The sequence below is a fragment of the Echinococcus granulosus genome (genome assembly GCF_000524195.1).
Source record: "Echinococcus granulosus chromosome Unknown EG_S00001, whole genome shotgun sequence".
NCBI lineage: Eukaryota > Metazoa > Platyhelminthes > Cestoda > Cyclophyllidea > Taeniidae > Echinococcus > Echinococcus granulosus.
In genome coordinates, this window is record NW_020170381.1 from 552676 (window position 1) to 667656 (window position 114981).

General features: G+C 40.7%; 14 protein-coding genes across 14 annotated transcripts; 7 read left to right on the forward strand and 7 right to left on the reverse strand. All coding sequences in view use genetic code 11, as the record gives it.

Annotated features, from left to right (window-relative positions):
• Positions 1 to 368: 368 nt before the first annotated feature.
• EGR_00060 (Tripartite motif-containing protein) lies at positions 369 to 9512 on the forward strand (the record flags this gene model as incomplete). Its single annotated transcript, XM_024489309.1, has 5 exons — positions 369 to 417; positions 4660 to 4775; positions 4805 to 5740; positions 7347 to 7711; positions 9041 to 9512. 5 exons carry the CDS (start codon positions 369 to 371, stop codon positions 9510 to 9512), a joined length of 1938 nt encoding a protein of 645 aa, XP_024355987.1.
• A 1565-nt stretch (positions 9513 to 11077) lies between these two features.
• On the forward strand, positions 11078 to 12650 carry EGR_00061 (Mediator of RNA polymerase II transcription subunit; the record flags this gene model as incomplete). The annotated part of the gene is made up of 6 exons (XM_024489310.1): positions 11078 to 11111; positions 11196 to 11241; positions 11799 to 11824; positions 11859 to 12004; positions 12046 to 12288; positions 12369 to 12650. The coding sequence occupies 6 exons, from the start codon at positions 11078 to 11080 to the stop codon at positions 12648 to 12650; spliced, it is 777 nt and encodes a 258-aa protein (XP_024355988.1).
• A 1253-nt stretch (positions 12651 to 13903) lies between these two features.
• EGR_00062 (TBC1 domain-containing protein) lies at positions 13904 to 23964 on the forward strand (the record flags this gene model as incomplete). Its single annotated transcript, XM_024489311.1, has 10 exons — positions 13904 to 14183; positions 16343 to 16779; positions 18221 to 18374; positions 19264 to 19474; positions 20103 to 20447; positions 21246 to 21280; positions 21372 to 21499; positions 22369 to 22593; positions 22666 to 23016; positions 23653 to 23964. 10 exons carry the CDS (start codon positions 13904 to 13906, stop codon positions 23962 to 23964), a joined length of 2478 nt encoding a protein of 825 aa, XP_024355989.1.
• An 895-nt stretch (positions 23965 to 24859) lies between these two features.
• EGR_00063 (CCR4-NOT transcription complex subunit) lies at positions 24860 to 25534 on the reverse strand (the record flags this gene model as incomplete). The annotated part of the gene is made up of 1 exon (XM_024489312.1): positions 24860 to 25534. One exon carries the CDS (start codon positions 25532 to 25534, stop codon positions 24860 to 24862), a length of 675 nt encoding a protein of 224 aa, XP_024355990.1.
• A 4032-nt stretch (positions 25535 to 29566) lies between these two features.
• Positions 29567 to 34881, reverse strand: EGR_00064 (hypothetical protein; the record flags this gene model as incomplete). The annotated part of the gene is made up of 5 exons (XM_024489313.1): positions 29567 to 29618; positions 29684 to 29792; positions 30857 to 30968; positions 32002 to 32048; positions 34821 to 34881. The coding sequence occupies 5 exons, from the start codon at positions 34879 to 34881 to the stop codon at positions 29567 to 29569; spliced, it is 381 nt and encodes a 126-aa protein (XP_024355991.1).
• Positions 34882 to 38642: 3761 nt separating this feature from the next.
• EGR_00065 (hypothetical protein) lies at positions 38643 to 44546 on the reverse strand (the record flags this gene model as incomplete). Its single annotated transcript, XM_024489314.1, is given in 6 exon segments — positions 38643 to 38710; positions 39601 to 40115; positions 43257 to 43597; positions 43836 to 43962; positions 43982 to 44119; positions 44152 to 44546. The coding sequence occupies 6 exon segments, from the start codon at positions 44544 to 44546 to the stop codon at positions 38643 to 38645; spliced, it is 1584 nt and encodes a 527-aa protein (XP_024355992.1).
• Positions 44547 to 45449: 903 nt separating this feature from the next.
• Positions 45450 to 54801, forward strand: EGR_00066 (Ras-related protein O-RAL; the record flags this gene model as incomplete). Its single annotated transcript, XM_024489315.1, has 9 exons — positions 45450 to 45483; positions 45800 to 45870; positions 46249 to 46447; positions 46610 to 46721; positions 49320 to 49494; positions 50147 to 50259; positions 53681 to 53711; positions 54431 to 54578; positions 54782 to 54801. The coding sequence occupies 9 exons, from the start codon at positions 45450 to 45452 to the stop codon at positions 54799 to 54801; spliced, it is 903 nt and encodes a 300-aa protein (XP_024355993.1).
• A 1039-nt stretch (positions 54802 to 55840) lies between these two features.
• On the reverse strand, positions 55841 to 66685 carry EGR_00067 (Zinc finger protein 445; the record flags this gene model as incomplete). Its single annotated transcript, XM_024489316.1, has 3 exons — positions 55841 to 55917; positions 56799 to 56895; positions 64634 to 66685. 3 exons carry the CDS (start codon positions 66683 to 66685, stop codon positions 55841 to 55843), a joined length of 2226 nt encoding a protein of 741 aa, XP_024355994.1.
• Positions 66686 to 79130: 12445 nt separating this feature from the next.
• Positions 79131 to 82700, forward strand: EGR_00068 (Importin subunit beta-1; the record flags this gene model as incomplete). The annotated part of the gene is made up of 9 exons (XM_024489317.1): positions 79131 to 79182; positions 79220 to 79461; positions 79494 to 79771; positions 79804 to 80029; positions 80062 to 80740; positions 80776 to 81131; positions 81435 to 81926; positions 82094 to 82317; positions 82445 to 82700. 9 exons carry the CDS (start codon positions 79131 to 79133, stop codon positions 82698 to 82700), a joined length of 2805 nt encoding a protein of 934 aa, XP_024355995.1.
• Positions 82701 to 83366: 666 nt separating this feature from the next.
• On the reverse strand, positions 83367 to 88190 carry EGR_00069 (hypothetical protein; the record flags this gene model as incomplete). Its single annotated transcript, XM_024489318.1, has 7 exons — positions 83367 to 83486; positions 83635 to 83850; positions 84917 to 85217; positions 85487 to 85625; positions 86136 to 86355; positions 86659 to 86736; positions 88161 to 88190. The coding sequence occupies 7 exons, from the start codon at positions 88188 to 88190 to the stop codon at positions 83367 to 83369; spliced, it is 1104 nt and encodes a 367-aa protein (XP_024355996.1).
• Positions 88191 to 88637: 447 nt separating this feature from the next.
• On the forward strand, positions 88638 to 95842 carry EGR_00070 (ER degradation-enhancing alpha-mannosidase-like protein; the record flags this gene model as incomplete). Its single annotated transcript, XM_024489319.1, has 16 exons — positions 88638 to 88666; positions 88698 to 88743; positions 88774 to 88914; positions 88948 to 89060; positions 89135 to 89324; positions 90129 to 90318; positions 91139 to 91380; positions 91672 to 91935; positions 92596 to 92983; positions 93038 to 93162; positions 93475 to 93565; positions 93856 to 94256; positions 94545 to 94785; positions 95073 to 95116; positions 95184 to 95437; positions 95611 to 95842. The coding sequence occupies 16 exons, from the start codon at positions 88638 to 88640 to the stop codon at positions 95840 to 95842; spliced, it is 2991 nt and encodes a 996-aa protein (XP_024355997.1).
• A 311-nt stretch (positions 95843 to 96153) lies between these two features.
• EGR_00071 (Selenoprotein W) lies at positions 96154 to 97325 on the reverse strand (the record flags this gene model as incomplete). Its single annotated transcript, XM_024489320.1, has 5 exons — positions 96154 to 96240; positions 96271 to 96348; positions 96384 to 96437; positions 96533 to 96633; positions 97301 to 97325. The coding sequence occupies 5 exons, from the start codon at positions 97323 to 97325 to the stop codon at positions 96154 to 96156; spliced, it is 345 nt and encodes a 114-aa protein (XP_024355998.1).
• A 906-nt stretch (positions 97326 to 98231) lies between these two features.
• Positions 98232 to 98645, forward strand: EGR_00072 (Sjoegren syndrome nuclear autoantigen; the record flags this gene model as incomplete). Its single annotated transcript, XM_024489321.1, has 3 exons — positions 98232 to 98283; positions 98317 to 98516; positions 98553 to 98645. 3 exons carry the CDS (start codon positions 98232 to 98234, stop codon positions 98643 to 98645), a joined length of 345 nt encoding a protein of 114 aa, XP_024355999.1.
• An 8937-nt stretch (positions 98646 to 107582) lies between these two features.
• On the reverse strand, positions 107583 to 109165 carry EGR_00073 (hypothetical protein; the record flags this gene model as incomplete). The annotated part of the gene is made up of 2 exons (XM_024489322.1): positions 107583 to 108005; positions 109085 to 109165. 2 exons carry the CDS (start codon positions 109163 to 109165, stop codon positions 107583 to 107585), a joined length of 504 nt encoding a protein of 167 aa, XP_024356000.1.
• Between the last annotated feature and the right edge of the window lie 5816 nt (positions 109166 to 114981).

The following is a 114981-nucleotide window of genomic DNA, read 5'->3' on the forward strand; positions in this document are numbered from 1 at the left end:
AAGTGCCGACACAGCCAGGTGCCCAATCGATTCCTTTGCGCCTCGGGGCGCACCAACGCGGATGCGCACGGATCAGCGAGGCGGCCTGGCCAATGGTGGACGCGTGGCCACACTCGCTTCCCCTCCTGCAGGCGCCCGCTTACCAATGGCCGCCGTGACGACTAGGAGATCACGCCTTCACGCCTTTGAGGCTATTTCGGTTTGATCTGCTCCTCTCTGAAGGGCTTAAAATCGGCTACCTGCAGAGTCTACTCCCTCTACCCGTCCGCTCAGTGATGTCTCTAGTCTAGTTCTCCCCTTTGAGTATCTTTCTGGGCTAAAGGCAGACTTTCGCATAAACCACACTACTGGGGATATATTTTGGTGACATGCACAACGGTTCGCGCAGTAGCATTTTCAGTCGCTCCGATACTAGAGGTACGTACTTCCTACGATGCTCACGCTTTCCTATCGCATTAATAAGTGTTCAAAAATTGTGTTTCATGGAAATACAACTTGCTGTCACCAAGTAATTGTTGACAAATGCTAAGAAACGTGTTCGGTAAAAAAAAAAGGTAACTAACCACATTCGGCCGCATGATAAACAAGTATTTTATAAAAATTCTTTTGATCTAAAATTGAAGGCCTTTTTTCTCCTACTCAGTAGAATTCGTGCAATACTCTATCCCTAGCCGTATCCGACTACGATTCGTGCAGTACGTGGACCATTCCTTATAAAGCGGGAAGAAAACAATTTCTCCCTGAAAGTATATCATGCAGAGACGATGCGATTGCACAACTTCCAAAAACCGCGACTAAAGAGACGCCGAAAACTTTACCACTTTGATATCAAAATGGCTCGTGCGCATGAAGGTGCTTCAAAAATGCTAAACGGACTAGTAAAACTTAAAACTATGTTAGAATTGTTGGATACGGCAATTGACAAATGGGAAGTTCTAACACTCAATCAACTACCGCCTAACACAATTTCATTCGCCATTCACATTTACATTTTTCGGCTTCTGAGGAAGTGACTATTCCTTTTGGCTGTATTATGCAAATTAATATATTTGTCGAAAACTCATGTTAATGCTTCGACAATAGTTTTGCTATCTTGAAAGGCATACCTTATTTAATTATGAATTTAATAATCTTTTCTGAGTAAACACATTATTCCACGTTGACAAAGAGCTGGACTCCATAAAGCTTCAAGCGTCTGATATGCAATCTTATGATTTTAGCGAAGTTTTGATTCCTTTAAGCGGTTTCAGAATCTAGTGTGGATACTCACTAATCCATTTTTAAATTCCTTTATTATCTAACTTGGGTTCAAAAAAGGATGAAAACTGAGTATATGATGTCATTTTCTCGCAGTCAGAGGAAAGAATGTCCACGTTGTGATTCTACCTTAAGTCGTCTTTTTTTCAGTTGGATGAATTAAATATTGAAAATGACGCCTGTACACCTGCACTTCCCATCCGGTGTGCCGGTAAGGTGGGCCATGCGAAATGGTGCATGGAAGGTTGATCTCACCATCAACGAGTGAGAGCGATAAACCACTAACTTACGAAGCTGTTTTTTAGTAGGGCATTAATGCCTCCAACCTTTTGGATGTTTTTTTGGGAAGTGAGCAGTTGCTATCACCTTGATAAGGAAAAAAGAAACTCAAAACATATCAACTGAATTTAATTTCTGAAGGCGTGAAAATTTCCATTTAAAAAAAACACAAGGGAAGCTTATTATTCTTATGAGACTGGAAATTCAGAAAAAACAATATTTTTGAAAAAAAGATTTTACTTTTTAAAATGAACATTTTGGCTAATTAACACCATGTTCAGGTTGTTCAGATCTTAGTAATGATAGGCATTACAGAGGCTAGTATACAATTGGTTATTTCGTAACCGAACAAGAAATGCTTTAAATTAAAAGTTACAGCTACTTTCATGAAGTTTGCTTACTACACATATGGCAAAGCGCTTTTTTATTAAATAAAGCTTTAGCAAAAAAATCTTTTGAAAGTGGAAACAAAAGAGCAACCTTAACCACCATAGCTTGCAGTTTTAGAAGGAAGGGGAATTTTCGAGAAGCTATCACTTAACTTTATTTAATCCGCTGCAAATGCGACAACAGAAGAGTACTACAAATTAAAACACTAGAATCGAGCACATGTACTTCCCGTGGTGAGATTCGATTCATGCTGACCAAATGAACACGTTAAGGTTCTATTGCGACGACTGAGATTTGTGTAACCCTCAGCACAAGATTGTGTTGTATCCAGCACTTCGATTGGTAGGTGACTTCGTTGTTGGCATAACTAATATTAATGTTGTAAAGTTGAGTCGTATTCCTGACATAAACCAATTCATGCGCGGACGAAAGCGCTCCTGTGTCGTAAAAACTGCACACACTACTTCCTGACATTCCCAAGTCAGCATGTGCGGGTACGTTTTAGGTAAAATATGTTCCTTGTGATAAACATTTTGTTATTATGAAAAAAACAAATTAGTTAGATTTTTTTCAATACTTGTAGTGATAAAAGAACAATTTTGCGGCTTTTTTTAGCGAAACTGCAACATTATCCTTACTCGTGGATCTATCATAGCTACACGCGCCTCTCAATTGAGCGCTATGAGCAGATTCAATAATAGATAAGAAAAGGTATTTGTTTCTAGACGCCTCTAATGGTTTTAGAGTGCAAACGACGCTGCAGAATAAAAATAACTCGTCTTCCGGATTGGCTCATGTGTCAATAATTCATATGCATTAAAGGATTTCAAACATCGGTTACCATACAGACCATTTAACGTAGCCTAACTTTACGGCATTCAGGTTTGGCTGAATTTGACTACACTGATCAGATTCTTTCGGTTTTTATCAACTTTAGCATGGAAGCACATTCTATGCTTTTATTCCTCAAACTGGAGCTTGCCCTTTGCCAATTACGTACCCGATAAATTGGCGTTTTCGTGATAGACCAGAAATAATATTTTAGCAATCCCAGATCTCTTGCCACCTGTAAAGTCTTTACACATTTGCATTTGAGTCCATGAAGGACCCATCTAAAAAACGACCTTAAAATTGAAATAAGTATCACTTAGCTGAATAGGTATTTTAGTTCTTTTAAAGGACTTTATTCTGACCTAGGTCTATCAGTAGTATAATGTCACATTGAGTTGGACTTTATGCTGACATTTATTATCTAATCCTCAATTTTGTGTTTAGTTGAAGTCAAATTTTATGGGAAAAACCAGCATAATTAGAAAATTCACACCAAATTTTATTAGTGTCTTGGATTTTTGCAATTTTTTAATGTGCAAATAAGTGGGAAACATACAAGCTTCTCCATGGATTCCAGCACAATGTTACGTGATATCATTCTTAGCTTTATGTGGCCCAATGTTCAAACAGTTTATTATGGATCCTTTACTTCCTATGAGGCTAAGTTGTACTGCTGAACAGAAAGGTTTGATAAGCCTTATTATTTATGTGCTGTTCTCGGTTGATTTTTAATGAGTTATTTTGATTTGAAAATCAAAAGGTAAGATCCCATGCGTTACTTAGTTAGGTTAAACCCCAAAACACGTACGCTTGCGCCCCCAATAAAAGTCAGTGGAGTTCTTTAGATCAGCACATCCAATCATTGGCGAAAAATAAGATTCGGCTTCTAGCTCTTGCTGCTGACTTACAGCAGCAAACCCAAGGAACACTCATACTGAAGGTAGTGAAGCACAATGAATCAGGCGCTCAAATGTGGCGTTTCTGCATGGATTTGGACGCTCCTGAGCATTCAGTCAAACCAAACAGTGATTCGGTGATTATTTTGTTTTCTTTTTTTCACACCTCCTGCATACCATAAACTGCAAAAAGCACTCGTTTGAGTTCCGAAAAAGCCGACCCATAAACTTCTCTCAGATGGCTTGTAACCATAGGCATTAATAAAGTAAAAGAAACATCTAGTCTTCAGTTAAAATAGCCTAAGTCCTTCTCCGGGTGGCACTTCTCTAGTGTTTTATTGCATGGAAAAGCTCCAATAAATTTTGAAATCTTCTAGCCAAGTGTTTGCATAATAGGCCACAGTTGTTTTGGTTAAAAAAGTTTTGAAGGTTTGTACTAGGTACTAACCTAAGGACTTCAGTTTGAGGTTGATGGAAAACTGGAGGGCAATAAGTGCGAATATTAGACATTTGAATGACATAACCGAAGTTGTCTATTTGGTAGTTCGCATTCTCTAGCAAAGTTCGAAGTAGCTTGCAAAGAAACCTGTCCACGGAGGTCCCACACATTTGTAAATGTCAAACCTAATTCGTGCACCACACATCCAAGCAAGACTGAAAAGCCCGAAGGTGCCTAAAGCAAAAAGACTCTCAAAAATAAAATACAATGCATTTGTGGTTATGGTGCCGTGGGAATTTTATGTCTCAAAAGACAGGTTACTTCGTATTTTTCATGGAAAATTACTGTGTTGTTAGTAGTAATATCAGTGTTAATGGAACTTTAAATGGACAATGCTTTTACTTGGATTTGGTATCACTAAATGCAATTACGGTGTTATAAATGGTTGGAGAGAGCAAACCATAAAATTGTCTTGCATAAATGTGAATACTGATTAAAAGGCTATAATTAAATGCACACTGACAATTTTAAGTGCTTCCGAAGTAAAATAAATCGTGTTCTTATTAGCCTCAAAACAAGGTCATTCCGGTTCAGCCGCATCATCAGCTACGCATCCAGGCACAGAGCAAAAAAAAAAGACCATTCCGAAACCCCCAATATTACTACGCCGTTCCCCCTATTCGGTGCAATCTCTTTGGAAATCGCTCAACAGATCCACAATGAGTTCCTCATCTGCAAGATCTGCCTTGACGCCTTCGACAAGCCTAAATCATTGGCATGTCTACATACCTTTTGTCAGAAGTGCATAGAAAATCACATCTCTGCTGAGGTCACCTACAACAAGACAGCTGACTATCATCACTTTACCTGCCCGCTCTGCCGCAAACGTACCAGCCTCCCCATTGGCGGCGTTCGAAAACTGCCCGACAACTTTTTCGTCTCTGGCCTGGCGGATATGCTCTCCCGAACAAGACACTCCTCACGATTCACAGAGCTGGTTGGTGGCTCACGCCATGAGGATGAAGTGAGCGAGGAGGACTCTGTGTGTGGTCCCCTTGGAGGTCACCACCAGGGGAGAATAGGCCACGTCGAGATTTCCGGCTACGGAGAATGCGAAATCTGTGGTCAATTCGGCGACCGATTAGGTCGTGGGCGGTCCTCTACACCGTCGACCGGCAGAAACACTCTGGGTGTGGAGACGACAAATCAGCGGGCCAACTCAGCAGCCATATCGGCTGTCCCGAAGGCCACCTCGAAGTGTCTCGACTGCGGCAAGTTGCTCTGCGACCTATGTGTCAAAAGGCATAGGGAGATCAGGGTTACGAAGGACCATGCGATTTTCAGTCTGGCCACGGGGAGTGCAATCGCGTGCAAGGAGCACCCAGAGGAGCCGGTGCGCTTCTATTGCGAAGCCTGTTCCACATGCGTCTGTGTGCTCTGCACTTTCAACGATCACCGCGAACATGAGATGAAGAGCTTCGGAGAGGCCATCCAAAAATTGAGAGTAGAGTTACGCAGGAAGGTGAATGAGACCCAGGCCCTTATTCAGAAAACACGACAATGGTTAGCAGTCATTGATGACGCAGCTGAAATGGTTCACAAGGTTGAGCACGACGTTCGGGAATGTGCTGACAGGGCTATTGATGAAGTAAGTTATGAAAGATCATTGAAGTATTACTGAATTTGAATGGCTATGGCAAGTTGGAGAAGTTCCCTACTTAAGGTGAATGAAATGTGTCAATTATTGGAACTTGGACTTTGAATCAAACCACTTCATTTTAATTATTCGCATATTTTCATTAATGACCGAAAATTTAGGGGATTCTCGCAAATAATATTTAGTAAAAACAAGACCTAAGCTATAAGTGGTTGACGGTGCGATTGCGAAACCAAAGGAAGGCAGTCTTAATTAACTTTTATTAACCTAATTATAACTGGGGTTATGCCAATTTATAAATTGACCCTCTTTTGGCACGCACCTCAGAACCTAATCCGCCAAACGTAAGGTACCAGGGTAACACTTCCCAAATTAGTACATGAGCGTGACACAGTAATTTGACAACAAGAGGAAGAATGTAGAGGGAGTGGAATATGCTCCGGCATCAAATGTGTAGGTAGCGTTTATTCGGTAAGTCGGCTTTTTATCATGTTTCCTGAACCTGTCAACGAAAAAGCATACAGGATCCAACGTAGTACTTGAGAAAGTCATGCAAGACTACTGCATTAATAAAGTTTATTTCTATCATTATTGAAAACAACGTTGACCTTTTACTTGTCTCAAGCACCAGTCTTAAGGACAAATGGATTGTTGCTTGCAATAGCGATTTCTACCAGTAGTTTTTCAAAACTGAAAGTTCTACGTAAGTAATAAAGTGAATTTAGATTATTTGCAAAGAGGCTGCATTGGGAAAAGTGTGAGCCTATTTTCTGGCGCCTCCAAAATTCCAACAAATGTGGAATTTCGTGCATACTCACCAACATTGGCACAGATAAGTGTAATTACAAAACAAAGCCCATGAAACAGACTGCTTTGATCAATAGTTATTTTAATGATCCTAAAATAGGCATTAAACCACAAAGTTGGCTGTCAAACTCATGTTTTGAAACCTTTTTTAATTACTTTGTGGCCTCATCCACTTAAGTGCGGTACCGCATACGTTTTTCCGAAAGTCCGAGAACTCCAGAATTCACCATAAGCCTTTCTTCAAAATGACATTTTGATTCAGTGAAGAAAAACTCACTCAAACTGCACGTTGGTATTTGTTAAAAACGCTGATTTTCTTAGTCCTTAAGCATTTCATTGACATCAGGAAATCGTCTTCATTTGTTTGTAATTATAATTCAGCCTATTTTAAGTAAAAATAATTTTGCCCATTAATTTTAATCTAATTTTCCAGTCACTGCTGACTTACAGCCTAAAAATTCCATTTAACCTCTCAGGGTGTCAACTACTTCGATGATTTCCCGCATTGTGCTTTAACCTGTGAACGAACAATAGTCCCGTCCTCATGTGTGCATGCATCAGTCCTGATGTTTTGAAACAGAGGGGGGCTCAGAGCGTTTCATATAAAATGCCAAATGGGAAATTTTTATAAAATTATTTCCTAAAAATTTGCTGAAAAATTTTCCAAAACCCTACAGAGGGGGTACATAGGCCAATCTTAAAGTATTTGACAGAGGGATTAAATGAATTTCGATGAACACATTTAGATAATAGGATTTTTATAATGGTTCGTGTTTGTCGGCATGCCCAGATTCACCGTCAGGAGGACAAGTTGATAGAGCAATTGCACAGCCGAGTGGGCCGACCGACGATGCAGACAATAGAGCGGGCGCCGGAGTGGGAGTGTCAACTCTCGCGCCTTGAGTCCGTGCACGCTGAGGTAGTGGAGCTCTTGGAGGGTCAGGACCTCAACGTACTCCTTTACACCCGTGGTGACATCAAGGAGAAGCTGGGCAAGCTGATGCAGCTCGAGGTGGCCGGCGCCTTACCCTCTACCGCCTGCCCCAAAACCCTCTTCGCTCCTCAACCTCTTTGTCTCGGACACCTCATCTTTTCCGACGACCCCGTTCAAGGAAAGGGTAAACAATCCCTACCCATGTCGTCTCCTGATCTTGGGTAGGCAATGGATCACTTTAAGAGAATAAGTATGAAATGGCATGGTGATTTGGGGGAAAATTATTACTGTTGGTTGCTATTCAATAGAAATAGTTTGGTTTCTATAGAAAATGGTAATATCATCGGCAAAAATTAACCGAATTCGCCTCACCGTTTGATTATGTAAACTCAAACAATCTAGCTAATAAAGAACTATAGCACAGTGGCTTTGGCAAGACCTAGGTAGATGATCACAATGGTGACGACTGATCTATTCTTCTAATGTAGTGGCTTTTTGTAGATCATTGATTTATTTCAGAAAGCTTTCTATTAATATTGCAACAAGTTTTTATGGGTAAAAAAGCGCAATTTTAAACTCGATAATGATAATTCGATTCCATATTGTACAAAAAAGTTTCAGATGAATTTAAAATAAGCTTCGTCGTCTTCATCAGTGTAACTTCCGATTATCGCCGTTCAATTCCTCTATTTTATCATCACGCCTACTTATGCTTTCAAGATGGATTTAAAAATGTTGAAAGCACTTTGAAATGATTAAGCTATAGAAAATTTTCTTACTATCTTGACAAATTTGGCACGAAAACATGGCAAAAGGAAGAAATACTATGATTATGGCTAATTAAACGGCTATAACTCACTGTAAGCAATGACAAGCTATTTGATTATTGTTATCACATAGAAGCCCTTAAGTAAAATTTTAAAGAAAGTTGAGGTAAATTCTTAATTTTGATCACACAAACACGCCCCACACAGGTAGCAATAGTTAATATGGTGAAATTAAAATTTTTATTACAAACTACTAAATTGGAATCTTTGTTAATTTCTTCGAGTATGGTATCTACTCTATGTACTCAGCGGTTTTAAGGGGGGTTTTTAGATATGCCGTTCCGGTAATCAGAGAACCTAAGGATGCAAGCTCATTTCTTCGAGTCGAATAATTAGACCTGCTATTGAAAGTAAGAACATTGCATCATGCCGTTTTTATTATTTCTGACATAGGAGCAACTTATTTTCTGTTAGATGCGCGTTACCGCTAAGCAAACGCGGTGGGATTAACTAGCCTTGCAAAAGTTTTCTGCATGTTTCATAAAGAAGTTATTGATATTCCATTGCAAGATCTTGAATTTGTGTGACAGGGTGATGGATGTCAATTAGAATGAAATTAATTGATGCTAAGCCCGCTTGACGTGTTGGTATGCTGAAGACATGTAATCATCACCAAACAACACCTAGACACTGAATAAGCAGATGAATGTGGTTCACTCCATTAAAGTAGCATAATACTTTCGCCGCGCCCGACATAGCCAGTTAATCGTTTGACTGGTTAAGAAACGCCAGGATTTCAGCAACAACGCAGACAGATCAGCAAGTGCTGTCGTTAGATGAAGCACCACAACCGACGACGAAGGAAACAGCGAGTGAGGCAAATGTTACGTCAGCGATCAAGCAGGTACGCCACCGGGCCATAAACACAGAGGTGACTCCCCGCGTCGATCAAGAAACGAACACGCGTCCTCGTGGTGTAAACGTCTCCATCACATTCGGAGGCGACGAACAAGTGGACCTGGTAGACAGCTATCTCCTTGCCATCAAGGACATTGAGGAGTCGGGCCATGATGCCGCCTTTGCCGCAATGGACAATCTCACGAGGGCGCGGTTGCGTCGCAAGTTGAAGGAACGTTGGAACACAGTTGACAGCCCCGAAATCTCCGACACCAGCACCGTCAAAGCTGCCACGCCGACGGGCTCGGCAAAAACTTTTCATCGTCGTTTTAGTGATTATCGTAACCTCTGGCCTTAAGAGATCGAAAGTTAAAGAGTTCTGACCCCTATTTCTTATATTTCTTCACCAACCGCATCTAACCATTCACTTCACCTGCAATTAATTTTGACCTAAGATGCTACCCCCAACGTTTTTATGTACCCCAACAGAGACGCGCATGGCCTGTGCGACCATTGTAAACAGTCATGTGCTGTCAACTGAACTCTCTAGACCTTTTTTATTCGATGGCACGATATTGGAGCAATTTTTAGGTAGAGGGGGTGATTCATACTGTCAAATATAAGCATTATAGTGAAGGGGATTTATGAAGAAACCAGTAAGTAGCCCTAAACAAGTTGCATAGATAATTTACTCTTGGTAGGTTTAGAAAAACAGTTATGCAATTCAGAAGACAAACCAAAATATTTGCAAATTAATTCAATTAAATCCTGCCGAAAAAGCCCTATCAAAGTTTCTGCTGATACCGTGGCATCATTGAGTAAAGTTTAAACTAAAGAAAAAGACTTTTGCGACAAACTGGGACATACTTTGCTTAGCAAGCCTCATAGTACTTAACGTTATCAAACCATATTATAAATGTAGGGGGAATATGGAGTAAAACTGAGGTTGAATAAGGCATTTGATAGAGTACGATTTACAAAAAACTGAAGTTGAGTAGGATAAAAGGATAAAGGAAATGACAAATCTTATGTCTTAAAATAGGGTTGAATGGTCACTGAAAAATGAAATTAACTAATGTGTACTTTTGACAAGTTGTTACTCGGTTTTGATATTAATCAAGGAAAGTCTTATCATTATAATGCGCAACTTGATAACTTGCAACATAATATTCAAGTACTTAACAAGATGCTCATATTTGTTGTAGTTAACAATACTTCCTGGAAAGAAACTGGCCTTAAACCATCCAAAATTTGTAACTATAGGGCCATGAAGCAGAGTACCCAAGTATTCTATTCCAACATTTTAAGACAGCTAAAGTAGAAGAAGAAGAAGAAAAAGAAGAGGAAGAAGAAGAAGAAGAAAGAACTCATGTAAGCTTATTTGTAATACCCTGATTATTTGTTTAAGCCACTATTCTGGTTTCGCGGGGACTTAAGGCTGCGTCTTTCTGCTTCCTCTGAGAGACAAAGCTCCCAGGCCATGCTAATGGCCCTTCATCTTCTCTGTTCATCGACAATACATTCTTTGCTTTTACATTATGACTTCTTTCGAACTTCAAGGAAGACTTGCTGCTCTGCATGTGTATATTGCTTCGATCTGTCGGGGATTTAAGGACTTCTGGCTGTCTCTTTGAAGGAACTAAGCAGCGGAATCTAAGATGAGGAACAGAGGCAACTAATCAAGAGCTGATAGTTGAGCTGGTCCTGGCACAGAAGAGGTGATCTTAGTCGTGAACCCAGAATAGTGTGGGTTGTTACGAGACCATAAGAGCACAAATTACGTTCAAAAAATTAGCGATTAAGATATTAACAAATTGATTTGCTTGAGGCTATTAACTAAATGCTGCTTATAATGAGAGTATTATGCAAAACATTTCTTAAATCAAATGCGACCTTTTGACTAGTTAAAGCGCTCGTCTTGAAATGGTTGTCATTAAGCTTTTGCATCGTTGGCTCTGTAAGTTCTGCGTTCCGCCTAAGGTCGTTCTGTCAGCGTCTTGGTATGCTTTAAAGTTTACAATTATTTTTAGGCATGATGCAGTCTACTTGCTAACAACCGTATTTTTAGAAACCTGGAACCGACTTTGGTAGAAGAGTAACTTGTTTCGTTTTTGACGAATCTTTATGTTGCTTGACATCAATGGATTTTATCGCCCCTTTGAATTCATGACCGATTAGCTTGCTGTCAACCTAATTTTAGTACTGGTGATCGTGCAGTCCCGATTTTTCTTATCTCAAAAGCAAACATGCATGCATTACTTATTTTATTATGATGGCCTCCATTATTGTTGTAAAATGGCCTATAATCAGTTCCATTTTTTGCTTACATAGCACTTGCCAAACTGCATGCGTTTAGCTGGCATGCTTTGCACACTGCAAGATGAATCTGACCGTATTAAAACGAGCCGGACTTTGACCTGGTTTATTCATTGAAAAGTAGTGTTGACTTTCATAGTTTTTACTCAGAGATGTATGGATCAAGTTAGTTATTTTGTGCTTTTGTCTGCAAGCGCTGTTGTCAGCTCAGCAATCTCAAACTTTTGGTAATCTGTTTACTTTTTACTAAATGGTAGAAGACGTCGTTTAAAATTGCTCGCTCCTTTGTTTCTTGTATGTGTTATTGAACTTGCATATTCTTATACAGGTCCATAAAATGCCCGGGATCTCCGCGTAAGTCCTTTCGGTACCGCTTATGTGCACAGAGTCATTCGAATTCCAGCACAAGAGAAGAAGATTTTGGATGAGAAGATAGGCAAGATGGAACTCTTAGGAGCAATTGAGATGGGTAAGGTTAAGATGGAGAGCTCCGTCTACCGCTCGCTGAGTGATCAAGGTAAGGTTGAACAACGAGTAAGCCTTACCTCCTTTTAGTAAAGTATCGCTCTTTTCAGGTGTTTACAATGTCTGACTTTCCGGCCACTTGCTTTGTTGTTAACGACGCAGAGCCGGACAAGATGCTCACCTGCGATTTGGCATTTCGGGAGTTCCCAGGCCTTTTGAAGGGTGTTTATGAATACGAAAAGAAGCTTCAAGTCGACGGAAATGGCGTCAAATACCGTCTCGGCGATTTTTATATTAATTTCATGACTCTCTCCTTGGGTCAAAGTCCAACAATCAAAGGCCTCCTTCTTGAGGTAAGCAGTTATCTTGGGATGGTCTCCTGCTCTGAATTAGGGTTTTTTGGTTGCTTATTCCCTCCGCGTACCCTGATCAGCTCGCCTTCCAGCCCACCTGTCCCCCTTCGTTAAGCGGCGAGCTGCTGCGTGCCTTTGGTCGGCAGCACTTTCCGGAGCTCTTCACCGGCCAAGTGATGCCGGTCTTTACGGCCACCCTTAAAAAGGCCTTCGCGGATAACTCGTCGCAGGACGCGTTGCCCAAACCCTCCACGGAGAGGCTGCTCACCGGCGAGGCAATGGACTCTCTTTCGCGGGCCACTGCACGCGCCACCGTCGCTCAGTACATCGAACATCTCAGGGAACTTCGGTCCCACTCTTAACACTGGCCTTCTGCTTCCTGTGTAAAAATAGTGCATTATTTTTTTTTCCTATAAGATCATATGGATATTACTTTGTTGGTATTTTAATCATTAGTGTCGGTGATGTGACACATGAATTAGCAATCTCCCAACTCGTCAGTTCGAGGTAGCAAAAAATTCCTAGGCTTTGCAGAAGCTAGGCCAGGTAGCAGTAGTCTTGTGTGGGTATTATGCAGCGGTAGTAGCTTTTGTGACGTCACCTCAGCATAATGGATCTTGGCCCTCTGATGGCATGCGAGTGATACACAAATGGCTGCTTTTGGCAGGGGTAGGTTGGTGTCACGTGCGGTGTCGCACATCGGCTTTCTTAAAGCAAACAGTTGGTGGGGCGGGCGTGGAGTCACTTCAATCTCCAACGCTCATTTACTGGCAGAGAGAGAAAGAAATGGGGTGGTCTCGTGCTCCCACAGCGCCTCTACCACTCGGTATTGGCGCTTTCAACTCCTGGTTTAGCACACCGTGAAATTTGGGGGTATTGTCGATGATCGCGGCGAGTCGAAGCCCGTAGCCATCCAATGGAGGTAAAGTGGTGCTTGTTTAACAAGAGTGAAGAAATTTATCGATCGGAGACGGATACTCCTGATACAGTGAGACGGGTACCGCTTAGGCGCTTTAAGGCGTGAAGAATAGAGATAAGGGGTTTTCGCATTGTTGAAAGTGCCTTATTTGACAACATATTTAAGACATCGATTAATAAGTGCTTCTTAAGTTTCGAGAACTAGCTGGGATTCTGCTGGGATTACTCAAATCCAACACTATCTTATTGCAGAACCCTTGAATAGTGCTAGTCTTAATTAGATGTTTACAATAGCAATTAAAACTCAGTTTGTTTGCAATCACCTTTTGTGTGTGAATTGTTCCAGCTACACTAACTCAGGGAGGCAAACAAATTTTTGCAAGAGGATATTCGTGTCCACGATGCACTCAGAAGCAGTTTGGGGATGGTAAATATAACCTGAAGGAAAATCATACTGCTGCACCAAGAGCTAGCTGCTTAGACTCTATTCGTGCAGGTGATTGGGTAGCCAGCTTTGCCCAATCGTCGCACGCCCTTCTACCACATGCACCTTGGATTCGCTGCGCCAGTGGTCCGTTCTCTGCTCACACGGCGCGCGCATCCGCCATGGCGTGGGGAACTTCTGTGCACACGCCGGGCTCACGAGCCAGTGAGTTGAGCGAGCGGGCAAGCGAGCACGCGCCTTCACTCTTCTGCAATGTGCGAGGTAACGTGTGAAGAGGTCAGCTTTGGCACAAGCAACTCCTCAATGCTGCTGATGGATGAGGACAGTCAGTGGGTCGCGTGTGGGCAAAAGTTCAGTGAAATTAATCACTCCTCTCACTCCAAGGGTGAAAATGAGCATATGAGAAAGAATGACATTGAGTCTTTTAGCAATTTGCCGCTGGAATTATGTGATCCCATGAGGCGCAAAATTACATCTTTAAAACCCTCATTAACACCCGGAGCAGGAACACGGATTATGCGACGAAGGAAGAGTAAGTTGTGTCAGCATTCCGTAACTTCATTAGGCCTTTGAATTCCCCTCTTCGTGCGCATGAATGAGTGCCTTCTAATTCTTTTATTTTTTGGTTCTACAACTACACTGTCACTCTTATAAACAACATCTGAAGAGCAAACGCCTGCTATGCAAATCGCCGGTTGATCCACAAGGCTGCTTTTGAAGCATTACTGAAGTTTTGGAGTAAAATAGCCATTTGTAAGAAAAATTAAGGAAAAAGATAGAGGAATGCATGCGATTGCTGCTATAATCTTGGCATTTTTGACAAAAGTGGTTATTTCAGGCTTAGTCATTGTTTGGTTTATTGGAAAGTTTAAATGAAGTGCTTCGGGCTATCTTTGACTGGTTTCCAATTCAACCAATGAAATCTGACAGGGCGAACAGATAATGGTGACTAACCCACCAAAGTCCTTTGTAGCTACTCTTCTGCTCGCCCACAACTACAAGCTAGGCACAGCGTAGATAACTGCTTATGACTTGACTTAGTAAAAGAGGATTTCTTATGATATTTTTCCACTTTATGCCATTCTTATCCTGAGAGTTATGTACTACTTTGCTTGTGCTTTCAACTCAGAATGCGGGTAACCGAACTTTCATTAATAAAGCACATAACACCATTCCAAGTCAACAAAGCTCTTAACTGATGTCTTTTAATTACTCATTTTTAATGAGTTCCGTATCGGAAATTATCAGTTTAATCTCAACTGAGGAATAAGAGAAAATCTTATTGCTTAAATGTATCTCTGAACCAGCCTTGGGAAAACTTCGGGTTAAAGGATGACGCGTCGATGCAGGTGGAATTATTGCATGTGTGATTTTAAATAGTCCAATAAAAGAATCCGAGGTCATTTGTCCGTGACCGTCCAATCTTGGGGATGGCATGGCCACCGAGGAATGTTTTGGTGCACATTCTGCCATTTCGGATTAAGTATCCTTGAATATTGCAATATTATTCCACACTCATGTTCCCGTTCGGCAAATTTTCAAGTATTAGCACAAGCAGACTTGTTTAATGGAAGCGATCTGAGATAATATTTGCATGTTTGTCGAGCCTTATAGAGTTACCTATTCTCAAAGTACCTAATCCCATTATTCATTTACAGCAGATCCCGGTTAAGGTGTAACCAATCAACCAGAGGGTTGTAATTACATCGTCAGTGGTCTATTTTTGCTATTGGTGGTTTTTTAAAAGTGGTGTACAGATGCTCGCAGCATTTTTATAATGCGGAATTTTGAATAATGCAAACAATAAAATATCCTAAGATTTTCCATAAAAGCTTGTTTAACATGAAAAATAGATTGTAAAGGAAATCCCGGAAACCGGAAGTTGTACTCATAGGTTATCAAATAACCCTATTATTTTACTCTCTCGGTCAACAAGAGCATCAGAACAGAAGAACGTTACTCTAGGTGAATGTAATTATAATCTCAAGACATCCTTTATTTGCACTGCGTGGGTTCTCCAATCAGTTAATGAATGAAAATTGCATTCCGAAATTGGAATCGCTTGAGTTTTATTAAATTAGTTGTCGACCACCACGTATGTAATCCTTTTGGAGCCATGTTATATTAGTTAGAAAAGTTGCTTACAAAATTTCATAATCAAAAGGGAAAAAAATCAAAGAAAGTCCCTAGCTAACGATTTAAACTTAAGCACTTATTAGAAATAGCTGTCGCTTTGGTAAGTAGTCTAGAGCTGTCTGATAGGCATCTTTCCTTAAAAAAAAACTTGTAGAACGTCAAGGCGCGGAAGGCTGACAAATCACGTACCTTAGACGTTGAGCCGAAAGAGGGCTTCCGTAAGAACTTTTTATACGGCTTTTAGCATGCATTACACTAATACCGATTTATGTTAGTTAAATTATGTGACTAATTATGACCTTGTTAACAAAACCATTTTTAATCTAAAGCATTTGATGGAACTTAATATTGTTTTAGGGAATACAGACACCATAAAACACAAATGTCGAATTAGTTTATACCCTGATTTCCGACCAACTCATGTGCAAATTGCTGTACACTACTGACGACGTGTAAACGTAAATGCGGATGTCGTGCTATTTTGCATCAGAAGGCCGCTATCATGTGATATATGCATTACATTGCCTTCCTTATCCCTCCGACACCACTCAGCAGTGAGACAAGACTTCATGGAGGAGTCGATCTCGGAGACGGAGGAGGCGTTTCGCCAGTGGCGGGAGGCAATGCGAGCGATGGCGCGACTACCGGAGGGCATCCCCCAACAGTTTCGCCGGCGCATCTGGCTCCTCCTCGCTACCCACCAGCTCAATTCGCAGCATATCAACTGGCCTCGCCTTGCGCAGACCCTTTTCGCGCCTTGCAGCACCCACACCTCTGAGGTCGAGGAGCGCCTGGGACGACAAATTGAGAAGGACCTCCACCGTACCGGTTCTGGCGCTATCGTCACCACTGAGGCTAACCGTACCGCACTCAAACGCGTCCTTACCGCCTACACGCGCTGGAACCGGCGCGTCGGTTACTGCCAGGGCTTTAATATCCTCGCCTCTGTCATCCTCAACGTCATGGAACTTGACGAGGAGGCAGCTCTCAAGGTACCTTATGCTTCTAATTTATGTGTTTGCCACGATTGTTAATGTGGTCAAAATGTCAGAGATGGTACAACTTAGTGTTGCATTCGAGTTAATTTCTCCAGCTTGCTTTGCTTCCCTTAAAGCCGTTTTCTCTATTTCACTGAGATGGGCTTCTAACGCCTATCTTTGAGATGGGCTTTAATGCAGTTAAAGTGGAATGGCAATTCCTTTGTTGCATTATTTGATTTGGGGGGGGGGGGGGGGGATTACGACACAGGCAGGAATTTCTGCGACGTAGCACGAAGCCTCTGTTCGTTGTAAATTTCAAAATAAAACTTCGAAAATACCAAAAACTTTTCAAAATTCTCTTAGTTGAAATGCTGCATTTTATTGTAAGCGGATATTTGTGTTTCCTGGGATACGATTTGACTGCTCAGAATACATTTCCTTATGTCATCAACCGGGTAAGAAAGATGAGCGTGCTTTGCCAATTTCCGTGACCAGAAACGATGAAATTCCGGGTATTCATGTAGAGACTGGGAAAAAGAAAACTAACGAACAATCACAACGCCGTTGATGGGTGGAAACTCTGCAAGTTATCGCCTTTTAAATATGTCCGCTTTTTACGCTGTAGTTCCCCAGAAATGAAAAGTTTCGGCGAATCAACAAAAATCGAAAAGAACGGTTGGATTATCAGAACTGAATGGACTTTGACGGTTAATCCCCAAGTGCCGTCTTCTGTATTTCGAGAACCATTTGGTACCCGACTAAATTATTTTCTCCTGTGCGCTTTGACATTGCATCTCAAAACTAATTCACTAGAATCACGTTTACTTATTCTAACATGCTGGCATTTTAAATACGAATGTGCCTCTAAAAATTCTCTAAGAAGAGATTATTTTACCCAGATTTTACGCCATGTTAAGCACCCAGCTACTGGTTAAAATACCAAATAGTCATAATGCAAAGGTATAATTTATGGATATTTATAAACATGGCCCTGGTTTTTGGTGTCTATTTAATGGTTTGAAAAATCATAAACTCCTAAATCGTTTCAATCAGAAAAAACAAATGCTCCATACTAGTAACAGATAACTAAAGCGAGGCAGCTGAAATATCAGGTATCCTACCCACTGTACCCCAACGAGAACGAATATGGGTGTATTTTGATACTGAAAATGTATCAGTTAGTGCAAACACAAGTAGGATTGGTTTGGATCATTTCTTCTGACAGTTTCACAAAAATGATGCACAATGTCTTCGAAGTAACTCATAAAAATGCGACCTAACGTTGAAGAAGAAAACAGTGGCTTTGTGTGGATGATGGAAACTGAACACACTCCCTTTTACAAATCCTTTCTCTAAACACGATAGTTTCAAAGTTTGTAGCGACATGAGTAACAAGTGAGTTCGTACCGCCTGACGATGGAATTGATTCCTAAGGATGCGATTTTCTGATTAGGTCATGATATTCCTCATCGACTACGTTCTCCCTGAGTCCTACTTCGCGAGAAATCTCCAGGCCCTTTCCGTGGATGTTGCGGTTTTTGGGGACCTACTGGCACTTCGTCAGCCCATGTTGGCATCGCATCTGCAGAAATTGCAACGAGATGCTGGTATGTTTATTTAGTCTCCTCATGATTCTGTTACCATGATAATATGTTTCAAATGAACTGCGAAGAAATTTTCGAATGATTTTACTATTACTTACATGGTGAATGCGGAAACTCGCATAAAAGTATTACCGGATTGGAGTATTTTAGTGTTCACTCACATCAAATTATTTTTACCTTCGAGCTTTGTAAGGCAATTCATCTTAATGTTTTGATTGTCGCCATAATTGCGTCAAGCTGAAGTGTAAGTGATTACCCTCCAGTTCTCTAAATATGCTGTGAGATAGGGCTTTTGATCATCAGGAGGGAATCCATGGAATATTCGAAAGTGGTAATGTGCATGTTAGATGGTCGTGACCTTGTAAGAAGGTACAAACTCCCACAAGCTTATTTAGAAATAAATGCGCCTTAAAAAGAAGTGAACGCTTTAAAAAAATCAAACCTAAATATACATCATTTTGTAGAGGTGAAATTCCAATATGTTCAAAATTTTTTTTCACCTCCATTATTTGATTTCTTCATTGAAAAAACCTTGATCCTCTAATACTTAAATAGGTCGTTAAAATTGTCAAATCTATTATTCGATTTTCAGCAAATTGGTCCTGCATATCGTAAAGTTCTGATGGTTGAAATGTTCTTCACCACCACTTTGTTCCATGCTTACTTCCACATTAGGAAGCATCTCTTCTTTAGATGTAAGTGACTTTGAATGATGCCTCTTGTTTTTATCGGGCGAGGTGAAAGTGATTCACTGCGCCTTCCGCATTTAATGCTATCGGTCATGTGATTTCACGGATTTCTTGGCGCTGAGTTAAGTCGTTAGTGTACAACGAATGCATATTACATCCACAGTCACGTGACCCCGTTGTACACCACTGTGAACTATTTTTAGCGTTTGAAGCCCTTAATTTCACCTCCTCCGCCGCCACTCGACCGTCATTTGAACCGCCGTTGACGGACCTCTTCGCAATTCAATGGTTCGTAACCCTCTTCTCCACGTGCCTTCCGATGAACACAGTCCTGCGAATTTGGGACGCCATCCTGCTGGAGGGCTCCGAAGTAGGACTCAGAGCAGGACTTGTTGTCATGGAGATTCTCTCACAGTGAGTCCTCCCTCCAACAGTCGCTTTTTCTGCTTTAGATGTAGTTTCTCACCTCTTTTGATCTGTTTGTTTTTCTGTGAGAAAATGACATTTTTAGTAGTAAGATTATCCATTTGTGAAAAACATTTTAAATAATCCCAGTGCCTATCCAACAATAGTTTCTCATGCCTTTTTTGTCTGTGATTTAATGCGCAGTGCATTTTATTTTTTTAGTAGATTGATATTATTATAAAAGTTGGAGGACGTTTAAGTTATTTTCCCGTTTTAGCATAAGTTCATGGGGCTTTGTTTAGGGGGAGATGGTGAAGCTAATTATAGAATAACCCTTCCCTTTTTATTCTGGTCCCTAAGGTGCAATTTCGGATTTATGTAGTTACAAGTTAATACAGAAGATTAATCAATTGAAATGGAAACTGAGGCTAGGGGTTGAAGAAAATGTGAATCGGTAATCTAATCACTAGAAATACAATCTTGACCATTCTGCTATGAGGACTTTTTGAAGTACCCAATTCGAAATAACGAAGTATTTAGGTGATACAGCTGTTGGATGAAAAATTAGCCGTAGTCTTATCATCGGCTGCGCGTAATAATCATAACCTTCTAGGACTGGTACATGATTCCCATTTAGAGACTTGATGAAGTTGCCGTCGGCTGACAAGTTCTACTCTAGCATGGCCCAGTGGATGGAGGAGATCACTGAGGGTGCTGACCGGCCGGGCCTGAAGACGGTGGAGTTTATCTCTCTTATGTACAACATTGCACCATTGCCATGGCCTCGCCTTGGTGACTTGCGAAAGCGCTACGCCGCAGCTGCAGACGGTCGGAGAGAGGAGGTGCCGACCGTGCTCTATGGCGATGGCTATGACGAAGAGGCGAAGAAGACCAAGTCCAAGTGGTGGAACATCAATGTCAAGCAGGTCGTTGAAGAGTCTGCAAAGTCACCACCAAGAGCGAGTATCCAGCCCGCAGTAATGTGGGTCCCGCCTTTACCTTAACATCGTTGCTTCTTGTTCATTGTTTGAAAAGAATAATTGGAATATTGACAATTATAGTTCAAATTCAAAACCTTCTTTTTCTCAAACTAATGTTTTCAATAAAAATGTATTTAAGTCTGCTCCCAATTGCCAGGTGATTCCGTCGTTTAGTCGTGTGAGACTTGTTATTGGGTTAGTTCACACCACAAACGTGCCAATTAAAAAACAGGTTAGATGGGAAAAGGTGACTCTGACAGACTATGCTTTGCGGAAAATTTATTTGACTTGGCTAACGCAAATAGAGCACAAAATGTTTCACTTAAATGGCCCCTACTTATCAACACAGTCTTTTGTGAAATAACAAATAATTTGTCTGTGGAATCGAAGTGCCAAAAATAGGCAAGTAAGATACATGTCTGATTCCGTCGCACCGTCTAGTACTCCCTAAATCGATTATTGTGCTTATTCTTATTTAGCACTAGGTTGTTTATTTTTGAGTGTTTCCATTTGATCTGCCAAACAGTTTACCTTGTGTATGCAAACAGTGAAAAGCAATGTTTACTTTTAATTTTGCTGTTTCAAGGCGTTATATCCTAATCGGGCAGTGCTGGGTAGAGAAATGAGGTGATCACTTACCCTTTGAAAAACCGAAATTTTTTATCCTAGAACTACTCATCTCAAAGTCGTAAGATCAGCATTTTTTTCGGTTGATAGAACTGGACAAAATCAAATAAGGTAGTTTATGAGACTGCTACACTTATTTGACTTATTTCCATAACCGCTATTGCTGCTTATAGACATCAAGGCGATGAGGGAATGGGTACCAAGCCAGGTGAGTGCACGTGCCCGCCTGTCTGGATTCATGTGCGCCATGGTGTGCCAGGGCTGAGGTTGTTTACAGTCAGTCTATGGTGGCGTTTTAGGTACGGACTCCGCACTCCCACGCCAGCTACAAACATCGCCTTCAGCGTCGGAGCAGAACTTCAGCCCACTTCTAAGCGCAGATGAGTCCTTCACATTGGAAATGAGTGATGCAAACAGTGTTGACGAAGTGAGTCCTATACCATATCCCTCCAAAATGTGACTATTTAAAGTCCAAAAATATTTTAGCTGTGTAAGTTTCAATCCGCATTATGATTGTAAAAAGGCTAAATTTTTCATGCACAGAGTCTAACCACTGGTGCAAATCAGAAACGTTTCGCGCCGCATTAGTGTGAGTCGTTTCAAGTGTTAGTGTACTGCTAGTAGCCAATGTGGAACTGGAATTGAGGTGAAATAGGGTGAATTTGGCACAAGTTTGCTTGTGCGTGTGCGCGAGCCCCATTCGACGACGTCTCGCTCGTAGCGAGAGCAACAGTGCTCCTTGAGCATTGATTCTGGACCCTGATTTTTCACACATGCATACACACACCCTATCGTATGAGTTGTGCATAACTTCTCCGGGGTGCAGTGTCATGAAATGATAAATTTCCCGCATCATCTCTTACCCCACACTGTTACTATGTTGGCTCGGCAAGTGCACCTTTTACTCTCTCACTTTCTTTTATTCTCGTATAACACCTTCTTCTTTAATTTTTATAAGTGATTTTTAAAATGTCACCTTATTAGTACGAAATTTCACTTACAGTATGTGACAATTCATGTGGCAAATGGTGCCGAACTTGGCCACCTTGAGAGTCAAATTAGAAGTCACTATAGGCGTTGCTTGAACACTTTATTTCAGTATAATTAGTAGCCTAGTTGACTCATCGCCTAGTCTTCGCTTGTGCGTTTCTTTGAGACAAAGATTTTATCCGTATCAGTTGTCTTCCAGTACGACATTGCTGATGGAAGCTTTTCTAGTGTTTTTCATTTACCGATTTCATGAGTACTTTGGTAGTCGACAGACTGATTATCGAAGTGAATGACTTGGTAATTTAGATATTAATGGGTTCCGGGTCTATGAGGCACTTTCCTTTTTTCCTCTTTGACAAATTCCGACCGCAACGTCGCAATGAAACTAGAAAACTTCTCGTCATGTACGAAGACCAAAAAAGGCGAAGAGTGGAAGTGAACTATGACGCATACTTGCTTGGGGACGAAGCATTAATTACACAAATTATTGGCGATCCCACTCAGGTCGAGAATCAAAGTTATGCAGATTCGGTTAGTGCCAAATCTGTTCATTTCGAGGTGTTATGCCTTAGTACTACTGCGGTCGAACCCTTTCCTATGTAGCTGCAAGTCACCCACCTTCAGCTTCAACAGCAGCGGTTCGCATCCCCCCTGGCCATAAACAACCGACACTACACCCCTCATGATCCCATAGAGAGGACAGACTTGCTACAACGCACCTCCTTCCAATTTGATGACAGCTTCCTTCAGACCATCAACGAGTGGCAGCGGCGCAACGCAGCCGCTCTTGCTAGCGCGGGCTCTGAAGACAGTGACTCAGATATATCCGACACTCCCGATCTCCTCTCCCATTCGGTCTTCCCTTTCGAGGCCTCTCTGATTCCCAGACCGCAACGAACCCTCCTCTCCATCGTTGCACAAAGGAGGATAGCTGAGCTCGCCTCTCCCAACACCGTCAGTGAACTTCCTTACATTGATGCGCTCTCCTACTGCATGCCACCTTGATTCCGATCACCAATTACATCGAAACGCAATTGGAGATTGTAGGTCCAAGAAAACAGAAATCTAGATTCAACAGGAGACATAGGCAAAGAATTAGATGGCTGTGAATTTCTATTCATAATGGCACAATTAGCGGGGAGTCATTCACTTTGGTCCTCAGCCACTAAATCCGGATTCGACAAGATGTTAACAATAAATACTAATAGAAAGAAACTTCCTTTTAAAACCGATTCCTTTTATTATTTTTAAGTCTTTATTGAAACCTGTGTTTTTTAATTCCATGATACTTGACCCAGGTTTATGACTCTTCGACAAAAGGCCAGTTTATCTTTTTGAGGATTGAGGATATTTTTGGATGGTTGCAACGGCTTTGGAATAAAGTCGGTTTACACTACACCTTGCTTATATTAGAATAAACCACTAGTTAATAGTGAAAATTATTCTCTGCGCAAAATATCATAAAACTTAAAACCGAAAGATGAATTATTTTCATAATCTACTAGTCAAATGTTAATCTCTTAATCATTTTTTAGTCTTTCAAGATGCAGAGAGGTTTGTAGGTTGATTTCCTCAGTTCTATTTTTTTAGAATGAAATGAAATCCTCCACCCATTCACCTCCATTGTCGCTGAGTAGATCCTCGGTTTTGGCCAAAACCATAATACGTGATCGTACCAGACCGAAGGAGAGTTTCGCTGTGAGTCGTGGAGCCGTAAAGCCTGTGCAACAGAGCGGTGTCTTGCCAGCCTCGCGATCGCCCTCGTCGGTATCGATGCCGTCACACGAGGCGCGAGCATCGGCGCCGACGCAGACGGGAGAGTCACCCGCCCCACCGTGGGCCGCCGCGATGGCTGCCATCGCCGTCGTCCCACGCCCATTCGACAAACGCGACGCCATCTAATTACTTCCTGTACAAATCTCAGCTCGTCTCGTTTCGCACCCTTTCCATCTCGAGTACAACCTATGGCCGACTATAGCCTACTTACTTCCCTCTGCCATCCCTTCTCACTTTAAATGCAATGTGTGTGGATCCTAGCACGCTGGTGCTTCAGGGCTGCTGGAAGTTAGGGTTCTTGGGTTAACAACATCTTCAAATTTTGTGGATTTTGATACTAAACTTGGTAAGATTCCAATAGGAGCGATGTGTGTTTTACGATGCAATCATTAAAAAAACTCTCTGGAAAATTACTTAGAATCTCGTTGCACATTCTGCACATTTTTTCTTGAATTGGCTTCCATTTTGAAATTTCGCAGTCGTGATTTAACTTGCAGGCGAATGCGAGCATTAGAAGCGACTAATTTGCGCACGCGAAATAATTTAAACAAATGAATTGATCATTTGGGAATCATTTTGTGATTTAGAACATCATCGGACCTATCGTAAACAAATTATTGGACTGCCGTTTTCTCCACTGGTAATTTATCTCAAACGCATTCACATAGGTGGTCTTCTCTTCATTAAGTCTATGGTTAACGTGGTGAAGCATAAAGTCCGTCAAGATCAGGCTGCTCTGCTGATGGACTGGATTACAATAACTTAAACTACAAACAAATGATGAAAGTATTTCATTATTTTGAACGATTAAACCCGGTGTAAGCATGTCGGTTAGATTGCCCCCGACAGAGTTTTAATCTCAGCCCAGGAAGCATGTAAAAAGAAGTTCAAGGGAATTGGGATGATTTGTTGGAAATTTCTCGTGGATGCACTCTCACACACGTATACGCACCAACGCCGTCTCGCACCACAAAATTTGCGTTTGGTTTGCCTCTGCCTAGCCCTCTTGACTCCTTCTTTGTTATCTGATCCGTCTTAAGTAGAAGGCTGCAGTGATCTCGCTCATGTCGCGTTCCAGGTAGCTGAAGAGAAGTTCCACCTCGAACTGAATGGGGAGTTTGTCAGTGATGTTGTGCAGTTCCTTGGCCACCTCCAGAATCTCCCGCACCCACGGGTCTAGCTGTTGGAGGGAACCGCTGTGCTTGATGTTCTTTAGCAGCTCACAGATGAATGGAACTATATAATCTAGAGATTCGGGTCGGTTCTTGTAGGCCACGTAGATAAGCGACTTGAGGTCAACTCCAAGCTTTATGCCTTTGGCTAATGTAAGGCGGCCAAGAAAAGCCCCAAAATTCTTCAGTGATCTCCCCTTGTTCGGATTTAGTTGGCCGGGTCGCAGCAGAAAGTCGATCTCTCGTGTAAGCAAATCAAGAATAAGCGGACGGAAATTATTCTGACGGTTTGTTGCAAGCAAAACGAATTCGGTATACATATCGACCAGGTTCGACTCGGTTGCAACTCTGCTTATGATGAATTCAGCCAACCAGCGATTGAAGTGTAGAGGCAGTTGGGACATGAGTTCATGTGTTTGGTTTTTCAGATTGCGTTCAGTGAGATTGTTCAGAATAAAGCAAATTTTTTTCGATAGGCGCTCTGGCGGTTGTGGAATACTTCGGAAAGCCGCTCGGGAACTCATCATGTCCTCGCCTCACGATAGTAGTGTTTTTTTAACACGGCGGAACCGAGAGCACTCCGCTCCTGAAGACGACAAATTAAGCGCCCAACGAGAGATGTCTGTGACGATTTCGAACAAATCGATCGCATTGTTGGAGTGACGCAGAAAAAATCGATCCAATTAATTGATCTGATTAGTTCTTTACGCGCGCGTCTCTGAGCGCCACCTGTGCGCTAAGAAAATTCGGCCACCATTGAGCGCTCGTTGTTTGGCTGCACTGCTCACGACTCGACCCGCCAAACCACGCTCAGTGAACCATTGTTCCCCCGGACAATGGAACTGGCAACGGATAATCCCTTCCCTATTATAAGCGGTTAAGTCTTGCAGTGGAGTTGTCATATGTCGTTTAATTTTTAATCAGAAGTTTAAATTGACCGTGTAAACTCGGTGGAGAATTCCCTTCCTTTCCCAAATTCAAATAAACAAACAACCTTTCATGCAAATAGGAAAAGTGGTGTGTTTTAGGTTGCTTACCCATCTAACGGAAATAGGTTCTGCTCAAGATTCCATGAAAAAGTGCAATCTTTTGAAAGAAGCCAACTAGATTTACCACTTGAGATGCAGTTATAGCTGTCTCAAAACATCTCCTTTTTGCTAACTTTTAACTCATAATGGAGAGAAACAAATAAAAATGTAAAAACACTGCATTTGCTACAATCTGTCTGCAGCGCAATCGGCGATCCGTACACCTGTCGTGGAACCTGCGATAAAATAGTTACTAGTATCAAAAGAGTATGACAGATACGATTTATGCTAAAACTGGTTAGTTTGTTTGCACTATTTAAATGACTTTTAACCTAATCAGACTACTTAACTTATTGCGTAGTTTTAAGCTGGGTGAGATGGTGAATTATGGACGAAATTGAAATATACGCTAGAGTTATATGGATCTATACTCTCATCAAAATAATTTGATAATTCCATGTTGACTAGCTTTCAGCAATACGGGCTTTGAAGAAGCCCTGAAACATGGCTCTCTGTGATTATGGTGCATCAAAATCCAAGAAATTGAAAATTGTACTAATATAAGCCACTGCCGATTTTCGACGCCAATGAATAAAATGTACGCCAGCGATTTTCTAAGATCTTTTTCAACTATACCGTACCTTTCGAGTTGTCACATTAAATTAATTAAGACGGATACCACTCTAGGGGTTTTTGCAGCACTTTTAAACTGGATAGGCGAGGGTTGTGTTTAAATCTATATGTTATTATACAGATGGGATTAGGGTAGCTAAGGTAATCATCTGCAGCCCACTTTATGGAAAAGAGTACCAACGACCATTGAGCTAAAAAAAGAAATTGTAAAGTGAAACCCAAATCTTTATTCCTGTACATCATGGTGAATTTAATTGTGCATAAATGCATTTAAAAATTTTCCCGGTGGACCCAAATCGGTAAATGTAGCAGCATCACTGGAAGCCTATTTCATTAATAAAGTTCCAAAAGAAGTTTGAACTTTCAGAATGGCCGAATGAATGAAGAGGAAGAAGTGAAATAAGATCATAATGTGTAACCATATCAGAGTCTGCACTCTTGACACATATCTACGCAAGATTTTTTCACTGCACAAAAATCCTTCTATTACTGGGATAAGGACCCATCACGTACTTTAAGAACAGGAATCCTTTGTACAAACAACAAATCGTTTGGTAAATGCGCTTACTCGCGGAACCATTAATTGTTCAGCTGAGCAACTCCACCTTTTGTGCTAACCCTCCCCTCCTAATGACCACATTTCTGCCTTCCCCCTAGAGGTATTATCTGCCTCAGACAGTTCATTTGAGAGCTGCATTGTGATCTTGGCTTAAGTCATTTACTATTCGTAAAGTAATTAACTTAGTCTTGTTTATTTTAACGATTTCAATGAACTTCCTTCACATCGGAAGTCACCTAAGCACCGTGCTTGGAGCACTGCAAAGTAAATCCTGGAACCGGAGTGTGGGTGATCTAGGGCACTACACAGATTGAATTTCGGGTATAATTGCTGTTATCCAATAGCTGGTAGTCTATACAATTTAACACTGATAACTTTTATGGATGAAAAATGAATATGAAAACGCATCGTTGGCAATGACCATCCAAAAATGATTCAACAGGTCCACCTTGCTTTGGAGACTGCAGATTATTCCCATGTGCCAGTTTCCATAGTAGAACCCAAATAACTAGTATCTGTAATTAAATCAGACCCGAGAAGTAAGCGCGAACTAAGCATTCACAAAAGTATGAATATGTGCGCAAGAATCAGACCAAGAAAAAGTAATTCGTTTACATCTGGACCTGAAAATACTTAATAGAAGCAGTCACAATTATGAAAAATTTTTACTACTTCTTTTGGACTGCAGAACTGTGGCGCAAGTCACTTTTATTTTTAGTTCATTAAAGAAGTCACGGATTTTAATAGAAAAATAATGAGAAAACACCATGTGCAATATCAACTGACTTTGACCAAATTCATAGGTTATGTTGGAACCATAATTATACAAATGTTATTTCACAATAAATAAACAACTGTGTAAATAGGCAGTGGCCATTTCTCATAGAGTTGGTTAACTAGTTAGCAACTTTAAACTTTTTGTCGATATTATGCTTAGGTTTAATCAAATATGGTAGAAAACGAATTAAAACAAATTTCACTGGGGAAAATTACACTTATAACCAATTGATTACATGCGTAATCTATTCATCTTGTGATCATTATACAAAAACCCCATACTTGACGAATCCAGCTTTTCATTTATGCGTTGTCGCATATTGTCATACTAAATTTTTCAGATTTATCATAGGTTCAAAGATGCCAAAATCATGCATATCAATCAATGGCTCGTTTAAACAAGTTTTTTTTGTGTACCTTCATCATCAATCGATCACCTGTTGAAAAAATAAAACGCGGAATCGAATGCAGAGTTCAAAAGTAAAAGTGCGTAAATGCTTAGATTTGGTTGCGGTGGCCTGTGTGCATCTCAACGGAATCTAGGTGGTACCTGTTTATTTGGGAATATAAAACAGCCGTAAGCATTATGATAATTAGGCTGTATTTGTAATTACATTACGAGTTAACGCGCCACCCAAATCTGTTCCAGAAAACTTCAGCTGCGATTTTGTCAGGGGTGAGGTAAAGTGGTTTGAGCCCAAATATGACAAGACCCGAAAATTATTAAATCTTTTGGTCTAATATATCATTTCCCGAATAATTAGTTGATGGAAAAGTAAGAGTATGAGCTCTCTCAAATTCAAAAGGTGTCTTTTTTTTGAAAAAAGTCAAGCAACTGATCGGCAAAATTAATAAAGGGTTGGCTCACGTAAAGTAATTTATTAAATCTATTCCATTAGTCTAACTATAAATATAGGGTGAACCATCCTCTCTCTTGTGTAATACACCTCTTCCTCCAACTGCGATTAATACGAAGAACTGCGACTCATTGCTCGCCTAATTCAATCTACCTTAACCCTATTAGTACACGTATCGGGAAGAATGATCCCCCAGTAGAACCGGAATAGCAGTCGTTTCAGAACTCGTATTGAGAATTATTACCGGTGAGCCTCAAGAATATACCAATGCGCATTCTGCCTACCATCATGAGGTAGGGCTAATTGCAAAACATGACAGTATTTTGCATGCCAAAGATGTAACAACATAGCACTTTTTTGAGCTAATTGTATAAAATCTGGCGCTAGGTAGCGAATTAGCCACCAGATTTAGTTTGCGATTTTTTTAATGCATCTGTAGTGTCGACTTGAAGCAGTTTAATGCTTTAACAATTTATTTGGGGTAGAATATAGGCTTACTTACAAATATAATAGTTGCAAAATAAAGGGATGTAAATAAAATCAGAAATTTTTTTTAACGACTTCAATCCTGATTTTCCTATCATTTTCTCTAGCTCCACAGCAACTGTTATTGTTGTGAGAGCCAGAATTCGTTGCTTGGGTAAATATATGGCATACATTACCCCAGGGGTAAATGAAATGTGTATCTTTAAATTGGTAATTTTAATCAAATAATAATTTATAAGTTAAAGGGCATGCAAATTGTTGAAGTAAACTGTTGACAGCTTACAAAATATTGAGCTTCATTTGATAAAATCCCTTTATTTTATGACTCCTCACCCATATGCGCAATAATTTGGTATATAACTTAGTTGAATAAGACAGAGAGAGAATGCAACATGCAGAAAATACAATGAGAAGATGGGTATTTGTGAAGTATCTGAGGTTTCTGTGTGTAAGAAGACAAAATTAAGGGAAAGGAAGGAACTGAGTATCAAAGGATTGGGGTGTTTGAAACCCCTCTCAGTTAGATAACTTGTGTGGGTCGGAGGAGAGGAAAGAAAACAAATGCAATAAATAAGTTAGAAGGGACCAGAAAGGAGGGAGGTGACATGCAGAAGGTCAGAGTTCCAGTAATTTTGGGGAACACTCTCCATGACAGCGAAAGCAAGCACAGGCCTCTCTCTGGATGTACCTATACAGATTCACACACTACCTCAGCAGACTAGATGGTGGCGAACGCGAAATTGTCGCGACTTTTCAAAACTGGAGGTGAAGCGAGGTTGTGTTCGTGTGTGTATGCGTGTTAGATGTATTAACGTTCCTTGATAACATGCAACTCCGAAAGCCATATTAGTAGGGTCATTAGCACGTCACGAAAAGCAATGAGGTGGTTGTCCTTTTACGAAACGGAGATTTGTGCTTGGCGGCTACTGGTGGGAATAAAAGTGGTTTTTGCTTTTACTACTGTTGTTGATTTGGGTACGTTTGAGTGACTCTGGAGGAGTTGACAATGCTGATTCGCTCCATCAGTGCCCCTGTCGGCGTTATCTGCAGACCCTTCCAGGGTGGGAGGAGGGGTGGGGAGCGAATTTATCCCTGCTGAGATCGTGCTAACTCGGCCATTCCGGACACTGGGCCCAAGTGGTGCGGGGGAATTCGATCAGGCACGCAGTAGTCCAGAGACTGACACCAGTCCTGCAACAGCACAAAAAAGGCATGATTAATCAGCCGGCGCGAGTCTCCTTGATAGGATTATTTATGCTTTTGCAAGTGAATTTCAACATGTAACCCGACAAATGTTACTTGAGAGTAATTTTTCTTATTGATGTTGCCGAATAGTAATATTAAAGCCAAATAAATGATATTTGGACTGTAACTAAATGTATAATTAGTGTTCCAGAAAACACAACAAATTCATAAAACCAAAATTTAAAAACCTTTTTATTGATGCTTTCACATCATAGCTTCATGCAGAAGTCAGTAATTGGAAAATTCAAACTGAAATCGAACCATAAAAAAGCAGATCTTCGTTAAGTCGACTCAAACTTCTAGGGCTGTGAGAGAATGCCTTAATAATATATTTATTGAAGTAGTGAATACAAGCAACTTTAAGCTCTTTTAACTACAAGGAAATCAAAACGTAACAGTTTATATTTGGGTGAAAATATGCATGTGTTTATATAGGCTATTCTGCTTGTTTTAGAAGCAAATGTTCATTTGCATAATTTGTTATAATCGTCAGCATATCCCCTGCTTACCGATATGAACTTAATGGGCATTTTAATAACTGGGTATGAATAGAGCAGCAGGTGGTTTGGGTCAAATGTGCCTCAACTGAAGTAGTATTTCTCTTCAATGTCAGAGGACTTCACTTAGGAGCAAACTAATATTTAAGCCTTCCACGAAAACATATTGTCTTCTGTTCATGATTGGAAAAACAGAAGGATGAAAGAAGAGTCTGAAGATATTTGGGCAAAGAACTCATAAATGCGCGAAGAAAGTGCGGAATCAGTGGGAGAAATCTAAGTGGCAGTGATGCGTGTGGTGGCGACATATCGTCTCCTCCTCCTTTGACTCTATCATGGGCTGCCTTGTGTGAAAAACAGTTGCTGCCTTCTGTCCAAAATCAGCCTACCCACCAACGCACTCCGCGCACAGCACTTGAGGGAAGAAGCAAATCTGGTGCCTGACCTTGGGACGCCCAATCAGTGGGCGTGCGCGTGTTCCAAATTAAGACGTAGAAGTCGTGCGTCCAGATCGATGGGCGTAAACAAATGCACACAAGGACGGGCGAACAAATTGCAGCACTGCCGACACTGCCTCCATTGCGTATGCGCCGCGACCCTTGTTGGCCAGTCAAATCATCTATGGGGGCTGGGGGGGACTACAGCTCCACTCTTCCGTCACACGGTAGGAGCATGTCCTCATGACCACAAGGTGAAACGGTTAGGTTGCTTTGGGAGCATTTTGGAGTGTTTAGAGTCCTTGTGTTTTGCACGAATTATCACCCATTCGTAAATCAAGACGTTTCAATCAGCCAAGAAACTTTTATTACGAGTAAAACAAAAGGACTCAGGTTGTGCTTCGAATTATCGACAAATTCTCTGGGTAAAACTTAAAATGATTCAAAAACGATTGAGGTTTCAGAAACATACCGCGGAGTACGAAAGGAAATCAGGCCCCATTTCACAATTGTCCATGCCTAAAACAATAATTTAAACAATGAAGTAAGGTATACGATTTGTGATTAACACTCTCGATCTAAATGTATGCGACCTATTCATGCCACCACACCGTATTTAATCATCAACAGCAAAAAAACAGTTGTCTATAGACGTTTTATGACACCATGCAAAGCCCAACCAAGCTACTCACATTTACCGCACAATAAGAAATTACACAAAAACGCCAACCGCAGACATTACAGGGCTGTATGTAAACTGTTTTGGCCAACTTATCCACCACATTACATATCTCTCAAAAATGTAGAGTCTGTATCAAATTGGATTAGCAGTACGTAGCACTGAAACACTTTCTTGAGGCCAAATTCAGTTGCAGCGCTAACAAAGTTAATTGTTAGGATGACCTTGCAATACTAGGATGGCGCTGTGCTTATTTATAATCCGAGTGTCGTTTAGCGCGGCACCACAAGTGTTGTCGCTGTCCTCCCAAACCTTATAAATCGTCTTTTATGGGGGTCATCCAGTGGGCGATTGCACCCCTAGCCTGTTAGTGCCGTGCCAACCAAGCACATCACCCATCATGGGCGAATCGACCAATTCCAAACAGACGAACTTAGACGATGGAAATGCCCCTTTTGATGCTGCATATGTAAACTACAATAGCATTTTTTGTTAAAGATTTGGGAGTCATTTCAATGATTACACCCAGATGTCCCAACAAACATCCATTTTAACGCCGAAAATGGTAAAATATCCAATTCCCATGCAACTAATAAGACGTTTTAATTTTTAATGGAAAAACATGCAGCACAAAGGTGTAGGATCAAAAATTTTTGCTGCTCTTAGTGTTGAGAATATCTTTGCAGCACTTCAAGATGGCATCAGTAGCATTAGTGGAAACAAAGTAGTAAGCAAAATAAAGCAGATGCCCCTACACTCTAAAACGGCATGCTTTACATTCTACTTCATCTATTTGTTCCTAAAGAAATGAACACATTTTAATGAACCTCCGATTTTCAGATGAATTTATCCGGAGGCCTGTGTCGGACCACCTTCGGAGCTAAGCATGTCTAAGAACTTTTCAAGAATTTGAGTCGCCAAACAAAGCTTAGAATTGAGCATTGGAGACGTATCTCCTCTAACACCCTGTTATTCCCATGTCATCACTTCAGTTTCCTGTTTACATGTGCAAGCTCAGTTGATACAGTTCTATAAGTGTGTTGCTCTTAATATGGAAAAGTTTAATTAAGCAAGAACCGATGTTAAGGTTGAGCTCTTTATATCGTCACGCTTCAAGAAACGCAACTATTGTGTGTGATCCGCTTGGGGGACCCAAGCGCTGTTTCAATTGACCAAAAATGACAGATATGAAATTGGGATTCCATAAAAAATACTGACCTGAAACCATATTGATGTGTAGTCCTTTTTAAATTCATCACGATAGGTTGCAGGGGTAGAATGTTGCTAATAAGTGTCGAATCTAGCAACCACAGTCATTCGAATGCACTTTTTATCAATGAACCATCTCAAATTTTGTGCCAAGGGTCTGTAAAACCTCTTAGAAATATTAGTGATTTTACCATAAGTGATGGGATAATCTTAAGATGATTAGTTCGAATCGGCTGTTCTGAGCTGGGGAATGATAAGGGCGATATCTGCGCCCATTTGAACCATGTAACTAAATTAAGCTATTTTGAGGGAGCTAATAATGCTGCACTTGCATACTGCTGCTGAGATGCTGATCGCAAATATTGACCCCTCTCTTTGCCTTCTTCCCGCCTACTCACTTATGCTTTCCTTTTCTTCCTCTCCACTTCTGCCCTTCTTTTAGCTTGCCTCCCTCTCCTCTTGACTATGAAAGTGTGGTATCTTTGGTCGAGCTTCATGCGTGCGCAGGGAAAGGGAACAGGAAGGTGCAGGAAAGGCGAACGCCTGGGTGCACGTGAAGGCACATACGCGCATGCAAGCGACCGTTCTGCGGAATCGCCGCATCAAACGATGGGAAACCACCCCACCGGAAGGCGTTTCAAACACTGGCGTGCCAAGTTGTGCACAAGCTTATCCCTTATGATTGATGTTAATTAATTTTTAAATTCACTAAAGGATTGCATTAGTCAATTTGAGTTTGATAGTTTTGGCGAAGAATAAGCATTTCGCATTTGGATGGCTACCGCGTATGTTCGCTTTCGATCGGAAATTGAACAGGTGATTACTATGAATTTAGATGGAGTCATTTTATATAAAATTCCAAAATGCCAGTTTCGTCATCTCTGTAGTTTTTTTACACTTTACCACCCATTGATGGTGTAGATTTATGCCTACAATTTGCGTTACTAACTATTTACGTCCAGATTTTAATAGGGTTTGTGCTGTGGTAAAACTGACCATAGCCCGGGTGCTAAGAAACCGTCTTGATTAGTGAAAAATGTAGTTAACAGTGACTTCTGTGTCCCTTCCATCGTGAAATGAAAATGACGTATTCGTGAAGAAATTCGCGTAGAATATGAATACGGCATGTGGAATAAATGCACACAATTGCACTTAGTAGTATTAATGGTTAGAAGTGAGGGCGAGCCAAATATTCCTTAAGGAGTACTGAAGAATCCACTTTTGAGACATCTTTCATCAAGATATTTCATTACTTTGTCTCACTTCAGTACAACAGGGTCAAAAGCAAACTTTCAAATCCACGTGGGTAATATCAAAACACTCCTTTAAAAGTGTCAAAAGCTTGCGCTACAGTATTTTTGCACATTTACGTCATGTCGACTTGAAACTTCCCATTGACATACCTGACATAAACTTTCCAATTGCAAAGTAAAGCAGATTCTTTTCGAAAATATTTTTAAACATATATCATCAGTCTATGACCAAAATAACCCATTTTTCTATTTAAATTTCCCATAATAAATTATTAAAACAGCTCAATGTGACATTTTTGAAATATTATTCGTGAACACATTTTTTAGTATAAACCCCACACACTCACAAATATGAATTATTTTGTGAGAAAACAAAGTGTTTACGAAAATGTATTTCAGAACGATCTTAATCAGCTTCTCTTGACTGGTTATGGATTAGCACAAGGCTAAAAAGGCTAAACCTTATGAAGGGCCTCGGGAGTCTGATGTTCTTCGAGTTGGTTGAGAGCTCTGTAGTCGATTGCGTTGGCTCCTTCATCTAATTTACTACTCACACACACACACACACACACACCCTAATTGGTATTGACTTGAGCCCCGACGCTAAACCCTGGCTTAGCAGCAGTCACCTCTACCACCTCAGCGATCCGAATTCGGCACATCTCATTCAAACAATAACGGTTTATTTACGATCAAATGCTCAACGACAATATTGAACCAATGTCTGCAGGTAATGCTTTATATATGCATTGGGATTATAACCCGTCCGGTCCCGCCACGTCGAAAATAATAACGATAAATAAAATTTAGGTAAGTGTTTCAGAAATAAACACCATTTAAAAATATTGCTCATGTGTGGGGAAGCATTTTCGCCGTAAGGAAAGGAAGCCGACATCATGCATAAAATCGAGGTCACCAGCCAACAAGAAATCAATAAATTGGAAACAGAATACACCTAGGAAGTTGAAATAGTACATTGCCGATTTCACCTCCAAGAGTCTGCAATTGTTCTCTTCGTTGATTACCCAAAAATGTTTGATTAGTGTTTCAGGTCACTAATATGAAGACCCAACCAATTAAGCGTGATTTGAATAAAAACTGTCTTGGCCCCGCTTACACATTAACACAAGTCTCATAACGTCTAGCGAATAAATAGCGTTCATTTTATACGATAAATCTAATAGAAAATTGAAATCACTTAAAATACTGCTGTACTTGAAATGTATCGGGTGTCAAACAGAATAATTGCTGCGTAAAGGGTTTTTCTCCCCATTCACAGGTTTATTTACATTCATCTAGACATAATTTCCATTAATTAGTCATTTGAAAACACCTATATTCCGTTCGTAAGTTGATTAGACTTTCCTGAGTATTTACTTTGATGTCGATGAATACTTAAGCTTCCAAGATGAACTTTATTTGAGTATCTTGATAAAAAGTAACCCAATTCCGACTTACTTCCTAAATTTGCGGTGGAAAATGGTTGTGTGAAACTCCTGAGATGTTAAAAAATAATTTCAAGAAGATAGTGAATAAATGAGTAAACAAAACCTTCTTACATTTGATTTTAAAAAAAATTCACAGACCAAAAATGCTTTGTATTTGTCCGCTACTAATACAATTCTGGCCGATATATTGTTTAGTAAAATAAGCTCTCGAAACACGTGTATTTTTCGGTATGTAAACAAGAGCAGTCAGTTCTCTAACGCATCGCAGCATTGGGTGTTTATTTGGTCATGCGTTGTCATCCCGAAAGCTGCTAGGTGTCCCTTTTGTTATATCTCAATGGCTTAGCTGCAAATCATACATAACATATCCTCGGAACATCAGGGTGAGTTCACTCTTCGGTAAAAACACCGGAATTGTGGTGTTTTGGAGCCCCTAAACATATGAATCATATGACCCTTATTGTTTTGCATGGGGCCACCCAATAGAGAGCCATCAAATGTATCCGGGTAAAGAACCCTTCGATTAACGAGAAGTTGGTTGTTTTTAATGAGGTGCTGTAGGTAAGGCAACAGCTGTTCCAACTTAGATACACGGATGTGCATGTGCACACGGTTGGACGCCGCATGGCGAACGAAAGGACGGGTGGACGAACAGCTTGACTAGTGGGACCCAGCGAGGGTTGCGTGAAGCACGTGAGGGAAGGCAGAATACCTACGGGAAGGCAACAACAACAACCACCACTCCTTTTGCTTCTCCTGTACTCCCCCACTCCCCCATTCCGCCTCCCTCCCCCACTCTCACTCGCCTGCACTCCACCCCACCCTGGCAAAGCCCTGCACAGCACGGTCCGTCATTTGCATCAATGGGGAAACTAAGTTAAATGTGTACACAGTCAGCAGCAGTCATGATCGGCAAGCTTGTACGAAGCGGCAACACCAACTGGTGTCGGAAATCACTTCACATACACATACATTCAAGCTTGTGGGTATATATACATACACTTCAGAAAATAGCACAACAGTTGTTCACACAAGATACTACCAAGTGTCTGTCTATTCCACCAATTCTCCCTTTTGGAGTACCCTTGTACCCTCTTGTTGCCTGTCTGTCCCGAGAAATGTGATGTAACATAATCAACAATCGCTGGTACGCTTATCTCTTCGCGTCACTTATGGATGTTTTCATGCGGCACCAAACTGGATCACAATGCAATTGTCCGATTTTGAGCCTATGGAGCGTACGCATAAAGAGGAAAAGCCAAAGTTGAGAACAATCATGTGTTTAGATTTAAATAACAGTTTCGATGCCCATAAATAATTTTGAGCCTTCTTGGAGTTTCTAAAAGCTAACCAAAAGGCGTAACGTATAAAGTCGATTTTCGCAATAAGGATCCAACGGTGTTTCCTTGATTTTAATTTTAATGTAGTATTATGTTGGGATTTAATTTTATTTATTCAGGGTGTACATGGCTTAAAAATTGTGTTGATCTGTTCAAGAAGATATAATGTCTGATTTAGAATTTTTTATCCAAACCGAATTACTACAATATGTTTGATAAATGATATTACGGCAGTGCTTTTTCGGTAATTTGTTTGTCCAACATTGGTAAGTGCTTTGTATCGGAGGCATGCAAGGGTCCTTCCAGAGGAAGCCTTGCAACAGTGCGTGCACTTGCCCCAAATTGGGGTAGAGAATAAAGGTGTAATTTAAAGTACACGCGACCAATGCAGCTGGATTGGGCTGGCCACAACGGGATGCAGAAACCTCTTTCCCATATGCAATTATAAGGCCCTGAGTTTACTGCCCCCTTTTCACGGGCAAACATCTTAATCGCCTTTATGAAGATAGCGTAAAGAAAAGTTACATTACAAACGGTTCACGAATAGTACTAGTCGATGCACACTCGAGGTGAGAGACGAGATTTAAATGTGACAACTTGCCTGCCACGCAAAACTTCAAAAGTGATGCTGCCTAAACTGTTATTGTTTGTGCTTTATTACAGGGAGAAATGGTTAATTGTGCAACACTATTATGAAGACGTAATATATATAGCAATGAATCAATGATCAATGAGCAATGAAGTTAAGATGGTCAAAAATGGACAAATTATCCTGTTTACAGAGAAATGACCAATGACAACACATACATTTTTTCAGACTCTGGAAAGGTAAAAAACAACCTTTGGATAAATTATCTCGAATTGAAACTGCTAAAAAGGAGTGTTTGAATGGCGATGTGGTGATTCGGAAAACGATATTTGAGTAAGTTACTGAAATGCATTTTATTGACTTAGAGCTGTGGCTCTTCTAGCACCAACCCTTGGCTCTTGCGTCTCTACGTTAAACAGCTTCAGGAACAGTGGTAACTACTTTTCAACTCTGATCAAAAAGTATCAATAGTATGATCGGTTATTTCATCAACCCAAATTCATCCACTTTTAGATGTAATTTTAAACATGCTGAACTGTTGGATACCACAAGTAAGTGATTTTTTCGCGTCAAATGGATGCTATGGGTTTTTTATCTACCCAGTGCTGTCCACTACGAATTTTCCCACTAGCCAAAATTCCGGCAAATAGTACGTTTTATGTCCTTCAGAAAAAACAAAACAACAATCACCTAAATCGACTAAACAAAGTGGATAGATCAACGGCAGAACTATCACTCACGCGAAATTTTTTTACGAATATGAAATTACGCAAAAATGGTAACAGATCGGAATCATTGTTCGCTTCATCTAATGATGATATGAACGTATTCCTGGTACATTAATCTGAATCCAACACTCAGCATGCCAGGAAATTCCGAACAAATCTTCGTAAGTTTAGATGTAGGGTCCGAGACTGGCAAGTTCTCCTTCACAAATGCCTTGTTGTGCAGATATAGAGGGATTAAAAGTGGGTAGTAAAAACCATTAGTAGGACCTTCTTGAAGAGTAAACTCACATTCTTCCTTGTTTTTAACTATCAAGCTGCATCATTCTGAAAATTAATTTCATGAACTACTATTGAATTGCTAAATCCAAATTAACGAAAGGTCATACGACTATGCATCAATCAGAGGTGTTAAAATATGGCTGAAAATGCCTGAGTTATTAGCGTTAATCTCAAATGAATTGGCCTTTTATTCTGTTCAAGAAAGTGGGGACTTATTCACCGTGGTACCGTGCTTCTACCTGCACCCCAATTACGTAAAGCGTCTTAAAGAAGTGCGGTGGCATTTTTGAAATTGCATTAAAATACGGTGCTCCATCACGGCATCGCAACAATGAGAACCTTCAAGTACTAGTTAAGCTTCACGTGAAATAACCCATAATACATTTCAGCATCTGTCACGCTTTACTCTGAGTGATTCTAAAGTTATTGTAAATGCCTACGTGAAAGTGAACTTGATGAATGATTCAAAGGACTGAAATTGTCTAATTAGGCAAGCGTCCAACCATGGATGTGTGCGTGTGCACGCAAAAGGGTAGGATGACTCACTAGAATCGAAGCAGGCCACCTTGGTGTGCTCGGGAGTCTGGTTGGCGCTGGGAATTGAGTGCCCGCCGGCCACGGAGGGCCCTACGCCGCTGTCCATACTGCTTTGGTGCGAGTGCTGCGCCGAGGAGATTTGCTGGGTGGCCACGGATCCGCTGACACCGTACTCACCGGTCGTGGGGGCGGTGCCGGGGGGTGGCATGGAGGACTGCGAGAGGAGGGGGAGGAGGGGTGTGGTGCAGAACATTTGCTGGAGGTGTGGAAGAGGCGTCTCACCAGTGCCGCGGCTCAGCGACAGCTCCTCCATGTCCTGAGCCAAGTGGCCCGAGGAAGTTGCAGGAAGTGGTTCACTCGAGGGAAACAATGTCGCCCCGTAACTAGGGTGGTGCAGCCTCGTGAGGGAGGAGCTCGGACCGAGAGCGTAGCCGCCCGACCCACCTCCGCCACCGCCGCCCATACAGGAGTCCGCGTTGCCTGACACACCACTCACTGTCATAGGGACTGGCTGACTTGATGATCTACAAAGCAAATGCCGAAAGTCTATCTGCACACAAATTGAACGCAACTTTGTTGTCATGAAATTTGTGATGCTGCGGGAAGATGGAGACGATTTGGTTAAACTATTAATGGCTTAAAATTTTTGTTCGGGCATAATTCAGCTCTGTTGATGATAAGCTATGCAGCCAATTTAGATGTTTTCAAAATCAAAACTTTAGTGACATGATCACTATTTTAAACAAGTGCAACATTGCGCTGTGCTTCAGGCCATCATGCCATGATCCCTATAATTGAGCTGTTGATGGCTCTGACAACACCATTCACGCTTCAAAAACTTAGCCCATAAACATTTGTCTACAAGGCTACGCATTGCCATTGAAGGGCGACGCAATAACGAGAATACCAGATCAAAGAAATGTAAAAAAAAAAAAAAAAAAAAAAAGACAAAAGAGCTATTTTCATGCATGGCTTGAGTGAAACTACCAATAACACCATTAACTATACGTCAATCAAGAAACAAATAGTCACAAAATACAAGACTAGTGAAAGAAATTGTTATTTTTAAGCAGTTTAAAAATTTCACCATCACCCCTTTTAGCATTATAGCGTTCCTATGCATACCCAAACCTCCCTTATTTAAAGTCAGACGCCAGTTTGTAAAACAGTGGCCAAAAAATGTCACATCTTGTGTTTCTTCAAAGAAAGTACTGTTTTTACCAGGAAAGACTGATGATCTGTAAGTGGACACACCACCCAAAGCACATTGGTTCGCTAAGGAGTTGCTATCGTCGAGTTGCATGCACGACAAATTCACATGAAAGTACAAATTGAGTCCCTCTACAATGTGTCCCTTATTACTCGAACATGATCAACAATTTTGGATATGCATAATCCAGAAAATCTCAAGAAAGTGGTGTACCTGTTATATCAAAACATTGAGGTGCACATTTGGCTAGACAAAGAAAGAGTGTTACTAAATTTGCCCTTAGATAAAGCCTACGCCTATTTTAGGACGGCATTTATCAAGAAATATTGGACAATTTGTCGATTATGGTCGTACTTTTTTTAGCTACAAACTTACAGTCGCAAAACTGTCGCACAATCCTCAATTCACTACGAAATTCAATAGTTTGTGGAAAAAACACTGTACTTAGGGCAGCTGAAATTGAACTGCGTTTGAATACTACGCATACTGAAGTGAATCAAAACCCATTTAATTTCGTTCGGGTAGCGCGATCAAATTTGTAAAGGTTTATTCAATTGAAATGATCTTCTAAACTAACCTCCACAAACGTCGCATAGTTATGCACTAAGCCGAGTGACATTTTGGGTACTTTTCCCACCAAACAAATTGTGTACTGAAAGCTATTCCTTTGGAAATTTGGCAGGGTACATTTACTTTTCACATAATATAAATGCTATTCATAGAACATGGGGTACATCTACAAATCCCTGTTTCTACTCACATCTTTTCTTTGGTTAAATGTCAGTCAAGGTAGAAAGTCACCAAAAAATTCTAGTTTATTCATTTTCCCAAATTCGTTTTCCGTCCTTAGCTTTGGTCTCATGCGCGATGGCGGAGCAATGCAGCATCGCATCCTTGAATGAGCTTAAGAAATTTACCGAAAATTCAAGTTAAAAAGTTACAAAGCAACTAACCTAGACGCTATAGTGACATCACAGGCCAGATGGATTTAGAATTTTGGGTAAACTTAGGGTTCGTATTCATTAAAAGAGTATGACAAAAAAAGATTACTTGTTTTGGTTTGTTCAGCTTGATCGATTGTGCAAAACTCATTAGCACTATGTACATATTTCACAATAATCTCCATCGTCGTACACAAATCTACGAGCATTTTTAGCATATCATGAAGTTTGCCTCAAATGATTCTTAATAGCGAGAATAGATTTTCAACAAAAAGCAATGCAAAAGAAGTTCTGTAAGTCACTATTTTGGTAATTTGGTAAATCAAATAAAACCTGTCAGACCTCCATGAATGAATGATTTGGAGAATAGAAGGCAAGAATATATCTATCGCCAAATTAAATTATGGAGCACGAGATGTAAAAGGGGTCAAGAACTTCGAGACTTTAGCTTCAAAGGCTTGCACTTTATTGATACAAGTGATCTGACTCGTCTCCAGTACCATTAATCAACGCGCTCATGCAATGCAAGATCTAGGAGGTCGATCTGGAGCCACCAACTCCACTTTCCATTTTTGTGCACAATACAAAAAGAGATCTCTCATTCAATGCTTAATGGCAACCTATACTCTTACATTCCACTGAATTTCATGTATAAAAATTGTGCACTCCATTTTGTGAATTTTAATAGCAAAACATTGATCTTTGAATAAATCAATATAAGTTTCCAAGTTTAGAGTTATCTGGACCAAACTTTGGAAGGATGTGAAGGGAGCTGGTGAGCAACTTGACAGTCAGTGGATATTCAAACATCAATTAAATCACTAACCTACTTTTTGTCCAGTTTACAATAAATTCAGTTTCCCTTGAGGGCTAAAAATAAGCTTCTAGAGCAACTTTGAATTTCAAATAACTCATTGATCCTATAATGGTCCCCATTTTGTTTGGATCCAAAACTTCTCGTTCTTAGTTTATTTTAAATAATCTTAAGTTCATGCTTTAAGAAAACCCTAAGATTACAAAGCTGAACCATACGATCTATGGGAATTTTTTGTCCAGTAAGAAATATGTTAGATTTCACTTGAACAAAACGCAGAACTATGACTTTCTACCATTATATATGGAAGAAATGAAACAAGTATCAAAGTATGAGATATGTGAAAAAACGAGGATATTTTAAAAATTACTTGAAGTGTGTCTTTAGCGAGGCCTTATATAGGTGGAAGCAAAAAGAATGGTAACTGCTCTTTCAAGAGCTATTTGAAAATAAATGTATTAGCTTGACTTTTACGTATTGTAAAGTCAAAACGCTTTTTTCGCACATTAATGCACCAAACTGATTTTTTCAAATCCATAGCAATTCAATAGTCATACTATTAGGACCTTCGTGAATTTATTTATCGGCATACTTGTGCCATTCCTGAATCAAATATTTTTATTGTTTGCTATTTAAAAATCGAAGTGAGTGTATGTGTAAAAGAGATGGGGGATGAAGGAAGAGACACGTAGAAGCTTACTTGGTATGCGCGATGTGCTGCTGTTGTTGCTGGTGCTGTTGTCGCGACGCCATCGGCTTAGAGCCCTGAGGGGGAAGGAGGTTCATGGGGAGGGCACGCGGCGTAGGCGCCACGTGTGTCATGGCGAAAGGTCCCGGATGCTGCATTCGCGGCACTGAGGCCGGTCTAACGCCTCCCCCTCCGGCACCTCCCGAGACCAACTGACCGGCTGCGTTGCCTGGAGAACCAGGCAACGTGGAGCAGCAACTAGTGGGCTCACCTCCTCCACCTACACCACTCATTCCCGCCGAGTCAATTGGAGATAGCACTGATATCGGAGAAGCTGGTAATTGCCGATGGCCCTTCCAATAAAAGTCAAAGTTTTTACTTGTCGTAACAGTATAAATGTCTTGTTTTCCGGATATAAACTTGCCAAAAGCATGGATATTTGATATCCATATCGATGCAAATTTGGCAAAAAAAGTAACGATAGATATACGCAATGCTTTGAAGTGTTTGGCTAATTTAGGGAATCTCTCACTCACGAATGACTTCTTAAAGTAGTGAAAAATCCTGTGTTTAGGATAAAACAATGCTCACCTCCAAGGAATGTGTCTTTAATTTCTGGCGTCTCGCATAGTTTACATGAATTTGATCTAATTCCTCTATCGTCATGCCCCATTTCTGTTCGTCCGGAGGGATCCGCGGGTCGAACCTTAACACTAGGCTAGGTAAATAAAATGTACCATGTGGTTTGTTTTGTTTCGTGGTTAAGAAAGTAAACTTGTTTATTTTCATTAATTGCCATTTGAAACTCTGGCGGTAGCTCACATATTGGTGATGTAAGGCTATCAGTCTGTCGCGCATCAGAGAAATGAAAGGAGCTGCAAAGATAAAATTTAAAAAAATCAAATACCCCCTGCTTGTGTGTTGTACAAATCCTGCGTTGCATAATACAGAACTTTCCTTTGGATTGCGGTCTAAGTTCTGAGTTGTATCTAAACTCTTTTGCCTGTTATGGTCTATGGGTTCGGAGAGATATGCAGCGTTAGTGCCAATACAAGAAGGCGAGGAATTTGACTTTCTGTGCGAAATACAAAATCCGTCTTGATTATTCTCCATTGAGGGATCAGAACACCTTGAATGCTCCTTCGTTGGTGGAATCCAAAATGATTTTGGAAAATTGCGCTCATCCATTGGCTTCGTAGCCTTACTCGAGTCTCGGTTAAATAATTCCTGAATTCCATCATGAGCGCATTCAAAAATCCGGACGCGAGGAGGGGGAACCCGGGATTCACTTTTTTCTTCCATTAAGACATATATTGCGAAAGCTCAAGACCGAAATGCACACAAGATATTTGTTCGTTGATGACCTTACAGCTAAGTAGATTCAAACAAACGTAAGTAATCAAAAAAATTGGAAAGTTAATTTCTTAAAATCGCATAGCTGCAATTAAATAATAAAATCAATAATTAAAGACGCTGTATGGTACGCAAAAGATTATAGGGATTAAGTAAGTCAAATACACACACCCATGAAGTATTTTCCAAATACTCGTTTTTTACAATCAGCAATGAAAATTGTCAAAACAAATTTTATTTGCTATGGTTTAGATAAGGTCTAGCCACACGTGTGAAGCTCATATTTTGCGTTTTTAAGGGATTGTGCAATTGCACAAATTATTACAGAAATGATAAGACAACTGTGAGACGAGGGTCGTAGGTCTTTTCTTCCCTGCTTTTTGTACTCTTAAAACAAATGAGTTAGTTTAGCTTTGACATATTAAAGGAAGTGAGTAGGGAAAACTAGTGTAGGGTTAAGTGGAGTGAGGATCCGCAAAGGCGTCGACTCTGTCACGAAAATTGATTTGTATCTATGCCTTTCCTCTAAAAGAAACATTAAAACAGTGTAAATATTGCGCAGCAGCCGAACAATTCGTTTCGGGCTGAAACATTAGGCGCTAAAATGAATAACTGTCACTAAAACCGCATGCTTCCGTGATTTTGGTTCTGATTCAATTGGTAGTAGTCTTTTATTTCGCCTGTAGCGTTCTGAGACTCCCTGAAGACGAAAGAAGATACAATACTCGGGCAGAATATATATTTAGCACGGAGAAGGTGTCTGGGCTATTGGCATGGCCCAAAAGGCCAGCCCACCCAGCGAGGTACAAGGGAGCTAATTCAAAGTACAAAAGTGGCGCCTCACCAGAACCGATGGATAAACCGCTATCGTATTACACACCTTTTGGTAGTTAATTAACAGAAACATTTTAAATTTTGTCCTTAATTCTGGATATCCTCTAACACATTTGCTTAATTGCAGATTATATAGTTAATGGAATCTTTGAAGTCTGTACAATTTTTGGCCGGGAACTTTATTTACTTTTCTGTATTAAATTAATAATCGTTTGATGTGGGATTGCGTTGTAAAATGTATTGGTATTTCTCTAAACTTAGAGCAATATTAGACAAATGTTATTTTTGACAATAAAACCATAATTATTTTTAGTATATTGTCACTGGATGTTGCCATTCGCATATTTTATTTTCTTGCTGATCTATAGCGCGTTTTCAAGTTGCACCAGTCTACTGGCCCACAGTCTCACCACTGCCGTTGCGCGACAAATTGATTGAGGTTTGTCGTTGACTGCCCCACGTCATTGTAATCTTGTGCAACTTTGTCGGAGTGCCCTTATTATTTGCGCAAAATTTTAGCGCACTTCTCTGGTTTAATTACTAGTTGTCCCGTTATTTCATTTCCTTCCTGAACACTTGAATGTACTCCCCAAACACCTTAGTCGCAGGAATCCTAGCTGGATTTTGTTAGTGCAGAAGAGCTATTCATGATGTAAAATTGTACACGTTATGCTAGATCATACGAATTATTCGCGATTCAATCACGTGCACCATGTCGAGTACCGTAATTTTGTTTTTTGCAATGTTATACATTTGTGTGCCTAGTGTTTACCCTTGCCCGCTCTTCGTTTTTATACATTGATTATCTTTTCCGTAGATGACTCAACAGCAACAACAGCAAAACTTTGTTAAATTGATTGTCGCTGGTGTTGGCGGTGTGGGCAAGAGTGCTCTCACGCTCTACTTCATGTACGATGAATTTGTCAAGGACTATGAACCCACACGGGCGGACTCCTACCGAAAGAAGATATCGTTCGGTAGTGAGGATGTTCAACTACATATTCTCGACACTGCCGGTAAATTGGTTGCATCTTAAATGCATTGCACTTTTCTTCCAAACTTGCTCCACATTACCTTTTTACGAGAGCTTACCGTTCATCGCATTTCGTCCCATTCAATATTATTGTAGCGAGGCAGATCTGATGCCAACAATCACATTGGTGTTGTTTCATTTGCAGGACAAGAAGACTATGCAGGCATTCGAGATACTTTCTATCGCAATAGTGAGGGATTTCTCCTCGTCTTCGATCTCACCGACAGACAGTCGTTCATTTCTTTGGGTGAATTTGTGTGAGTCTGTGTGAATATTTGCTTGGCTTTGTGTCTGATATGCAACTTGTTCACGAGCACTCATAACGCATACCTATGCATACAACCAACGTGTCAGTGCAGTGACTTAATTTTTTTGTATCTTGTGGAATCGTCGAGCAGTTTATTAGTGTGCGAAAGGCATGCGAATGCAACTGTTGTTGCACATTTACGCTGCCCTAATTGTGTTTTGTCCTTTTTCCACTGACTATTATGCTCGTCCACTTAAAATTTTCATGCCCATTCGCGGCATCTGTTATCAAATGACATAATCCATTATATCATCTCAAGCCGTCTGATACTACTTCTGCAATGAACGTCATTTGCCATTCGTGTTTTTCATTTCTGAGGTCAAATGGACATAGTTTTGAATCTGTAGAAAAACATTGTGATTTTTTCAATTTTTATTGGTGATTATTGAAAACCCTTCGGACTTCGTCGGCAACTGTGGGTCGTAGAGAAACCGTGAAGATTGTATTTAAAATAGCGTTAGTGGGGCTTCTGATGCGCTCAATGCAATTCTCATGATATCTTCAAATTTGAAGTTTCTCCCTAAACAATGGTACTTTTGATGATAAGAATACCATGGTCTCATAACCTGTATCGAGTATCACAAAGAGGTTTGATGTTTCATTTCATAAATACTAAAGATTTGAAGACTGCTGTTTCTTGTGTGTATCTTTACTAATATCTTGACTTTTTTGCCTCGTAAAATATTTGCCTCAAAAGATTCCTTGCTGCGTCTTGCTCACACAGCGTATTTAAGTGAGAGCCTTCGTGAGGCGTTGGAGGGGAACCGATTTGAACGGCTTTGGCGACGGTGGCAGAGGCAACGTGGACCACGTGAGCACTCGGGCGTGCGAAAGCAGATGTGGTGGTGCATGCATGTGTGGGCGGGCATGGCATGCGGTTGCTGTGCTCCGTCATTCAAGAGCATTGATCCATAGCTCATCAAATGGAATGTATAGCCTGTGCAACAAATTGTGTGGGAGCTCAAAAATCCGCTTCTATCACATGGCGCCTTCTCGTCTCTTTTATTTAATTTCTTCGTTTTTTCGGATCGAATCATGACCTTAGATTCTCATTTCAAAATCCGACACGTTTTCAGCAGCTTTTCTGTCGAGGGTGGCGTTAAATGGGGTTATTTTGCCAGAGGAAGTGGTTCATTGCTTTTAAATGTCACTGACATTCAAATGATTCCGCTTTAATTCGTTTCGATGAGATTGGAGTTAAACAGTGCAGTTATTTTGTTTTCCTAGCGATGCCACCAAGTGGACCAAGGATGTAGCGGTTTCATAGCCTATATTTTAGGGCATCATTGATTACATTCTAATTTCGGCTGTCTAGCAATTAATGAATTCGGTAACGGTAACTTCAGTGTGATAACTGTCGATGACAATGTTTTATATTCTCTCGAACGATCTAGTTATCCGTTTACTCCTCTCAGCTTACCCTGATTAAGGTTATAAGAGTTGCAAACAACTTACGCCATTGTCACCCTGGTTAGCTTAATGACGAGAAAACGTCGCAAATGCATTCTACTTTAACAATTTTATTTGTCAACGTTTTGCGTATTTTATCATTCCTTCCGTTTACACGTGAACTCAATTGATGACAATAATCCATTTGGTCGTATAAATTAGTAAATACACAATTTTTTTAAGTTTATTTGCATGGTAGGAGGTTAGCTGTGCATGCGTATGTGTGGAGAGGTATATGACGCCTGTTTACATCGGCTTAGCGTGAACTTTGAGACCGACTGAGTCGCCTCATGTTTATTCTGTTTCACACCATCAACGGCGCAACTGCATATAATCTGCGTGTGTGTTTGTGTGTACTACTTTCGTATGCGTTCGATATCAACATGCTTTGGGAGATACCATGCGCTCTTACGCTTTGCAGTAGGGTCGAATTCATCTCTGCCTGGCGCTTTGTCTCTTACCTCACACGCCCTGTCCCCGTCCACATTCATTAAAACAACAACAGCAACTCCCTTTCTAGCTCTATCAACTCCTACTCGGTTCATTTTTTTTATTTTTGGCAGGGCGTTGATCTGGAGAAATGAAGTTACGATCATACACGCATATGTGCTTCCAACTAACCTATTGTATGCTAATCTAGTTTCGAGTAGCAAATCGACGTGAAGAGTCATGTGGCATTGGCTAATCGGGAAATATACTTAATATTCGACATCCCCTTTCGTTAATGCGTAATTCCATGCTAAAGGCATTTGTGAGGCCATGATTTCACTTTAGTTCCTCAATTCCAATCCTCACTTTTGTTGTACAGGATGTTGAGCTGATGTCCCATTTCATCTCATCTTCCCTTCGATTCGATTTTTCATTGCTGAACTTTTTATCAGAAATTTTGAACGGTTCTGCTTTTTCCCTTTTTTACAAATGGGATTTGCTAATGTAATGTGGAAAGCCGAGTTCTTTCATTTATTCTCTCTTCGGAACTTGCGTATGGTATTAACCAAATGCCCCCGATATACTAGTAGTGTTAGGCAGTAGTTTATGGGGATATTTTTCCTCTAATGCCTCTTCACGTCCCTGAGATTCCAGAGGTCTTTTGGTTTAGGGATCAGATTTTGCGTGTGAAGCGTTCCGATAGGGTGCCAATGCTGATCTGCGGTAACAAGGTGGACCTGACAGAAAATCGGAGGGTATCGCAGGAAGAAGCGGAAGATTTCTGTCGCAAATGCCATGTCCCCTACCTCGAGACGTCCGCTAAGACCAATACAAATGTCGAAAAGGTACTACTGAACTGCAATAGTCTCTTTTCTCTAGTTTAAGTATGAACTCCCCTTGCACGTTCCGTTCTTTTTCCTTTTGCGGTGAAGATTGAAAGAATCTTTGGCAGCAAAACCATGTGATTATCGTACTATAGTTGTTCAAGAGCAATTGGAAGTACTTAGTACCCAACTCACCTTTGAAAGTGCGAAATGGGTTTGCGTGAAACTAAACTTGAATGCCGCTAGAAAATTTACGTTAATTTTCAGAATTTTATCTTTTTTTTAATTTGGTGCGTTTCAGATATCTTCATAATAGTGAGGTACATGCCTGCAAACTTCAGGCATTTGGAATTAATTTTCCCGAAGTATATGTGCTTATCATTCATTTTGACTTGAACATCATCTTTCACCAGTTTACTGTACAGTCCTCTTAGAGAAAGTGTATCATAATGAGCAGAATTTCTGCTCGGCACTGGTTTCTCATCTGAGCTAACTATCCACTTGACATCACAATGGCTTTTGTGGCAGCAGCAATGGTAGATTACGGATTAGTGCTAAACCAATCATCCATACCGTTTCGGATTTAGCGCGTGATATCACTGTATTTCGCCTTGAAAAATTCCTCATTTGGTCTTAGATTGTCAATGATTGTAATGTCTGGTATCGATTGTAGGCCTTCCTCACCCTCGCCCGAGAGGTTTACCAACTGAAAGTGGCTCAGAGACAGCAGCACCAGCCCGGACAGCCCGCCAAGCAAGGTCACAAAAAGAAGAGATGCAAGATTTTGTAAATTGTCACCTCAGCATTCCGAACTCCCTATTTCCCCAATTGCTTTTGCATCCCACTTCTTCCTCACTTTCTTTTTGCTTCATACCTTCCACTCTGCTTGCATCCCTCCCTTTCAGTTTTCCTTTCCTTCCTTGTGTTCCCTCTTCTACTCTGCCTTTAACTCATTGTGTCTGCTTGCCTTGTTGGGATATGGAACTTTCCTCTCTGGTCGCAACAGATTCCACTACTGTTGTTATTTCATTATTTGCGACTGATAGATAGTGTAAAATGACCCTTTGAGTTTCCCTTTTTCTTTCTGGGATTATTTCGAGGGCTCCGGGAGGGTAACTATTGGTATGCGTATGCAGATGCATTCATACCGCCTTGTCTTTTAAATGTTCTAGGTGCAAAGGATCGCAATTTACTTGGAAAAATTGCTCCTGCCAGATGCGGCATTAGGCTCGGTTAGAAGAATAAGTCTACGGTGTAGCAAAAGGCTCTGTCTTCGTGATGGCTCGTCCTTGCGTTCTATAAAAAATTCCCTGACTTGTTTTCTCGGTTTCTTGGCGTAGACACTGGTGAACATGGATAATCCTTTTGCTGCAGTGAATTGAGGTGTGAATGAATGCGGGACTCGTACCTCATAGCCAGTTGCAGCTTCGTCACCTTATCAAAAGCGCAATTGTTCTTTCCTGCTTTCAAACCGATAAAAAGCCAACTCTGTCTTGGTCTCTGTTGTTTGATGAGTGCGGACGGCGAACAGTCGTCGGTGCAGCCACAAGTAGACTGCTTTACATTTCTTGCGGATAACGTTCACAAGGCAAGATCACCGATGCTAAAAGAATTAGGAATGCTTTCCCCATAGAAACGCCCTTCTAATGCTTGCCGTTGGCATAGTGACCCATTCTACGCCTATTTTATCAAACCTGAGTAATGTTGGTCAACCAAACGCCTTCCTAGTAAGCCAAAATATTTTAAAAACATTTAACACTGTAAAAATTCGCTTACAAATATCAAAAAACCTTTATGCTTTCTAGATGCAGAATTATTTTATTGGGTAAGTTTATCAATACGCCTGTTTAAATGGATTTCGTTTGTCATGATATCAGGAATGTCTTTTCAACTTTTCATTACCTCCTCGATACGTTATTTTTTTATATTGAAGTTGCATGGCATTGCTAAACAAAAACCGACTCTCACGAACCTTTCCCAACAGTGTAAAAAAATGGAACAATCTTCGATCAACTGGTGTTGGAAAGACACGTGCAGGGGTCACTCGGTTCCATCTGATTGAAAGAGTTCATGCAAACGTTTTACAAGCTGGTATTCATAAATAGTGTGCACCTGGGTTGAGTTTTCGACTAGGCTTTTAAACAGCCCTGCAGTGTATTGCTCCATTCATCTTAATGGTAAAATTAGAAATAAGCGTGCTCGCTTTGCTGCTTGACCAAATTTTTAAAATTCTTCGAATTATTCTACCACAACTATTTTGGAATTGTAACAGTAGGAGATGTCGCCATCAAAAATTGCCTTTTCACCGCGAGGTTTTACAAGCATGGGTTTCAATTAACATGACTATCACCGTTTACTTAATATATCAGATTAGTAGGTCTCTTTTAGCTTACCTTCTTTGATTCTTGGAGAATATTTGAAGCAAATCAACGGTAGTCATAAAGCTTTTCCATCTCCAAAAAAACGCAATGTCTCAAGGGTGGGTGGGTGAGTCGCATGGAATGTGGTGCATGACGTGATGCAGCATTGTGCCACCGCTTATGCGCAATCGCATCTTTTTCTTTTTCAGACTCTGGAAAACCTTTACTGATTAACGGTGTTTGTTAACTCTATCTCATGGCCTTTCGCAGTGGTGGCCACGTCGCTACCCATATTCACTTTCATCGCCACCATTTCGTCATTTCTCTGGCTGTCCATTTCGGTGTCATAATGACAAAACTTGAGGCTGCACATTTCTACTAATACTAAGTCAGTAGGTCAGTTAATAGAAGCCCTTGCACTTATGGGACAGCTGGGAGTTGCGGGCGAAAAATTTAGCGTAATTTTTCCCTATGTCCACTCTTTCATGTACCACTAACTCCTCTTTTTGCTGATTAAATGGAGTCGTGAGAGCTAAAGAAAGTCATTTCATTCCTTTGATGACGCAAATTGAGAAGCAATCCGCACTTTGCCTTCAGACATGACCCATGCAAACCTCTGAATACTCCCACTTACTTAAAGACAAAGGTATCTCTTAGCTGTTTTGATCCTGACCATACTCACGCATATAAAAGCGAAATAGACTATAAATTAAACACCTTATACGATTCTGCAGACTATAACGCAGTATCACTATTTTATCCATCATTATAAATGTATAGAACTTGCAATGAGATTAAAAATTGACCAGAAATTTATTTATTGGCTGATTTATTATTAGTTTAGCTCCTTCTAGTAGTACAATCTAGCTTATCTTTCCAAGCAAAGACATTTCATTTGCATTCATAGATTTTTTCTAAACATATTTAATCTGAACAAGAATTTGGATTTACAGGAAGGGTTTTGATAGGAAGCGAAAAGTGCTGTTGACAAAACTACTACTAAGACTGTGATACGCATGCGATTGCCCCGGTCAGCGTGTAGTATTATCCAACTCGGCCATCTGCATTGTAAATTTACTCTATGCTCCAGCAAATTTGAAGTTTTTCATGGTCTGATGGATGTTCCAGTCTTGGTTATCTCTAATGCGGTTCTAAACCTATCTCAAAGATGTTGTTTACCTCCTTGCTCAAACAGTTCCTGGTCACAGATGCAGAATTCTTAAGCAATTTTTTAATTAAAGTGGTTTGAACATTCATACATACCTGCTTTCAAAAACAGCGATTATGCTGCGGTGATATATTTGAAATTATCACTTGTATCCTTACGGTGCAAATGCGACTGCAAAAAAAATGCGCATCTGACTGACAACAGTCCCTTTCCAAGTATTCAATTGATGTATTAAGAATAATAGATACAATATCTACATAAGTTTAGCAAAAGTCTTTATAAAACGTTGTTTCTGTAGAGTGCACTTATAGATCCGCCGAATCTGCTGAGTACTAAAAATATCGCGTTAAAACGGAGGCTGCATTTGTTTGCCTAGACACAATGTGAAATCCTTGTGTCAGGAGATCTGGTAGGGGATGACGGGAGTGTCTTTTTGCGACTGTTTGTGTGAGTTATCACTCTCAAAGATGCTTTATTTTGTTGTTTATTTCCTGGGAAAAAAACCGGTGGACAAAAGCTCATTTTAACGTCTTGCCTAGCTCAAAGCCACCCACTCCGAAATTGTGACTGATTAGAAGGGCTGATCGACGGTAGTTTTGCGTGTTTGCAACTCTTAGTAATTATGTGCGTAGAGGGACTGTGGTTAGACATTCATAAATCTGTCGTCTTTCATTTTCAGAAAAACAACAAGCAAAAGACGCTTTGTGCGCGTAAGTGGCGCTTCAATATAATTATTTCGCTTTTCTAGTCAAAGAGCAGTGGAGGTCGAGCGAGCGCGATTACAGGTCGGATGTGTAAAAAAGGAGAAGCGGCAGCGACTATTCCCGATTATTTTTCTTAATGGATAAGGACTTCGCTGTTGCACCAGATTACGTTTGATAGCAAGGCCCCGGACAGCACTCCTTTTAAATGGGTTTTGAATATTTTTATATTTAAATACTTTTATCAATGGTATTTTGAGCGATGGATTGCATATAATGTATTCATTTACGCAAAGGTTGCGAAATATCTGACAACTGGATCACCGCCGCTTTGATTGGATAATCAAATGAACTCCCATGATGCCGCTTTTCTGCTTACCATACCACTATTCAATTCACGGAAGTTATAAAAGCTGCAAATACTTATAAATGAGTACGAATGCTATTTGTTGTATCCAGTTTGCCTTGCAAAGGATATTTTTGTTGCCAACATTGCAATGTTATGTGCTGTTTTGCCACGCGAAGTCGGCTAAACCAGCTTAAATAAGCTGATAACGGTCTTTGTAATGCATTGAAGCAATAAAGAGGGGTCAATGAAACCTCTATGATAGTGCTTATTTTCCCAAGTTCTTGGCCACCTTTGTTGCAATTTATCTGTGTTGGCCACTCAAGTATACATCGTGTACACTTGAACTAAGCCCACATTTTAAATGTTCCAAAATGCACAGAACGTGTGGTGGGAAGCCTTGGTGCATCGGTGCGTTCAACTTTGCCTACCTCTCGTCTCATCCCTCCTTCCCTCGTCCACTACAGAAGATTCCGATTACGTTGTGGCTGTCTCAGTTGACATCTCAGCTAAGTTAACGATGAAAGTTCGTATGTCTACTGTGTCTACTCCACTAATTTTGCGAGCAAAACACCAGGTCTGTTTTATAAGCTTATGTTGTGTTACCCGAAGTTTTCCTAATTTTATCTTCCAAAAATGCTCATTTGATAATTTCAATCATTATGTAAATCTATTATCCGCTTGATGGCGTATTCTGGTATTTTCGCTATTTACTTTCCTTAACCTGTTCTAGGTCGACCAATCAACCGGTAAAGCCTTGGTCCCTTTGGATTAATTGTGTTTTGAATATATTTGAATTACTAATCATTTATGCCACCTTTTTTCCCAAATTGTAAACTACACTGTGCAAGCAATTTACTAGATGGTGCTCTCTTTAATGCACCACCAAGACGGCATTTTGTTATCCCTACTTCATGTAAGGAGATCCCATAAGAATTTCATTTTAAGGTAAGTGACCGCACAAAACATCCTATTTCGGCTCTGAAAGAACAGTCATCAGAGTTTTGTCTGAAAGCTTTTGTATACAGACAGACGTCTCTGCTTTTATTTGAGAAAATCTTGTCGGTAGCTTGGAAAAGATATCACTGTTTAGTGCTAGCTTGCTTGGCGTCGAAACAGGTAGCCCATAATTACCTTAGGTGTTATTAGTCTAAGGCCTCGGATGGTCGCCATGTTTTAACCTTAGTTGAAGAAGACTTTGATGATTTATATTTCACACTAGGTTAGTTTTAAGTTTGACGCATTAATTTTTGCCATCAATGCATCTTTCGCTGTCGAAGGTCATTAATGGTTGTTTACATTTCGTCGAAACCATCCCATATTTCGTTAAAGTGGGGAACTAACTTTCAGTGGGTATTTATTTGATCCCTATAAAATGGTTGCAATAGCTATAATCTAAAAAAAAAACATCTAAAGGGATACGTGAAAAAGGTGAATCACTTTAACTAGGGTGCACTGCACTGTTTCTGTGGGCCGTTAAATTGGCTACCTTTTAGGTTGTCTTGCTTCCCCTTGGTGCAATTCAACCGTCTTATGGGCACAGAGTCAAACCAGACGCCTCCCATGTTGAAGGAAGGGTGAAAGGGATAGAGGTAGTATTCAAATTACCGGTCAAGGGTCATTAGAATAGGGGAGGCATGGTTTCAACAGGTAGGGCTGCTTGTACTCCCCTGACCTGAAGGAGCCTGCTTTTTCCCAGGTCGTTAGTGGAGAGCATTTAATTACAAGACCCAGCAACAGTGCGAAATTCACACTACCACACACGCAAGCATATGCAGAGCTCCCATAACACTCAATCGAGGAGGGCGTAAATCACACATGGCGGCTGCAGTGGTAGAGGTGGTGGTGGTGGTGGTGGTGTAAAATTGCCTTAAAATGATTAGCGCGGGGGTGTGGTGGTCGCCCGGCCCCAAATGAGGACGTGAACCTTTTCATTGCATGGGCACACAACCGACGGACAGCGGTCTTCTATCATAATCATAAAATCGTCTATAGCAACCCACCGACTGACAAATAGGGAATGGCAACAACTGAGCCCTACCGGTACCCATCTACCTGTAAACGCATCACCTCCGTAATGTCATGTATAGGTACTGTGTGAAAGCACACCATCTATCCCGTTTCAAAATTTAAGTAAGTGTAACTACGTAGGAATTTATACAACTGGATAGTTACACTTTAATTTCCATATTTAAATTTACTGATCATTAATCCTCGAAATTTGCGAAAGGCCGCATATTTTTCACTAATAACATTAAATATACTTTGTAGTAATGGGCACTGTCGAGACATCCCCTCACACATTCCCTTTCTTAAGCACACTTTGGGGTTTCAAACATGTCAAGATGCACTAAAGCTATCTCCCTTATCAGAAACGATGATATGTATTTTTTTCATGACGGCATCTCTTAAACGAAATTATCTCTTTAAAGAACTTTTTTGATAAAATTCAGTAAATTTATTGACTCATGCCATTCATATTAAAAAAGACATCAAAGCATTTTATTTCTGCATATCTGATTTTCCACAGACGTACTTTTGTATGTGATTGTCAATTAAAACGCCATCGGAAACTCTTTTCAATGTGGGACCAAATGCTTCACGTAATAATTTTTGGGAAATCTAGTAAAATACAATGCTTCTCCTAGAGCCTCAACAAATTATTTTTGTCGATATAAAAGCAACCTCTTTTGCATCTCTAAATCTAGACTACTTCATGGAAAATCATTATTCAGAAGGCCCAGGCTTACTGTGCATTTTCAACTGAAGTTCGACCCGGTTGAGGGACTGACATGGGGGAACAATAAAACCGCCCAGGCCCATTAGATCACGAGCTCCGAAATCAGTCTGACGAGGTGACACGTGGTAGGGAAGGGGGAGAGTAGAGGAGAAGAGAGGCGAGGAAAGAGTGCAACTTTGGTGGTCTTCATTACGTACCGGTAGGACAGCGATGGTGATGGCGCAGGTCTTATCTACTCACCTGTTATGCGTATGCTTGATGGGATAATTATGCTACCCAATCTACTTCCCACCCCCCGTTTTTTTACAATAGACCACACGCACGCCATCTCTGCGAGCCCACATAGAAGATTTCCGACGGTCAGCAGTGTGTGTGTATATGCAGGTGGATAGAGCACTAGCTGGTTAATTCCCTCCAGATGTTTTCCAACATTATATTTTGTCTTTCCATTTCAAAGCCATTAGTACATTACACTTTGCTCCATTGCTACTGTAATCAGAAGGCATCCGAAATGCAAAGCGGGGTTTGAAGTCGTTCAATGGCAGCACACATCATCTAAGTTTGATCAACCATCCGTCTTTAGGAGTTACAGGGCATTACTGAAGTTGACGTTCAGACCACTTTATAGAAATTCGTGTCAATGAAGCATGGACATTAAAATGTGATGGCTTTTATTTCATACCTTAGAAGTGATTCGTGGTGGAAACTTAACTTTGCCTGAAGTAATGTCAACACTACAGACAGTAGTCTGGGGAGTAATTTGTACCGTAGCATCCTCTATCTATGTAGACTGAAATATACTGGAATGTGAACTTCGTTGAAATCCTGGTTAAATATTTCCAAAAGCAATCACGTAATATGATAGAGATAAAGGGCGTTTAATGGATCATTGTCAGAATTATTTTATCACAGTAGAGGCGACATTGAGATTTTAATCCGAATTAAGCTCGCAGAATTAAAATAACAAAGTGAGAAATAAAGGTACCGAATCCTCGCCATGCACTACACGCAGTGTATTTCGTTAGAATGTTACACAAGAAGTAACAAGCCGCATGATTTACGTATTGCATTTCGTACTTTTAGAATGGAATTATGGAAAAATTCACAAAATTTAAAAATTGTACGCGAACTTGCCAGGTAGACTAATATTTGGTTTTATTTCACCAAAATGCTATCTGACATTTATTTAGCCCACCCTTTCCAGCTTTAATGCAGTCATTTGAGGATTATTCTTAAATACAAACGCCCTTCCGCTGGGTGTAAGTGAATTATATAAGATCCCAGCAAAAAAGCTTTAGAATGTGACTATCAAGAGATGTTGGTCGTCTTTCATATCAGCAAAAAAGTGGATCGCAGTCACAGAAACAGAGATATGGAACTTCTGGAAAACATCAGACCATAGACCCCAGAGAAAGGTAATAGGCTTTTAGAAGCTGACACTTTCCTCTAGTGAGCAAAAGCGTGTCCTCTAATTTAGGGAGAACTGCAAATCTATGCATTCTCACACTTCATATCCTTCAAGCCAGCTCATCATTTGCAACTCACTTCCTTGTCAGTACACAGGGTGCCTGCAGCGAATGGTAAGCGTGAGGTAATTAAGTGATACACGCAAACGCCAAGACTCCCCATTCCTAGAGACGAGAGGAGAGGTGAAGGAGGCCATTCTTTAATTTATGTATTCGCGTGAGCCTTGCAGACAATTATTGCGCGCTCCGTAATTAACGCATTCACGTTGTGGTAATTCGTGCCCTCTCCCCGACCTGCCTTTCGCACGCCCCACCCACACCCCTTCTCCCCCTCAATGAGGCATTGTCAAAAGACACGCAGAATGCCTACAATGCTGTGAAGCTTTGATCGCTCCCCCTTCCCTCCCTGCCTTCCCTCTCCCTCCCGCTCAGGGAAAAGACAATATCCATCTCTCTCTCTCCCACTCTTGTTCACAATATCCGAAAAAGGGTGTACGCGTTTTGTGTGCGTGCAGGCGTGTGCGAGCGGCACGCATGCAGATTCTTCCAATTTAATAAATTAATTAATTTAATTGTATCTCCTCCAGCGAGCGTGACTGGGACGCATTTCAAAGTTGCGCTTGTCCAGGCGTATGAGGCAACGCAGGCGTGGAGATCGGGGGTGAGGCACAAGTGCACCGAATCGCATTCAGCTTACTTTGTACCAAATTGGGACGAACAACAGTATGCGTAAAATCCTCCTAATTTGACTGTCTTAGGTTATCCAAGTTTAAAAAAAGTGGCTAGAGTTGAATACATAGCGTCGAAAACTCCCAATCTGGTTTCAAGAAATTTAAGGTCATCATCGTTCTGTCTTGAAGCCTTGCAGTTGCTTAAAAAAGACCTGCTCCTGCGATTCGCTTACCAAATTTCAGTCTTGTTAAATTTAAATAGAACTGAACGATTTTCGGTTTTGGCTTATCACTGGTGTTGTGAGAACAGCAACTTTCTTCAAGTAGTGGATGCACACATCTCCGTGGATACTTGAAGCAATAATGGAATAAGGCAATTTTACAAGCTAAACTTTTTGAAAAAGAAGCAGATTAACACAACATTACTTGTCTTTCTTGGTTTTGAAGAATCATGAAATTGTATGCGACTAAAAATAGGTTAAAGTGTAATTCTACATAAATAGGCAAATTATGTAAAGCGAACAGACGTTGCGTGCTGCCAGTCATCCCGCATCAGTAGCACACCAACCGCAGTACGACTTCTTCATTACCAAATATGCACTATTTTGTCATCGTGACACTTCCATAGAATTGCTTTAAGCTTTCTTGAGCTCAAATTACGACTAAGATTAAACTGTTGTTCTAATAGCAGCTCCAACAAAATGATGGAATCAAACTGCACAATGCCAGAAATTTTGCTGTCTTTTCCGTTTACGGGATTACAGCATATTGTATGCGCACCTTCTCCAGTCTCTTTAATAATAATTGCTAATGAATCTTAACAGTAACTCTTCTTTAACACTGGCAATTTATGGTTGTATATCTACTAGTTAGACTAAAGGAGCAATTCATCGTCTTATTTTCGAAGGATGAGGATGCACATTTCGTCAGATTCTAGTCATACCGATCCTGCATTGAATTCCGACCAATTATTTTGCATTTAATGAAGTGCCACTTGTTTATTCGGTGAAAGTCCATTGAACTGATCGCCAGCGGTGATATCCAGCCGTCGACCCGGGAGTGAGAGGGGAGAGAAGTGGTGTGGGCTGGGGATTAAATCTGCAAAAATAACACCCTCACCACCAACTGTTTAATTATGAAGTGAAGCATGGGAGGAGGTGCCCTGTGAGACACCACTTTGGTAAATTAACTTCCTACAATATGTCCTGAGGTATAACCGCCTGGTGCACACGGACAGTTAGTTCTTGAAAATCTGATTAAGTCACAGTGTATCGAATAACGCTCCCCATTACGGACAGACAGAATGTCGGCCAATTTTGTGCAGCACGCACGGTCTTCCGAACCAAAGCTTAATGTAGTGTCTCTCAACATCGCCGAACATCTTGCTTTCTCCATTAGTTTAACACATTATTTTCTCGTTTCTATGTATCCCTATATCCATAGTTTGTCACAATAGTAGTGATATTATAAGCTCGGCAACAAGTTTAAAATGGTGGAAAAACTGTGAATTTTGCAAGTAATTTAATTAAAAATAATATCTTCCATAGTTTAGTCACTTACCAATTTTTTTTAGATCACATTAGGTGTTGAGAAGTATTAACCTTCACCAGCACACGCGATTGCTCTGACGAGAACCAATACAGAAAGATCCAACATTGTCTAGGCTGCTACTGATGTAAAATGATAGAAAGGGGACAAACGAGATGTGACATGATAAAATGTTTACTGGCGTATTTTCGCAAACGTGATCTTGGTCTTTTACTCTCTCGCTCTCGCTATGTTTCTGCAACAGTACAGTGTATCCATGGCGTCTGACGCCAGTCGAAGAGGTGGACTACTTTTAGGCGGCGCTAATGCGGCCGCGCTGGAGCACACACACGCCGGTCTGTTGAATGTTACACGCGCGCGGTCCCATTGCAGGTGCGCACTCGCTCGCACTCAGGCGCACACACACACACACGCATCCACGTGAATGATGAGACACGTCCGGGTAAACACGTTCAAAGAATATCGTCTTACACTCATGGAAAAGTAACAAGAGACTGGCTTCTATGTTTATTCTAAAGGGATGAGAAGACACCTCTTCGATGTTGCGAACTGTCATATCTAAGGTAGGAGAGGCGAGGAAGAGGGGAAAGGCGCAATAAGGGGACGACGATCTATGCCCAATTTTGTGGTTTTAACTATTCGTTCGAAATTGGTCTGTTGTTTGGCCCAAATAAGGAAAGTAGGAACCTTCATAATTCCTTTCAGCTTAACCTTGTTTTTTTCAAATCGAATAGTGTGGTGTGTGAATATTTGACATTACAGTAAAGCAATTCTTTATCATGATAATTACTCTATCATAAAAGAAGAACTGTTTCAAGATAAGGGGGAAATGATGACTTGGTCTAGTAATCAGTATTTACCCTTATCGAAATAAAACAGACGGCCATTTATGTTAGGTCGCAGTGAAGTCACCAAAAAGGTGCCAAGTTTGACAAGCCTTCCTGCAGACAGACTCATTGTAATAAATGTTCAACTATTTTCGGGGCCCCATTAAATACTTTGCTTAATTTCATTGTTCTTGAATCATTTTGCATTTCTTTGAACAAGATATACAATTTGAGGTTTTGTTTCTGTTATCCATGACTTTTGACCTTTTCAAAAACTGAAAGCTTAAACTGGTTAAGCAGTGCCAAATTTCAAGCACAAAAATGAGGAGCTGCTCAATGATCGTCTTTGCATAATTTTGCGATAATTTGTATGAAGAGTGAGCTATTTTTCTTTCTATTTCCAAAGAGTAGTTCCCAGTTTTAATCTAGGCAGTAAAGCTAAAATTCGATTTTATTTTACTGTCAAACTGAATGAATTGTTGTGTACTTCCCTTGATAAGCAGGCGTGGAAGCAGCTCGGGACTGAACCCAAAATTACAAGCACAGTGTTATTATTTTGTCAGAACTTGTAGAGCTGATTTTTGATTGCTTTCAATAAGCTCCAAATAACGCTTGCTAATTGAGAATTTTGTAACTAAGTAATTTTGCGCCGCTGAAAAGAAACGGTGCTATAGCTGAGCTCTACCCTAATATTCTAGGAGCATGGAAACATAGTAACTCGCATTTGGAATTGACGTATAAAGCGCTTACTACTATCGGGCAGAATGATTTGTAAGTCACAATGCAATGTAGGGTAGCCGAGTTTCGGAGTGCCATAGGGGTGGAAAACTCCAGACCCTCTGAGCATCTACGCTTTTTTATGATCTGAGCTGCTTGCAAAAATACGTTGTGGTTTCTCTTAGACTTGACTGTCCCTAATTCTCCCTTTGGATCTACCGGACCGATATCGGGATAACACGGGATGAGGGCTGTGCTGTTCTTCCCACATTTACCCAGTTTCCTATGCATCAACTTTGAGATTCAATCCTCACTAGTATGCCGTTACCAAAGAAGCATTTAACCCAAATGTTGTCCATTAATAAAAAAGTCTTCTGTCTGCTTTTCTCCTAGTTTTTTTTTTTAAAATAAAAAGTATTGGTGTGTCGATACGCAAGCATGCACAATGTTTTATACGCTCTGAAAATTTTCAGAAAGATAAAAGTGTATTTTGAACTCAACAGACTTATTTTCTAAATATTCCTATGTAATCAATCACACTTAGGTTTATTTCTTTGCTAATCCACGTGGAGTCTGTTAAGTTCGGTCGCTCAAATTATTTTAAATTTTATTGAAGTTGAAGCAGTTTTTACTTTTTTCAATCAAAAGTTTGTAAATGGTAGTCGGAAAGAGTTTGGTTAAAAACAATAATGCATTACCATCACTTTGACTTGACACTTTTATTATTGATTCGAAATGAATGTCTATGGAGAGTTCGTGTACTGGGCCGGATTATTATTTTGGGAGCAAGAGTACAAATGAAGTGAAGGCTATCTTTCGGGGGCCGTTGCGCTCGCGATTTGGCAGGGTAGTAGTGAAAAGAGGAGATAGGGGAAGGGGGAACTATACCTGTTTACAGTGAGGATACTTGGTGAATCTTGGCAGCAGCACGACGGTGAATGAGGCCTTCAGCCGCTTTAATTAAGGCTTTGGAGTTGAAACTCAGACGCCTGCAAAATCCGATGTGGAGTCCTTCATTGCATTTGGCAGTTGGGGTTCTTTAGAAACCTTCAAAGCAACATTCCTTTAATGTACTCTTTTCCGAATTTGGTTTATGTTTAACATGAGTAAAAGATAAATTTTCGTTTTATTTTATTGGCGTTTCGCGTGTCGCACTGAATTGGGCATCAGCAGAAGTAAGCTCACCCAAGTTCACAGTTGTGCACAACAGTCACCCAGGGTAAATTAAACGCAGAAACCACCTTTCTATTGCATTTGTGTGGTTACCCTTGGAACAAATATAATACACATTGGTGTACTTTGAACCTACAGTATGTCCAACATTTAGGTTTATGCGACGTTACATAACTTCATTGTTCGTTCACGATTTCCGACCCCCAGTAGTCTTTTACCCAGCATTACACTTAACCGCAATCTCTGCGTGGCGACGTGCACATCGTGCTTACAAGCTTGTGCCGGCATTTTGGCGCGGACCGAAGCACTTCTCGTGACTGCATCAGCTCCTAATTCAATCGGCATTTGTAAGACCAATCCAACGATGAGACCGTGCTCATCCTTGTTATTTTATCGAATGCAAGTATAGAGCTCAATTGTTATGCTCTTAGATGATTTGCTACAACTACATGGTTGGCAACAACCAAAAGTCTTGATAATTCGACAATCCTAGTGATCTGTTTTTCCTCTTATTTTTCATGGCAAGTGCACTGATCTGGGAAGTATTTATGGCTGTTTACAGGACAACCGAAAAATAATTAGAACTGTCTAGTTGTTACATGCTGAGTTGTATTTTGAAACATGGTTATTATCCATTAACCATGTCTGCACAATGTGTGGCCGACGTTTATTAACATGAGCCACTATCCAGGACGAGGTTTGAAGCATACGCGTTTTGACCTCAACTACTTAATTCTGCTCTTGTAGGTGTATAACACGACTATTTGTTGAACAACAGTGATACTTGCAACTAGGTTAAGACAAGTTAAGGCAAACTAACTTTACTTTTAATTTCTTTTTAGCTGCATTCTTCAATGGCCCTCAAGTGGAGCGGTGTAATCAAAGCATCTGTGAAACATTTCTCTTATGCCATACATTGAGGAATGAACGGATATTTTTTACTTTGGTGTGTAATCAGATCGGAGTCATTATAAATCAAAAAACTTGACTCATTATGACTTGCATCATCTTATTTTTGTGTTTTAAACTTGTTTTGGCAAAGAAAATGTGTACACAAAATGCCTTTTAGTGTAGATGGGTAATTTGTTAAGCCTAAGTAGATGAGAGTTATTTAATGCAAATTCGGTAAAACATCAGCCCTTGTATCTTAACTTTTCGAATTTATCGTATATCAAGAATACGAGGTTTTGACGCTAATAACTAAATGAAAGGTTTCAAAATTTTTCGACCAAATTTATCAAATTTATAATTGTCATGTATTTCTCCACGTCGCCTGCTCTTTAAGCTATTTTTGTGGTCAGTAAAAAACTTCTAGTAGAACTGTAAGTAATTAAAACTCGTTAGGGTTAATTCGGGTTACCTTTTGTCAAGTTTTAGTTTTGCATTAATAAGTTGTAGCTTTGACTAGTAAAAAGAGGGAATAAATCATTAACTAATACTTACATTGCTTCCTCCTGACTCCTGTTTGATACTCGCCTTCATTAAGTCCCTGTTTCCATCATATTCTGCATTGCCTTGTACCGTCAGAGTCTCTTTCTGATTTTCACGGAGCAGAAATTCTTGTTGCTGATGGACTGGCTTTACCTGCAGCTGACTGCTATGCTGCTGTCGTTCTAGTAGCTCCGCGGCGGACTGGATAAGCATGACGGCACACACACTATTTTCGTTTACATTCTCAGCATTCAATGGAGACGAGCAGAGTTCATCTTCCATGAAGTTGTCCTCGTCCTCTCGAGATACTGCGGGGCAGGATTTCTTGTGGTAGTAATAAGAGGCACCCCAACGGTATCGCTTTGCACAGCCTGGACACTGGTACTTTCCCTCGGTGCTGTGTTTGCCCTCCACATGCTGCTTAAGTGAAAGACGCGACGAAAACTCCTTGCCGCATTGATCGCACATATTGCATCCATTGTCTTGCGCTTCACTCTGGGGCGAATTTAGATTAAGAAACTGCTGGAAAAACTCCGGTTTACACTTTTCAAGCACAGAAATCATATTTGCTAGAAACATTGTTGAGTTAGCCTCTTCCACAGACGGTGGGGGAATGCTCAAAGCTCTCCCAAATAGCGAGCAAGCAGATATGTGGCTGAGGTAGGGCGAGAGACTCTCAAAGACTGTTCCGCACATGCAAGTCACGGAAGATGGCATCTCGCTCGAAGCAGCATTTTTGGCACAGACGTTGGAGGTCTGACTCTCTAGTGCGGAGTAAAACGGCGGTATTGGGGGTGGTGGTGGTAGAGGTAGCGGAGGCGGTCCAGGAAGTCGAAGAAGTTCAGGGTTTACACCTAAAGGTAAGGGAAAGGGCGGCAGGCGAAAAGAAGCCATATTCATAAGCTGATCTGCTTCCCTCCTCTCCCAAGATCTGGCGAAGGCCGGTGGAAGTGGTGGTGGTGGTGGTAGTAGAAGAGTAGAAGGAATCGATGGCCGGGGTTCCTGTGTTGAAGAGTTGAGGAGAAAGAGAGCTGGAACGGAGATTGGCGGTGGTGGCAGTGGTGCTGGAAACCGATAAGTGGGTGTTTGTTGAACACGCGGTCCATAACCACGAGTTTGGATGGGTTCATTGGCTCTTCCAATCGAGGAGTTACTTGCAGTGCCACTAACTGCAGCTGTGGAGGGTCTCTTCTTGCAGGTGCGTTGGTGATGATAGAAGACTGGGGGCCAGCGGTACTTTTTTGCGCAGTAGCGGCAGGTGTACTTTGGTGGATAGTGGATATGCATATGCTGATCAAGAAGGGCCTTCGATTTAAAGGACTTCACACAGTGGCAACACTTGAATGGTCGAGAAAGATCGGGCTGAGGTTGGGTGCTTATAAGCGGCGGTCTTGTTTGCTTAAGTTGCAATGGAATCTGCCTCTTTAAGACATTATTATCAAAATCTGCATTTTGTGGGTTTTTAGAGGTTATTGTTGGACAAAGAAGGTGATGACTCAAGAAAGCTGGAAGCCAACCGAATTCTACACCACAGAAACATGTGTAGTTCCCATAAACACCGTGAGCGGATTCAAAGTGACGTAGCAATTGCATGTGACTCACCGTGTTCACTTTGCATTCAGGACAAGTGAGCGTAGGATTTGTGGTGGTTAAACCCTCTGCTGTCGATTCAATACCACGGACGGTGAGGTCCAGAGCATCAGTTGTGAGTGGTGGTGCTGCTTTCACCAATTCTGTTTTATCCGGATTTTGGGATTGAAAACTCAAGTCGACTGCGTTTTCCGTTAAAAGCATTAATTCGGAACATGTCTGAGCGTGTAAGACGAACTCAGAGATGCTAACAAAGGATCGTTCACATCGACATTTTAGAGATTGGAACTCCTGAACACGAGGTGACTTTATTTGCCCTTTTGCAGGTGATGGACTTATGCAGGGTCGCTTAAGTTTATCATCCCCGCCTGGTTCCGAGCGAGAAGATACATACATCTCTGGCTCATCTTTTTCGATGGTATCATTGGTTACAAGCATTGTTTCACTTGTTGCTGTCGAGGTAAGTGAGAGCATGACACCGAACTTCAAAAGAATCAGTGGGGATGTGACTAGGTTAGACAAAGCTATATTTCCTCCCCTGTGTTTTGCATTAGCTCTATGCCTACGTGTGCACGCATCCACGCGCGTCTCTCACTTAAGGTGGCACGTGGTTGGTGGAATACTTACGCGTGTTTACCTCTTATTACGCATATGGCAGATAGCATGTAAACCTTGAGTGTTGATTGGATAAGCCTTTAATGGGGTTGGTGCTGATTGGAGACACCAACAGCCACGATTTTGCACGTACGCACCGAGACGCGCACTAATTCCTGTGGACGCTCATGCACGCGCATTTTCCATCGGCCAACGAATGCATTCTTTCCCACTTGCATTCTCTTCTTTTGGATTACAATTTTTTAGTAATTTAATGCGCAAATATTATTTGAGCAACTCACTATTCTCAAATGGTTTAGGTTTCGAGTTAGGCTTTCGCTTTACATGACTTATCATCAAGAGATGTTGCGATCCAAATAATCAAGTTTCTTTCCTCTTAGTGGATACGCTCAGTTCCTCTTGTTACAATTAATTAAAAGCAAAACGACTTTTTTAAAAATAACAAATATGTTTGTCTGGTATCCCGGTTGTTGTGTACTGATTCAACTGATCAAATGTTATACATATATTTCAATTACCCTTTCCGAAACCATCAGGAGTTTAGCGAATATCTTAGTGCTTCGTTATCCAATAACAAATATAAAACGTTCTTTGTCATAATAATTGCGTTTTTTAAAAGTCTGCAAAGTCGCACAACTTATGCGGTTGCTCAATGAGTTAGACCGATAGAACTGATCCATGGGAGACAATTCGCAATGTTCTTATTGTGTTCTGATAGTGCATATTATAGACCGCACCCAGAACTCTCCATGATAAGGGTAACAATTAACTCACATTCAATTAATTAGGGTTCTTCATCAAAACTTGCTTATGCTCATTCCTGCTAGGTATGTTTATTGTACATTAAGTCTAGCATCTAGGGGCCCTAATGAGTTATTAAACCCAAATTCACTTTCATAATAAATCGCTTACCTCAGTTACTACATCACTTTTAAGAATTTTTTACTAAAGCGCGCCTACTTGGCCTCGAATGTGACCCAAAAAGATCATTTGATTGATCTCGACACGAGTCCAGCCATTTTGCTACCCATTGTTCCACCAAAGTGATAGCGCCCGTCAAGTAGCGCATGCCGCATGCACCGTCTAGCGTGAACAGTCGATTGTAGAACCAAGGGCAAATTGCGGTACGGTGTGTATCCGAGTTGATGTAAAATATTCCTACCTTTGTATCGAAACATCAAACAGACATAGTTTCTGAGGTGTGGTGGTCTTTCATTCTATGGGTGGTCACTACACCAAGCCCACCATCATCTAGTGGGCGAGCAGGAATGGGGGAACGGTGAAGAAAGAGAGAGGGAGTGCACAACACATCACATCGTAAATCTGTGGTGTGTGATTGCATGAGTGTGTAACCACCTATGTGCGAGATTGCGGAGCATTGCATTATGTGGGCATCAAAATATGCACATTGAGTTTTAATTAGGACGAATGTGTGGGCTGTACCAGGTGTCGCAATTTAAATTTAAGTTTATATTAATTATAATGGTCACTAAGACTGTGTAACAGTTTGCTGTGTGCTGTTCATGTAACGAAGCTCAGCCCGAAGTATTTAGCCCAGACCACATTATCATTATCTCAACGTACACATGATACTTAATCCATCTGACCGTGTGTAAATTCCACACTCTGCCTTTACAAACACCAGGGCATAACAACTCTTGCTCTAAACATTCCTTGCAAATCCTGTAACTTTGCAAATGATGCCTTGTCTTATTCCTAAGAGAAAAAAAAATAGACATTTAGCCAAATCACTCATAGGTCTTACGTAAGTGGTTCTCAGATCACGTTACACATGAAACATTTATTTTTAGTGAAACTACTATGAAAATGAAACAATAAATTTTTTTTACCAGTTTATAGCCTGCAGCCAATGTGAAGGCATTGTAACTATCTCATTCGTCTGCCTTTTACCTCAGTGCATCAAAAGGTTGGAAGGCTCTTACGAATATTGGAGACCAAAATATCCGCTAAAAATCGGGTTCACCTGTTAATAATTGCAGTTTAAACACACTATTTAACCTCACATGACTTCCTTGATGTTTAGATAAGGCATCTGAATCTGTTCTGCTTGTCCTGATTAAGTGCGATTTTAGACGAGACGTGGGTGGAATGAAGCGCATGACATCTTGTTTGAGAGGTTGGGAGGCCCCCCGTCCGGTTAAGCAAATAGCGAAATTCAGCTCTCCTCTCCTGCCCTGCCCCACCAGCTTTCCTCACTCAACCCCCGAGGTGCCGACATACTGATCGGCCTTAGGTAATAGCGCACTACACCACTACGCTCACCCCAAGCCCCGGGGTCCACGTGGTCAAACTCAACGCTAAGCTGGGCCATGAGCCCACCTCATTGCGGTTAGTTCGAGCCATCTCTAAAACCTACTTGGGAAAACCCACCTCAAGCTGATGGTTCTTCTATACCTTCCAATTTTGGATGAGCAAATTTCGAGAAAAGTGTGACCTTCGTTAATAGAAAGTCGGACACTTTAAATAGGCGAACTTAGATTACAAAAAGTGATGTAAATGGCGATGAAATTTTGAGTCCAATTCAAAGAAAACTTATTTAAAAGTGGTCAGTTTACAAATTTCAAGGGGAGGCCCTGGTAGTCAATACTTCTACATTAGACATAAACTAAATTATTTATTTTGCGCAGGCAATGTACAACTACAGCCCAATTTAGTTTTGCTTATATATAAACTCTTTTAATCTTTTGATCTATTTACCTCTTTGTCAATCCACTAAAGTCACGTTACACGATGATCTATGCAATAGGTCGAAACTGTTACGTTTGAATAATGAGAGACCTCAATGCTGAGGTCATGACAACAATGTTAGAAATGAATAACCACTATATGGTAGGTTATCTTCATGTGAATAAATAATGAGCTCATGAATAGCCATTGAACATGGAAGATTGTTTTGACCCCATTTAAGATATTATCATCGAGCACAAAATGATCAGAAGAAGCCTTTACTTCGGCTGAAATTCTGAGATTGCTGAAAATAGACTCTTATTAAAAATACAAAAGTCGGATCTTTGTAAATTTTTTGACCTAAAATACCACTGTAGCTGCTCATCTGAGCTAATATGGCATTATGTTACCTCTTAATAGATCCGTCCCTAACACCGCACTCATTATTTTCGTAACTATGAGGACATCTAATGATTATTTAATTCATATTTTTCTTATAGCGCAACATTAATTTAAGAATTGCTTTCGATGAGGTATCCTTTGGCGCCGTTGCCGTTGCCCTTATAATTAATGCATAGTCGGCGTATTCCATACACTAATGCTTTTGATAGCAAATCAGCAGCCTGAATTTTCATCACAACAACTTGAATCGAATTGGGCTAACTGCTGAATTGTTCGGAAATTTATTCCAAACCATCAAAAACAAATTTTGCACCCACCGACATTTTGCTGGTGGTTACAAAGGCACACACACGAGGACTATGGATCTAAATAAGTCGTTGCGATATTCGTTTATCTCCCCACGCCAGTGCGGACCAATAATTTATCCTCAAGTCCCCTAATTGGGGGTGTTGTGACGTGTAGGGTGGGGGTGGAGGGACAGGGGTAGGGGAAGGGGGAGAGGTGAGGCTAAACACAGGTGCTCCAATTAGAAACCGCGATTATGATTCATGTACACCGCGCATATTCACGTACGGGCTCGAATGGGGTAGACTTGCCCGTTCATTTGAAAAGTTATTACGCAACGCTGGAACAGACTGCAATTACTGCCTGTAACGAATTTCATGGTTGTTATGACAAAGGACGAGAGAGAGGGTGAGAAAATCGCAGAAAGGAGCACATTCATACCCATCAAATTCATGAGCGTACTCAACTCTTACTCACAAAACTGTTAAAGAAGGAATATTGTCCCTACACAAATTAGTGGTCTTTCTTGAATTACTGCGGGACGATATCTGAAAATAGAAAGTCATTCAAAATAAAAAAAGATATGCTCTCAATTACTCAAGACCAAGTAATGCATGAAACTGCTGCAAGAGTTTTAAATTATAATCATGTTTCCAAATATCACTCTGCCTTAGTATTTTATCTGTCTACCTAGCCTCCCGATCGCTTGAAGCTTAAGTACTTTTAAAGTCCAGTGGCGGGTTACAGGTCGTCAAAGCAAATACTGAGATATTTTCGGTTCAACTTTCTGCGGGCTTATCCTGTCTTTGTACCCACCGTTTTATCAAATAAATTATCCTTTGATAATGGATAATGGAAAAATTCAAAACAAAGAAAACGAAATACATTTACAGTGCACTACCCACCACTTAGGGGGGGGGGTAACGAAATAATGAATTGACAAGGTTAATGATCCGTTTAAGTGCGAAAGTGGAAGTGTTGTGTGACAGGGATTTCCTACAGGTTGCTGACCGTAGGTTACTTTTCATATGTCTGCTATTTGTTGCCTTGGATTAATCTTCATGATTACTATATCCGTCTATTCATTTCCACGAAGTTTACGGAAAAAAAAACTGGAAAAATCTTTGCCAAAAGTTGTCCGAAACAAATTCTTCAATTTGTCTAATAAGCCTAGTTATTTACATCCCCACACATGATCCTTACGGACTTTTAAAGTAATTCAGATTTGATTGCACAAGAACAGTCACCGAACACGAGAGGGACAGTAGAATTCTTCTAGTCTCTTATCTCCCTTAATGCCTTTATGCTTGGGTGATTCCATAATTAGATTCAATTTATTACGGATCCATTTGAATGAAGTTAGTTAAGCCTACTCCAGAGCCTTCTCATCCAAGTATTTACGCCTCATTGACTTTTGAATGCCGCTAGCAATATTTTTCATTCAGTAAATAATAGCAGTGAGTGCTGGACCAACATTTTAGGTTACGAACCCCAGGCCTTTGAACCGGTCTTTTAGGTGACAAGTTAACTTTCGGTCAAGACAAACTGAAGAATCTAACCGTGAGCAAAACATGTTTAATGTTGGCAAAAATGTACTGTAAACAAAAAACATGATCATGCCCTGCTTAGCTTTTAGTTGCTAAATGTTTGGATTCGATATGGGCTGTTAAAGACCAAAAACAAAAGTGGCGAAGGTAGCCAAATACAAGTGAAAGCTTTTAAGTAATTCCATACCACTGGTTCTCTTTTACCATGTGCTAGTTATCCACGTTATTGTAGATGATTTCCATTTCACCGGCCTGAATAATCGATAGTTCGTCCCCACGAAGAGTGTTCATCGCGACGGACACGGGGAAATTACAAATCTTACAGCACATTTTCACACAAACGCACACACAAAAATGCATGCGCATTAGGATCCGGCGCCACGATTAACACGCACGTCGCCACCGCATCTCCGTCGTATCGGTAGCAAAAGGCCTGAACGTGTGCGCGTGTGTGCGCGCATTCCTGAATGAGCAGATGCCATGAGCGTTTCGTCTTACGAAGAAAAAAAACATAATCACATGTTCAAACTCTGAAAATGCAATTGATATACAAAGATTTAAGGACCTGATTAGCTGTTCTAGGGCTCATGCTGAGCCCAAACACAGTGCAATTGCTGGTAGATAATTTGAAATTTACAGCTAAAATTAGAACCATAAGTTCTGCGTATTCTATTTTGAAATTATTTACAGCGAGCGCTTTTAAGTAATGGTCTTTTAATATGGACCAGAATTTTCCTTTTTTTACTAATTAATTACTCAAATTTGTACTTTTGAGGCTGCATGAAGCTACGCGGTTACTGGATCAGAGTTAGATAGCCGCTACGCCAAGGAGCAAATGTGGCTCTCATCGCAACGCAGAGCAGTGCCTGATGTCAGTTAGTTAATGCTCGTTAAAGTATCTGCCATTCAAGCGTTAAAAATGCCTGGACAAGCTGGGCTTAATTATTAACTAAATTGCTCAGTACCGCAACTTACATAATACTATACATGTGAACTTCCGGGTCATTAATACGCGATTTGACAAAAACAATACAAAAAAGATGCTTCTAAAAATGCTTTTGTTTCTATGAATTTGGATTTACAAATGCAAATAGTAAGAATATTCTTGTCTGTGAACTCCCAAAATACCATTATTGTATTATTTGAAAAGGTCATCTGATAAGAAATCAGCAAGCAGTCAAGCTAACATTGAGACCATTTTGAAGTTATTATTTTTAGGATTAGGACTGGAAGCGCTGCGTATCCGATTACTTAGGTGCCACATTCAAGTCGGTTACACCGGATTCGGGAAATGAAATGCTTCGCACACTGGTACTTCGACTTGCATTAGGCGGCACACATTATGCACCTCATTTGGCAACACTCGCTCGAAATTGTGAACGAAGCAGGCTGTCATCCCGTGTCACTACTCCTCCGGACTGCAAATAGAACATGGCACGTTACTTAGGTGGTTAAGTAGTAGCAAATCATATCAAAAATATCGGTACTTGCTGCTGACAATAACCATCTTTACGGTGTGGCCCTGATGCCCAAATGCCTTCCTAACGGCACCGATGGCACCGGGGATAATGATTCGTTTGAAAATCCTTCCTGACTATGATTTTGAAAAAGTACATACTAGCAGTATACAAACCAGACACGGGGGCCAGAAGGATCAAAGGAGAGCCAACGAGTTGGTACGCTGAAGGATTTTTCTTCTCTCTCTTCAGGCTTTGCGTGAGTCGTGAATTGGGACAACCTGGGACTACGGCAGCATGAATCACGAAATCGGCAGGAGTTACGTAATTCACCGCTTCCTTTTTACTCGAATTTCTTCAATGCGGCCGTGTCTTGGCAAGGATGACGTTCATAAAGGAGATAAACGACCCCCCAAACCTCTTGAAACCTTACGAATCTTTGGTCGCTTCCGTGATTATTGTAATATACTGATTAGAATTTTGGCGACTCAAACAGTTCTCCTTTTAAAGCTTTCCATTAATGGAACACCACAATAAAGATGTTTATAGTTCATAAATTTATTCATAATTGGTGGATCTGCCAATATAAAACGAGTTTGGGTATCAACAACTATGAAATTACAGATAGCAGGTATGAAATTAAAATTATTTATTTTTGACGAAATCTTGACTAGGTTTTAGTCGACGAGACATGAATAATCTTCGCTGATTTTCATCCAAGACCAAAGTAATGTGGTGCTCTAGAAGTTCTTTATTTTGACTGAGGCAGCTTTGGTGAGGAAGATTGCTGGGTGGTCGTGTTATGTGATTGGATGAACACGTCTGCAGTGGAAGGAGAGGGGACTGCCATTTATTTAGTTTCCACCATCTACCGCCTCTTCTGCTGCATGTAATCAATTCAACTGTCCGCCTGCAGGGCCAGCAAGATATGGGCTCCTCACGCGTGAGTAACTACGGCAACCACCTGGAGCAGTTTGTATTCTTCTCTGGTGTCCCCCTCCCCTGCATCACCATCACCGTCATCAGTGTCATCATCTTAGTAAATTGTCCTTCTGCGAGGGTAGGCCGGGAGGGCCCAGCCCGCCGGTGTGTGCGCGTGTAAGATGAAACTGGACAGCAGTCTTCTTTCAAGGCCATCCGTAGAGGCGCCGGCTGGAAGTATGAGAACGTGTGAGCCAGCAAGTAGAAAATCTGCATCTAGTGTGTTCATCAAAGTTGAACTCCTTATCGCATGTTTGACAAATAAAATACGACGCTTTTTCTCGACCAAGGAACAATATACATTTCGACTTAGCCTATGATAACAACCTTTACCATGACTACCAGATTCATAGGCAAAAATGCTCTAAGTCATTTGTTCTGTACTACTTATGTGTGCCTTTAGCAAGTCCTGCCTCGGATCCTGGCTTTTCACAAGATGTTGCACACGCTAAATTGAAAGTGCGAGTTGGAATTTGCACTTCTCGAAAGTGCAAAAACTCTTAAACTCTCTATTATATTTGAATAAAGTGTGATCATCAGTGCTTATTACCTGATGCCTTTCTAGGATGTGTGAATAAAAATACCGAAAATGTTAAATTGATAGAGAAAAAAGCAAATTCTTCTGACTTTGCTTGATTAACAAAGTGTTCCTGTTAATCTAAAGGTTGGAACTGCCGACTTCATATTTTTCTCATCCACCTACCTATAGCGATTATGTTGAATGCCTTTAAATGGCCTGTTACGGCAGCTCGCGAGTGCCTTTGATCTTCCTCCATTCAACGGAACGCCTGCGTGTGCGCATGTGCCGCAGGAGGGGTTAAGGAAGAAAACCGAAACCCGCTCTTTTTGTTTTTACAGGCAGTTTATGGACCTCCTTTCGAAGACACGTAACGGTTATTGCGAAATTGTATTTTTGACAGAGCGAAGTTTTGTTCCAAGTATTGTAACGAATCCTTTTTAAATTACTCCGAACCCAGTGAATGCTGAATCTGAAACGATATTAATGTACTGTTTTAAGTTTGTTTACTGGTTTAATAATCCATATTACTCACATTATACTGCAAGATTTAACTGGATTCTTAGAATACAAGACTTGAATGACACTGTTTCACTAGCTTTAGAGAAGAAGTGGATAATATGCATTACAACGTAAAAATAATCAAATGTGGTTAGTGTTCCCTTAGGTGACTTTAAAACCAGACGGCAACTTTAATACACCAGGGGGCCGTTAAGAAAATGGACAGAGAAATTGAAATATTAATGGCGCATTAATTGGAATCCTGATGAACTTTTTCACGAGTTGCAAAGCCATATAATACCAAACAAAATGAGATGTATGCATTTCGAATCTTCAAAGAAGAGGTAACAGTAAAACATACAATCTAATGCTTTGATGGTCATCTGAAGTGCCTTTCATTAAGTCATCAGCATATGGAAAACGAGTATTCCTTTGTTTCATTAACTAAATCCGAGGCTTTGCGGCCATGGCCTAAAATCAGCAGCAGCGATGCACTCAATCATGTGCATGGCGTGATTGTCTCTCCTCTGCATTTGCAGCCATTTCATCCATGTGATACCATCACATCATTACCCACTGCCGCTCTTGGATACCTGCTTATTTAGCAATGGCATATCTCCTGGTCGGAAATTGTTCACGACTTTCAATGCTATGCTCCATTAATCCTCTTGGCAGGATGGAAGCATTGACTTGATTCCGTAGGATAATTAAGATGAAAGTGATGTAGTGCATGTGTGATGCCACCTGAGGCGTATTTTAACTTCATAACCGTATTTTTAGATATGATGCGACGCCTATCAAACAAAAAGAGTAAGGACTCTGATCTTTCCCCCATGGAAAAGAAATTATTTGATTTTGTATGTTATTTTAGCAGTAAGCTAATCAATCACGGAATTTGGAATTTTACCGCTTCCGAAACTACGGACTGCGTGGTGCAACGTTCTGCTGCGCATAGTGAAACTGTATTTACATCACTTTGGCTTTTGATCCAATTAACACAAGTTTTTACTTTCACAAATTTAGTTTTCTTTAGAGTTTAAAATGCACCAATAAGGCTAGCCTTTGCCTAGATGCGAAAAGATCCGGACTTAATGAAATCTCGGAAATCCGTGTATTGAGTACTTCACTGAAAAACCTTGAGCTTCCAGGGAGTGTAGTAACAGGGAAGAGTTAAAAAGAGGCATCTGGTACGGAGGGATGCATGCATTTGGTGTCTATTGAAAATCAACTGGTGTCCTAGTGTTAATTGGCATGCATAATAGTCTCAACCCCCGTTCATGCCTACATCCAAGCAGGCGCATACAATGTATCCACCTCTCCCACAAATGAGACCACAAAAGGCTTGCAACAAGTTCAAAAGAGTGCACTAAAATAAGCCCCTAAAGCGAAGCCATATGCTGAGCAGGTGTACAACGATCATTCACCCTCAGTTAGGCCGAAAACCCCAATTTTATCGTAAGCCTGGATTGGCTTTAGATCAGATAATCCGTAGGGCCAATACACCATTTGAAGGCTTTCACCGATTACACAGAGCAATTAGTTCTGTAAGCTTCATTCATTATTCAAGTTTTACTTAAGCCGAGAATGTATTTGCGAAAGAATGAAGACATTAACCAGTACTTTAGAAATACTTATTTTCTCAAAAATCGCTACATGACTGGAACGGACTCTTTTCGTCCTTCATTCAATAAACATTGTTTTACCGTTTGGACCTTTAAATACGGGAAACTAAACGTTTGCTTCATGTTCCGTTCCTTAATAAAAGGTGTCAGGGTCTAAGGTCTGATGCCAAAACATCCAAATAACACAGGAAAAAGTTATAATGTTGTGAAAACGTATCATTTCTTTCAGTCTTGAGCATGACAATACCTTCATCAGGTCGAGGGCACAATTTTTGCTGCCAAGTGAAAAAGATTCTAGACGCGAGGGACGGGTTGAGGGTTATGCCGGTGAGCGGATAATTGGATGTCTGATCGTCACAAATGGCCACTCTAGACTTGAAGCCGTCAAAGTAACCAAAAATCATCATTTGACTATGTTTAATCGGTAACCAGCTTACTTTAACAAAACTTTTACCACACTAATTGTTTGCATAACTCTCGCTTTTGGTAGCGGGCCGCTTAGGGCCTCGGCTATTGTACCTCCGCGGGTAGCCTGGCCTTTGGGCCGTGCCGGTAGACCCAAATTCTTCTGCAGATCGACAATGCATACCCTACCCGAGTATTATGTCTTCTTTTATCCCCAGGGAGGTTTCAGGGAGCTACACTATGTCATGACACTGCCTATAAAATAGTGAATTAATGCAACTGAAACAACGTTACATCTAACAGAATCGAGTTTTTAAAGGTGATGCGCCCGTCACAGACAGTTCGGCAGTGACGCCGTGAAATTGAAATCTGATCATTGATCAAAGAATATATGCTCATGAATGAATTTCAGTAAAAGAGTAATTTGTTAGTCAAGCGCGCACTTCCCCATTAATTGAAATGCCACTAACACATCAAATACGAAAAGTCTTAGTTTCTTGATACCAAGTGCGCTTTAAAACTTTTCAGATTGGCAAGAAAGAATAAAGGGTGTCTGCACTTATTGTAAAAGGACACGCATTTCGAATACCCTACGTCCAATTATTTGATATTTGGGGATTATGATTTAAATAGATAAGGTTGATCTCCGATCACACCACTTAATGTATAGGCGTTTCAATTCTCATGGACACTTACAACAAAGTTATCTGCCAATGTCTTCGAACATCATCACGTGTTAAATCATGCTATGGTTGTGCAAAGCACAAACCTTACATTAAATATGGTAATAATAAACCTTTCTACAGAAATGATAGGGACAAACTTCCTGTTTTAAAAACGACTTCTTCAAACAAATATCCTAAATAAAGACAAATTAAGGTGGCAAGTAATATGTAATACTTACATTGTTTTGGTGTGCCTTTAGGAGAGAAGGGAAGGTTACAATTCGAATCTGGTGATAGAGTCGGCGTCTCCCAAGCCTGGGAGCGGTTGCGGTTCCTCCCTTCTCTAAACTTTGTGCTTGCTTTCTCGATCCACTTCCCTCTAATAAATATGTCGAAATTAAACCAACCAGGTTGCTCTAAGAGCACTAGGAACAGGGAAGAGGAGACCTGCTAATCTCGCTTTACAAACAAATTCGTTGCAATGGATTATTTAGTTGTAGACTCGATTTCCATTGATAAACCGGCAAGCCAGTGGATAATTTAGTTATTTTTTGCGCCAAGTATTTTTAAATGACGATGCATTAACCAAATCGAAGTCGAGGATGATAAGTGAATTAGACTCAAAAAATGGGCCTAAATTAAACGCTTCAAATTGCTGTGAAAGATGGCATGCTCAGAAGGCTACTCAGTTCTAGAATACACTGATGTGCATTACAACCATTGCACTTAGAGATTGCAATGCTTTGACTAGTTGTTTGCCTCTTTAATTGGTCTCGTGGTCCGCTTCTGTAATTCTATTGGGCGGTTCGGTCCCCGGGCCATGCCAGTAGCTCCCAGCCATTCTTCACATCGATGGCGTTGTTTTCTAGCCTAGCATTGTGACTAATTTCGACCTTAGGAAAGACTCAAGGGGATTTGCAATAACAGTTTTTATGCATATTTTGTGGTAAATAGTAAATTTACTTCAAAAGGTTACCAGAAGATATGGAATACTAACGAAGGAAGTCCTCTCAAAATGCGGACATCCCACTAGAGTAATGGGAAAGCGGTAATCCCCTCTAAGATGGAAAAGTTGAAAAAACAGCTACAAATTTAGCACAGATAGTATAATATTATTACTAAAGCAATTTTTTGCCACATATTTTTGCTATTACTTGGAATTGTTTAAGACGATATCCAACGGCCGGCGGCGAAAGCAATTTTCGTACGCTGTGCTGTGGTGGTGGTTGGGGCGATGTCCGCTGTTGAAACCTTGTTAACGGTTCTTCAGAAAACAGGCTCCAATGGTAAATACGATTCTATAAATCAGTATTCCTTTCCTAGTAAACAATGAGTTGGTTGCTGCGCAGCAGTATCTAGAAGAGGCAGCAAAGGTTGATTTGCCGGGACTGTTAAAAAATTTAAGCGACATCCTTGCAAATGTACAGTGTGATCCGATTTCTCGAATGCAGGCTGGGTTGCAGCTGAAGAATGCAATTTACTCCAAGGACTTAACCGTCAGAATGTCGTATCATGATCGCTGGCTTCAGATGCCTGCGGATTACACAAACTATATTAAACAAAAGGTGTGTTTTTGTGTGGGTTTATTCGTTGTTAGTGCCTTGAAGCTCTTGGTACCGAGACAACTGCTCATAGCTCCGCTGCCCAGTGTGTGGCTCACATAGCTTGCGCTGAGTTCCCGGCCAACAGGTGGCCGGATTTAATGTCGAAGCTAGTCATGAATGTGACAAGTCCTAGTAGCACTGAAAGCATTAAGCATGCAACTCTTGAGGCTATCGGGTATCTTTGTCAGGACATTGAACCTGCTATACTATCCAATCAGTCAAGTGAGATATTGACTGCTATTATTTTCGGGATGAAAAAAGAAGAGCCAAGGTAGTACTCCTTGTTTATGTCATTTCCCATAGCGACAAAGTTAAACTGGCTGCAACAAATGCACTTCTCAACTCTCTCGAGTTCACCAAGCGCCATTTTGACGTCGAGCACGAGCGTAACTACATAATGCAGGTTGTTTGCGAATCCACTCAGTCTTCCGATCCATTGATTAGAGTGGCGGCCCTCCAGTGTCTTGTGAAAATAATGTCGCTTTATTACAGCTACATGGAAATGTACATGGGTCAGGCTCTGTTTGCGGTAAGGTATTCTTTTTTGATCGGATTTCCTAGATCACTTTGAATGCTATGAAATCCGAAGTTCCTGAAGTATCACTGCAGGGTATCGAGTTTTGGTCAACTGTCAGTGATGAAGAATTGGAGTTGGCCATTGAGGCATGTGAATGTGCTGAAAAAGGTCAACCCCCCTCTGTCTCGAGCAGGTATTATGCTAAGGGCGCTCTGCATTATATTGTTCCTATTCTGATGGAGATACTAGCCAAGCAAGATGAGGGCGATGACGACGATGAATGGAATCCCAGTAAAGCCGCTGGCGTTTGCATAATGCTGCTTGCTCAGGCTTGCGAGGATGCCATAGTAGAAATAGTGATACCTTTCGTCGAGCAACATATACAGGATGCCAACTGGAGGTTCCGAGATGCCGCGGTTATGAGCTTTGGGAGTATTTTGGAGGGTCCTAATCCAGAGGCACTTAAGCCACTTGTTGTGTCAGCGATGCCAGTCATTATAGATATGCTCGGGGATCAGTCCTCAGCTGTGCGAGACACTGCCGCTTGGACACTTGGTCGCGTGTGCGAAATTCTTCCAGAGGTCGCTCTCGCTGCGGAATACCTCAGCTCATTGATCAATGGGTTTCTTAATGGCCTGCGCTCAGAGCCCCGTGTCGCTGCCAACGTTTGTTGGGCATTTTCGAACCTTGCTGATAGCGCTTTTGATGCGGTATCTGCGGGCGGTAGGCATAATTGCTAATCACGTAACCCTATTTAGAACAGGGAGCATTAGAACCACCTACTTATGCTCTATCGCCTTACTTCAAGGTGATTATTGAAGGACTTCTGGCGGTCGCAGATCGTCCAGATGGAGCGCAGCACAATCTGAGGAATGCTGCTTATTCGGCTCTGATGTCGTTGATGAAATCAGCAGCGAAAGATTGCTATGAGGAAGTTAAGCGTGTTACAACTATTATTCTGGAACGGCTTAATTATGTGATGAGTCTGGAGAGTCAAGTGGTTTCGTCGCAAGACCGTGCACAATTCAATGATCTCCAATCCCTCTTATGCGCTACCCTACAGTCAGTTTTGGGAAAAATAAGTAAAGAAGATGCTCCTGCCTTAGCGCAACCAGTGAGTGTCGTTCGAGGTTAAATGACTCTCGTGTCACTTCAAGAAAACCTTTTTAGGAACGTATTTCCCCGACGTCTTAATCTTTTCCTACATTAAGAGCATATTGAATGAGTATCTTTGCTTAACTCAACATACTTTTAGCGATGCTATTTTTACGAATTTTCATTTGACACGATAAGCGCCGAATGGCTTAGTTAAAGTGCATTAAATGTCCGACCTGCTTGAATGGTTGCATATCTACTGCTTAGAATCGTGTACTTTGAATCTACTCAGGACACCTAACCGTGTTATCGTCCCATGTAGATCATGTCGGCCCTCATGGCGATGTTGGCGTCGACAACTAATGCCAAAGCTTCAGAGGGGGCTGGTGACCAGGCTAGTGAATTGAAAGTTGCCGTGGCGTCGACCTCTACCGGTGTTCAGGAAGACGCTCTACTCGCGCTGTCCGCACTTCTTGATGTTCTAGGAGAAGCCTTTCTTCCTTACTTGGAGTCAGTCATGCCCATTCTTCATCGCTGCCTCTACCTTTGTGTCGAGACTCAAGTGTGTATCAACGCGATTGGCCTCCTCTCCGACCTCTGTCGTGTATTGAACAAGCACATTACACCATACTGTGATATCATTGTGCAGATTCTTATGGAAGTGCTCCAGAACACTGAGGCGGATAAATCTATTCGACCTGCAATTCTTTCGGCCTTCGGCGACATCTCATTAGCACTTGGACCCGGTTTCGCAAAATATCTTCCAGTTGTAATGGAGACTCTGGAGCAGGCGACACGAGCAGAGGTCGATTTGGTAGGTGCTCGTGTCCATTCCTATCGTACTCACAGAAAGAAGTCAGTACGAGCTATTGCTGGTGCCTTAGTCTATTTCCCAAAGCATTTCTTCTAAGTTGTTACAGTTTGCTTTGTGTAGACTGCGATCACATTTCCCTTGCCCAAATCTCTTTGCGACACTTATAGACCGACCCAGATATGGTGGATTATCTGAATTCTTTATGGAGCAGTTGCCTCGAGGCCTACACAGGTATAATTCAAGGCATGAAGGAAAATGAGAACGGACAGCAAAGTCCTCAACTACAGTTTATTGCTGGTCACATCAACTTCATCATAACCTTCATTCAACATGTCGGGAATGAAACTGTCGCTACGGATGATATCATCTCTTCATCCTGTGGCCTTATTGGGTATGCCATTTAGCCACTTTAAGGTCTTAAATAATTATCTTTGTTAATTGATACATTCATTTATGTGCTAATGGAGCTATTGTTGGCTCTCCATTTTATTCAAAAGTATTTCCACGTCAAACTTTAGTGATATCGTGTCATCGTTCGGGGCGCAAATTTTGCCATTCATAGACGTCACACCTCTACAGAATGTACTGCAACAGGGACGTCGGTCGAAGAACAGCCATACGCGGACTATGGCCCACTGGGCAATCAAGGAGATCAAAAAGTCGCAAAGTGCTGCCAAGGCCGCCGGTATGGAGGCACAGCAATACTCCGATGCCGCTTCGGGCGCCTCAATGCTCACCACTGCTGGGGATTCCGTTGGTTCTATGAAGACTTAAGGTTGGTACTCACTTTTCGTGATACTAGCGCGATGTAAGCATTCGCATGCAATGACTGCAATCCCGAGTACAGCAGTGCTCGCTAGTTTTCGCCTTTTCTGATTTATAGGTAGTCGTCGCATCCTCTGCTCCATCCCTTAGACTCCTAAGTACCGGCCCTCCTCTTTGTGACCTTTTCTACGGCGATTTTCTGCATATTCTTAACCATCTCTAGCAATCCCTTCATCTTGTACAAACCTCTGTCATCTTCATCTGTTTCGTATTTTTGCTGAAGAACAGATGCCTATCCACTCTGCATTTCCAGTTTCTTCATCGCTTCTCCCCACAAGTCAGAGATCTATTCTTGCAAGCTCACTCCTCCAACCCTTATTATTGGTTCTGCCAACTTTTAATACTTCCTGGCTCGAACTGCGATGGGTTCCATCATTTTGGTAACAGGTGAGGTTTATGTGAAGGCTTCCTTTCTTCTTTATGTGAAAATTTACATTGGAAAGTAGTGAAGAATTTGGGGCGCTTGGTCACATCTCCGTGATGATGGTGACGGAATTGGCATCCCTACTAAGCGTCTGTGCAAGTTATCATTGGGTTAATTCGTCAATCTAAACAAGACATTAAAGCGAACTGGTTTGTTAGCAAAAGTATAAAGTTTAATAAGGACAGAATCACTTAGAAGAATGTCCGGTGCGACTTTAATTTCCTGATTTTTCTGCATAGCGCTTCCATGAAGTCGGAGGGCTGGAATGTTACGCTAATTACCATCCCTCGAGCCCCGATCAACAGGTCCGCCTACAAATGAGAAACACGTCTAAAAGTATACGCTGAAGTTCCACAGCTTGACCTTGACTTTCAAATTGAGATTTAAGAGATTGTGCTTGAATAAGTACGAAAATAAAGGCGGTGGAAGCTAAATGACCGGGAATGTGGCAGGAGGTACCTCGTGCTGTTTGAAGAAGGGATTGAGGGGCCTGTGGTTGATTTCTGTCGCCGTCCACGGTACGAAATTTACTGGAGCCGAGTTGGTCTGCTTTTGATCAAGAAACCGTAGGACTGACATGGGGAAGGGGACACTCGCGGACTTTTTGACAAAAGACGGGGCGAAGGGGAGCAGACCAGTGCATGCTAGGGGGCCCTCCGGGTCTATACTCTTCACCTATCAGCGTTTAATAGTATCACTGTAACTAAAATTTGAAATTCGTTTTAAACCTAAACAATGAGCTTTCATCCACCCAAGCGATGTGCGGAACGTTTTTGTCCAAGAGAAAACTAGTGTAGGTGAGGTTTTTTCGGTTATTTTTCCCCAATTGTTAGATAAACTCACTTAAAAATATACCGTATTTGTAGATCTTATTTTGCTATGACCTGATTCGGGACAAGAATTGAGATCATTAACAAGTGGAAGCAGCCGTGTAAAAGTAGTAAGTTTATCTGAATCGATGACATTTCCATGTCTAATATATGGTTCGAACGGAAATTCTTCCTAATTGACATGACAGTACCCAAAGACATCGACCGACAAAGATTTCCGTTTGCTTGGTAGTTGGAGAAATTTAGATGCCGCCAGTGCTGATCGTAAAGTTGGGCGATAAGAAATGTACTTTATGAGGCAGTAACAAACGTCAAAGGAACGCAGCTGAGGGATTGTACTTCCAAAATACTGTAACTATTTTGATAAATTTAGATCTGCTTTCCCATCAGGTAGTTCCAGAAATAGTGAGGATTTTCAGCTATATCATATAGGAATAACTTGATTACTGTAATCCCAAAATACCCATAGCTAAAAGCTCAAAAAAATTACTTTGACCTTGTAACCCTAGATGTGTTATGAAACATAACAGCATCTAACAGATTGTTCGTGCATCAACTCAGCCATCAACATTCGACGAAACGCGTGTAGCACGATAAATGAAGATTCCGAGTTTTAATGGCTGGCCTCGGAACGGAGGGCCCTCATCACATTCACGCACTTCCGCAGACCATTGGGAAGAGAATAATGGTAAACAAACGAGACGCGCAAATTTACCGCAAATACACAGTCTTACGCCAGTACCTGACCATTCGCATGCGTAATCAATCAAAAGCTTCTGCTATACCACTAAGACCAAGTGAACCACATTAATAAGCGACATGCTACCGTTCCAATGTTCACCTTACTTCTCACACATTAGGAACAAAACGGTTGATTGGAAAAATCTGATTTTCCAGTGCACGAAACTCACCTTGTTGGTACCACTATCGTCGAAGTTGATACCGATCTTTTGGTCTTGCATCTGTCTACACACGATCAGAGTCTTAGCGAGAGGCAGTCGCCTCAGACGTAGCCGACACTTCACCTCGGCTGGGTTCAGCGCTATGTCGGGCTTCCGCTGCCGCTCCTGTGCCACCCACCGTTTCGTGCCCTCAACAATCTTCTTGAATTGACGCTGGGTCTGCACCTTATGATCATTGACAGAGATCAGAAGATCTCCCATGTGGAAGAGGCTGGGCAAATCGGGCACTCGAGGGTTCCAACCACCAACCCTTAACATTACGCAGTCACAGTGCATTCAAATTCAAGGTTTTACGGTAATGACATCACCCAACTTTTATGGACTGAATCAAACATTGCTGAAAAAGAGCAGTTTATTTGTTAGCAGAATTACGAAAATAGTTGACAGTATGATATTTGTAAAAACCCCTATAAGGACTACTTTATTGGACAAACTGTAGAGCTAAACATCATCGGAAAACCTGATATACTACAAATTTGTAAAATCTTAATACTGTCCGAATTCACTGATAGTGCTTACCACAGATTATTTTCCAATTCGACTATCGCAACATTTTCGAGAAGATTAGACGCGGATACATAAATTTCAACTCCACCGGGATTGAGAATCTCCTTTTGTAAATTTAGACTATCCACGTAAAACGGGTCTACTTTTTTTTCTGCAATGGAACAAATGCACGTAATACGTCTCCTACGAAGGCGTAGAAAAGCTCCGATTTTAGACTGAGATGATCAAATACGCACACCTACCTTTAAGTCATTACATGATTTTTAGCACACCTTTTGAGCTTATTATGAGAAATTACTAACATCTTTATCATATATTAAGGTAAGAGGGCCCATCTTAAGTCCCAAAAATGCCTACTCAACGTCGTTTCTGTTTAAAACAGCAAACGAGCAAAAGGTAAGCGATGAAGAGCATGTTTTGACTTACAGGTATTATGGAAATATTATGAAATCGTTCTAAGTGCTGCCCAGGTATCAAGCAAAAACAAGAATAAATTAAAAAGCAACCCTAAGCACCGGAACTAAAAAGAGTTCAGCCCAATCAGTCATCAAGGGATGAAATAATAGATATTTCCTTGAAGGATACGTTAAACATAGTATGAGGAAGGATAGAAGTGGGCCTTCGCTGAATGAGAAACCAGCTAGAGCGATGGTAGAGTCACCTTGTAGATGAGAACTTGGAGACAAGCCTCTGGTTTCAATGGTGAGGGGTTCAGCGAAGGCGTTAAAAGGCGGTGGGTCGGGGTTGGGCGGAAGGCACACCAAGGCGGAGGCCGGCGGGGGCAAGTAATAGACGGAGGTGGCCTCGTCGTCAGATAATTGGGCCTCTGCTACTACCGCCACAGTCCGCTCGACCTCCCTGTTGGAAACGGCCTCACAATCCTGCAGCAGACGCATACATAGAGCGTACACCCAACAAATGTTTAGTTAATCAGTCAGAGAAACTGACTTTGTCTTTTCAAAAATCGACAAAAGATTGTAGAAAATGTGGGAGGAATCGACAAGCATTGGAATTAGTGACGTTTTTGTATCTTCTACTTTTAAACACGAAAAGAATAGCAAAGATTTTGCATATGTTAGGTTCTGTGGAAGGCCCTATATGGTTTTCAGCAATAAACTACAAATTAAAAGCAGATAATAGATACGAATACCGCTCTTAAAGACAATGAATTGGAGAAAACTCACATTACAATCCTCATCCGAGAAGGGCGCATAACTTTTCAAAACCCACGGTCGGTTAAATGGAGCTTTCCCAAGCATGACCTGGAGAAAACAGTGCTTAACTATAAACAAACTCAAACTTGTGTAGATTATAAGTAGATACTGTACTTTAAGAATAGGCTATTTAACCATTAGTTTAGCTTTAGGGCTAAAAAGCCTGGTAAGACCGCCCATTTCAAACTCGATTTCCGTATTTGAAGAAAAAAAATTGGGTTGATTACTCAAGTGTATGTTTAGAAAAGCTACGTAAAATTAGAAGATCATTATCAAGTGCAAAACAGGCATTCGTTGAGCATTTCCACGCACCTCACGGGTAATGTGGTCAAATATGAACTGCGCTTATAAAGTAATGAATGAAAGGCAAATACACTTTGAACCGAAGAATGAAGATGGTTAAGCAATGCATATTCCCCTATAATTCTGGTAAAAATATACCGATCACTTCAAATGCACAGTAAGGCAAATCCGACGGAGATAAAACCGATAATGCATGGCAAAGAACCGAAAAAAACCACGAAGTATAAAGTCCTGTTAAATTGAATGCAACCAAAACAATAAACCAGAAAAAGGCGTTAGTTAAGCTGTGTGATATTACCAATATTTAACGTCTCCCGACCGTAAATTGAAAAAGAACAAGTGGCAGAATACGTGTAAGTTTGTACAAAATGTTAAGCGAAACAAATGTCTACATCCCCTGAGGTATTGACTAAGCGGTCAGTAGTGAGGCAAAATGAGTCAACTATGTTTGCACAAAAAAGGACTAAAAATCATGTCACAGAGAAATATGCAAAACCCAAGCCATACGCACGTGCAAAGAGTCATCTCCCATATTAGGGTAGAGCCTGAGATTAATGCATAAGCAACATTTTGGAACGGAGCCTGACACACTGTGAACTTTTATTCCGACAAATCAGACAACCAGAATGTATGTGTAAGCACACCACGTCCTGGTTAGGCCCAAATATCGGTAGCATAGAATAATCAGCAGAACAGTCGCCAATCACACTTTAAATCACTTCCTTTAATTTGAATTACATTACATTAGTTGCACCAAACAAAGCGAAATCACAATTTCTAGTACAAAAACGCGCAACGACCGACGAAACCAACCCGGAGCGAGGCTAGAAGACCAACGGTAAGGGGAAAGACAGCGCACAAGTTCAAAGGGCTGATGGAACAGTTCAAACGACAATTAGCTATTTAATGTCGCTGCAATGATCTGCAAGGATAGCAGTTAATTTAATCCCAAATTATTTATCAAACGTCGTAAATCGCAAACCCAACATTTCGTGCAATCTAGTATTGCAACGTACGGCTAATTTAAAATCCTATTTTCCAAAAAGGAATTAGAGAGCGCAAGAATAGTTAATCTGAAGATTGAAACCCTTGTAGCCTACAGACTTGCAGTTTGTGCTCTGGGTGCCGTGTTATTGCAAAGCTTAATCGCGTATTGAACGCCAACGAACTTTATTTAGGCCACGCATTCCTCTATGCATTTTACAATCCAAAAACTAATTAAAATTTTCATGAAGGCAACCTAATGAGAGGCGGGTAGTTAGTCTTTAGTTCAGTCCTATTTAGATCTCAAAATTTTTTGCAATACCAGATCCCTGTTCAATATAAGCTATGTTAAGGTGCTTGTAAGACAACCAATAATAAACGCCATGTCTAGTATATTAGAAAAGCATAACAAAATTTCTGATTAAATAACAATATCTTTAAATAATGGCATCATAGTATTTGGTGCGAAGGTCATTCGCCACATTGTAGCACCTATCATTGTTTTAACACGTAAGTTTAAAGTTGCGTCGTTTGTCTCGTGTTTTTAGACCAATTACTTCACTGATAGCGTTTGGGTCATCGTGCTGATGGGTTCTTTAGCAACGTTAGTATGCTTCCTTTTGATCCCTACTTCTCTTGCATATTGCAAGGATATGTTACTTATGAGTAGTATTAGGCGTGAAGAATTGAAGTAAGCGAGTTAATGTCTCACTTTTCTCTAGGAATAAGTCGAAGGAAATGTTTTTTCATGCGTACAATAATTATATGGTATAAATAGGTTATCTTAGTTTTCCGTAGGATTTTGCTTATCCTGCTGATGAGTTGATGCCCCTATCTTGCAAAGGTCGATACCGTGATAGGGAGCTTTCTCGCGGGACAGTCGATGAAGCGCTTGGAAACTTTTCTCTTTCACTAATCGACAGTTTAGATACGCTATTCGTTGGTTTTTAGTTATTTACCTATGCTTTTTAGTTGCTTGGCGAATTTGATGAATTCGAACATGCTGTGCTTCGGGTAATTCACGACGTTTCCTTCGACCAGGACGTCGACGTATCTGTTTTTGAAACTAATATACGCGTTTTGGGGTTAGTGGCTGTGGCTGAATTGCAGCTTAGCTGTTGACACTCTGAATAATCCATGCAAATTTTATTATTTGCAGCGGTCTGCTCGGTGGTCACGTTTCGGTTCTGGCTTTGAAAGAGTATGACCCCAGCCGCATATCGTGGTACAGGGGACAGCTTTTGGACATGGCTGTTGATTTAGGAAGTCGTCTTCTACCCGCATTTAATACGTCCACAGGTTTACCTTTCCCACGCATAAATTTACGTACAGGTAAACCATCACCACTAGTAAGTTCTTTTGTGATGCCATTGTTCCCGGCCAGAGTAAAAACGATAAAATTAGGAAAGGTTTCCTTGTGGCCGATTTTTGGTTCTTCCTTCACGGAATGATCAGTATGCGCTTCAGTTGTCTTATTTTACTGTTTAGTTGTTTATAATGGATTGTGTGTTTTATGTAAAGCTCCATCTTCTTCTTTACCTTGCGCTTTGTGGCTAGATGTAAATTCATCATCATAAGGTCGTAGGCACCAGTCTCCTGTAACTGCCATTATTTTCATACTGTTTCCCCCAAATAATGGGGCTCTTTTCATACCTACAGTTACTGTTGGACCATCGTTCTTCAAAGTAAAACATGGGAATCAATGCCTTTGACGCCGCTTTATTGATCTTTTATGATAGAACCTGTATTTACGTGTCGAAAAATGCTGGAAACTATTGAAACCAACAAAGGCACACTTATATGGCTTTAAGTGTCGGCCTTGAGCCAAAAATCCAGTCAAACACCGACCGCATCGGTATTGATCACGCAGCAAAGTCCATTTTTCAGCTACCTTTTACTTCATTAATATATAGAATACTTCCTCCTTAACTCAGATATCACTCCAGCCAGTGAACGTTTTATTGTGAATGCAATCTGCTTTTGGAAAGTATCTCACGTGCTGGCCTTTCTACGCTCATATGTGTCACGTAGATTGAATATCAAATCACGGACAAAATTTTTCGTATTTTATGGGTGGCAAGTTGATTGTATTGTGCTTGATTGCGTAAAACCTGAAATGTTTCCAGATTCACTAATGTATGGTAATATTTTAGGTTCAAACCTGTACGGCCTGTGCAGGAACGCTTATTTTAGAATTCGCTGCTCTCAGTCGCTTTTCTGGCGATCCTGTTTACGAAATGATGGCTTCTAATGCGCTCTCTTATCTCTGGCAACAACGCAATCGCTACTCGGATCTTGTTGGAACTGAAATCAACGTCAACAGTGGGGAATGGATTCGTAGAGGTAGGCTCCAACAAAATACCCCAATTTCAGTTGAAGTTGCCTTTATTACCACTTACTTGCTATTTTACCTTATCTACTATAAACTCTCGCCGTCTACTTTTGTTATCCTTGCGGTGTTTCACATCCATTTTCAAGATTTTCCTCGCCTGTTGTCCGTTTGATTAATTCATTTCAGCATCACACTTTCTATCCTTTCCACACTGTCAAAGTTAAGCAGTGAAGACTATTGAAGCAATATTTCAAATTTCATGAAATCTTTGTCTTATCGCTCTTTTAACCTCTGGTAATTTTGAGGGGCCAGATGCATCATTCTGTGGCTTATTTTGTAGATAAATCTGCCGATTTTGTCCTACATTTGGTGCCTTCCATTTGGTCGAACAAGTCTTGCCTTTTTGAATGAATAAAATTTTGAGCCAATGCTATGGTCATAGAAATGAGCAAATTGATAAGTAGTTGCATTAAAGCCGGAATGCTATTGCGAAAATTCGCAAATGCTTAGTAAATGTTACTCATGAGCCTGTGTGTCCGCCACTTTGTGGTTTAATTATGGAACCACATTCTGTTAGGGAAGCATGGGCGAAAGATTAAATTGTCAGAGCACTAATTATTTCTATTGATGTTGCGGGGAATGGGCATCGCGAATGTTAAAGAGATCTTTGTACTAGACCCTAGCCCTTTGGCCTTTGCTGGTGATTACCGATTGTCGGTCTGAATTTTATACCTTGTGTTTTTGTTCAAGTCAATGACAAGGCGGTCTTAATGGCTCTGTCAACGAGTTGAACAAAGGGAGGTGTGTTAACACTTTATTGGTTGAATTTAGAGTCGGGCGTCGGTGCGGGCATCGATTCTTACTATGAGAGTCTGCTCAAGGCTTACGGTCTCCTCGGTGACCCCGTCTATCTTCACCGCTTCCAGACGCACTACTCCGCCATAGAGCGCTACATGGGTGGCCCAGGCACCAAGGCGTTCCCCTTCTCCTTTCTCAGTGTGTTCATGCACAAGCCTTCGGAGCGCTGCCGCTTCTATATGGACGCTCTTCAGGCATTCTGGCCCGGACTTCAGGTAGGCACTACAAGAACCGGTTCTAGTGTTCTAATATTCGTTCACTATTTTTCAAACTAATGTTGTAACTACTTGTACAAAGGTTATTTTTGAGGAGAAACTGTACTTGCATCTCCTTTATTTATGTCTCCTTTGATTGACTTGATGTCACTGTTAATTTATTAAGGTTGCGAAGGGTTTTCACTCATGAAATAAGTATATACTCATCTGTTTTTTTGCATATTCATGGAGTATCAAGAGGAAGCATTTTAATTTATCCATATAACTTGCTATTTCACTTCTTTTTCCAAGACAATCAACGGGGACGTGAGTGCGGCGGTTGCGCATCACGAGATGCTCTTCATGGTGCACAAGGAGCACGGTCTTCTGCCAGAGGCTTTCACCACAGACATGGACATTTACTGGCCCTATTACCTAATTCGGCCAGAACTTGTAGAGTCTACGTATCTCCTTTACAAGGGTACCAGCGACCCCTACTACTTATATGTGGGGGCCGAACTGTTGGAGAGCATTGAGCAACACTCCAGGGTGCCCTGTGGTTTCGCAGCTGTTGAGGTTAGCTCGACCGAAACGCTTTTGAAAGGCAATCCATGGTCTCTGGCCAAATATTGAAGAGAATCCACTTCAGTGGCCAGTGTTCCGATAGTTGTGGAAAATAAATCCATATTAGCTGGATGTAATTTCTAATGATATGATGTTTGATAGACAGCTCAAACGAAAATATGTTTCCCTTATTAGAACAGGAACAATAGACCTTATTTTAAAGGTTCAAATTTCGGCATTTCAGATATAAAGTCTTTCGTACCAATAAATTCCTCACAGGTTGTTTGTTATAATTTACTATGAATTGGTTTCCACTTTCCTCATAAAGGTGTTATCTTGTTGAATCACGTTTTGTCACTGCAAAATCACCTAGAAAAGTGGTAAAATCGATAACGATGTTAGTCTTTATAATTTGCGTACTTATAGTACGTGAATTTGTTGCTCCATATTTGCTCGTTTGTCTGAATTTGATAAACTAACCTCTGTTAAGTTCAAACAAATTCTAAGCCTTTTTTTCCGCCTGTTTTGGTCAGCCAAAGTGCTAGACACTGAAATTCATTTTTCGGTATTAGATGGTGTAGAAATTACTGAAACTGCCGTAAGTGTCTCTTAATTGACGATAGACTACCTGCGCCTTTTCCACCGTTATTGGGGGAATTTCGTAATTCTTAGGATATCCGAACAATGGAACATTCGGATAGGATGGACTCCTTTGTACTGGCGGAGACTTTCAAGTACTTTTATCTCCTGTTCTCGGAGCCCTCGGATTTGCCGATTGACTTGGAACAGTACGTGTTGACAACTGAGGCGCACGTTCTCCCCATCGGCCTACCGAAACAACATCCACCGGTGATCGCACATGCGCGGTTGGTGGAAGAGGCGGTGGTAGCGGTGCCGGGTGCCCTCGGCCGCGCCTGGGGCGGTACTTGCGCGGCACCTAGCAGTTCCAGCACCTTGCGGCGCCTATTATGCACTCGTCCGACCACGTGCCGTGTGGGCCCGTGGCATCAGCATTACCATCTCGAGACCATCCGACAGCCCCTGCGTTCCATGGCGAAAAGTTTGCGATCCAGACATCTGATCAGTGACCACGACTCTTCCTCCCTTCCCTTAGGCCTCGTCACTCCCACCTCCTTCAATGCTAATAACATCACCCACCTACAAATGCTGCGCCAAATGGGTATCATGGTGGTGGTAGGAAAAAATGGTGAAATTCAACTTAAACTCAATCGCAACCAGGTGTGCACCTACAACTTCTCTGATATAACATTTGCTCTCCACTTTGCTATGGAAAAGGGAACGATTGGACAGGCACGGGAAAAAAAATGCCTATGATTAGATTTAATCGAAGTTGAACTGTCGTGGGCTGTTTGTTGGCTAATACACAAATCAAATGCCTAGTGTTCCCTAAAAAAAACTGCATATTATGCTTCACAAAAGATATACCCTCGTCGATTTGATCTAAATGTCGAAGTACGATTCCTTTGTTCACATTTAATTGGCGTCGTAGGTTAATTTTCCCGAGCAGACGGTTCTGGTATTTACTTTTAGGCGGATTCTCCTCTTCTCGGTCTTTCTGGTGTGAAATTCATCGAGGAGGTCATTGACTTAAGTAATGCCAGATCACAAGGAAGATCTCTCGGTAACACTTCTATTCCAGCAGTTGTTTAATTTATTCAATCGTAATGCACTGTTTTGTTTATCATCTGAGATTATTAAAACCATTAGAAATGTTCCCGCAGAAGTGTAGGCGCTCCTTATTTTGTATAGCTTGCAGTAGCTTGCGTGTTCATGAATCCTGATACAGCGCGATACATATACCCCTTTTCCTTGTGGGAATTATGGCATTTCAATAATTTAGTGTTTAGTTACCGAATTCACTTTGCTAATGAGATAGAAGCTTAACCGTTCCTTGTTAAACGTTAACCAAAGGGGAGGTAGTCATATCACAAACAGTCGCCCTTATCCATCCACCACACTTCGGCCGAATACGTTTTGAGGCGGGTCCATCCATGTTCACCTTCTATCCGGGCGAGTCTCCAAATATCACCGATGCCACCGCCTCCCCCACCCTCATCACCCCAGACATCGATTGGCAGCCCGTCATAGGCCCCCTTGTTATCGCGGAACCTTTTGATGCCTGCACGCCAGTCTACTCGGATGGGCTTCTCCTAGCCAACGAGCAGCTCCACGCCGACTTCGTCGAGCCTTCATTTTACGAGGATTCTGAGTTCGAGGGCGCCAGCAAACCAAGGCGTCTGCTGAAGGACGCCATCGTGCTGGTCAAGCGTGGCGGTTGCATGTTTCTGGAGAAGGCAATCAATGTGAAACAGGTGGGACCTACCTGTTTTTGCTCGCAGCTCAATGACATCTACCGCCTTAACCACCTGAAGCATCCTATCTATCTAATTTGAGGATGGACTATGGATTAGTCTAGATAATTTTAACAGGGCGCTACCCTTTCATAGTATTTATGTTCTAGAGTTTTCCTATATGTGATTCTTCTCATCATAATACGTTTAGAATCGCTTAATTAAATCCTGTTTTTTTACGTTTCAGTCATCATTGTAAATACTGCTTGTTCATATGGCGAATTTTTTTGTTCTAAAATAATTACATAGATGGGTGCGCGCGGAGTGATTGTGGTGGACAGTACTCCGGGGACATCGTCCGCAAAGGATAAACTCTTTTACATGTCTGGCGACGCACCGGACGGCACCCCGCCGAGGGAACTAATGCAACTCCCCTTTGTTTTCGTCTTCCACGAAGAGGGTAGAGCCCTCGTCTCCGCTATGGGGCGTCGGTGGAAGCTGAAGCGGAAACCAGTCCTTGCGATGATAGCCAAAAAGAACGACATCCCAAGTGCGCACTCACATCAAACTACAGCCATTTTTGGTCCACTTTTGCTTTCATTTTGTTCGTAATTGGTATCGGTCGTTAGACCCGGGTTGCCGAGACTCTTAAGCATTAACGTTCCTCAAATGTCGTTAAAAGCATTTTCACCTAACCCCCTAGATTATATAGATGAATGCCGTTGAAATAAATGGCAAATCAGCGCGCCCTATCGCTAGACGCACCACAAAGTTCCAACCGATTTTTCTCATCTACCCTGATTCATTCACTATGCTTAGATGTCTGTTCCCTTACAGAAATTTTGTCCCAAAGCCTGCATTACTTGGACAGTATTTCTCAGGTTCGTTCTTCTATCCCCTAGTCTGTCATTCATTTGTTGAAATATCAGTCGTTGTTTATAATTACAGCCGAGAACGGATGGGCACGAGCAGTGTTTTGAACTCTCGGCTCATGTTGAAACGGTACAGTCCCTGTGCCCTCAGGAAGCAATTAGAGCAGACGAGACGCATCAGGAAGGCAAAGACGGGTGGAATATAACTCTAGGTCCGGTGGACGAAACGGAAACCTTCGTTTTATTGAACAAAACTTCTGGACACATCTCTCCCAGGAATCCAAGTGCATGGGCCGAACTCATAGATAAGAACTGGCCGACCGCAAACCAGTAAGCAGCATATTCCCGAACAGCTACCTAGGTTTGACATATCTCTTAAAGCAATTACTTTTGACTGTTCTAATGCGCCCCACAAGAGTTGCATTTTATAACCCGCAGTGACTTCCCAAGGCTTGCCAACCGATCAACAGAGGACAAGCCTTATGATATAATTATCTTTCCAGTGACGAGTACTGCAAAGATTTAATGCTTGCCGTCAGTGAGGCGGCCCTCTCCCAGATCACCGAGACTGAAGACCCGAGGGGACGAGCCTCCGTGACGAGGCTGAGTCGCCGTTGGTGCTATCGCGTTGGCAAGTGTCTCCGCGGCATTTCTACAACAAACGCTGTCATAGACGAGTGCCACCGACCGTATCTTCGGCTCAGGTTGACTCTCACACAGGCAAATTCTTGTTAGGGGAGAGGATTGTGAGTGGACTCATGCAGTTACAGCTACACCGTCTTTCAGCACACAGGGCCAGTTACTTCAATCGCTTGTGTGTATTTTATTAGAAATGCATCATGAGTAATACGACTTCTAAAGTAGAAATGATGGGAGGTGAAGCATACAAATGTGTAAAATAAACCGATGGTGCAAAGAACCAGTTCACTGTGGGTCCACCTCGTTAATGCATCGCAACATCGTCCATGGTATTTAGACGAGGTTGGTCATAAGTTAACGGACAGACTGCAGTGAAACTGGGACAAGAATGAGGCACTACTGGATTCTTAATGGGTGCGTAGCCTCATGGCCTTTTCGATTGCGTCGGTGATGGCGTCCAACTTTGTTTGACTATCGACAAATCCATCGCCGTTCTAAGAGTCAAATCACTACAAGTGTAGTACCTTCTTCGAGAACACTAGTCCAACGCCAGAAACTTCAACCTCAAACCAACCAGTCGAAGTGGGTGTGCCTTCACCAGTCTACAAAATAAGGCTTAGCAGATGCATCACAGTACCACTTCAACATTTGCACCGAAGCGACCTATTAAGGCATCTTTGAACCGGTTGAACTAAAGAGCATTGAGGGGAAGGTAATGGACTCACTCTCGGTTCGTAGCCTCAGGCACCACTATGGGAAATGATCGTTGAACAAAAAAAAACCTACCAATAAACGACATGAACCCTCACGACCATCAAGTCCGGAAGCTCGGTAGGGAGATTGGGAAACGGCGCCACAAACAAAGTCACTCAAACGAGTATATATCCCTAGTTATATGAATTACCACCATGCATATAACCTAAAGTGCACATTTAAAACCGAATTCCTGTCAAATTTCGACATAAATGATAAAAGTAGTGGTGCTTGTTGCTAACACAAAAGCAGTGAGAAAATAATCTCGCAATGAAATAAATTGTAATAAGTAGGACGAGGCTCGTAGGTCTCCTCTTCCCTGTTCTTCACACGCCTGTAACATTCATGTTGGTTTGATTTTAACATGTTTATCAGGGAAAGTTAGTAGGGAAAACTGGTACAGAGTTCAGGGGGTGTGGACATGTAACCGCTCTCCGGCTTGCAGGACGTCAGCCCTTCCCTCACGAGGTTCGGGATGCCAAGTTTGTGGCAACGGCAAGCGAAACCAGTGCAAAAGATCAATTGTGGATGATTACTACGTCCTTACGTGACAGAAGAAAAGCCTCGCCAGCAAACAGCTTATGACTGCAAGAAGAAGAACCCAAACGGACCCACTACTTTGGCAGCCACATTAATTCTATCTTCATAAAGGCAACAGCTATAGCTGTTTCCTTTTTATGGCAGTGCTACATACGTAAAAAGGTGGCGCCTCTTCGAAGCCTTTATTAATTGAACAAAACATGGCTAGACAAATGTTTGGACAATACTGAATTGCGAAGAAATTAGAAGGAAATAATAGACACGAGACATGACACCAGTAAACCATTTTAAAAGTCGTTTCTGGGTAAAAAATTCCTGTTTACCTTCAACAAGCTTTTGAAGGGTGTTGTGTGGTCATAGCTGTACGAAGTCAGTACATTCCTTAAATTCAACTTGGTTTGCATAAGTGAAAAATCTTGAATACAATCGAATTGAACAATTGTATGGTGACGTTAAGGAAATTTTCTTTCCATATGTGAGGAAATTCCATAAGACGCTACTGTTTCCGCTCCGACTAGGTCGTGTTTGTCCCCGCAAGAGGGCGACCAAGGAAAGGAGAGAGAGAAAGTGTATTTTAAACTAACATTTTGCTTAACAAAGCGATTGCGTGATTTTTGCATGCTCCTTGAGCCTCAAGAAGAATTGTGAGACCACAGGCTTCCCTCAGGGATAAAATCAGTCGTCCCTTAGATCCCCACTTTAATGACAAAGCTCTGATCCATTTCTTTTGTCTATTAAGATTTCTCAAAAGGCCTTAGGTACTGCGTATTTCTTTATGAATCATATTATTTAACATCAGACTCATATTTTAAGCTGTTAATGTAGTTATTAGGGCAAGTTGGTTGCATAGAATAAGCATACACTGCTTGTTAAATAAGGTTAGTAAATATGTACGTCGGTTTACAAAAGAGGTGAAAATGCAACGAATTTTCAGCTTATTTGTAGTGATGGAAAATAATTTCGCGCAACAGGTTTGCTGCTTCGCAAAATAGATATTAAAATATATTTATAATAAGTTTTGTCCGGTATATGGCAACAAAATCTTTTGCAGGGAACAAGCAAACTTTTAGGATCCCATACTTTTGTTTTCTTTACTCACGTTATGGTTACTCTATCATCGCGGTCAGGGCAGTCTTGTTGTTTCTGCAAATCGTTTGATTTGTAAGGTTCGAGTGTGGCACTTTCTGTAAAAATGTCTCAGCAAGGCGCTGCACTTCAAAACTACAATAATGAACTGGTTAAATGTGGGTTTTCCCTTTTTCTAGCATATTAATTAGGTTTTGAGGACCTTTGTAAACGAAGAGAAGACATTCAGAGGCAAATACACGTTGATGAAACAGAGAAAGCAAAATTACAAAGAGAATTGAACCAAATTACTGAAAAGCTTAATCGTGTAAATGACAGCTTGCAGAAAAAGCTAGTACTGCGCAACGAATTAGATCGAACCATTGCCGAATCTGAGGCCGCTTACATGAAGGTGTGCTTGATGTTTTTGCGTTCTTTACCATGTTAGATTCTCGAAAGCTCCCAAACATTACTTTGTGTTTTAAAAAAGGAGGGACAGGGAATAATGCAGAGAGCTGCTGCCAAGAATGTTCCCATATAAATACTCGCTTGACTCTGTGGACATAATTCTCTGCCCAATTGTACATATGTAATGTGCATGTATTTTGTGGTTTCTTCATTGAGGGATCCCACAGTCGAGCAATCTTAGCTTTGCTTTTTTCAGGCAGTTTTTTATGTACGTACTGTATTAATGTAAAGATCGGTGCAGGGTGACTTATGGGTTCTTGACTTTTCGCTTCATATATTTGCAGGACAAATATTTTTACTATTTCATGGTGCAAGGTCCCATTACCTATTCTCTCTATTTGTAAAAATACATTTGAACCATCAATTAGTGTTTTTGTTAAAGCAGGTAGACACAATTGGGAACTCTCATCGACAGTTAGTCGCGTGTTAAGCTCAAACTGTTATGCCTTTTGTCATTGTTGGCTTATCCGACTGTTTGAGAGATCGCATTGCGGTTGAATGCCTTGGAGTTGTAATTTAGCGATTTGCCTTGGTATCGGTCTGGTGTCATGCGCCGCCCGACTTAGTACATAGAACCAATAGAGCTAGGAAGAACTGCGATTGCATGTTGTTCGTTCAGTTCATATTCCTCGAAATCGTCCAGTTTGTAGCGTTTTGGGTGAAGTTCTAGTATAGCTGAAAGTCAGTCAGGCGGTACTAGTGCCTCTGGATAACTTCGACCATTCTCTTTTCATCCACTTCGCTTCAGCACATCGAACCGGGATTCAAAGCGGGTGTATAATTTCCTGTACCCAGGGAGTGTTTAAAGGTGGTTCATATGTATGCTTAGGTGGTGTGGCAAGTTCCCTAGTAAAAAGTGCGCTTGCACTTGTTCTGAGGTATTTGGTTAGTCCAATTTGAAGTTGTGTTCATCCGGTAGAATAAGAGCTTTGAGGTCATATGGATAAAATCAAGAGTGTCAGAAAGCTAAGGTCAACTTGCTTTCTTGGTTCACGTTGCTTGATGCGGCGTGACTTTCAACTTGACTAATAAATTTTTATACACTTGTACCTCGTGGCCTCAACACATTTTCACAGATGATATCGTCGGATGTAATCTGGGGACCTTAGGTAGGTTTTCGTACTATATTTTTTTGCTTGCAAGTCCTTATCATTGAGACCCTTTTCTGTTAAAAATTTATACTTCAGAGCAGGAATATTATTCTTCTATTCTGAAATGTGGTACTTCAATAGCCTTACTGTGGTTCTCGGGACAGATGGGTTGGTAGTGGGATGAACGTAATGTGAAACACGTCAAAGGCACTACTCATTTCTAAATACACTCCATTCTCTATAGGTGATGAACAGTTCGCACTGTGCATAGGTGTAAATAAAGTAGTATATTTGAACCTGGATGCATGACTGAAAATGTTAAGGTTTAAGCCTTGGCTTTATATTACTTCAACATCGTATTACGTAGCATTTATCTGAATTGCCATTACCATATAGCCCTCCATTGAAATGAACTTGATACGGACATCATACTCCGTCCACGAAATTGACATACTTGCCCATGTGCTATATTCGCATATCACCATGAGTACCTACTGAAATGTCCCCATTTCCTCTTAATAGGAATTGAAAGTTTTGGCCTAAATCCTCCTTCCAGTGGGTATGGATATAAGCAAATAGGTTGTAGTACAAGTTGTACAAAATCTAAGTGGGCAGCAGATTTGCTGTAATGCCCTAAGAAAGGTATGTGAAGTAGCGATACTATTAGCATTTAATTATTCGTGTCCTCAGTAACACATCCCTACATCCTTATATTGTTCATGCTGCCCGTCTATTTCCTTGGACTATGCCTTTAAAAGCCATCTGTCTGCTGAAATCACAAGGAGTAAAATCGGAAAAACGTCGCTTAAGCTATTTTTATTCGACCAAAGCAGCATGTGATTACAGTTTAATTTGTATCTCTTGTGTGAGCCAATTTCAGTTTCCGTAGGGCGACTGAATAGCGGTGGTGTGCCGATAAAATGGATGTGAAAGTCTAATGAACTTACGTTTTGAATGGTTGGGTCTCTGAGCCGAATATAAGGTCCAGAAGTGACATTTAGTTTCAGTTGGAATATAAGGCAATATGAACCTACTAAAAGTCTCCTAAAGAAGGTAGTGGTAATATGAGTACGATTAGGTTCTCCTCCTGCTATATTTTGTAAATTACTTCCATTTCTAACAAAAGTAAGTACAAACGTTTCCGCCTGAATCGAATCTCAAAAAGCATACTAAGTCTGCTGTTCTGTAACTTTACATTATTAAGCTCTAAATGGAATATCTACAAGCAGGTAAAAGTTAAATGATGCATCTTAAACAAAGTGCGCTATTTATGCAAGAAAAATTAGAGGGATCTTGTTTGCCCTTTTGTCAGTTTCCATGTAATCCAGTCATCGGGAGTGCGTGGGAAATGCGTGAACAATTCGAAGGAAGAGGAATTGCTCCCGCTTTCGTGACTTAAGGCATAAAATGATGACTTCAGCACGCGCATGTTTCTTTTAGAGTCCGCAATAAAATGAGGAGACAAACTCATGTTTATGTTAAGATGAACAAAGATAAAATGGCAGTTCTGATGCCATCGGGTGGCATAAAAGCGTCTGCTTTGAATGAAAACTGGAAACACCAACGCAAAAAGATAGTTTGAATTAGGGCTAATAAAGAGTTATTCCCTGTTCACGAAAAATGGTGTCACATTTATCCCCTGAGCCACTAAAGAAAACTAGTCTTAGAGACTATCTCAAGATGAAAATCACTTCTAACTTCTGTGACACCAACATCATGGATTGTGGCAGCATTTCACTTCCAATTACTGTTTCGAAATCACGGCAAAAAACTAGTTTGAATGGTCCAAAAATGCTAAATGTGCCTTTCTTTATCAATGCAAAATCCTTAGCTAATTTTAGAGTAATTTGACTTGTTAGCGGCTCAACTTGGAACGTTGCACTAAAAGTCTTCAGAGCCACTCTCTTCTGCATTGTTGTCAGCCCGAAGTGCACTTAGTAGTACACGTGGACGCATCTTTGGCCATTTATCCACGTGTATTTGACGTAAGAGTGGTTGTGAAACAAAAAATTGCGACAGCAGAGATACATAACAGCCCCTACGCCCGAATTTGAGTAATGCTAACAAAATCCACGCTTTTTCGAATAAGGCGCTTCCTAAGCACTAAATTGACTTTGGCAATTTGCTCGTGTCAATGTCCAAGGTACTAATGGTCACTGCTCCCCCACGCATTCAGCACAGTGGACGGTTTTCTTGATCTGGCTATCGCCTTGCAGCTGAGCCTCGCGTGGTCTGAGTCGCCACTTCCAGGTTGGCCATTCAACCCCAATAACAAGCGTTAGTCACTTTTGCAAACCTGGTAGCTAATTATGCCAATAATATTTTAGGTAGTTTCTACTTACTTCCCCTTTAAGTGCATGTAGCACATTATAGAATGAATGTTCAAATGTTTTCCGCTGATCGATTGTAAATGCCTCAGAATAAGGCTTCAAAAGACCAAAGTCGGGTAAACTATCTTCATTTTTTTTTTCTAATTACCCTACTGCGAATGACATCCCTACTTTCAGATAGATAAACAATCCACAGATCGCATCCAATTAACCGTCTGATAGCATTTTTCATTGTCACAAGATTTTAGGTTAAAGGGCCTTCCCCAAGCTTTGACATAGACTTAGGACAAAAAGTCATTCAAACAATTTTTAAAGAGCGTTGGTGGTTCGCGAGCATAGTGCTTTGAAAAGCCACAACGGACGCGAGAAGGAGGGAATATGGGAGGTCCTTCTCCATCAAAAGAAGCCGATATGCTCCGCTATGAATGGTGGTGCATTTTAGGAAGCTTTTCATGCTTCGTAAATTGCATTGCCTGGGAGCAAATTCTCTTTGAGTCGTTAGCACTGTGCTGTGCTGATTTCTCCAAAAGTGTAGGCACTGACCTAGTAAAAAGGGTGTTTGCATTTGCGCTGCTCTTTTAATGGTTTTCTTGAGAAGTGACTTGGCTTTTGGGAGGAAACACCCATCAGCGATGATCAGCAGGGGGGAGGGGCGGGAGACTAATTTCAACACTTTAGAGCTATTTCAAGCTTGTATTCGCACCTACTTTCCCCAAGTTTTATATGGAGTTCCCTATATTTAACGCACTGTTATGGAATATCCCAGGCATACGATAAGAATCTCATAAACCCCTCTCGTTGGGAAAAGTTGAAAATTGTTGTAACTATTAAATTACAAAAATTTTAGTTGTTAATTTGTACAGGATGTAACGATATTACTGAGAATCCATTGAGGTTTTTTAAATGCAGCCAAAAATGCACATGGAGTACACGCAACTGGGCTTTTATTTTTATGATAATATGATAAAATAGGCTGTCATTGAATTAAATTTCGGATGTCGCTGAATGCGCACGTCAAAATCCCATATCTTTGCGCCATGGATTTGACGAGGCTAATAAATCTTCGTTTGATGATAAACACTGCAAGCAGGGAAAGGCAGCGAGAATAGTTCATAGATGAACGAAAAGCTGACTTGAAGCAAAATTAAGGTTGTGCCATTATTATCAAAACATTTAAAGAAATTAACCGTATACATTTCCAGTCGGTACTGCGAATGAAGTCCTTTTAAACTAAAGAAGTGAGATTAAAATGAGTAATCTCTTATTTGCCTCACTCTAAAACCAACCAACTCACTATTCGACCCCGTGTGGCGGCCCTGAAGATGTGTTTGTGGCAATTTACAGCCTTTTTAAAATGTTTTTAATTTCCTGTGCCACCTATGCACGTGAATGATCAAGATACAAGGATCTGTAATGCAAGAAACTGAACTTGCCTGATCATTTGACATTACCCTTTTACCGATAGGCACCTCTTGTTTACGTTAAAATGAACCGTTTTCAGCAAACAAAGGGGATGTGCAAACTTTAAGAATTAAATGACTGAGAATGAAAACCATAAATCATTTTCAAATGAAAAAGATCAAAATCACAAGAACTTAAAGTTGTCGCAGAGCATTAAGTGCCTACTCTCTAGGAAAGAATATGTACAACGTGTCAGGTGTCTCAGTGATCAACTGTTAATATGTAACAACACAAATAAAGCAATTGATAGGAGTTGAATGGAATATCCGTTCGCCCCCATGGTGTAATTATTGTACGCATTTTGGCTGCACATTTCCCACACGCTGCAGTTCTGGATGGTTTGACGTACGGACACTGAGGCTCTGAGCTCCTTACGTGCCAAGCCTCTTTGCGGAATAGCATCTGGAATATTGGACACGAAAGCACCTATCAGTTCCAAAATCATCATTGATACCCAACCATTAAGCGCTAACTGCCCGACAATCTCCAGGAATTCTTTCAAAATAGAAGAAGTTGGACAACTGATGGCTTAATTCGAGTTTTTAAACTAGTCTCGATAGTTCCGGGTATAAACCAATGCGTAGAATAATCCAAAGCAGATGAGTATTAATTCAATAGTGCACAAATCTAGGCTAATTAATCATGGCTACCAGTTTAAGAGGAACCGATATTTCGGTTTTTATTGTTAGTTAGAGCGAAACCAAATCAGTCTCAATAGATTTCGGTAAAGTGTCAGGCAAGCAATGAGGTTTTATTAAAGTAAAATTGGAAAGTCCTATACAACAACTAAAATGCAAAAAATCCAGCATAACTTGTAATTAAATTCCACTATTTTAGGAAAGGATTTAAATAGTTGAATTCTATGTCGGTCTGCGACCTAAAGATGGTTTTAGCTGGGTTCACAAACCCCAAATATGTGGTGGAGTCAGTTCATTTGCCAGAAGGACCGCATGCGTGAACGTAATTAAAATCAAATTTATTAAGGAAAAAAATTGGGGAATTTAGTCACAAAAAATACGGACAGTTGCTTCTAGCTCGTGCGAATAGAGTTCCCAAGAAATGCATACCAATTTCACATTGTGACATGCCATAATAGGGGGATCAACGCTTGCAATGAATATTCCCCATTGTACGTGGTACTAGACTATAAACAATGCATGATTGAATAGAAGAGACTTACCATCTCTGGATCGAGCGATTTCGCCCTGTACGATGGTCAGCCTCATGTTTTCCTCCAAACAGATTTTTGGTTGAGCTGCAACAAGCAACGTTGACGTCTCAATTAGACGTCTTTTGAAATGTTCACCACTGATACTACGTATTCAGGCGCATTTATAATTTACCCTATCTAATGGTGATTGCAAAAGTGGTATTCCAAGTGATGTGGACTGTTCACTATAAAAATGGAATCAAACCTCATGAGGCCAAGTGAAACCGAAATCTTCTTATATGCATCATTGTTTTTTACAAATACATACAAGAAGACTGGATGATGGTACTCTTTTCTGCTTTTGCATGTTGTGTGCACCTATGATAACGTGCACTGATCCTTGTGAATAATTTATGGAGTCCCGTAATTATATACACCGCTTGCACGAAGTGACTTACTGAATACAACAATGACTCCCTGCAAGGTATGCTCCACTCCATGTGAGGAATAACTGGAATTACCTACTCCATTTATCAATAGAGTTGCTAACACCACTTGTATTGCGTTGATTTGAGTCCACTTCAGGATGAAACGGAAATGTCTAATTGCGCATTTTGATCATGGGATGAATAAACAGTCTTTGTCAATTGATGAATGGGTCTCTGATATAGTTACCTTTTAGGCACATAAAGGCAATCCACGTATTTTCCTCCCCTCTTCAAATCAGATATTCCCATCTCTTCTTAAAACCATCCCGATTCTGTGGCTCAAATTTAGGACTACCAAAAGTAAGGGTAATCATTAAGTTTTTTCAATTAGTTGGCATGTTTCTTTTTAGAAAATGACAATTACGAAATTAGAAGCATCAATGAAAGTTGTACACGCCTTGCCAATGCTAAAAGAAGTCCATCTCCTCTGAGGCGAGGCGCCGGGTCCAACATAAAATAAGGCGTTTTTGTCTTTGCAGTCCAAACATTCAAAACATGTGCTTGAATAATTTAGTCGCATCTGAGGGAGTATTAAGGTGAGAACACACCTAGACCTGGCACTTACAATCCTCTTCGTGAGTTGAGACGAGAAATAGTGAGGCATACTACACAACAGGGGTAGTGATTAAAATGGCAGCGAATCGTCTCACCAAGATGCGGTTTATTTGATGTTATAGTTTTTGATTTGATAGCATTCTAATGAATTTGTTAGGACTTCAGAACCCCGTTTTGTAATTTAGGGAGCAAGCTGTTATAGGTAATAAATATCGTAAAACTTTCCTCGGGAATCTGCATTGCAGTACACTTTTCCAATATCCGTACTTAATGTACCTCTTCGACGATGAAGTGATAAGATGGAGCTAAAAAAGGAACTTTATTGCAGTTATAAAACCATCCTAGTATGCTCGAATACTAGAAAATCAGCACATTATGGTCATGAACACCACGTAGCACTAATAAATCCTGCTCAAAAACAAAGAAATTCGATATTTACCAATCTACTAAAAACAAATACCAGGAGGACAGATAAACACTGTTGGAACTCCTTTGGATTTCTTCGTAACAAAGGATGGAGTATGTGATGCAGTAAAACAACAATGTTTTTTGGGGTTAGATCATCATTTATCCTCGATGTTTAATCTCGCGATCCTTGACCAGATCACCGAGTAAACCGATTTTTTAGTTGTTAACTACGAAAAAGGGCTCAACAACATTCCAAGAAGGCGATGTCTCAACCTACGTGTGGTGTTATTTAGACGATTTCATTCAAATCAGAACAAGGAATTGAAACACAACCTTTAAATTGCTTTTCGAATCATGTAACACAATACGCAGTTGTACTGGTTCGCAGGTGAAACGCATGCATTACTGTCCGAAAGAATTCCAGGTAATCATTTGCCGCTTTAAGTAAGAACAAGCATAAGGAAATTAATGATCTTTAGTTTTCGCTTAGGCTAGATAGGAAAAAAATAAAACATGATAAATTAAAGTTTTCACCCAAAATTCTGAAAACTTGAACAAAACTGATGTACGTTTGATGAAAGGACTCAATGACCCACTTGAAGGGTGTAATTCGCATTCTTTTCGAAGAAAAACCTGTAATCAATGTATCTGGAATGCTTGAATTGTACTTTGAAGCCGGTTTCGTTGATAAACAAAGTGCTCTGACAAAAAATCTTCCGATACAAAACTTTTAATCCCAATCGCAAGAAGTTGCTATAAGTGGAGTCGTATACTCTTCCAAAATTTTAGTTCATAACATTTAAGAGGTCTGAAGAATAATTTAATGTTTTAAAAATCGTCAACTGGTCATTGAAATTCGATTGCAAAAGGCAACCGTGTAATCGTTATGGCGATTTTCTTTTTGAAGAAAAAAAGGTTCCCACTTTCTGATTTATTACAGTCGTGTAACTAAATCACACGCTCAAAAAATAATTAGCCTTTTAAGTCATGCATTCCAAGTTATCTGCGAAATGCCAATACGCTTTTTTTAATTGAGACATGAAATTCTGCTCTTTAAACAACTTTACCTCCTGATTCGCTTACAGAAGCGGATAAATGGTAACTAAAGGTTTGGGTGGAAAATTCGGTACTCTAGTGAAATTTAAATAATTACATCCTGTATACGATTCACTTGCTCTTTATCCACCACTGCTTCAAGTGGGAAAACGGAAGCCCTATTTACACATTAACAAGTTTTGTTTGATGCCACTTTTCAAATTCCCATACCTGCCTCAATTTATGCCTACAAATTCGAATCGCATCCACTAAATATCATTATGGGGCATCTCGGGAGACTTGAAGTATCTTAATACAATGCTTTCCATTGGTGCTTTTCTGAGTTCATTTAAGCGTAAAGTAACTAAAAATAAGGAACTGAAGATGAACTTGCCAACAAATCTTTTAGTAGTCCGATTAGACAACTTATAAAGAGGTAATTGGTGAAAAGTGTGCATTGAAATATGCGGCTCATTTGAATGGCATAAGTACCTATAATGCCAGTTTTGCAGGTTCAACAGTCAGTGTGAATGAGTGCTTAGGCCAACCTGTGAAGTAAACGGGTCGATCTTTCTGGAAGCTTGGCGTTCCCGTTGACCAGGCAAACTCGTTTATCAGCAGGGTGAACGTCTCACCCTCCACTCGACCCGCCGATCGCTTGGCGGGGCCGCGGGGTTGTCGTGCCACTGATGGCAGCCGAGCGCGTCTGAAGGCCAGCGAGGTGGAAGCGGTGGCGGCAAAGGAGCGATTAGTGACTGGCATCTGTGGCAACCAAATATTCATCTCAGAAAGATTCACGCCCTTAGGCACCGCCGTATTGATAGGATCTCTGAATGAACACCGATAGAGAATGTTGACAGTATTTCCATTGTCAATTGGGTTTGAACAGTTGTCAAAGGCGTGTTTTTTGTAGGTCTACAAAAGCAGACTGGATTAATAAGTTAAAATTCATGCTTTTCTTCTTTGAAAACGAATAAAAAACCAAATATAATTTGATTTGCACTTATGATTTTGAAGAGTCTAGAGCCAAGACCGGTAGTCTGTGCCCATTTTTCGCTGTCAAGCGTCTATTTAAATTAACTCAAATTTATAATAAAAGCTAGCAGATGTTGCTTAATTTATGAGAGGCAAATGTTTCTGCGCTTTATAAGTAGTGAAAATTGCCTCTTTAAGTCGTTTTAATCCTAGTTGTAGGTTTAAAAAACTTTCCACTTCTATTGATTGCTCTATTGTTTTCATAAATTAAAATTGCCCCTTCTAGAGCTTTCTAACAGCCCCTAGTCGGACATTTAATGAAAAATCTTAAATTTTATTTTGCATGAAAACAATGACGTGTAAAACTAATCACCTGTAGCAATGCCAGCTAAGGAGGCGCTGCTCGCAGCACCTGTCATACAAATGTCTAATAGACCCTGCTCATTACATCAATCAAGATGTTTCCAACAGATCTTTGCATGATCCTTGTGAAGTGCTCGTGGTATCGCATTGGCGGTGGTGAGGACTTTATGCCGTATTTACCGGAGCGGGTCAAAGCTCAACTTGTCACCTTTTTCAGATTCCGTTAAAAGCCACTTGTTCTATCCATTTTAGCCGTTATTGTTAATGATACCATTTGCTTTCCAAAATCATATTTATAAAATGTTTATAAGCTAGAAATCCTAACATTGAGATACTCTGATTGCGTAACGCCAAACATTTGATTAGGATGTGTACTGCAATAAAATGGCAACAAATGGTACTAAGTCTTCACTAAACCGATACTGTTCTGGCGTTTAAAGAATTGTTTATTTCAATCAAGCCCACTTTTAAGTAGAACTCCTTCTTTGCACCTTGTGATTTCGTAAACAAAGTAGTTCTTGTGCGCCCATTAATCTGCGAGTGCCGATACCAGACAACTGTGGATTTGATGGCACCAATTTGCACAGTGATTGGCCACAGGATGAAAAAGTAGAAAAGTGAAAAATTTGTATGCCCGCACTCGAAAGCGCATCCACTCGTGAGGGGAAGGCGGCGGGTAGGGGCAGGGGCGAGGATAAGGAGGGACGCAAAGGGGGAATCGCAGTTTTGTTTAGCATGCTTGTCAAGTCACTCACCCAGAGAATGAAATATTCGTCCTTGGGACAGACAAAAATTACCCTATCCCGCTGTTCCACATGAAGTACTGCTGCAGGTTTCACTCTAAAACTGAAAACCGGAAGTGTTGACGGCAACTCCCACCAAATTGATTAGCATTTAACACTGACCAGTCCAGACCGAAACATACAATCCTACCCGTTTGCACGAATCCGGAAAAAGATGTTTTGTTGAAAATATATCACCAACAATGTAAATTGAATAGTTCATGAAGTAGCATTACTAATTTCAAATAAAATAGGCTATTGAATTTTCCGACATCATTTTTTTTTATTTTCATCATTCGCATAATTTAAAAGTACTTCGTATGCTTATACTTGGTTTATTTTGGCCAGCATAGAAGTTGAATTAAGTGAAACCTTTCTTTAATAATTTCGTTGAAGAGTATGCACGTGTAAGCAACACGATTATGACCATGAACGATGCAAAGCGGTTGGCATAAGTGTAAAATTTCCCTTTCTCAACTACTATTTGATTCCACGCTCCCCTCAGACATAGGGGTAAACGATGATGCAGTAATAACAATGGGCTTGAGAGTCTTAAAGTTCCCCTCATATCTTGGGGGCAAGCATATGCAGGTGGCTCCCAATGCAAAAGTGTGATTCGAATTGACATATTTACCGGTAGTCATTCATTTCACTGTGCGAATTGTCATCTTCGTTTAAAGCTATTATACGTACTTTTGAGTCCTTTGTAGACAGCTGGTAATAATACGCATCATTGTTAGGAAATACGTGGTTTCTTAGACACGTCCAAAGCAACACCCACATGGGTTATTTAGCAACGCTGTTCAGTAAGATAATATTCACTTACACCGGGATTTTAATGAAAGAGCCAAATGCGTGGTCTAGAATAGGTAAATGCAGTCCATGGTAAATGACCAAATTTGACGTTTCATTGACATTCCACATGAGCACAAGCAGAAGGTGAACATGAAGTTTAACCACGAGGAAGTGGATCACATCTGATCAGCTTCTGAATTTCAAAATTAAAAATTTAAAACCTTTAATATCAAATTCCAGATGTTTCCATTAAACTCATGCAGTATGAAAACCGATAGTAAGCTATCGGGGCTTAACTATGGGTGAATGGAAGGACGGTACTTAGACGATGGACGTTGCACGTGGCCTTTTGCTGAGCAAACTTTTTCATTTGAATGGACAGGTTCTACGCACTGCTTGTGCCCACAAACTCAATTTATACGCGGTATGCAGACGTGTTACTAAGTAGGCAGTTGTCCAACGCAGCGTAAGAAATGTAGAACCGGATTGTTAAATTATCCCGATGCTCACAACGCCTGAGCTGAATGTGAATGTGAAAGTTAGCTTTAGTACTAACTGACTTCAACCCCTTCTACTTAGTAAGCACATGGAGCGGAGGTTTTTACTAACTTATTCTTCTCGTTTTTTGAGCGAGTGGACAAACTCGGGTAATTAACTTACCATATTTACAGAAAAACGATAGATTATCATGTGGCATGTGAATTAATTGCAAAAACTGCCTCCACTTTTGCCCTAACTTCCTAATAAAGGACCTCATGCAATTGCTTTGTTTCAGTACCTCAATTCATGTGTGTATATGGCATCAAGTGTTTCGATTTATACAAAACGGTGCTTCTCTAACAAAAACTAGTTTTGAATTTTGTTGCAAAATTCATCAAAATTGGCGACGTCAAAATTATTCAAGTAAATGCTCTTCAAGTATGATGTGAGTGCTTTTTCAAGGATGTATTTAAACGCCAGTTGCACACAGGAGCTACAAAGCGACTCTGTAAGGCAATCATGTGCATGTCTTGATGTCGTCTTTTAGGTATTGGCTGCAACCATTCGTGAATTCTTAATTCTGAAATCTGAGATAATACAAATCTGACATGCTGTTACATGTACTGCTGACGGGGTTTCAGATCAGCTGCACGAAATCCCAACATCTCTGACCAATTCTCATGCAACTAGCAGGACTGGCAGCCCCAGTGTTCATGACGGGGAAATCAAAATTAGATTCGGCCACTGTTGTGGCAATGCTGAAGAGGGAGTGGATGTTAGTGAAGTATCAGAAGACGTAGTTTTATGTGCTAAAATGATCTGATCTTACTTGCGAAACTTGTAGACTAAAACTAGTTTTAAAATGATATTTAGGTTGAAAAGGAAATGGGAATTCCTACTTATCTTAATGAACAGACATTTATACATATGTATACATGCAGCACTTTAGTATAATAAACAGCAGCACTTTCCCTCAAAATATCAAATTACGATCAATGGGGTTATATTTTTCCCAATATTGTTAGTGATGGGCTATTTGAAGAAGGAGCCGCCACGTTAACTCTGCTATGTTCTGTACTAGTATTACTGATTCCTTACAAAATATGTTTTACAAAAAGATTTAATAGAAGATCCTCTTTAGATTGTTTTCGTGAGCTCCTTTTCCCACTTTCGTCACTCACAACTTTTTACCTTTGGCTTGAATTCACGATTCTGCGACAACTTTGTAACTGGTGCTTTGATAAGCATAAAATCTGGTGAAAGTATACGCTTTAAAAAATTTACAATTTTAGTCGACCAAAATATACCGTTATTGTAACCATGATTTACGTATACTTATGATAGCTGGAAATGGTTTCTCCTGTTCTCCTTGGGTTATTCCTAACTTTTACAGATTTTAAAATTAACTATTAATTCGACCTGTTATAGTTTTTTTAATGAGCTCAAAGTGCTTTGAATGGAAGTATGAATTTTAAACCCACCGCCGATATGATTTTAAATGGGCCTGATGAAATATACTACAGTGGTACTACTGCATTATCTGCCAGATTCGAGCGAAGTACGCATTTCATGAGATTTACAAGTGTAGTTAATGGCGAATTGCATCAGATGCAAATATTGTTCAAACTGGAATATTTAAGAATTCTCATTTTTATATTTTCGCTTGCTGTTTCATCTTCCACCTGCAAAACATTTCATCTGAAAATGATAATGATATCTCGCACAATTATACATGGATTTTCATCAGCTCCCCTACGAAATTATGAAAAGCAGAGTGGGATGTGCCTTAAGATAGGCACCGAAAGCGCTAGGGAAGTTAATTTTAGGGTATTTAATAGATATAAAGCATTACGATAGCATTAAGATTCTATGGAGCAGTGAAGACTTACATTATATTAAGTGGACTCCAATAGATCAGGTGTGTTTTGGCATTTGTACAGAAATTAGTACATAGGATAATTATAATGCCGGAAATGATGATTGAATAGGTTGTGAGTTTTGACGTAGTCATTTGGGCCACTTGTGCTTGTATCATCACTCTGATGATAGCTGATATGAAGGAAGCTTGATTTTGGTATATATTGAACAGATATTTTCTGTCAGAGACGACCATCTCATGAGGCCAAATCACCCAATCGGATCACGCTTAAGTCAGGTCAGCATGCTATTGGCCAAGTCCTGCACACCCGTCTGCCAGGGGATGCTGTTATTTGCAACTGAAATCACAAAGCCCTTTCACACTTTGCTTTCAGCTCTTCACGCAGTCCGTCGTCGTAGTGTGTACAACTGCGTACATTTTGGTTGTCTGAATCCACTTTTAATTAATTTCTCCTTCTTTGCGAACAATCGGATCGTTCACGGCATTGCCCATTAAAATGTTTTGCTATTGATATGGATCTCTTGACAAGGTGCAGATAAAATAAGCATATGAGAATTTGTGCCATTTTTTAAGCCTGATATTCCTTATATTTTAATTGTTAATAAAGCAGCAAATACATTTTCATTGCTTGCAACTGTGGCCTGAGCTTCTAGTAAATTCGCAGGAGAAGAATTGTGCCGATGACGACAGACATTTGACAAAATAAGCGTTTCTTAGTTGCAAAACACCACATTATTGTGTATTTGTAATAAATTAAGAGTGCAATCTTTGTGTACAAGTCATTGAATGGCTTCATCTATGCATTTTATGTACTTCAAGTTTAGTGGCAAGTGCATGTACAGTCTTCATGCGCCGATTGATGACTTACCTCGTGCAGGGATGAAGCGTACTGGCTCATTGTGTTGTTTGCAGCCCAATGAGCAGAACATTAGAACACACAACACAGTGAATTCTCGAAAGAATTGAGTAATTTCTTACTGTAGGCAACAAGTGAAGTTCAAAAAGGCTACCTGGACAATACCATATTGCAAATTGGATATTCTAGTTGAAGCATGCAATCTCTTTTATTGTCAGCTTAGGTCTCACATTCTAAAGTTACGGAGCAATTTTAGATTTTGAATTTCGAATAAATGTAAGTTTTACTAATAAAGGAGGTACGAAAACATCCCATAGACCAAGTCTTAACTAATTTCATCTTTGATGGCACTTTTGAACTTGGAATGAGAAGCTTGTTTGGGCAGAGCATAGTCCCCTCCACTGAAATTTCATCCAGCGTCACTGCGATCACTAATCCTTTTCGCGGACCGAGGAAACTGTCTCATGTGTTTAACCCCCGAAAAATGTCCTGAAACGTGAGTTTTTGGACATTGCTTACACCTGACAGAACGACGTGTTTCCCAATACAAATGCATCCATTTATTGCCTCAAACGTCACACAATTTTCTTAAACATAGCAGCTCATTTGTAAGGGCATAGTAAATGCACAACCGTTAGTCGTGATTTTTTTTAATATCAGTAGAGTTTGATTTTTGTGCATCATTAAAAGTAGTTTTACATATTATTTCTTCTTGTTCTGTATTTATGAGGAGTTTAAGCGTCAAGTTACCTTAAATCAAGTGATTTTCTAGTTCGGTACTTAGGTTTTTGGAGCAATTTGAGAGTTTGCCAAAGAAATGGCGTAAAATTTGATGTCACTTATGAGACCCTTGGACTGAGATGTAAATAGCGATTGAAATCCATTTCTTCTTCCATTCAATTCTTGAGGCCACCAGCACACCCGAACTCGCTCTTTCCCTCTCCCGCGTTGGTTAATTATCTCGCAAAGCGAACATATTTTAAAAACCAAGACCTTGTCTTTTGCCCAACAGAGTTGGTCCAAATGTCCCTTTCCTCCTTTCCACCCCACCTCTAAACACGCACCCAAATCCTGCTGATGGGGGAGGGAATTTGTTCTTTTATTTTGATGCCTTTCAGACCCTATTTAATTAATGAACTTTCACCGATTGAAACGACTGCATTCACGTGCATCACAAAAATTCGACGGTTGCTGCCTCTCTCCTGCCCTTCCACAGACTTAAAGTATGCTTATATCGACTGACCAAAAATTCAAAACGCCACAGTTTCCTAGCCGCTACACTTTCAGCAGCTACTCAATTCGCCTCGGCAATTCTCGGTTACTTGCTGAGATGCGCTTCTTGAAGGTTCGCATCGTGTAACGTGAAAGCCAACTTTGAGTGAATAAGGGATTTTTCATGCTGGAAAATAGTCAGCATATTTTAATTAGGACACAAGTGCATCAGTACATGGCTGCTCATAATTTTATCTCTTCCTGATGCGCTAATAGTTGTATTTGTACATTCAAAGAACAGTTGTGCTTCAATAATTCCGGTATTATAAAGTGTCTAGAGCTTTAGAGTTACATTTTTCACTAGATTCTTCAAATAGACTAGACTAGTCAGAAAACACGTACTACTGTGCAAGTGGGACAATGAGGTTTACTAGAGTGATTAGTGAATTCTGCTTAGGAAAGGAATGGCTATTAATGTGCATAGTGTGAGGCATTCGGGGAGCCATTCGTTCTGCTTCATAGTTGATAGGGGCACTAAGCAATTGACGC